Raw genomic sequence first — 144,179 nt, forward strand, 5'->3', positions numbered from 1 at the left:
ATAGAACTTCACCTTTCATATTTCTGACAGTTTTTTCTTCCTACAACACGTTTCAAGCAACTTGAAGTAGATCGAATGAACAGCGACAAATCAAATCGAAGTAGGTTGGAATGGTTTAATGATCGGTTACCTTTTGGAAATTGTTTCTTTGCAAGCAGAGCTAGAAAAGAGCCTTTCGCTTCAGCAAAATCTGGAATATCTTCTGCACTCCTTCTGTATATATAAAAATAAAATAGTCTGTGTTCGTACCCGCATAACTCGAAAACGTCTGAATGAAATTTCATTTTTTTTTCATCCCTTTAGCAGACATGTTATAGTTTCCGACGGGTTCATATGAAATTTTCTCTTGCGAAAATCAACAGTAAAGTTGAGTAAATTAGTGTTAAAATTTCGCATGGGCAGATCACAACGCGCTTTTCGCCTACTATGCAGGACCACGTCAGGCGGATAAACTTTTTTTATAAAAGTGTTTGAAATTTGATTTAAATCGAACAATATGGAGCACAAGAAAAGTAAAAAAATCCCAAATCCACATCAAACTAGAATTGCTAGTAAACAATTTCAATGGCAATAAAATGAAAAAAATCAAATCTACCATGCGTTCGTGAAACATTTGAGAAATTAGATCCAACTGCTCCAACCACGCTGGTAAATATAGCCACAATAGTGACGTATTTGACTATTACTGACCGAACGACGGCTACCAAAAGCAGTGGCACCCGGGCTCGTTAGTTACCTCCGGGGCAACTGTTATCGTGCAATTTTACGCTCATAATTGCCTATAAATACAACCCGACGCCTTGCAACGGCCGAACATACAGTTCTTTACCCTCTCCCCCACACCACCCTTAGATCAGTTCTACTAGACCCAACGACGAATCGAAATCGAGCGCGAACATTCTCCGACCGCCTCGGGGTCCAAATTTTGCACGGCCGGCAGTTCGCAGAAGTACCATACCATGATACCCCCTGTTCCTGCCCTTAAGGCGTCATCCCCATACGGGTTGCGCAAATCGAACGGGCGTTTCTGCGAATTCTAGCTGCCTTTTCTTCAGGATTGAGTGAAGAGGTCCGCCGTCTGATGAAGGTCTAGAAAGTAGACCGCACAAACACAACAGCAGCACGGCCGGCCGGTCGGTCGGCGGAGTGAAAAGTGGTTTGTTGTTTGCCAATATTACCAAGTTATTACGCGGACGCGCTGGGGCTTCTAATTTGACCCTCGAGCGATCGAGAAAACGGATCGATCGCGCGGGCGCGCGCGATGCCTCAACGCAACGGTTCTTCCTTGCCATGCTAGGAAAAACGTTAATCCCAAATGAAGCGATTGACCTTTCGGTCCGTTTTGTGTTTTATTGGTCGTTTTCGATAACGATTATGATGACGATACGCAGGCCTCTCGGTTACCTGATTTACCTGATGGAGGGTACCTTTGCTGGTGGGCGGGCGGATGAGCAACCCGCCCGGATTAGTCGGTTAGTTATGAAGTGTGTTGTATTTGTGTCAGTCCATAAGAAGGTTTAGTCGATAAGTCGGGGCCCCCTCCGTTCATGCGATGCGACGGTTGCCTTCTCTCATGCCAAGTTAGTCGATTAATGGTTGATAGAGAGACTCAGGTTGTGCTCCGGCTTCACTCGGCCGATGGTGGCGGGATGCCATGCGTTGATGCTAATTGCCTCGTTCCACCCGTTTGCGAAGATCGCAGATCCGACAGTTCTGGACCGAAAACAACAAAAGAAGGATCGGAGAAGATGGAAAGATATGCGAAAGATAATCCCCGACACTGCGTTTCGTCGTCGTTCGAGCGAAACGAAATACGGGGATTTGGACTTCCAAGGAGGATCTTTTTTACGAACAATGGGAACCTGCCGGACGCTTGTTAGCACGCTATATACAAATTTTGTTAGTGCCCAGTGCAGGTTTCCGCTTGCCGGTGAAACTAATCCTCTTCTAGTCAAAGAAATTTCTGAACAGCGATATTGTTTTCAGATTATTGTTCGAGATTTCCGGGTCTTAACATTGTATTGATTTATGTTGGATCGTCATTTGAGTTTCTCTGATGCTACGAAATGCTATTGTACTGAATAGTGACACAGAAAACGAAATTTAAATATATGTGGGCATTCATTATTATGGGCGGTTAAGTTTTCGGTCAATTGAAATCTGAAATCAAGTATTCAGAAATTTCAAACTATCCTCTAAACCGGGATTCTGAAAACAACATTCTGACACATCCCTCTCTCTTTCTCTTCTTTGTTGCTTCATATCAAAAACCGAGTTCTACCGGGTGGAACAGGACTTCTGTTGAACACGTTAACCCCATCGCCTACGGTCTTGACACCTGCTGTAATGAGAATGAGTTCGCTCGCACTTACGCCCTCCGCAAAACCATATCCAAATTGCACCCGCAACAGCGAAAACCGGATAGACCTACCATCGTCGTTACCGTTCGGGTCGCTAATCGAGGATGACGAGTGACCCGGCATTCCGCCGGACATCTGCGAACCGGGCGGTTGCTGGGAAGCGTGCGCCAACGAAGGCATCATCTGCTGGCCTAGTCCCGACTGGGACAGCGATGTGATCGTGTGCGTTGGCTGTCCCAGTCCGGACACATGGTGCAGGGACGGATGGTGACCGTCCAGGGTGACCGGCTGGAGCGTGATGAGCGATGCCGGTGGAAGCTGGTGCGCCACGTGGGCCGCCGGTTTGCCGTACGACGGGTGCATCACCAGGTTGTTGTTTTCGTTGAGATGGTGCCCGGGCACAACCGGGTAGCTCATGCTGTAGCTGGTCGATGTGGCGGTGTAGGCGGCGCTCATGCCGACCGCGTTGAGCAGGTGCTGCTGTTCGGCCTGGGAAACGGCCGACTGTTGCTGCTGCTGCTGGGACGAGGGATGCTGCTGCTGGTGTTGATTGCTTGGTAACATATTTTCGGATTGTTTGTGTGTCACGATGGACGGAAGGGGCGGATGGATGGATTTGGGTTCCTTAGCTTACTGATAACTTAATATTTGGTTGAGTTGACAGCCTTGTCGCTCCTTGTTAAGGTGATTGCCGTTGCCGTGTAGAGTACGATTGCAGTGCGCTTATGTTTCTAACTTAGCGATATAATTACGAAGTACAGTATTGCTCGATCAGGAGTATCGTTAAGATGTGAATGTTCTTAAGATTAGACGATGAATATCTGGAAAGATAAGAGAAGAAACAAACAGTTAGTACTATTGTTAGATGGGAAGAAGTATAGGGTGTAAGAAGGGTTAAATTCAGCTTGTAAGAATGATTGTAAGGGAAAATGCAGTAAAGACAACATTTTGATAGCTTACAAATCATTACAAACAGCAACATTTTCGCAGGAAATCCAACAGCTAAAATTGGTGAAACAATATTGAAATTCGGAAATTTTTGACCGGCAAAAATTATTATTATCGAGTACCGAGTAAGTTTATCAAAATCTTGATACAATGTTCAATGAGGTTCATCGAAAGTATAGCAATGTCTCAGCTGCTGGATTCTCGTTTAGTGATCGACAGACTTCAGTCAGTACATTTTTTTTATTTTCTTTTAAGCCATTAAGATGGAAAGTAGGCTTTGAAATTAAAACAACATAAATCAAAAACAAATCGCCACCCATGAAACGCATAGTTTCTGGCGCACTTCTTATGAGAAATTGCATTGCAAAATTAAGTGCGGTTTAATTGCAAATTGCGATTAATGAAGTAAGATGAGCGGAATACAAATCAAAGCCATCGCTTCTCAAGGTTCCTATTTAACTATTTACAGTGGTAGTTTAGTCAATTATTCTGCTACAACTTATATATTTAGTTTAAAAAAAAGCTGCACGGATTTTGATCCTTTGATTCGAAATCCGTCCACCGCGGACGGATTTCGGTTCAAGAGGTGAGGCTTTAATTCATTATTCTATCATTTTTTGTAATTTCTAATGTGTAAATGCGCAACACGTTGAAAATAGAGGCTTTCGTGCTCCTGTACCTAAGATAAAAGTTTCATTTGCATTCGTTCTCAATTTTCCAAACCCTTTATCACATACTGAGGTGCTTAAGTGTGCCGATTTCGATGACTTATTTGAAAATTAAAATCATAGTCGACAGTTTATTTCACGGAGATCATATTTGTATGGCATTGGACCGGCCTGTAAACATGATCATTGTCGGACGGCTTCTGAGCAAAATTCTTTTCGGATTCCGAACAGAATATTTTTGGGATTCCAAACGGAATCCTTTTTGGATCACTTTCGGAAGCCCAAAAATTTTCTATTCCATATTCCTTTTCCGCTCGTAAGCCTTAAAGACGTCCGTTTCGTTATTTTGGATTTCCGCACGGAATAATGTGAGCGAACGTAATCCTTTTAGGTTTACAAACCGAATTCCTTTGAGTTTCTTAACGAAATTCTTTTGGGGTTTCGAAACGAATTCTCTTGGGCTTCCGAATGGATTCCGTTTAGACTTTCGAAAGGATTACTTTTTACTTTCGATTGGAGTCTTCTGGGCTTCTGAATGGAATCTTTTTCTGCTTCTGGACAGGGGTTTCCGAACGGAATCCTTTTGGGATTTCAAATAGAATCCTTTATCAGAAAAACCCCAAAGGGATTTTGTTCGGAAGAGCGACAGGAATCGGTTCAAAAACCCAGAAGCTCGTAAACCCAAAAGAAGTCCGTTCCAAACGAAATGATTTGGGCTCCCGAAAAGAATCCTTCTATGTTTCTGAACCAAATACTTTAGGGCTTCCGAACGGAATTCTTTTGGACCCACAAAGCAGTATTCTTTTGAGTTGCTTAACAGAGCTCCCGGATGAAATTCTTCTGTACTTCATCCGCCTATTTTTAGTCGCAATCAAAAATAAGCGCCAGATAGTTGACTAAGAAAAACATACCTGTAGCAAAAAAGCTACTTTGATAATTTTGAAAAATTCACTATCACGTGCTGGTTTGTAGCGATGAATGCTTTGATAGCACGTGCTGCGGATAAATTTTCCAGATCAACGGAAGCCTTGAAAAATTATCATGAAAGTTGTTATTTTGTTCCAAGGCACTATACTAACTTCTGCTAAATGTACCCGACCTATGCTATGAATATGTGTGACAAGAACTGTTTTCAAACACTAAACTGAAATTTTCGTCTAAGCAGGCGGTGATTTTCCCCTTTACCAACGATTTGTTTATTTCTCTGTCAACAAAGCAATTTGCACAAAAGTTGAAATTTTCTTATTTGTTTTATACTATGCCTATTAAATTTACTTTCATTCCAGGTGTCGTTGAATAATGAAACATGTATCTAAGCATCAAGCGTTGTAGTAGTACTTAAAATTGCCTTGCAGCTCCCGGAGCATACGATCCTAGGTTTGAACGCAAAATATAAACCCGGGCAAGATCATCTGGAGTCAAACCTCCAATAGTCGATGTTGGAAGTACGGTCGACTCATGAGAATATCGAGTTGTGTACGGTTTTATACTAGTTGAGATGAAAGTACGGTCGACTCCTGGGACTTTAACTATTTTGGTCGATAAAACAGTGATGGCTGATAACTAAATAATAACTAAATCAGTTATTTGAGTAAATAACATGTATAACAAAATGTGTTATCAATATGGTATCAGTGATAACCTAATTTGTTTTCATGTAGTTATTTGAGGAACAAAATTCTGGTATCATTTTTGTTATGTTGGCTTTTAATTCAGCCAAAATGATAACAAGTTCAGTTATCAATATGTTCGATAATTGGATAATAGAATTTGTTATCAATTACTTATTCATTTTTGCTCGGGAATCTTGTTGGGCCTCTGGACGAAATTATTTTGAACTTCCGAACGAAATTCTTTTGGACTTTCGAAAGGAATGTTTTCGAACTTCCGTGTGGGTCCTGCTGGGCTTCTGGGGTCCAAGAAGGATTTTTCCGGTAGCGCAGAAGGATTCGGTTCAAAAACCCATAATAGTTCCGCTCGGAAGTGTAAAAGAGTTCCGTTTGTAAAACCAAAAGACGGACTCCGTTCTTTTGGTTTCCGAACGGAATTATTCCTTTTATCCTTCTCATCCAAACCGAATTCTTTCGGAGTTCCGAACGGAATTCTTTTGCGCTTTTTAGTCCGTTAAAAATAAGAAAGTTCAGTTAGCCGTTTATGTAAATGTATGGTAAGAACAGTAAACTTTGGCTGACATATGCATATTATTGTAAAACTTCTTCTTCTATCTATAATAATCAAAATGAGTTGAGGTTTCCTTTGAAATCTTATAACTCACAAACAATTGACTGATTTCCCAGATTTCCTCATTGATCGATTCGTCTTAGGATTCACACTGTTTATATGTATACAAAATTGATAAAATGCAATATTAAGCCAAGTTGTGTGAAAAGGCATTGCAATCGATCCCATCACATGATCTTTTGAGCAAAGATATTGATAAAATGATGAGAGATATATGGAAACACCTTTTTTGAAGGCTTTTGTTGTAGCAACACATTTGCAACGTAAAGAAAATTAGTACTGCGCTGGCTATCAGGATCATCATCAAATGCTCTAAAAGAAAATAGGGGGATTCACTTAACGGCGAAGGTTGCTGCGTATCTGATTATAGAAATGTTTCACACTCATTCACAAGGGACATATTTCAAATCGCCTATGAAACATTTCCATAAACAGATACACAGCAACCTACGCCGTTAAGTGAATCCCCTAATATCTTTCCAGAGTGCTCTTTGATTTGGGATAATATCTTTGCACAAGCAAATCCTGTGCTCAAATGATATTTGCCGTGACGAAGCCGTTCTTGTACAGTTTACACAATTCAACTGAAGAATATTTTTCTTTTCGGGAAGTAAAACATTACCTTCAAGTTGTTGAGGTTGCTTTTTACGGCGAGAGAAAATAAATTTCAAGAATTCATTTCACATTACAAGACTTATTCCGACTTCTTGATTATTGGAACCTAGATGATCAATATTCTATGTTGTCAAAAGTTGGGTAATGTTGAAATTTTCTAATTCCTGTACTTCATAAACCTCATACAGACAAATACAGTCATTTTGCTGAGATTGATACAGACTTATGAAAATTGTATCTGGCATCTCTGTTCACATGACAGATCATAGTAGGCATCGTACAAGATACACATTCACAGCCAGTCAATTCTACCTTCCTCACGAGGTGAGTCGCGAGTGTAAGCAATGCAAACATGCTGAGCGATTGATATGTGCGATGTTGAATTCTCGGGTACTTATTCAAAAGGACGTATGTGATTTTGTAAACAAAGATTTCAAACGTCGATTTGTCCAATCTGATGGCATTCCCACGCAAACCAACACCACCAACAGGTAGCCGAAGGCTTCCCCTACCTGTCCGTGGTGATGGTTTGCGTGGGAGTGCCTTCAGATTGGACAAATCGACGTTTGAGTCTTTGTTTACAAAATCACATACGTCCTTTTGAATAAGTACCCGAGAATTACACAATATTGATGATTTGATTTATATAAAAAGTTGTTAGCATAAATGGTTCTTGCGCGTATGGCAAAATTCGAATCCCTGCCATCATGTCTGGACGATCCGTACCGGGAGAAGTGTGGTTGTCATTGCTATATTCTGACCAGCAATTATTTCTCATAGAATGCAGTCGATAGGCTGAATATTCAGATGCACCCAACCAGCTGGGTTAAAAATGTCATCAAACGCAACGGAATCCACCGTAATGGTAATTGACCCGGATCAGATGACAGATATGTGGGAGTGCTGTGACCGCTGGCTGACACTGATGCATTCCTCTAAACGCATAGTGCCTAGCTGAAATGCCGCCTGTTTATTCATACGTTGCGCATTAACAGGCCTCCACCACCAGCTATCATCAGGACTGAGTTGACATTGAACCTGGATCGTAAATTTTACCTGCCTTTCTTCCAACCAGGAACCACAACAACACCGTCGCGGTACGATGCTCCACGCTATGGAGCACCTATCCCACAGTTCGTACTGTATAGTGCTGCAGTAATGAGGCCATAATATTCCGCCGTAATTGCGAGAGCGACCGCGAACGCACATACAAAAGCACAGTTTTCCGCAATTCAGGCAAGCAGCAGCGGTCCAACATAGGCAGGAAAAGCGACCGACAGCTAACTAACTCACGGTTAAACGATGATGCGATCATATTTGTCAAAGATCAGCGAGAAAGCTAGCCGCAAGCTGCTTTCCGGAGAGAAGAGCATCACTCGCAAACATGGCATAGTTGTGACTGATTTGTGAAACACGTGAAAGACAAGTGAAATGAAGACCGCCGCCAAAGAGGCGCTCGGCGCAGTCGGCGGGATTGAACCGCCGCTAGCGCACACTGTCAAGTCGGAAAGATCGCTTCAGAATAAATAAATGTGCCGCACTCATGTTGAGCTCACGTCCGATGGGGTGAAAGTTCTTTACTGTGGAGTGACCGGCATGATTTGACTGCTAGTCAATCAGCTTAGCTTTTATGTACGATATCATAGACTTTGGTTTCGAACAGGGAGTGATTCATATGATAATTTACGCGCCAACTCACGCGTTCCTCGTTGCAATAGTTGCGATAATACATGGATAACGCGTACCGCGTTTACACTCCGCCCCTCTAGCAAACAAACGAGACCATATTTCAGTATCATCTCGTCGATTTTGCGCTTGATCAGCTGAATTAAATATGTGCGCACGCCTCTCGCGGAGCTCGACATTTTATAGGCCCCCCTTTTGTTGTTCGATTCGGTTCTGGACTCGTTCTCCACGCTGGAACGAAGCCGTTCCTCTTCCGGTTTATTGAACAGCCGCACGAAGCTTACACCCAGCCGTTACATAACATAATAGCGTATCGCTAGTGACTCGTTTCGACCCGGTTGAACTGGTTTGGCCTGAATCGGTGCCCGTCCGCCGGTTATGGGTTGGGCATCGAGTGTGACATTAAACCATTAAACGTATAGAGCGCTGCGCCGCCCGGCCGGCGTTGTCGTTGGTTGCAGTGCAGCAGCCTCCAGAACGCAGAAATCGCGTCGCGCTTGCAAGAATTGTAATTGCGATCGCGCGCCTCAAGCTTTCGCGGCCCAGCTTCGGTCATTCACCTTTGTCACATTTTATCTCACTCGAAAAATACCGACCGCTGCTGGCAAACGGGACCTGCCTTTGCGTTGCCAAACTTGTGCAGTCTCCAGGCTTCGGATGTGTAACCCATGCATCGCTTTTGACGTTTTCGTCGTCAACGTCGGTCGTAAAGCAATTATCAACGCATGGCGAGAACGAGCTATATAAATTTAATTACTTCCAGTAAATCATCGAACTGGAGAGCGAGCGAGTCCCCCAACATAACACAGCGCAAGATTCATGAACTACTTACCAGAGTGCATTGAGGATCGGCCGTTTCTTTGCAGATGCTCGTCAGTTGAAGAAATTGTTCACATTTCCTCTGAAGCTTTTTGTTCGCCTCAGCAACATTGACGCTGACGTTGATGATGATGATATAATCTGAAAGTGCATTGACCAATGCTGTCGTTCTGCTGCCGTGCAACGAACGGACAAGAGCTACTTTACCCGTTCCGCGTTGTGTTGTGCCATATTATGATCGGTGGCCGCGATCGGGACGTCCAAAGAATAATTCAAAATAAATCACTTTGGTGCGCGCCCCGGTGGTGATGATGGTCGTCCGGTGCTTGCGAGGAGCGTTGATGACTCTGCTTTGTGGCCGCGTGATCTGCTTCAGCTGACCGGGCCACAGCACAGGACAGGGTGTATGCAGATTTACATCCCGCTCCGCCGTACAAACGTACTTGTAGGGGGCTCCCCGCCGCGCCAGCGAACGTGACCCTGTAAACATTGAACGAATTCCAGCCGGGGTTCGTTTGTTCTCGTTGTTGGTCGGTCGGTCGTGATCTTCACTGGGTGGAGTTGGTTTTACAGTTATGCTGTGTAGCATCCCATCCAACAGGGAGGCGATCTGAGTTCCATGAGCAGGCTAAGCATCAGTGCTTGCGTTGCTATCCGCTTTCTACTCCATAGGGCATGGAGGCGGGTGGATCGGATTGGGAAAAATGGTGCGAAGCAGTTCTGACAAATCGCTTGATTGATTGGAAACGCTTGCCACTTACTAACGGATGGTTCGCTGGGATCAGGTAGTTGGTTGCAAACATTTATTTTGCATTGAGGATTGAGGAATATAAAACGATGGCTTCAATTCGATGGGTAGATTAGATAATCAGAAAATACTATGTTGTCTTTCCAGTGAGAAGTTCATTGTAGATCCATCGAAATTTTCTACAAGATCATTTTATTTTCTAACCGCCCATACAATTTACTTTTCTGTCAAAAAATTGTATTAGCTGAATCGCTTCTTAGACTTAATCAAGAACTCTCATTTTTTATGCCTCTGAATTCAAAACAAAAATCGCAAATGTGACGCACATGATATTGGTCTGATATTCACCTGATTTTAAAACAGCATCAGCTCAATTCTTCATGCCGATTCACACTGTAACAGTTTTATCAAAATATTGATTCATTGGGAAAGTTTACCTTAAATAAGTCAAAGAATCGGCTGATACAATAAAACGAGTTACGGTAAGATCAATGTGAGACAATTATTTTAAACAGACATTTGTTAGACAATACCAAATGCTAATTAAAGACCCGTTAGTTATATTTTTCAGTGTAGTCGTTGCTCGCTATTATTTCTGTATCCCAACAGTAATTTCTCGCTTAACTATTCAAAAGAACTGTTTGTTCAGGATTTGAGTCAAAACTAAATAAAACCATGATAAGTAAATAAATACAATAATAAATAAGAAAGCGGAAATTATAAGTAAGAAGTGAGAATAGAAAAGTTGAAAAAAAGAAACGTGAGAAATGTGGTGTAAGATGTGAGAGGAAAGAGATAAAAAGTTAGAAAAAATAACAGATGCACAAGGGTCGCTTTTTACGCAATTTGTTGGTGGTAATTACTTACCTTTGGATTTGAAACATTGAGTTGACCCAAAAAAAAATCCATGGGAAATCGGAAAAAAATGCGTAATGGCGAATATATTATGGCGATCAAAATTTTTTGAATCTTATTCACTCCAATTCGTACAGTGTAAATAAAAATGGCATAGATCAAAAGAACAAAATCTTCAATGTAATCTACCTGATCGAGACAAAATGTTGAATAATATGCTCCTGAACTAAAATCTAGAATCTAAAGGTTCGGAAGCCTCCAGTTGAGAGACATGAAAGCCTTTTTTTTCGAAAAGCTCAGTAGCTTTATTGCAAGAAACTCGGCAGCCTCTTTTCAAGAAGCTCGGAAGCCTCCTTTCAAGAGGCACGGAAGCCTCCTTTCAAGAGGCTCGGAAGCCTTCTTTCAAGAGGCTTGGAAGCCTCCTTTCAAGAGCCTCGGAAGCCTGTTTTCAAGAGGCTCGGAAACCTGTTTTCAAGAGGCTCGGAAGCCTCCTTCCAAGGGGCTCAGAAGCCTCCTTTCAAGAGGCTCGGAAGCCTCCTTTCAAAAGGCTCGAAAGCCTCCTTTCAAGAGGCTTGGAAGCCTCATTTCAAAAGGCTTGGAAGCCTCATTTCAAGAGGCTAGGAAGCCTCCATTCAAGAGGCTAGGAAGCCTCCATTCAAGAGGCTCGGAAGCCTCCATTCAAGAGGCTTGGAAGCCTCCTTTCAAGAGGCCTGAAAGCCTCCTTTCAAGAGGCTCAGAAGTCTCCTTTCAAAAGGTTCAGAAGCCTCCTTTCAAGAGGCTCGGAAGCCTCCTGTCAAGAGGTCCGGAAGCCTACTTTCAAAAGGCCTGGATGCCTCCCTAGAGGCTCGGATGCCTCCTTTCAAGAGGCCTGGATGCCTCCTTTCAAGAGGCTGGAAGCCTCCTTTCAAGAGGCCTGGAAGCCTCCTTCCAAGAGGCCTGGAAGCCTCCTGTCAAGAGGCTCGGAAGCCTCCTTTCAAGAGGCCTGGAAACCTGTTTTCAAGAGGCTCTGGAAACCTCCTTCCAAGGGCTGGAAGCCTCCTTTCAAGAGGCTCGGAAGCCTCCTTTCAAGAGGCTCGGAAGCCTCCTTTCAAGAGGCTCGGAAGCCTCCTTTCAAGAGGCTCGGAAACCTGTTTTCAAGAGGCTCGGAAACCTGTTTTCAAGAGGCTCGGAAACCTGTTTTCAAGAGGCTCGGAAGCTTCTTTTCAAAAGGCTCGGAAGCCTCCTGTCAAGAGGCTCGGAAGCCTCCTTTCAAGAGGCTCGGAAGCCTCCTTCCAAGAGGCTCGGAAGCCTCATTTCAAGAGGCTCGGAAGCCTCATTTCAAGAGGCTCGGATGCCTCCTTTCAAGAGGCTCGGATGCCTCCTTTCAAGAGGCTCGGATGCCTCCTTTCAAGAGACTTGGAAGCCTCCTTTCAAGAGGCTCGGAAGCCTTCTTTCAAGAGGCTCGGAAGCCGTCTTTCAAAAGATTCGGAAGCCTCCTGTCAAGAGGCTCGGAAGCCGTCTTTCAAAAATTCGGAAGCCTCCTGTCAAGAGGCTCGACAGCCTCATTTCAAGAGGCTTAGAAGCTTCCTTCAAGAAACTTGGAAGCCTTCTTTCAAGAAGCTCGGAAACCCCCCTTCAAGAGGCTCGGAAGCCTCCTTTCAAGAGGCTCGGAAGCCTCCTTTAAGAGGCTCGGAAGCCTCCCTTCAAGAGGCTCGGAAGCCTTTTTTCAAGAGGATCGGAAGCCTCCTTTCAAGAGGCTCGGAGGCCTCCTTTCCAAAGGCTCTGAAGCCTCATTTCAAGAGGCTCGGAAGCCTCCTTTCAAGAGGCTCGGAAGCCTCCTTTCAAGAGACTCGGAAACCTCCTTTCAAGAGGCTCGGAAGCCATCTTTCAAAAGATTCGGAAGCCCCCTGTCAAGAGGCTTCGAAGCTTCCTTCAAGAAACTTGGAAGCCTCCTTTCAAGAAGCTTGGAAACCCCCCTTCAAGAGGCTTCGAAGCCTCTTTTCAAGAGGCTCGGAAGCCTTGTTTCAATATGCTCGGAAGCCTAATTTTAAGAGGCTCGGAAGCCTCCTTTCAAGAAGCTCGGAAGCCTCCTTTCAAGAGGCTCGGAAGCCTCCTTTGAAAATATTCGGAAGCCTCCTGTCAAGAGGCTCGGAAGCCTCCTTTCAAGAGGCTTCGAAGCTTCCTTCAAGAAGCTTGGACACCCCCCTTCGGAAGCCTAATTATAAGATGCTCGGAAGACTAATTACAAGAGGCCCGGAAGCCTCCTTTCAAGAGGCTCGGAAGCCTTTTTTCAAGAGGCTCGGAAGCCTCCTTTCAAGAAGCTTGAAAGCCTCCTTTTAAGAGACTCGGAAGCCTCGTTTCAAGAGGCTCGGAAGCCTTGTTTTATGAGGCTTGAAAGCCTCGTTTCAAGAGGCTCGGAAGCCTTGTTTTAATAGGCTCTGAAGCCTCCTTTGAAGAGTTTCGAAATTCTTATTTTAAGAGGACTGAAAACTTCCTTCAAAAGGGTTGGAAGCGTCCTTTTAAAAGGGTCGGAAACCTCTTCAAGTCTAAACTGATCATAACCAAATTTTCTCCACTGGAATAGTAGAGCTTTCCAAACAATTTACTGTTAGAAGATTCGAGTACGGATCACTCCTAGCTATTAACAAAACTTCCATACTTTTAGAAAAATGTAGATTGGCAAATTGTTTTCCTAAATATACAATAAATCACGAAATTTTGAATTAAGTCTCACAGATGAAAAGATATGAAAAGGATTTCCAAAATCATAGAGACTCATAGAATCAAAAAATACTAAAAATATATATCAGACCGCATCGTGCTTTCGTGCTGTGCGGTTCTTTCTCTTTGCGGAAGGAAGTTTTTAATACTACCCGAAGCTATTTTAATTTCAACGGTGCTTCTTAGCGCTATTTCTACCCACTGATCCCGTTACGATCTTTGCAAGGACCCGTGCCTTCGTTTTACGTTGGACCCGTTTGCGGAAGTAAAATTCCGACAAGCGGTGGTAATCCTGCAGGGACACCGTTCTGGGAAAAAACCTCTAAGAAGGTCACGTCTCCACGCTCAGCAATGAGTATTAATAAAAACAAGAGGAAGGGGAGTCTCTGAATTCTCCACTTCCTTCAAAGAAACAAGGTTTCAAGACCGTCCTGCCCAAGCGCGGAAAAAATAGAAGGAAGCTGGAGACTTCAGATATTCCTTCTAAATCTAACGTTGACATTATTTCTTCTCCCATCGAACTGAGCAATCAGTTCGATTTGATTAATAACGAATTTGAGGAAATCGAATCTACCTCTAGCCCAGGTGATTCGATTCATGCGAAGAAACAACGGATTCCGCCAATTGTGGTATCTGTTGCCGAGTTTTCTGGCTTTCGAAATGAAATCTTGAGTAACCTTCGGGGGATCAAGGTTTCATTTCAGATAGCTAGGAAGGGTGACTGCCGCGTTTTGCCGGGATCCTTTGACGATCGCAAACGTCTTCTCCAGTATTTAACTGAGAAGCGCCATAAATTCTTCACATACGACGACAAAACTGAGCGATTGTTCAAAGTCGTCTTGAAAGGTCTGCCCAGTGATGACAAATCACTGGATGAGATTAAAATTGAAATTTCTGAATTACTTGGATTTTCACCAGTCCAAGTAATTGTAATTGTAATTGTAATTGTAATTGTAATTTATCAGCCTTCACCCTGGCCAACAGCGTTCGCCCATCTACACTTAAGTTAGGTGAAGACCTACCAAGCCTTCACCGTTATCATGCGCTAGACCGTATAGTACACCGGCTTCCAACCACAAGCAGGCGCTGGGTTTAACCAGTCCCACAAGTATCGGATACATTAAAAGAAAAGAGAGTTGATAGGATAGGGAAATGTAGTTGAGAAGATTTACGTTTGCTGAAACGAGACAATGATTTTATGGTTAGTATAGTAACTCCACGTAGATGGATAACGATTATCTCTTAGATCCATGTATTCAACTCCATGCCTCTCTGTCAACTGAAACTCCATGTTGGATGTTGCTGTTCTTCAAAAGCCGGTCGTCTGTAACGAAAAAATAATGAGGGGGCCTCCATCATTGGCCCCAAAGCATTAGTGATTGTTCTTTAGACCGTTTTTACGATAATAATTGGAGAATATATGCATTGCATAAAGGTAGGTATTTTCAATCGACTTCTTTCACTACTATTAGAATATTTGATTTTTAATTCCAGTTCTACCCGTTTCGAATCTCAAGTGCAAATCACATTGCTACATTGCTCCTATTTATTTAATGAATAAAACAACGAAGATTTGAATCATACAACTAGACAACACAATATGTTTCCTGCGTCGCGATATGTTGAGAAACAAGCTCCCTATCATTTGCTGCCTAAGAATATAAATAATCAAACTGAATTAAAATAATCACACCAAACCTAAAAAACTCCTTATCGATCCCGAGTCAGCCGGCTGACACGCGTCAAAAATATGTTCTATGCGTGCCCTCCACATTAAGTAATATTATGAGTGCTGATCACTTATGACATCGAAAGATCGTGACTAAAATAGAGAGAGATAGATGTTGATTCCGCTTATCAGTTTAGCATCACCAGTGGAAAATTATTCAAATCAACTTTGGTTATCAAAATGATATCCTTACCACCCCGAAACTGCCATTACTCACTGAATCGGGGAATAAATGCAATGTTACGCAGAGTTTAAACCCTCTCTTGCGCTAAGTAATACTGAAAACAAACCTTCTAATAATATGATGCGTAGAAACAATCCTAAAATTGTGCGTGGTAAAATAAATTATATTATTAGTTATTTTGTTAAACCACAACTACCCAACATTACACTGGCCCGCTTGGAGTCAACCGGTGGCACTTGGTCTTAGCATTCGTTTTCTTTTTAAATTCTATAACAATTGACCACGCTTACCCCCCATATTAGTAATATGTAGAACGAATGCTTGACTATTACTATACTAAGTATAGTAAAAGACCGGAAGTAATAATTGGGCCAGCCAAGATTCCAATAAATTTAAGTGTGCAAATTGTGGGGGTAATCATAAATCCAATTTCTGGGAATGCCCTTCACGCAAAAAAGTTTTGAATTTCCGTGCAAAATTGATGACGGAGAATTCCAATCAGATCCCAGATTCGACGGGTAGACATTTTTCAAACGCTCAAATTTCGAAACCAGTTACCGGTCGAGCAATTCATACCCACCACAATTCACAAACAAATTTTGCCGCTCGTCAACGGGTAGCAAGCACTTCAGTAAATTCCTTTTCGAATGTACCTACGTATGCAAACATCGCTGCTGGTAGACAAAATTTCTCTTCTCAAAATGAGGTTTATACCCATGTCCCAACGGGAAATAATGGTCATGTTGCCGATTCAGGTAGCATGACTGCTTCCGATTTTGATTTTTAACTGAACAATTGCATCACATGATTGATGCAATGTTCAAAGCAAATACCATTCCAGAAGCTGTTCAGGTTGGTATAAAGTACACACAAAAAATTGTTATCGGACTCCGTTTCAATGGATCCAAATAATTGTGTGAAAGTTCTAAATTGGAATGCCCGCTCTCTAAAGGGTAAGGAAGATGAATTATTCAACTTCCTAACAGTTCATAATGTGCATATTGCCATTATAACAGAAACCTATTTAAAACCAGGACTCTCCATTAAAAGAGATCCAAATTATTTTATCTACAGAAATGATCGTCTTGACAGCGCCTGTGGTGGGGTCGCCATTGTCATCAATAGACGTATCAAACATAAATTATTTTCTTCATTCAAAACCAAAGTTTTTGAAACCTTGGGAGTTTCTGTTGAAACAAATTTTGGAAAATTTTCCTTCATTGCAGCTTACTTGCCTTTTCAATGCAATGGGCAGCAAAAGAATTTGTTGAAAGCTGATCTTCAAATTCTGACTCGCAACAAATCTAAATTCTTCGTAATTGGTGACTTCAATGCCAAACACCGTTCATGGAATAATGCTCAAAGCAATTCCAATGGTAAAATTTTATTTGAAGATTGTTCTGCGGGATATTATACTATTCAATATCCCAACGGACCAACTTGTTTTTCTTCCAGTCGAAATCCTTCTACAATTGATTTAGTTTTAACGGATTCAAGTCAGCTGTGTGGCCAATTGGTAACTCATGCTGACTTTGACTCTGATCACCTTCCTGTGACATTTGAAATCTCACAAGAAGCCATTTATAATCCAATCAGCTCTACTTTTAATTATCATAGAGCTGATTGGGATTTATATAAAACGTATATCGATAGGAATTTTGATGTTGATATTCCTCTCGATACCAAAAGTGATATTGATAATGCTCTCGTATCTTTGACAAATTTAATTGTCGAAGCCAGAGGCATTGCAATTCCTAAATGTGAAATTAAATTCAACTCCATTATTATTGACGACGATCTTCAGCTACTGATCCGTCTTAAAAATGTGAGGCGAAGGCAATACCAAAGAACTCAAGTGATCCTACTTTAAAAGTTATTTGGCGAGATTTGCAAAATGAAATTAAAAAACGTTTCGCTATTCTGAGAAATACCAACTTTGAGAATAATGTCTCGAAGTTGGATCCCAGTTCGAAACCCTTTTGGAAATTAACGAAAATTCTTAAAAACCTCAAAAGCCAATTCCAGCGCTTAAAGAGGGAAATAAAATTTTATTAACAAATGGCGAAAAGGCTCAAAAACTTGCTCAGCAGTTCGAGAGTGCCCATAATTTTAGTCTAGGTCTCACTAGTCCAATTGAGGATCAGGTTACACGAAGCTTCGAAGACATTCTCAACCAAGATAATGTTTTTGACCCTTCGTTGGGAACTAATTTGGATGAAGTGAGATCTATTACTAGAAAATTTAAAAATATGAAAGCCCCGGGTGATGATGGTATTTTCTACATACTTATCAAAAACTTCCTGAGAGCTCTTTATCCTTTTGGTTAATTTATTTAACAAATGTTTTCAATTGGCATACTTCCCAGATAAATGGAAAACGCCAAAGTTGTTCCAATTTTGAAGCCGGACAAAATCCAGCTGAGGCTTCTAGTTATCGCCCAATCAGTTTGCTTTCTTCAATAAGCAAACTGTTTGAAAAGATTATTTTAAATAGAATGATGGTTCATATTAATGACAATTCTATTTTTGCTGATGAGCAATTTGGTTTTCGCCATGGGCATTCAACCACTCATCAGTTATTAAGAGTTACGAACTTAATTCGGCTCAACAAATCTGAAGGATATTCGACTGGAGTTGCTCTTCTTGATATAGAGAAAGCATTTGATAGTGTTTGGCATGAAGGTTTGATTGTAAAATTGATGAATTTTAATTTTCCTCTGTACATTATTAAACTGATCCAAAATTATTTATCAGATCGCTCACTGCAGGTAAACTATCAGAATTCTAAATCTGATAGATTACCTGTTAGAGCTGGTGTTCCCCAAGGCAGCATACTGGGGCCCATATTGTATAACATTTTTACTTCTGACTTACCTGATTTACCACCAGGGTGTCAAAATCTTTGTTTGCAGATGACACAGGTCTCTCAGCCAAAGGGCGAAGCATTCGTGTCATTTGTAGTAGATTGCAAAAAGTTTGGATATTTTCTCCACTTACTTGCAAAATGGAAAATTTCCCGAATGCTTCCAAAACTCAGCTTATAATTTTCCCACATAAGCCGAGAGCTTCTTATTTGAAACCTTCTAGCAGACATATTGTCACTATGAATGGGGTTCCAATTAATTGGTCTAGCGAAGCTAAATATTTAGGACTTCTGCTAGATCAAAATTAACTTTTAAAAATCACAATGAAGGCCTCCAAGCCAAATGAAACAAATATATTAATGCTCAAAAACCACTTAGAAACAGAAAATCAAAACTTAGTAAGAATAACAAACTTTTGATATACAAACAAATTTTAGACCAGCCATGTTGTATGCTGTGCCAATATGGACTAGTTGCTGCAATACCAGAAAGAAGGCACTTCAGAGGATTCAAAATAAAATTTTGAAAATGATTCTGAAGTTACCTCCGTGGTATAGTACCAATGAACTTCATAGAATTTCTAATATTGAGACATTGCAACAAATGTCCAACAAAATAATTTCAATTTTAGACAAAAATCGTTGCAATCTTCTATTGCAACGATTAGCTCCTTGTACCCTTAGTATAAATTAGGTTAAGTTTAGTTTAAGTAGAAAACATTGTAATTCCTACATGGTTTAATTCAACCAGAGGAAATATCGTAACTGCCAGAGGCAATTGAAATGTATTAATAATATCTAAAAGCGTAACATAGCAAATAAGGATGATAGTGTTAAGAAAACACGGAACACCTAGTCTAAGAGATAAATGCATGTATTAGATAATTAGCAAATAAAATTAGTTAAAAAAAAAAAAAAAAAAAAAAAAAAAAAAAACTAAAAATATATAAAGAGAAAGAATTTATGAACTTCTCCTCTCCTCGAAGACGTTTATCAAGTAAAATTTGTTAGTAAAAGGCTAAGAGACTTTTGGTTTGTCATTTACCCTACATTTTTTCTGTTGCCAATACAATTTTTAATTTGGAATATCAGATTATGTTTTCAAATGATTACTAAAAGCTTTTCCATTTCGTATCAGTTCCATTTATTCAGTCTTAAACCCAAAACCCGGAAAATAGTCATTCAATAATATCCCGCATCATTAGTAACAAGCGTAGTCATCCGAAAACTCCGAACTCCGTGTGCTTCCAATAACATCCTCATTAGAACGAAAAAAAAACAAGTGGAACGGTTTGAAAGCGCAACCCAGTCGACAATCCCCCCTTTATTGCTTCCGAACTTACCCAAACCCTACAACAAACGTCGAACGGCTTGGTGATGTAGGGCAGTAGTAGTGGGCAAGTGCAGCAGCTCGAGCTGGTGTCGTTAATTACGCTTTCGAAAAGAAATGCACTCAGAAACGGTCCCAGCTCGGGCGGCAGAACAACCAGCCACAACGACACGATCATCATCGAACCAATAAAAGCAAAATTGAACCGTGTGTAATAAACAAGCATTGCTGCTTGTTCAACGGTTCTCGGTATTCGAATCATAAGACCCTCTACCCTGCGCTGCTGGTCTGGCGGCTCTCTGAAGTAGTTCATCATGGAACATGCAGCAGCAGCAGCCGCAGTAGAGCAAAGTGTGGGGCTCACTGCACCCACTTTGGAACAGTTTAGCGCAAGGTTCTGAATCAGGTCGATTGTGTGCCTCACCTCACCTCCGCCAGCCACCGTTGTTGAAGAAGTTCGATGACCTGTGACGACAAGAAGAAGTGATGGTTTCGAGTGGTGGGGCCTCAGCGAGGGCACTTTAATGCGCGCGCGCGCGAGCGTAGAAGGTCCACAAGCGCGTGGATTGCGATATGACGGATAGTTATGATGATTTGCTGTTAAGTGTTCAGTTCGGTCGTTGGTGTTTTTTTTTTCGTTGGCTGGAGTCTAACCCTTCTCCCCGGAGGTGGTTTATATTGAAGCTGAAAGAGAGCGGCTATCAACGTCAGCGTCAACAACATTCCACATGTCCCGCGGTTCGTCACTTCGCGGGCGCGCGAGCACCCGTCAAACGGGGCCGGAGTGAAATCGGAGAAAAATGATGATGTAGCTGTAAATTTAGAAGGAGCCCGGTCGTAACCAAATTAACAGGAAAAACAGATTGAGTGTTTTGCTAAAGTGATAAGTGAACGAATCTCGTGAAAGAAATAAGAAACCATTTTTCAAATTACTGGCATTGCGTCCCTCAGCTGAGATTCCACTGCAATTGGATCGTTTTTACTCTTACCGGTCATAGGCGGCTCCAATCAATGGCTAATGTTATGTATTAAAAATTAGGAGTGAATGTAATCCAAGAACTGTACCTAATCCGAATATCATACTAACAATAGATTGAGTGCCGAAGTGTTCATATTTTTTGGATCATAAAGGCAACTTTTGACATGTTAAATATACAGAAGAAGTTGATAAGACACAAAATTGCCAAAAATGTATTAAAAATCAAGTAGTTTCTATATGGTACTGCTTTAATCAATGCTATTTGGGACTTTTGAAAAATTGCCTGAATTTCACCAATTTTCCATATCTGGTGTTTGGGAAACTAATTACAAACTTCCTAAATAATTTTTCAAATAGTCTCGCTCATGCTGTTAGCAGAATTTAACTCTCGATTTAAAAAGCTCTCTTCTAGTGTTTTTATGCATACGTTGAAAATGCGTTTTGACTGTCCTGTAATGATATGGAAATGCTAATATCATCTTCCAAACTTAGACGCACATGTTCATGATAGAATTAGAGGCGAAAGTATAGAGTTGATAGTTCCGTTAGGATACGGCAAGCATGAAGATATTCTTTTATAATACGGGAGCTTTGCAGAAGGAAGGTCGTGATATGGGCAATATTTGCCTGATGGAACTTATCAAATCGACTTCTATAAAAACATTCTTCATGCATCCCGAATACCAGTGTGGAAGCTTATCAATATCTATACTTTCGCTCTAATTCTATCATGAACATGTGCGTCTAAGTTTGAAGATGATATTAGCATTTCCATATCATTGTAAATCGTTTAACTTCACGTAGAAGTAACACACACAAAATCATTAATTTAGTGTCCTGTAATATTTTGCTCATGAAAAGAGCACGAAAATCATATTCTCGATTACTGAGTTGAAGAATATTCAGCAGGGTTTTTGAATAATAAGAACTGCTGCAGGATAATTTGTGCGTAAAATTGGGTAATTGTCCATTGGCGCTTGGTGCGATTTAGCACAACCACGACCATTTGATAGTTTGACAACAAAAAGCAAAAGCTTAAATACTGAAAATTCATATTAATCCTCTGCTTCAACAAGTCAATGGAAAGTCACATGCCCAACCTCATACGTAACTGTTAATTTTTCATTTCGCCCACGGTAATGCGTCGCACTGCACACGATCCATAGGCTAGGCTAATAGACAAAACCTAGCTTTTATTGGAGCTCTGCACTGCATGGCTTGTTTTAATTCGTTCTTTAACCTCCGTCGAACCGTTGCGTTGCTGCTGTCCAACCCACGCTTCTTGCGCCTGGGTTGGCGGTACGTGAAGCAGAAGACGAGCCTGCGCGCACTGGAAGTTAATCATCCGGATCATCATATCCCCATTCGCTGCCCATTTCTATTTCTCCGTACAAATTTGTGCTTTAACTGCGACTGTTTGTTGCTCAAATTGTTGCTTCTTCCGCGTGCGTGCTTGCAGTCCGAGTGGTAGCAGTAACACAGATCGGGCACAATTTAACAATTAAATTTATTTGACTTTTACGAGGCTGGAGTGGAAGCCCCCATCACCATTAAGAAGAATATGTTAACAAATTATAAATCGTCGGAATTAGATGGGTTCCCAGCGCCGGGAAGCAACGCATCGCACGGGAGTGCCATCCTCTATCTCCTGAAAGCAATGTAATGGGCATGGTAATTTTGTTGTTTATATGAAAATTCCCATCACCATTAAGGTGTCACCATCATAGGCACATTTGATGGCCGTTCCCACTCTGTGAGAATCGGAGCCCACACCATCGTTGGTCGGTTGCCATCATTAGCTTAGCGTTGGAACACGCGCAATTCTCGGTTCAACTACCTTCATAAGTAGACCTGCACACCGACGCGCATTTGCTCCCGATCTTCGGTACTGGCGGCGTGAAGATTATTTTGCTATTTACATATAAAATGTTAACTAGTTACATTAGATGAGCGAAACGTTTAAAAATACACAAAAAGGCTTTCAAATCGTTCTTAGCTACATATTTTGTACAGATGGCACTGCCGGCGCACAACTCTACCACCAACTCGCGATCGCGCTGTCTAGGCTTATGACAATTGATCAGCTCATCATGAAAAGCCTCGAACTTGGCATTTGGTTGAACCAGAGTCATGACGTTGACGACGACGATGATAATGTACCCATCACGCCAACGCTCGCCAACGTTTAATATTGTCCAATGTCGTACCCGCCGAGGGTCTGGTATTGTAGTTGTGCAGAAAAAAAACACAGGTACAATGCAATGCCATGGCTACAGAGCGCGCAGCCTCACCACACGCCACCTATGGTGGTAGGCTGACTCATCGCTAGATTGAAATTTCACGATGTACAAACGGGAAACCGTTAGACCGCGCTGTCGACCTGAGACCAAGCCTACAACCGCAGCGGTAAGATCGTGTAGTAATGTTAAAGCTTATCCCGCATTAATTTAATTACATTTTTAAGTACAAACGGGCGCGTAACGAACCTAAACTTATTGACTGCTTGGGGGAGATGAGATCCCAGCATATATATGAGAATTTGCAATCCCCCCTCCTTCGAAGGTCAATAATGACCGACCGGATAAGTGCCGTGTGAAATGGGCTTCCGCAGCCACCAGCCAGCAGCGCCGCCGCAACCGACAGAATCCGATATCGTATATGCAGGGTCGTAAAGGTGCGTTGATCTGCCGCTCCTCTATGCTCGGGGGTATATAAAGCCATAAAGAACCCACATGTGAAGTTTCTAATTCTAATTTTGCTACGAAATGGGTTTCATTGCGAGCAAAGTACCGCACGATTGTTAATTAAAGCGTCGTAATTAGTACTAACATCAATGATTTCGCACTATTTATTGCAACGGAATGGGTTTATTCGAATGGTCAGTCCGCTCGGTGGCAGACGGTTGTCGTTTGGCGGTGATTGGTGCGAATGGAAAGTTTATGTCGTTTACTAAGAATCATTTGCAAGTTTGTAAGACTTAAATACACTTGACGTATATGCGTGTTGGACACATTAATGGTGTCATGAAGAGAGTGAGACTTCATTGGATTTAAGCTCCTCGAGAAGGGACATCAAAGCTTCGGAAAAAAAAACTAACGGAAATCCTATCAAATTATCGACAGAAACAACAATAATCAGTTATTGATGAAACAACGTTAAAATACTCCAATTATCACCAACATTTTTTCAACTGTTTAAATTTTATTCGGACCTACTTCCAATCGCACGGTATGGTGCATGGTGCATAAATTTAAGTAAAGCATGCATTATAAAATTGAATTATTTCAACGATTCTTCATGCGATTACTCTTGACGGTTTGTTCGTACTGCCAGCTCCACCCGAAGTGATAAAGTTGAACATCCTGAAGCATTTCGTGTTGGTAGGATAAAATAGGTCCGGCATCATCCCATCCCTTCTGGAGAAAGGACTGGCTTAGGCCACCCGACGATGCTGAAGAGAAAGTCCGAGGACGATGTAAAGGTCAAATGATGTAAAAGTACCGGGGTAAGATGGGGAATGTTATAAAGAAGGGTCACTCGAGGCCAGAAATATTTGAGCAACAAGCAGTCACCTATTAGAAGAAGCGACTGAGGGTGCTAATGAAAAACGGCAAACAATGTTTGAAGATGAACGTTGTAGCGAAGACCGTCAATTCTCCCAACGTCTTCCAGTTGGCATAGCTAAAAAACATTGGACAAACCTTAAACGGGAAGATCTATTCCAATAGTTTCGTAGCAATAACGGAAGACCAGCTGATCGCCAAGGTCACGAAACAGTTGAGTTCTGTTGGAATGCTGCTGGAGAGCTACAAAAGGGAACTGCAGCCTTTCAGGAGGTACGATAACGAGGAACAGGAGAACGAGAATTCCGCGCAGTGGATCCAACTGGGGGTACCTCATTCAAGTATCGCATCTACTCAGTGGCAGTGTTGGTAGAATCATGCTCAAATCTCACTCACCGAAGCCTCATGCACGAGCTGACTCGCTTGCGATTCTGCATAGGGAGCATCGCGCATGAGTTTTTCACGCAGAATCGCATCGTTTCGCTCATTCGCCGAAAAATGATTTCGCTCCAAAAAGTGTCAATACCCAATCGAAGCGTATTTTATGTTTACGTATGGATTTGTTATCCATTTTTTTAAACAAAGAAAGTTATTCCGACGAATTTAACGAAGAAGAACACGCAAAAATCACGCAATGATGCAAATTGCGAGTCGAATCATGGACGATTCTCTGGGCCATGAGTCGGGTGAGGTTTGCCTCGCGCTTGATTTGAATCGTGGATGAGATTTGAGAATTTGAGTTTTTACCAACACTGCTCAGTGGTGGCAAGAGGGCGGAACACGGGAATGGCTTCGTAGTGCTTGGTAAGCAGCATTGCCGTATCATCAGATGGACGTCTCATCAGACGTATCATCAGATGGAGGCCGGTAAGTGATCGCATCTGCCTTGTTGAGAATTAAGAGCAAGTTCGTCAACTATGGCTTGATCAATGCATAAGCACCAACCAACGACAAACCCAAACGAATTTCTCTTAGTGTCTAGACATGTACTGCAGAGAATGCCTGAAACATGATGTGAAACGCATCATCGATGACGTGAATGCAAGGAAAGGAAAGGTCGAAAGGGAAAAGTTCTTTTGCCCATCCATTATAAAGAACAGCCTTCACACAACTTCCAATGACAGCAAACATGTTTTGTTTTGGTTTGTGAGCTTCGTGCCGTGTCGATAGCAGCGACAGTCGTCTATGCGCATCTGCCTGCTGTGAAGCGTGGGTTCGATTCCCGTCCTAGTAAGGAGAAAACTTTTCGTAAAAGCGAATAATTCTCCACTAGTCCACTGGGATTTGTATAAATGTCCCGTCCGTTGTCTAATGCTAGGTGTTAAGAATTCATTCTCTGCGACCTCTGATCGAAGACGGTGTTCCTTTCTTTTTAGATTTGAAGTCGGCATTTCTGTGATTTCATCGATATGGGGTAGGAAGACCATCCTGGGACGTCCCGGGACAAAATTTCGGGATTTCCCGAATCTCGGGAAATGTTTTTTGAAATCTCGAAAATCCCGGGACAAGCATATCATAAATCAAACCGGTACAAATAACTTCTCTTTTTGGCTGGATTTTTTTGAAAAATTGACACAAAGCAAATATTATTTTCCGAGCTTTGCGGAAATTTATGAAAACAGGCTTTTAATGGCAACTATAGTATCTTTTCAAATTCAGCAAAGCGTTCATTACTTGCTATGAAAGCATCGACAGTATTGTGAAAATTGCAGCCAAACCAGTTCCGGGGGACCGCGAACATAGTCCGAGATAAATTCATGTGACCAGAAACTCAATTTGCGTCAAGTATTTCAGAAATATATGGATACGAAATATACATAAAGACAGAGGTTTTAAAGCTATTGAAACACGAACTTGCAATATGATTAGAAAACTGTATGAAAAAAAAATTGAAAGAAAAACATTTTTAAAGTAAAGCCCTTACAAATATTTAATTAACATTTTGTCCTACTAGTCTCCGAAAAGTCAAAGGGACGATAATAAAAAATAAATATTAAAATGGAAAAATCAAAAAAACTGTTTTGAAAATCCTCAAAATTATCCGAATTGTATTTTGTTGCCCCCTTAAATTATAATTTTTTGGCAAAAAAAAAATCCGAGGGGGTGGACAAAATAGTGATTAAATATTTGTATCGGCCTAAAGAAAAAATTGCTTGTTGAACACTCTTGTATTAGAAATGCAGCATTCAAAATATTTTGGAGGTCTTTGTTTACCATAACAGCTTGAAGATTTCTTCCAAAGCAATAAAACACTTTCATGCTTTCATAGCTGCTAGAGAAGAAAATTAGAGTAGATAGGGCACTGTGGGGTTTGAGTAAGTATCCATCAGCGTGTCGATCGGTGAGTAGCAAGCCATGACTCGGCCTCTTCTTGTCAGATCTCCGTGGCGTGCACACACACCGACGGAGAGCTGCTGTCATCGGATTTTGCTCCAGCCATTTAAGGTCACTCCTGACGGAATCCAAGTTCCAAAGTGCTCGCGTTTTCGGGGGCATTGAACCGGCGCACAACTGTCATTTTGTTGATTTAGCTTTGCTGCGTCGCAGCATGCGTGAAATAATAAAAATGACAGTTATGTGTTGCTTCCGTATCGAGTGGTGTGCTCCCGAAAACGCGCGCACTTTTAAACTTGGATTCCGTCAGGAGTGACCTTAAAGCCACACATTTTAGCCATCCTGCCATGTTGTGTTTTGTATCCTGACCAAGATCCTGACGCTGATTTCAAAACGTGAGTTGAATTCAAGTGTTCAGTATTTAATGGTTTGAAAGGAACCACAAGCAAGGTGGTTTGTATTGCAACAAAGCGCGTCTAAGAGACCGCTGGAAAATGGATTGTGGTTTGGAAAATCACAAAGCGCTTCGGAACGTCCGCTGGAAAATGAATTATGGTTTGAAAATCACAAAACGCGTCGGGACGACCACTGGTAAATGGATTGTGGTTTGGAAAATCACAAAGCGCGTCGGGATGACCGCTGGAAAATGGATTGTGGAAAATCAGCCGGCAAGACCGAAGGCAAATCATCCGGCAAGACCGAAGGCAAATCATCCGGCAAGACCGAAGGAAAATCATCCGGCTAGACCGAAGGCAAATCATCCGGCTAGACCGAAGGCAAATCATCCGACATGACCGTATGAAAATCATCCGGCTAGACCGAAGGAAAATCATCCGGCTAGACCGATGGCAAATCATCCGGCTAGACCGAAGGCCAATCATCCGGCAAGACCGAAGGAAAATCATCCGGCTAGACCGAAGACAAATCATTCGACATGACCGTAGGAAAATCATCCGGCAAGACCGAAGGCAAATCATCCGGCAAGACCGAAGGAAAATCATCCGGCAAGACCGAAGGCAAATCATCCGACAAGACCGAAGGAAAATCATCCGGCAAGACCGAAGGCAAATCATCCGACAAGACCGAAGGCAAATCATCCGGCAAGACCGGAGGAAAATCATCCGGCTAGACCGAAGGAAAATCATTCGGCAAGACCGAAGGCAAATTATCCGGTTCTACGATGTGTGGAACGGGGCTCAAGATGCGGCATAAACATTTGCGATCGTTAATCCGACAGTGCTGAACTTTCTACTGAAATTCACTTTCGCTTTTTCTTAAATTCACCAATGTTTCTTTTAATTTTACCAAAGATTTTTTTTTTGTGTTATGCACAAAATATGTAAACATTGATGGAGCCATTTTTGAAAAAAAACGATGTTGACTTTTTCGATACCTTAAATAAGACATCTGCTAAACGCAAAAAAATAACAAAAATAATGTTCAGAAAAAATATTTTAACCATTTATAAAGCAGAATCTAAACAATAAATTAACAAAAACAACAACAGGACACAATGTTGACATGGTATTAAACTCAAATGTATGTTTGTTGAACATTAAACAGTTCAGAAACATTGATTGACAATATTGGCAATTTACGTAAACCCAGTCAAATTAAGGAACGTTACATTTTTTAAGTGAAGAGTCCTAGTCGGGAAACCGCATTATAAGTGAAAAAAAAAAATTTAGGTTTTTGTTCCCAAAGGGGGACCCTTGAAAAAAAAAAACAAAATTCCGTCAAAAAAATCCAAAAACCAAATATACAAAAGGCAAAGCCTTTTTCACGCTAATCACGCCATAATCTAACACAGGAGATTCAAAATAATGAATACCAACGGGAAAAAAATATATCTTTGTCGTTTTTTAACGAATTATAACTGAAAATCCTTCTTCCACTCGAAACTTACGATCTGTTCGTAAAAAAATTGTTCTCAAATTGACATTTCGATTTTTTTATGACTCAAATTCATCTGGGGTGTTACTCCTTAAAATGTCCCTGAATACGTTTCGTAAGGAAATTCTGCATGCTTTACTCAAGAGATCTCTGAAGCATCTCTGGGGGCATTGCAAAACGAGTAATCTTAAAAGAAATAACTGAATAATTTTCTAAAGAATTCCTTGGAGTTGTGGAGAAACTCTTTAAACTACTTTCAGAGGAAATTTCCGGAGCAACTCGTAGAGAAGTTTGTAAATGAAGTTCCAGAGAAATTCACAAATTCCTCAGGAAATTCATGTAAGTACTCTCTAATCGTAGAGATTATCAAAACTTTTTGCTGAATGTCAAAACAAACAAAGTTGCCCGGAAGAACAACAATGCAAGACACCAACAGATTCATAAATTCAAGGTGATTAGACCTACTAGTCCCGGGCCCTCCTTAGCCGTGCGGTAAAACGCGCGGCTACAAAGCAAGACCATGCTGAGGGTGGCTGGGTTCGACTCCCGGTGCCGGTCTAGGCAATTTTCGGATTGGAAATTGTCTCGACTTCCCTGGGCATAAAAGTATCATCGTGTTAGCCTCATGATATACGAATGCAAAAATGGTAACTTGGCTTAGGAACCTCGCAGTTAATAACTGTGGAAGTGCTCAATGAACACTAAGCTGCGAGGCGGCTCTGTCTCAGTGTATGGATGTAATGCCAATAAGAAGAAGAAGAAGAAGAAGAAGAAGAAGAAGAAGAAGAAGAAGAAGAAGAAGACCTACTAGTCAGGTGGTATGACAAGCTCTGTGTGATGACCGCCTGCTCGGGAATAATTTCGTCATCAGGTGGAGTAATCTAACTGCAAAAGAGCTCCAGACTTTGTAAATAGATTATTTATCGTTGACACTAAGAATCCCTATTCGATCATAATGGTAAATGGTCCCATTTACTAATGTCAATACAAGTTAAACTCTTGGCAATATTAAGATGCCCGGACTCCGGAGAGTTGCTTTTGATAAGCTGCACAACCAGCTTTTATTTCTGTAACTCGGCAAAATCCTGATGGCCGTCTATTCAGCAAAGCAAAAACTGATATTCCTGCCAAAAATGTCGCTTGCTAGCCGATTTTCAGTCAATTTTTTGCTGAGTTTCAGTAATGACAGAAATCTCGGCAAAAAATGTTTACTATGCGAATCTAGGCAAAAGTTACGACAATTGCTGAAATCCCGGTAAACATATTAAGGTGGTGTATCACCGGTATATATTTATTACTCACCCGGCCCGGCATAAATCTACCCCGGCGTCGGCCGTGTGTAATCGGAATCATGTGTGGGCGACATTTTTCTCGTCGTTTTCGTCGTCTTCGACAGTTTTTTTTTCTCTACCATCCCGTTGCTATGTGCGGGGACGATCCGTATAAACTTTTTTCGAAAGTCTTTCTCCCAACATAAGCAATGGGAACGCTTTACCGATGCATGCCTTCGAATATTGGAACCGAACTATACCGCCAACGCCATTCCTTCGCGGGGCTAGACACGCTAATTAATAGGTTGTACTTGTTGGCTCGTTGAACTTGCGAACCTTTCCAACCGGGGCCGAGATTGATAAATTCTGATACATGATGTGGGCACAGGCTCTGAAATACCGAACGTTTGTTAAACAAAGCGGCACTAGGAGAGGTATGTGCGACAAAGGATCAGGGCTCACGACGAGACCGATGAGTAGAGTTAGGTGGGGAAATAATTTAATCTTCATGGGATGAATCTTATTGCTGAGATAGTAACGCAGTATGTAGAAGAAACGTTTAATTGCGTATATTGGGCGCCAACTGATATCAAAGAATTATCATCGTGGTAGTTATATTTACGATTTTTAGCGCACAAATAAAGATTTTATGATTATGTAGGAGCTGATGCACAATAAAATGCAATCTCGCCAAACACAGTCTAATTTTTTGTTAAATGTAAGTTCTTTTCCCAGCCGTTGCCGCTACCTGTGCGAACGATCTAAGTAGGGTATGATGAAAAGCACAGGGGGGTGTAAACATTTCTTCGCTGCTAATTTTATTGCCCTTACCTTACAGTATTTATCATCTTCTAACACTGCGACGGCACTGCTGTGTGTGACAATAGAATTAGACCGCATAGGTCAGCCGCTCGATTCACGCCTACTTAGTTATGTACCGAGCGAGGGCACGAGTCAACAACGGCGACGGCGGTGTTAACTTTCTCAAGCATTAATAATTCTTCAGCTCTGGCACTTGCCGCTCGCTCATGAGATTACAACGCCACGGAATGGAATCTGAGCTAACTGTCCCGGGCTAGGCAGGAAAGGGTTGGGGGCTATGTTGCGTGTCGGCTATGCTGATCATTTCGCACCGTTTTGTTGATGTTTAGCCCTGGGGCTTTATTAAGTGCAAAACTATGCGACGAACGATGCTGCTGGGTTGATAGTTTATGATGTAAAATTTTCTTCATTACCTTATTATCTTGGTTTTATACCGTGTAGGCAATATCAAATGTAGCTTAGTGGAGTGCTTTTCCATTTTTTGAAAACTAAGAAAATGTTTTGCTTAAGAATAGAAAGAAACAAACAGCCGAATTGTTCGATAAAAACTCGCCTTTCTCTAAGATGCACTTTAAACGCAAATAAAGCAATAATAATTATCAAAAAATTGCACGAGTCGTGGGCAATTTTATTCTTTAAATCTGCTAATAGCCCCCAGCCCTATTACTGATAAGACTCAAACCTGCCCGATCGCTCCAAAAAATGAAACACCATCCAGCATGAGAGACAGATATGGCTTCATTCCTGTCCATTCCATATTGCCATTAGCAACCGCAAATACATCCGCCTAAATTTCTGAGAAGAGTCGCAAAAAACTGCTTCTTCCTATGCTCCTCATCGGTAGATCACCTCGATCTCCTGTCATTTCAAATTAGTGACACTTGATTTACGCCAACATATTACCGTCATTTGATATCCTTCGCTTCTAACAATAACCCGAATTTTGCCCTCTCGAGTCATATGTATTTCGTTGTAGTGTATTCAAACTTATGAAACTTATCATATTTCCTAGCGACTAAGTTAAAACGTAGAAACGAAAGCTTACCTCTTGTTGCAAATATGTTTTGTGGTGCGATTATTTCTGTCACCGGATGCTAAGCTTAACGTAGTAGGCATATGATTAATTGTGAAATGTAAATCAAGTAGGCTGTTGCTTTCGAAGATCTCTCTGTTGCTCAGTCTTGGCGTAGCGATAGATTTGAGGCGATGTGAAGAAATAGGCAAAATCTGGAAATGAAACGGGAGAATAAAGAGAAATTTATTAGTCCTGATTGATCGATTCAGACAATGATATCAAAATGCGGTATATTCAATTGGTGAATATTGTCCGAACTCTGTTTCCCAGTTCACGAGTAACGCTGAATGCCAACTCCACGCATAGGCCGGGACAAGTGCAATATTAGTTTTCAAATGTCACAATGTTGCCCCTGTCCGTACCGATGCGTAGATTGATAGGGAGCAAACTGGGGCAGAGTCGAAAATGAAACAAACAAAATACCAGCACTCTCCAGCAATTACCCGGAATTCGCACTAATAAATTTAAATTTGTTTCCGGTCGCGCGAGAAAAAAACTAAAAATTAGTCGGAGTGTGAAAACGAGAACGATGGGGAACAATTTAAGAGCATCTGCTATCAACTGAACGATTCGGAGAAAAAATAAACCAAAAATGTGTCACCTCTTCCTGGGTTTCGGGAAATATTTTTGTCTTTCATAATTTTGATCGCGAAACAAATGTTCACACCACGGGAGCAATCGACGTAAGTGTTTCCGCTGTCAATAATTTGACCACCACAAATTAAGACAAGCCTAACTGCGATAAAACAACGGAAATTGCTCGTTTTCTACCGACCGCGACCGAAAAGTTCGTCTTGGTCGAGTATCAACTGATCACAATATGTGATGTGAAACCAAAAAAAAAATCTGTTTTCTTTTGGGAAAGCTGGTAGCCCTGCGCAGTTTGACAACTTTCTTTGTTCGCGATCAGGTTCAATGTCAAACTTAATTTCCCAACCTCATGGCGCGCTATATCCTGCTGGTTGGTGCAGCGGCTGCAATTCCACGTACCCGAAAGTGGCAGCAACCATTTCGGTAATTGCTGTTATTAAGCGCCAAAATCCTGTCGAAAAGAAGGAAAAAAAAACTTGTCAGAACCACTTCGTCCGAGCGAAGACGAACCTCGGTGCGCTCAACAGCCAGCGTCCGTCGTTGACAGCCGCGCAGAACTTATGCGAAATATGGTTGACGACGGTTCGACGAGCTATCTCGTCCTCTCGCCCGCTGACGCAACCCTATTATTTCGTGAATGAAACCTGTTATTTTGGTTTCGGGGGTTCGCAACGGAGGAACCTTTTCGTCCTTCTGTGCTTGTCGCACAATTATCGTTCCGCTCCGGTGCTTCTCGGCGGACTGAACCGTCCGTCAACGATCGAGATTGCATGGGAAGGCTCGTTGCATGGTCTGAGAGGTCTGAGATTACTGCACAGCTTGTGGGCTACAGCTTTTGCCATCGGTACACAATGCTCGGAGGAAACTCGATACCTTTGGGAGATTGCTTTGTTCGCTGGGCAACAGGTTCTGGCGAGCGGAGGTAACTCAAAACCGTGACCGTGAACGGTACAGTTTTCCGATGAAGGCTGTGAGCAACAGTTTGACGAGTGTTAGACGAGGTGGGATGGAATTTCATTGCCTGTTGGAAGGTTAGGGCATTGTGCGAAGTAGAAGGTTCAGTAATTTTAGATTTTTTCTGAGATCCGCATAGCAGAGCACTCAGCAAGCCCCGTGTTCTTGATTAGTCTCAAACGCAAATTTGAAGATTCCGCAAAAAAAGATTTCGTACTTACTGATTGTGTAAGCTTTTTTGATGCTATCCGGAAGCCCCGAAAGCAGAATATTCTTATATGGATTATAAATAGCCCACACTGTAATTTCTTTGTTTAATACAATAGAATTAAGTGTAAATGTGTAATTATTTACTATCAAATTCTGAATATGTTTACTGGAACTGATCCGAAGCTGTTGTGACCGCTGACGATGCCATCGTTGCGATTGAATTACAGTCATGAGGCGTTCTCTTTGTACAATGGTGGTTCGAACAGGGATTGATTTATTTCCAATGCGCCTTTCCTAATGTATGATGGTAGTGCACTCCACGTTGTCCGGAGTAAAACCGAATGTAATGTAAAATGTCATATTTGAGGTCGTTCGTTCTTTGGCCGCCAATCGCCAATCGCCCTACATACCGACCGCACGCGACCTCGATTGCACACATCCAGCGAGTGTGGGGTCGATATCCTCTTCCAGGTTCTCTGCCAAACATCACTTTTGCTGGTCTCTATCTCAAGCCATATCTCGGGGATAACCCTATCTAAAAAAACAACAAAACCAACATACGAATCTCGAGAGAAAAGTTCACTTCATTGCTACTGACGCCAACGACAGCCACTCGACGATTTGCAGCTTCAACGCTATGGACGCCATCCATGCGAAAATTTTTTTTGCAACGTCTCTCTTCGGCGATCGTTTGCGCTGCTATCGACTGCAAATTTCTACCATCGGCATAAAATTCGTCTCGGCACAACCTTCCCTTTTTTATATGTTGAAGATAAGGGAACTCACTCACGAAGAATCTGAACTTCCTCTACTCTACTTCCCTGTACTACTGCTTCTTCCTATCCAGCTTCCATCTTCCAGTCTATTTACAAGTTACGACCTTTCGATGCACCCCGTCCGGCGCTGTTGTGACCAATCCATGATCCCACTGACTGCGGCACGCGACTTATGCTGCCAATAACCCCGACACAAAGATATAGATCCGAAGCCGTTCCTGGGCCCATAACCTGTTAGGAGATAAGGGAACCCCCTCACAAAGAAACAATAAATACTAGAGTTCCCTCTTACTCGTCCGGCCATCTATGGTAAAGCGGCCAGACGTTCCGTATTATGCGGGAAAATCTAAGCATTCTGATTCTGAAAGATCAACAAATGTTGAATTGATTCGTCAGACTCTAGGTAACGCGAAGATCTTGGGGATCTTGGGCATTTGAATAATCTGGAGGGTCTAAGCAACATGTACGAAAAAACGAAACAAATTATTCTGTATTCGATTTTAAGAACGGCTACGCAGTCTCGAAGATTGAAACAAAATGTATATTTGTCCGACGTTTCGACACGGGGATGATGTCTTCATCAGGGGAAAAATACTGTGATGAAGACACCATCCCCGTGTTATATAATATTAAACTAAGACAGAATAGTTCGATTTTAATTCAATCAATGTAAGAAAATCTTCTAAAATTGATATGCCAAATGTCCATACAGACTTCGCAAGATTTTAATTCAATACTGTATTAAAATCTGCCATCCGCGCTGGTTAGGCGTGAGAAAATCAAAGATTTGTGTGCTAAACGGTATCAAAACAAAACTAAAGATATTCTAACAAGTTTCAAATCTGAAAAGATCTTAAAATCTACAAAATGCGAAAGCGTCGAAACATCCGAAGACTGAAAAGACAATTCTTCTGCGTTTTCGGCAAATAGTTGTTCAGACTGAACATTTACGTAAGTTTCGCTTGGTGAAGAGTTTGCACGACTGGACCTCATACTACACAATACGGTCAGAGAATTGGCACCGCTAACCACATGGCAACGAGGTCTAGATTATAAAACATTTCTTATTTGAAAGATATTTTTAAAATTAATATATTTTTAGTTAAATATTTGTTTCTGTTAAAATCTCTTTGGAAACGATTTGACACGATTTCAAACTACATTTGCAGCGCCGTAGCGTGCGGTTGGCCCCCGCCAAGGATGCCAGCCCTCAGAGAGGCGCCGATATGAAGAATTTCGGTATGAAAATCAGAACAATTTTATCAGTTACAGAGCCAATTAATAACAAACCGACCACAAAGTCCAAAAGTCAATGGTGAGAATATTTTGAGTAGTTTCTCTGAGACTTCCGATTACAATGAGCCAAGAGAAGTCGTTGAAATTGTGGATCGGATTATTTCCATTATTGGACGGTGTAGATCTTCTTCTTCTTCTACTACTTCTTCTTCATCTCCTTCTTATCCTTTCTTCTTCTATCTTCTTCTTTCTTTCTTCTATATATAAAGATGAGTTTGCTTTTCCTTTGAGGCATTACAACTCACGAACGGGTTGACCGATTTGCAAGATTTGATCACCAACCGATTCGTCTTTGGATCAGCTTTGTTTGTATAAATAAAAAGAAAAAAAATATCGGAAAAATTGAAAAAATCTAAATCTAGAAGACGACGCTGCCATCAAATACAGGATTGATTGTTTGGCCGCAACTTCACACGCAAGAAAAGTGTTCCCGAATTCGTGAACCAGCAAAATACGCCACGGACTCGGCAGCACTGCGTTTTTCAAAACATTCCAGAAATCATGACTGCTATTCCCGAAACCGTAGCTCAAAATATAAAGTGATCTTGTTAGTTCACGAATTTGTGAACGCTTCATAGTATCACGAACTACTGTGAGAAAAGAATGACGAAAACTGTTGACGAAGCATATCACGTATGCTGTTGGAGTCGAACAAGGAAGCCACTCTATTGAAGATCCGTTGTAAGCCACAAACTCCTCCTTGCAGGCCATAATTAGTACGTCGTAGCGGCAGCTTCGTATCAGCAATCGTCATTGCTCCTGCTGTATCTCTTCTGGTGAGGAGCAGCTCGAGATCTATTAAACGACATCTGCTCTCGTAGCTCGGCAACTGGCAATTCCTCCAAGGAAGCTTCCGAAGCGCGAAACGAAGGACGGATTCTAATCTTTCAGAGCCATTGTAGTATGCCGGGCTCCAAACTGCTGCACAATACTCCAGTGTAGAGCGAACGAGCACAAAGTACAGGGACTTCAGACAATAGACATCGGTAAATTTTTTCGCTGTTCTGAAAATAAATCCTAGCGTCTTTGAAGCTTTTTTAATGGTATACGAGACATGCTGCTTGAATGTTAATTGCGAGTCTAAAATAACTCCCAGATCCTTCACTTGATTCACGTGCCCGATTGTCGTACCATGCAGGCTGTAGGCGAATGTGATCGATTTCTTGAAAAGGTTATGGCGGAACACTTGATGGGATTCAGTGTCAGGCGGTTTAACAGGCACCAACTGGCAAAGAGATCTAGCTGCTCCTGTAGATAGTGGCAGTCGACGATTGCGTGGATCAAAAGGAAGATTTCAAGGTCGTTGAAGTAGAGTAGTAAAATCAGTGGACCTAGATGACTTCCTTGTGGTACACCGGATGTTGCATAGAAGCAATCAGAACTAAAGTCTCCAACCGCCACCATCAATTGTCGTCGGTCGGACAGTAACGATCGAAACCAGCGAAGAAGGCAATGACGCAAATGCCGAATCTGCCGAGGTCGGTGTAAATGACATCTGTCTGAGCTCGTTCAATCATGCTATCAGTGATAAACGATGTCAGGCACAACAGGTTGGTGATCGTTGAACGTCCAGCAGTAAAACCGTGATCTGAACTGAGGAGAGGTGTTGCTCGCAATGCGAGAGCAACGCGGTTCCATGATAATCAGCTCGAAGATCTTCGACAACGCACTCAGCGATGTGATGCCCCGGTAATTGTTTACGTCACAGTTACTGGCTTTTGACGTAAACTACGTCTAAGGGGAAGACTCAGATACAGGGTGTAAATCCAAAATTTCCAAATTCGAGACCGTCACGAAATTAGAAGAGATTTCAAATGCTAATAGCGTCTTTATTTATCGATGAATTTTAGACATTTTCTTATCAATCGATTCGGAAACTCTCCACCAATTTCCCAATTCTATTGATACTATTGATTATCAACGTTAGACTATTGAAAATGCTATTTCTATCCAAATCGGGTGAAAAATTCAATTCCGTTCATAAATCCCCAACACGGACATCAGATTGCAGTAAGGTACGGGCCTTTTGATCCACTGCTTCGTTTTCCCTGTGTATATAAAGCCCCGTGTTTCGCGTGCGCGCGTCATTTTCATTCTGGATGTCACGGAGAACGGACCAGGGCAGCGGTGTGGTGGTGCGGATGAAATTTTTTCGGTCGGTGGTGGTGGCGGTTGTGGAAGCAGCAGCACATCATTTTCATCCGTGTCCCATCTTCGGCGGATCTGGCAATCGACGGCGTTCGTTGAGCCGAATCATCGGATGGCGGTCGCGCAGCCCAGTGGCTGCACATAAGTGGCAATTAATCGGTTCTTTTCAGGACCATCATTATATTTGGGAGGAAGGTTAAGTTGAAATAATTTTCATAAAGTGCAACCGTTAGGAACTGGAAAATTCTTCGGTGAAATTTTCTAGCGTAATTCGGAGTTGTATGATTTTAGTGATTGAGAATGTTGATATTGGACGAACTTTCTGAATAGAACAAAGCATAATTGTTTGGCATCGGTAGCGGAATCATAGCATTAGTGCCAGTCCGAGCATAGGCTGTCATCGGAAGATTGCTACAGCAATTTATTCACTAACGTGGCGTTTGCAACGATTTGGATGTTGTCGGCACAACATGAAATTTTCCCGCGAGACTAATTTTGTATTTTCCTGTTGATTGAAGAAGAAATCGGTTCCGAGATGAACTTTATTCAAAGCGCAATGCTAACGTCGGTAGTTGAATCCCAAGCAAGTATCGGAAGGAGACCATGCAAAAAATTGATTCGCATTATGACTGAAAACATTGTATGGCGTCAGTATTGATGTTTGCTACAGATTTTTTGACGTAAACTTCGTCTAATGGGAAGACTCAGATACAGGGTTTAAAACGGAAATTTCCAAATTCGAGACTGTCACAAAAATTAGGATAGATTTCAAACGCTAATAGCGTCTTTAACTTATTTTCGACATTTGCTTATCAATCGATTCGGAAACCCTTCAGCAATTTGCCAATTCTATTGATTATCATTAATGCTTAATTTTTTTTTTACAACAAATATGATTTAGAAAAAGTATCACCGGCGCGTGCTAACTCGCAATCTACATGCTGATACATTTACAGTTACATCAAACAACTGAAAACCGAAATACGCCACTCCAAAATTACGAGGTGACAATGTTAAAAAAAACAGAAGATAGGAAAAATAACACGTGCCTCCCTGAGTCACCTTTAGAGCCACTTTCATTGATGGTAGCCGATCGTTAGTACTTCATATCAAATATCATATCATAACATAGCAAAGAATATTGTGGCCAAATTTCATAAAATTTGGTCAACAAAAACCCCGACAATAGTAGGAGCTCCGCCGATGCCGAAGGTGGTACCACGGTCTACTCTCCGCGACATCTCGAACTAAATAGCTCGCGCGCTGAAGAGCTCCTTCCTTGTAATCAATAAAGTTGAACCTGTAGCCACGCCCTTTGGTGAGTGTGTGACGGTTACAGAATATTTGCAGTCATATCGGACAACAAAGAGGCGGGACTAATGAGCCATCTTTATTGAATATAAGAAAACTGCTCTCCCGCGCGCGCGTTGTCCATTCCAGTTCGAGACAGCAGCACGTACGAACGTGTTTTTTGTTCGCGCATTTTGACATTAACTACGTCTAAGGGAAGCCTCGGATACAGGGTGCAAAATGAAAATTTCCAAATTGGGGACCGTCACGAAATCATGTAAGATTTCAAACGGTAATAGCGACTTTATCTTTCTACGGATTTTCGAGATTTTCTTATTAATAGATTTGTAAACTTTCCACCAATTTGCTAATTGTATTAAAACTATTCATTATCAACGGCAAACTATTGAAAATGTTATTTCTTTCCAAACCGGGTTAAAAATTCAGAATAATCAATCCCGTTCATAAATCCCCAACACGGACATCAGATTGCAGTAAGGTACGGGCCTTTTGATCCACTGCTTCGTTTTTCTATGCATAAAAGCCCCGTGTTTCGCGTGCGCGCGTCATTTTCATTCTGGATTTCATGGAAAGCGGACCAAGGCGTCCAGAAGCGGTCCTAGCGACAACGGCTGTGGTGGTGCGGATGAAGAGCAGTACATCTTTACATCCGTGTTACAAGCAGCATTTTTGGATCTGGCAATTAACGGCGTGCGTAGAGCCGAATCATCAGATGGCTGTCGTGCAGTCCAGTAGTTGTTGTTGGTGAGGCACATAATTGGGAATGAATCGGATCTTTTCAGAACCACCATTATGTTTGGGAGGAAGGTTAAGTTGAAATAATTTGTCTATAGTGCAAACGCTCTTCAGTGAAATATTCTAGCGTGATTCTGAGCTCAATTATATGATGTTTATCTAGTACTTAACTACTCTTCTTGCTGTGGATTTAATTTTGAACAATGATTCAGTAATTGACAAGTGATTGAGAAAGCTGATATAAGACGAACTTTTTTCATAGAACAAAGCATAATTGTTTGGTATCGGTAGCGGAATCATAGCATTACTGCCGGTCCGAGCGCGCTTCAGAAGAAGAAGCTGCAAATATGTATTTGCATGGGCGGAAATAAAACCTTAAACAAGTAGCAGGCTACCTACTAGAATTATAATCTTGAGGGAAATTTCACTTGACTGTTACTGCTATTCACGCGAATAATTATCGGCAGCGTCTTACGATTATAACGCGCGCTTGTGATTCTGCTACCGATGGAAAACAATCTGCCATCACCAAGCAATTAAGTTTTACTTTGAACAAAATTCATCTCGCCTCAAGTTGTGACTTAAGAGCTACTTTCTCTGATGGTAGCCAATCATTAGTACTTCAGACAAGAAAATTTAATCTGAGCGCGAACGACCGCATGAACCACACCATCGATGAAATTTCCGGTAGCAGCTCCGCCGAAGCCGATGGTGGGACTACGATCTGCTTTTCGCGACATCTCGAACGAAATGGCTCGCGCGCGTGGAAGAGCTGGTTTCTTGTAATCAATAAAGTTAAACCTGTAGTCACGCCCCTTTAGTAAGTGTGTGACGGGTACACAATATTTGCAGTCATACCGGATAACAAAGAGGCGGGACTAATGGGCCATCTTTATTGATTATAAGAAAACTGCTCTACCCCGCGCGCGTGGCATTTCATTTGAAATATCGCGGAGAGCGGTCCCAGCATCGGTAGAGATGTCGCAAATTAATCGATTACTTCGATTAATAGATTATTTGTTGTGATAATCGATAAATTTTTAAATCGATTACTTCCCAACGATTAATCGATTCAATAATCGACAACAATCGAGAGTAATCGATTAATCGGGATTTTACGACAACTATTAGATTTCGATTACTTCAATTAATCGATTCATCGTTATGATAATCGATTAATTTTGATTCGATTACTACTCAACGATGAATCGATTCAATAATCGTCAAGAATCGAGAGTAATCGATTAGTTACTAATCGATTAATCGAGATTTTACGACATCTCTAAGCATCGGCGGAGTTGCTGAGCAAATTTTATTCCAAATACATATGGTATAATTGGAAAAATCGGTTCTTCTCATTCTATGCAAAGGAAGATTGAGGCGAGGCGAACTTTTTTCAAAGTGCAAATTAACCGCTTGGAGACGCCATAAAGTTGCCTGGCGTCCGTAGCAGAACCACGAGCGCGCGTCGGAGGGAGATGCTACAAATATGTATTCGCATGGATTGCTTCAGTGGCAGTCAAGTTTAATTCTTCCAAGATTCTTATTTGGTTTTGTTATTCCAGCCTATGGCGTGGGTCGTGTGGTCGTTAGTGATTCGAAATATGTATTATTGGGAATTAATCGATTCTTCTCATGGACACCATTTTAAACATAGGAAGATTGAGGCGAGACGAATTTGTTCAAAGTACGACGTCGTAGCCGAATTACGTTGCCGTTCGTAGCAGAATAACGAGCGCGTATTGTAGATAGCTGCTGCAAATATGTATTCTTGCACTGGCACTAGATTCTCATTTCACCAAACTGTTTTACGTAGTTTACGTCGGGCGGTCGTGTCTTGTACACAACCCTTATGATTTTTGGTGTACGGGAAGCATGTGGGCGTATTTCCAGCAGGATGGAAATGTGCCGCTGGATAAAAACGAACGAAATAAGCGCTGGAACGGCATTAGCTAGCAGGAGATATGTTTTTATGATGCTGGAATCCTACCTGGACCGGGATTGTTCGATGATTTCAGTTGGGACGCATCCTTGGAAATGGCATCCGCGTCCACATCGAATGTAACAAGCGTTTGTCCAACGCAAAGCACGTTGCTAGCAGCGAGGGTAGCTTGGTTATCACTTTCAGTTTCGTTGGTAAATACGTTGTAGAATTTTTGGGAGAGTACGCGACACGTTTCTTGCGTGGAAGAGGCAATACAAACAGCATGCATTGCTGTGACCCTTTTGTTAGCCATTCCGACAACTTCAAATATGGATTTCATTGACCCGACGAAGAATAGCAGTGCCATCAAATCACTGACAGATTCATTCTAAAGTTGGATTTTTTTGATCCGCAATCCGATAGTGCCTCTGCTCTCGTCCGATCCACTTCAAAGGGTGATTTTCTTGTCACAATCATCTGTAATTTTTAAATGATTTGTCATGATTTTCAAATCCCCATTATCCATAAAGTAAAGAACGTCAGTTATTTAAACTAAGTGAATAAATAGCCGTTATAAACAGTATGAGCTGAAAGGAAACATAAGTAAAGAATTTTCAGCAATTTTAATGATCTTCAGCCCATTTTGACGTTTCTATAGATTCCATATGAAGATCCAAAAATGCTCACGTCTCTGCAAAGTTCCTTACATGTTTAGTAAATGTTTTTTAAAACATATTACAAAATTTCATAACAATTCAAAGACATGCCGCAGAATACTGCTCAGTATTCGAAGCATATTCCACAAGCATCCAGTTCTTTCTCAATCTTATTTTTAGGTGAAATTCAAAATGTTATTGGAATGTAGAACTTTGTGTAGGGATTGAGATGGATATAATCAAATATATAGATTGAATTGAATAAGAGGGCATATACGTTAGTCATGAGTACCAGATGCGAGAGTGACAGCTGAACGAAGTCAGATTTCAGTTTTGTGATGTATTTCGCGGGAAGTAGTAGTGCTTCCGAGCTGCTGCGGATCGAGCAGCAGCTGGAGACGGCTGATTCGGATGCAGCCGTCTCCTCCGGACACGACAATGGCCAAGTCGGTACATTGTGATTAGTGGCGCTCCCGAAATGACAAGCTCGGTCACGGTAAAGCGTGGAAAAAAAAATCGGAAATCGCGTGTGCTTGTTTTGGTTGAAAAGAAGTGCACGGAAAAAGAAAAATTTTGAAAGTTTTCGTTCGTGAAATTAGTGACACTGAAGAAAATGTTTGCAAAAATAGAATGTGTGCCATTAAAGAAATCTCGCTTAACTTTTCAAAAGGACCTAAGTAACTTAAATATTTTTTTCTGGTAAACGTCTATTAAGCCCCAAACGCAATACAACGGAACGGCGACGGAAACGGCAAATTTGACAGAAAATATATGGGCTAACTGTCAAATTTTCCGTTTCCGTCGCCGTTCCGTTGTATTACGTTTGGGGCTTTAGTCGTGGTACATTATTTTTATTATGTGTATATCGTATGAAGAATATTTTAGTTCGCACTTATTAAATTTGTTGATTGCATCGATTTTACACATATAACATAGTGTGGTATATTAGTAATGTAGACTAGACAGTTTTCCGAGAGGTAATCCCTGATAGGGTAAAGAATCATTCCCCCGAGAGGGTATATTCAACGGAGTGAACAGTCATTCTCCCGAGATGGTATCACTGATAGGGTAAACAATCATTCCCCCGAGAAAGTATATTTGATGAAGAAAACAATCATTCCCCCGGCAGGGTATCCCTGATAGGGTAAACAATCATTCCCCCGAGAGGGTATCCCTGATAGAGTAAACAATCATTCCCCCGAGAGGGTATATTTGATGAAGAAAACAATCATTCCCCCGAGAGGGTATTTATGTAGAACATGTAAGCAAAGAGTTGCGTAACTTTTGTCTGATTTTGATGCAAGATTGATGTTCTAGAGCCTAGTAAGCTCTATCCATGACTGCATTCCGAGATCAGTGGATGACTTGAGTTCAGTATTAGAAAATGTAAACAAAGAGTGAGAATAATGTAAACAAAGAGTGAGATAAAGTAAAGAAAAGAGTTGCGTAGAATTTTGTTAATGACTTTTGTCTGATTTTGATGCAAGATTGATGTTCTAGAGCCTGGTAAGCTCTATCCATGACTGCATTCCGAGATCAGTTGATGATTTGAGATCAGTGTTAGAAAATGTAAACAAAAAGTGAGAACAAGTAAGGAAAGAGTTGCGTACAATGCTGTTGGTGATTTTTGTGCTCATTTTGATGCAAGATTGAAGTTCTATAGCCTGGTAAGCTCTATTCATGACTGCATTCCGAGATCAGTTGATGATTTGAGATCAGTGTTAGTTTTGTGATGTGTTTCGCGGGAAGTAGTAGTGCTTCCGAGCTGCTGCGGATCGAGCAGCAGCTGGAGATGGCTGATTCGGATGCAGCCGTCTCCTCCGGACACGACACTTTGCACATTTTTTCCTTGGTAAGAAGGGGCGCTTGGTAAGACTTCGCCAAGAGCGCCGGGAATCTACTCTATGGCTTTGTACATATGTAATGCATAAGGTTTCCCGGATATGCCCGAGGAAAATCTGGACACGGCATACAAAAACAAGGCACTATCGACACGTACGTAAACACCAGTTTTCACTGTAAACAATTGACGTCACTGCTATCGCAGCTTGGGACAAAGTAAGCCAACGCTATACGATTGAGTTTAGCCTTCTTGATTCTGTATACCGTGATCTGGTCTGTGAGGGTAAAATATATGTTCCAAAATAGGCAGATCAAATGCTGTGAGTGTTTAGTTGACAGATGCAAGCATCTCCCGTATAACGAAAGATTTCATGACGTTCGATCAGCCAACAGCAGGCCATGGCTGGGCCTCCTTTCTCATCGGACAATTAACGGGTGCGGACGCGAGCAAGCACCCCACCAAATGGTCATTTTTATTATATTATATTTATATTATGTCATTTTTATTATTTCAGTTGTGCTTCATTTTGGAGCATGCGTGAAATAATAAAAATTACAGTTGTGCGTTGCTTTCGTATTGAGTAGTGTGGCTTTGAAAACGCGAGTATTTTTAAATTTGGATTTTGTGAGGTTTGTCCTTGATCTACGGTGATGAGTCTCAGTGAAGTCTTGATTGAATTGAAGAGTGAGGACTGGAGACCAACTCGTAAATTGCACTATTTTGATGCATTGTGTATTGTGATTTGTGAATTTTGTTGTTGAGTACATTTTTAGAAGTGAAGGCATCTACTCATCTACATTGTCATACGTCTAAAAATCGTACACGCAATAAAAAAGGGATCTTGAAATCGTGAACCAGCAAAAATACACCGTGATTTAAGTCATAGATTCGTGAACACCAGTCACATTTCCAGAATGTTCCAGAAAACGTGACTGTTCTTCCCGAATCCGTGACTAAAAATACACCGTGAGCTTGTTAGTTTATGACTTCACGAACGCAAATCTTCAAAAGTTAGCCCATATTTTCTGACCACTTTCGTGATTAAAAGACCATCCTACACATATTTTCCAAAAATCACATGGGTCGGACAATTTGTACTATAAACAGTAATCGCGGGGCAAACCCAAAAACGAGTAGATGATCCGCAACCAAACTCAAACCGCGTCGGAGAGAGAAAGAAAAGAACATCCATGCAAGTCAAACCGCACTAATAAAGCAGATACTGTTAAGTATAACGGAACCTTATCGGGCCCAAAATATGGTGGACATCCGATCCGAAAGCAAAAGACTGACGGAAACCTCGTCTCTTTTCGTATTTCTACTTTCTGCCGCATGTGGATGTGCTAAGACAAAATTTTTCAAAACAGTATTGAAATTCTTAATAAGTTCTGCTAAGAACAGTTATGAACCTGTGATCTGGTGAGATTTTTCTAGTTTTCTACAAGGGGAACATAGGTGGAAGCTTAAGATTGAAGAATTCGTACCACCTAAGAAGCACCAAAAAAAAACTAAACCCGAGAAAAGCTCTTCAAATTCCAAGAGGTGATCAATCGAACGTTTCCCCATTTTTGGAATGGGTTGTCGTACCATTCCAAAAGTTGGATTACTGCGACAGCAACGACTGCGATCACCATATCAAACGTGCGATCAAAAATAAACACTAATTAAATGGCTTTTGGAGAGATCTGCCGGCTTCGTCACCATTCGTTCGTCGTCAACGAGCAACAACAACAACAACGGTCGGTCGATCGGTCGTGTGGTCGGTAGATGGACAACCGAACGGACAGCACAAAGGGGCCAATATTGGCTCCCGATGCGAATCGATGGATGGCTCAACAGCAACATTGACCATCGTCACGGGCGGCGTCGTCATCGTCGATAAGTGCGCTTTCTCGCCGGTTTTTGTCACGTTTTTAACGGTGCTTCCAGAAGACCCGAGCCACCGCGCGCTTCCTGTCCCGCGTTTCTTCATTGGCTTGGCGAATGGACCGACCGTTGGAGGTGATAGCAATCGCCAATTGCGGCGCTGCTGACTGACATTTTGGGGCATAACGGGATGCTGCATCATCACGACTCCGCGACGGAGGCGCAGATCGAGCGACACATCTGACTATTTCGACTCTCAACGACCGATGTCAGCGAGAGGAAGAGATACTGCGAGAGCGCGATCTCCCACTGTGAAGCGACCGATGAAGTGTGTCAAAAGTGTACCCCTTCATGCCTAAGCGCATTGTGCGCTTAGAGAAGCAGATGACCGCTCGAAAAACGGGGTTCGCTCGGCGGCAAGTAGCATGTGTGTTTGGGTGCTTTGCTTTGCGCTTGCAATTCATTGCCGGTCACGTCGGTCGGACGGAATCACATTGTGGAGCTGGAGCAAGAGACACGGAACGGGGCAGAGCGGTGTTCTGCAGCTGATGACGACGACGAGCTTCTGCGTCCGATGGTGATCTCTATATCGAAGTGAGGTAAACACAATTGGTGTTCTAATTGAAGAACTAGTGTGCTGCTGACGAGAAGATCAATTGTCCAACCGGTCTTTTTAAGAAAGGAATAGCATAGTGTTGTGCGACATTATTCGATTATTCTATCATTTATTCAGTCAGTATGGTTTAATAACGCTATCAAAACGATTGCATATTATCTGTGATTGTGTAATCGGGATGTTTAGAAAGGTAAACATACGGTTTCACTTCTAGCGATTGATAAAACTTAAGATTCCAAGTAGGAAGAAGAAGGAGGTTAGCCACAAATGGTAATTATTAGTCTATCGTTTCCATTAGCAACAGAGAAGTAAAATCACTACCTACAGAAGCTTTTTTTGTGCAAAACAACTTCATCCAGAGCCACATTACAAAAAGCGAAAGAACCAGTTTTGACGAGAATTTGTGCCGTTTTCCATGACATTAAACGGCAATCGAAACCAGATGTCCGCAGCAAATTGCCCCTATTTCCGAGCGGCGCAAATGTAAGCTCCATCATCACTCTGAAGAAAAGGTTCAATTTTGTGGGGTACAATCAAGTCCATTTTTCAGGACCATTTGTGGCGTGTAAACCAATAAAACCCAAATGGATTTCGACTTGATTTGGACGATGCGGATCGTCACCAAATCAAATAACACCGTAAAAGGATTCCAAAGCATAACAGTTCCAGCACGATACCCTGCGAACGGCGTCGAACGAAGAACCTCTCTGGATATTTCCCACCAATCGAACGCTAATGCGTTATTGCCTTTGTACGACCCCAACTGTGTGCGTTCATGGCTTATCATTCCAGCCCAATTCGAATCCAGCTCAGCCCGATTAGATGATTAATGATGGATTGTAGCACTCCTCTCCGCGTTCGGATCTGGTAATGGAATCAGCAAACAGGCGCAATCAGCGGGTAAGAATCAATAAAACTTTGCTTTCTCCTCGTGATACCCAACGGGAGCTGCGCGGCAACGGCCACAGAGAATGTAATTAGGTATGCTGAGTGAGGCGGTTCAGCGTCCAATCAGGCCGATATAACCCATGGGGGAAGGTTTCGCAAGTACATGCTAAACGGCTCAATTCGTCGACAAAACAATGACCGGTGGCCACCAACGTGCAACGGTGGATTCGGCGGCGCTTCACACCACACCGACGAAGAACAAAGCAAACAGTCAAACACGGAAAATCCGTTATTGAAATTTATCAGCATCAGAGGATGCAATGCACCACTGGAAGAAGAATATGGTGCCAAAATAAATACACTGCTGAATCGATCGAGTGATGTGGCTGCGACCCCGAATCTGGCGACACTCGAACCAGTAGCGAGCAATGGTAAGAGCACCACGCCACATTATCATATCCATAAATAAATAAAAATAAATAACTGAGTAAGTGGGGAAGAGGCATTGGAATTAAATATAAATACGGACAGCTTCCGCCAGCGGGTGCGTAAGAAAAGTACGCTGGCCAAGAGCATCAGGAGAGTTGAACGGCCCGTTTTCAGATGAACTTAACAGCTATTAAGCAATTGAGTAACAGCCTGCGCTATCGATGCCAAACCCGGCTAGCAGTGGCAAAACATTGAAAAAGGTGTCAACGTAGGCGACCGTGGAACGAATCGGGAGCACCACAAGTGTGTGTGTGTTGGACGCTCTGCACCGCTGCTCCTCAGAGATTTACATATTTACAGTTACAAGAGCAGCGAACCCGCGCGATTGCCGCACGCTGTGCTGTGCTGCGCCGAGAGAAATCCGTTAGGAAGTTGTGTCTCTGTTTCCCCCCGAGTGCACGGTCCGCGAGGGGATTGTCCCAAGTTCGACCAATATTCAAGTTCAATAGCGTGAGGGGCGAGCCTCCCTCCTGCTCCACCTCGCTGTCCTCTTCAGCCGTCTGCTGTTGGAAGTCGTTCCGTGTTGTCGGTGGTGGTTCAAAAATAAATAATTTATTGCTTTGGACTCTCTCCTGAAAGGTTCACAGTCTGTGGAACGAGGTGGAACAAATGAGATGTAGGGTTATTGTGGGGAAGCGACAACAGCACTGTCCGTGTTCGATATTCAAATGCGGATCTCTGTGCGGACAATAACTTGAAGTTGCTGCAGGCTGCGATGACGTAGTTCTTGTGGGTCGTAGGTACTCAGCAGAGAAGGAATGCCAGTGGAAGCCGAGCGCGATGCTCTAGAAATGATGTGTTTGGTCGATCGCCGCGGCAAAGGCTTAGTGAAGTTCAAGTGCGACACTTGAACGGTTGGATTTGAATACGATTGTGTGAGAGTTGAAAAATGAAGGATGCACAGAATTCTTCGGAGAAAAGGCAAGATGAATGTGGTGGAGTTATTTATGATTGTTTCCGTCGCTCGTTGCTCGATCTATTTAGAGTTATGAAAAGGTGAATAATTTATTGCTTCATTCTTTGAATTTGCCTCCTCATAGATGTCAGTGAATACATTATAAAGTCAATCACGAGCGTACGTAACGGAACCAGTCACTTGTGAGTTACATTCAAATTTGAGTCCCCGTAAAAACCGCCCTTGTTTAGTTTTGTATGTAATGAAAAATTGACTTATACATTCTTACTGGAACATTCTGCCGAATTAAACGTCCGGTCAAAAAGGTTATTGTGTGGCTCCAAATGGCTTGAGCGAAATGCGATGAAAGCAGCTCTCCGTCGATGCGTGTGCACGCCACAGAGATCTGACGAGAAGAGGCCGAGTCATGGCTTGCTGCTCACCGATTGACACGCTGAGGAGGTAATATATAATCACACGCTGATGGTAACTTACTCAAACCCCACAGTTATTAGACCTAAAACGGTCTAAAATGTTGTTTGATAGAACTGGTCATTTCACCAAAAAAGTCGTTAAGCCGAACAAGTCATTTTGTCGAAAAACCCTTTTGTTGGAGATATTTAGCCGAAAAGATTATTGAGCTGCGAATAGGTCATTTGGCCGAAATGGTCCTGTGGCAGATAGGGCCATTTGTCCGAATAAGTTAATCGGTCGAAAGTGTTGTTTTTGATAATGGAAATTTGCGTGTACAGTCAACCCCAAAAGTCTATTTCGAAGGGAGCATCGACTCATGGAAGAATCGAGATGAGGAATGAAAATCCTTGGAAATCTCTTTGCTTCCATGAGTTGATATCGAGTTATAGAACATCGACTCATGGAGGTTTGACTGTAGCAAGAAACCTTTTTTAAGCTAAAATTATAACTTCACATTGCATAAGTTAAGACTTACCAGGAGGTGAGCGTGATCGAAATAATATGTATCTTCCCTTAACATAACCACTCGGAAAAACTACCAACTACCGACAATTATTCAAATTCGGACAATAATTAAATTTAAGTTTTGTCTCCGCTCCGTAAACTCCGGGATAGGTTTTGGGCGCAGCCGGCAGCATAGCTCGCACCGCCTCGTCGCCACCAGCCACACCGCGAAGCCCGTTGAAGCTCACTGAATCGGTAGCCCTCCCGGAGTGACCCCCTAATAGCTAAATCGAAAGGAGAAAGAAAAACCTCCGAGACCAGTCAAGCGGCAAATTGCTACCCGACATGCAACCCATAATAATGGCCGGAGACTTGTTTCGCGACCTGTCACTCATCTCATCCACCCTGGTGCGGGGCGCCGCCAGTACGGGATTCCCGAACCGGAATTTTTTGACAACCGAGGGGCATCTCAATGGTTCGGCGCGTTAACGTTTTGGGCGTTTCGAATGGCAAATTACAGTGACCCAACAGCGGAGCGCGGCGCGGCCAATCAGATGGGTGCGGCGGTGCTGCAGCCAGACGTACCTCAAATTATACCGTGAACTTGAAAGGGGCATCCAATTTTGGAACTGCGCCTGCCTAATGGTGATGACGGCAGATTGGCTTGAACTTGTGTTGGGGTTTGGGGCCCCCGCGGGGGGAACAGACGCGACCAACTTTTTATTTTCGCCGTCAACGTGCCTTCCGGAGGGAAAGCAGTGCCACATCTCAAGATAATCGGTACTGTGAATTATCGCGGGATGATCATTTCTTGCCCCTTTGCGTAGGATTCATTTTTGCTTTTTGTGACTCGATTTATCTCTGGTTCTGTTAATTTACTGTGCAAATTAGGTACCACAGATAAACAGATGTGGCATTTGGGCAATACTCATCGATAACGATACTGGCTAACCAAAAAGAGCAGTTTCAAAACATCTCATTGTTAAAAAATTGCATCTTACAATATGAATAGTAGATTATTAGGTTCATAGAAATATTACCCATGTTGGTCTGATATTCTATAAAATTGTGAAATATCCATTAAATTAAAAATACCATAAAAGTAAGTACGTTGGGCTGTCGCCATGTCACGCACGCATATGTTGCGTCCGCTGCGATTTATATCAAGTATCGTACGGCATTAGCGCTCACACATGTGCCTCAGCTCGCCAGAGACGGCTCCTAAGTTAAGTAACTTACGACATATGTCACAAATTTTCAAATGCGAAGAAAGAAGCGCGGAATAACACATATATCAGTCAATTAATTTCAATGACATATTTAGTGTAATTAAAACAACCAACTCGAGCATTCCACGCACATTGAGCGATCCGAACTCCGAAGAAGCAGGGCTGCAGGTTCCGGAATCGAAATGGTGTTAGTTTGACGCTTGCCTGCGGTAGCAGTGATTGCTGTCAAGGCGCATAGTAATCGGTGGCTGCGGTTGAAAATGGAAGTGTCTCCACCACCGTAGCGAAGCCTCTGTCTTATATTTTTATAACAAAGGGAAATTATTAGCAACATAGTAGCGCCACCCACACCCGCACCACCCCACTTGTTCCATCAGGGGAGACGACAAACGCGCGGAAACAAAACCAAAATCCACTGAATCGAAGGAATCGTCATCGTGGTCGCGTCCGTCGCATCGGTGTCGTAACAACAACCGTCTCGTGTCTGTTTGGTGCAGCAAGCAACGCCGCCATGCGAGAGGCGATGGCGACGATTGATATAAAATAAATTATTCGTAATTATATGGTTCCGATTAGTACCTATTCGGTGCACCACGGGTTGGCCACTCCTGGCAAGTAATGGGGGGGGGGGACGAATAGTGAAATCATTCACCATATGACACGCAATACGTAATTTGATGGGGTTTTATGATCTATTTTTGACTTGAATAAATTGATGAGCGTTTTCAAAAAAATATCTATCACAATTTATGATTGCTCACTAGTGTCATGCAAAGTAAAGAATCATTATTTTACGCACGTTGATCCGATAGACGAATGGTCCATTGTTTTGAAAAAAATGGCGTTCATCAACGAATGATTCTCATATGAAATATCTAAAAATGAAAACATTGATATTCCGCCGATGAACAGGGCCGAATTAAGCTTTAAGGACTAGGTGGTCTACCGGCTTTTGTGTTATACCCAAACAGGAGATCATCACACTTATTTTTCTTGTCGGGATCTCAGCAAAACGTTAAACTTTTATCGAGATTCGCACAGTCGTGCCCTAGCAAACATGTTTTTGCCGAGATTTCTGTCGAAGTTGGTGAAAACCAGCAAATAATTTGCTGGAAATCGGCTAACAAACGTGATTTTTGCCGAGCTGCAGAAATAAAAACTTAGTTTATGGGTTCAATCCCATTCCAATTTTATTTTTCAAGCGGGCTTGGTAGTCATATGGCTACTGCTTCTGCCTCATACGCAGGAGGTCGTGGGTTCAATCCCAGGTCCGTTCCATTCTCCTACTTTGTATCTTTCTCTATCTAATGTTCTAGAAATCTCTAGAACTGGAAATGGACTTCCATATCGCTTCCATTAGTCCATTACTATTCCTATACCTTCACCTTGAGTTTTCTAACAGTAATCTGCTGGAATTGGAAACTATATCCCATTGGAGTTTCCAAAATCCCATTGGAAATTCCATCAGTTGCCTTCTCCTATCTATCACATTGGAGGCTCGTTAACCAAGACGGACCTCTGCTTCTCGAACCTAACCTAAAAATTCCAACAAATTCCGCATGAACTCGTGGCAAGTGCAGAGGTATATTCGGCTTGCAGTGGGCGAGTGATTGCATCATCATTTCCTACCCCTTCCCTACATTGACTTGCATTCTGACGTGGCAGGCGCCAGTATGACCTAATAAATGAGATCACCAGTACTTGTACATTGAAGATGTGTGCTAGTCCCAAGCAAACACCTGTTGGTTCCCTGTGCAAGAACAGCTGTTCTGGTCATAATGGAGTAGCAACTACGAGCAGTCAATCAAGCTTAAGCTCATGCTCAAGCTCAATCCCATTCCAATTTTATTTCTCAATCTAAGTTCTAAATGAGTGTCACGTTCTACCGAATATTCTCTACTGGTTGATGGGCTTTTTGACACTTCTATTATTTACAACTTCGCCAACCGTGCATCATCTAGCATCTCAGTGTATCCAAGCCCCAATGAAGATGAGGTCTACATGTAGGTCTCCTAAACTCGACGTCCATGGTTTGAGCCCGGTTTGTCGCATTCCAAAAAACTAAAATAATCTTTCATAAGATCACATAAACCAGTTTCAAATACTGATTCACATTTTCGTAATACATTCGATCGGAGTACTCATGTACGTACATCCGTACGCCTTTTTGTGTGACACTACCGAGACTGAGTTATTTACAACCGCTGTACAGAATGTTCAAATCCAAAGCAGTTGTATACTTTGTATTTTAATGATTGAGCCTGGAGAACTTAACCCACATAGCAATTTCGAGATCAGTAAATGATATTTGATGGTAGTTAGAACATGTACCTACTTTGTAAAATTAAAGATGTTTGATTACTAAATTATTCTGATTTTGATGTTATGGGGCTGGAAACCTCAATCCATGATAGCATTTGCGAGAGAAGTTCTCCGAATCATTTTTGGTCAATTCAGGAGCGCGAAGAACTCCGAGAAGTTTTTTTTTTGTAATTCTGTTGAAAGAAGGGCTCCCGGGCATCTTTTGCGATTCCACAGCGGAAGGGACTCCGAGGCAGTTTTTGTTATTCAGGAGCCAGAAGGAGTTCAATGGATGTTTTGTTATATCGGAGCTGGTGGACTTCGAGAAGCCTTTTGTTAATCCGAAGAGAGTTTTCCGAAGCATATTTGTTTCTGGCAATTCCAGATCGAGAAGGACTCATCAGTTGATGAGATTTGATGATAGTTGTTGGAACATGTACTGTTGACGGATGTTGTGAACCTGGAAAACTCAACCCACGGTAGCAATTTTAAAAGCTACTCCAAGGCAGTTGGGGTCAATTGAAGAACGAGAGGGAAATCGTTGCATCTTTTGTTGTTTTGTAGCAGGTGGGACTCCAAGACGTTTTTGATCAATTCAGAGTTCGAGAAGGTTTTCGTTATTCCGGAAGAACTGCGATGCATTTTTGTTTTTTTCGGATCAATAGGGACTCCGAGGATTTTCTTTTATTTCGGAATGCGAACGAGAGCGACTAAGACACCAAGGCATTTTTTTTTATTTTCAGGAGAGTAAAGGAATTCGATGCATATTTTGTTGTTCCAGAGCTAGGAGACTTCGAGGAGATTTTTATTATTCTGGAATGAGTGTCTTACTCGAAGGATTTTTTTTTAACTCCGGAGCGAAAAGGACTCCGAGGCATATATTGTTATTCCGAAGCGGATTTTGAACCGACTAGGGTGATAAATCAAAGAACAGCTATGGATGTTATTGGTCTAAAGTTAGAACAGACGAAATGAGTTGATATTGCGCCTAATAAACGTAACATATCGTAATGTTGCTAAGATATCATTGACCCTTCTTTCAAGAATTCCAAACAGGAATTATTCATTTAACCTTCCAAGACTCGCTTAGTTCTGGATCACCCACGCAGTCTCGGCGCTCCTGTGAACTATTAATTTCGACTGTAGTTTAATGCTTCGGAGTCCAAAACAAGATTAAATAACAGTGTTTTGTTTTTGTGACTCCTTCCAGTTTCACAGTAGCCGGGCAACCAGTGGAGAACGTTGGAAGCTTCCAATATCTTGGTAGCCAAATGGCGTCAGACGTAGGTACCAAGATCGACATAGGCGCACGGATCTAGAGAGCAAGGGCTGCCTTTGCGAGTTTAAGAAATATCTGAAAAAACAAATACGAATTTTCAACTCTATCGTGAAATCTGTGCTGTTATACGCTAGCGAAACATGGTGTGTATCAGTGGAGAACACTCAACGGCTGCAGGTGTTCATAAACAATGGCTGCGGTATATAATTCGAGCCTGGTGGCCTCATAACTGGATCTCAAACAACGAGCTCCATCGTCGTTGTCACCAGAGGCCGATAGTAACAGAAATTCTGGACGTAGGGGCGGAAACGAAATCTGTAAAAAAAAAGCATTAGACTGGAGCCCAGCGGGACATCGCAGCAGAGGCAGACCCGGAGGCTCATGGCGGCGAAGCCTCAATAAAGAAATAAAAGAAGTCGATCGAAATCTAACCTGGCAACAGGTTAAAGCGATAGCCGGGCAACGCTCAGGATGGAGATCTTTCAAGTCGGCCCTTTGCACCACCGGAGGTGTACAGGATCCACAAGTAAGTAAGTAAGTTTTGTTTTTGTCAAGACTGAAAAGCCATCTCCGAAGCTCTTGTAAATGGCAAGCGTGCTTTTTCGAAGGCGAGTCCCGGAAGGTTAATATGCCTTATTGGGACTACAAAGGGATTCCGTTTTTTCATAAAAACAGGAGCCCTAAAGTTCTTCGTTCGAAAGCCCAGAAGATTTACGTTTGTAAGTCTAAAAGGGTTTTGTTCGGAAGCACAAAAGGATTTGGTTCAGCAGGCCCAAAGGGCTCCGCTCAGAAGTCCAAAAGAATTTCTTTCGTGAACCCGTAAAGATCCCCGTTCGTAAGCCCAAAAGAAGACCATTGCGTTCTTTTTGGATTCTTTTGGGTTTCCAAAAGAAAAAGCTTCAGAAAAAATTTCTTTGGGCATCCGATCTGAATTGTTTGGGCGTCTGAACGAAATTCGTTCGGGATTCTTTTCAAAAGTTCAAAATAGATCTGTTCAAAATCCAAAAAGAATTCCATTCGGAAGCCCATAAGGATTCGGTTTGAAAGTCAAAAAAAAAATTGGTTCTAAAACCCAAAAGATCTCCGTTTGTAAGCCTAAATAAAATATCCGTTCTGTTCTTATGGGTTTCCGAAAAGAATTGACCTTTCCCGTCAAAAATTTTTATTCGCTCAATCGAACAAAAACCGAAAAAGTGCTGCACGTGTGAACCGGCCGATGTTCGTTCAAAATCGGGCCAATCTTATAAAAACAGCACTATTTCGATTTTCAAAATAGTTAGAGGCTTTAAAACATATGGGCTCTGTGGGAAAGTTGACCTTAAATTAGCCAAAGAATCGACTGAGACAATAAATCGAGATACAATTTTTGACGGGAAAGGGCTTCGAAGTGGAATACTTTTCGGTTTCTGAACGGATTTCTTTTCCGAAGATTCCGAAAGGAACTTTTTGGGCTTTCGAACGAACCTACGAACAGAATCATATTCAGCTTGCAATTGGGATCCTGTTGGGCTCAGAACGAAATCAATTTGCACTTCGGCACGGAATTAACCTTTCTCGTAAAAAAATGTATCTCGTTTTATTATATCAGTCGATTCTTTGGCTTATTTAAGGTCAATTTTCTTGAAGAAGCCATATTTTTTTAAGCGTTTGACTATTTCTAAAATTAAGAAAAAAACGAAAAAATGCTGCACGTGAGAACCAGCCTGACAAATTCACCCGATGTTCGCTCAAAATCGGGTCAATCCTAAAAAAACAGCACTTTTTAATTTTTGTTTTAAATTTTGAAAAAAATTTGATGCGTGAAAAAATGTGGGTTCTTCTGGAAAGTTGACCTTAAATAAGCCAAAGAATTGATTGGGCGAATATAAATTTTTGACGGTAAAGGTTATTTTTTTAGGGATTTCGGTCATAACGCTTTGATTGTTTTTGTCAGCATAAAAGTATTTCTTTCGGAAGCTCAAAAGGATTCTGATCGGAAGCCCGAAAAGATTCCATTCGTAATTAAAACGGGCGCCCAAAAGTATTCAGTTCGAAAGCACAAATGGATTCGGTTCAGAAACCTAAAGGGGCTCTGCTCGAAAGTCCAAAGGGATTCAGTTTTGAAGTTAAAAAAAATCCATTTATAAGCTCCAAAGATCTCCGTTAGAAGCCCCAAAAGATCTCCGCTCATGGGCATAACATAATTCCGTTCAGAAGCACGAAAGGGTTTAGTTTGAAAGCACAAAAGGATTCGGTTCAGAAGGGACTCCGCTTGGAAATCCAAAACGACTCATTTCGGATTCCTGAAGATCTCCTTTCGAAAGCCCAAAAGATTTCCTCTCGTTAGCTTAAAAGGATTTTGTTCAGAAGCATAGAAGGATTCAGTTTCATATACCAAAAGAACTCCACCCAGAAGTCCAAACGGATTCCATTCGCATACACTAAAGGTCTACGTACTTAAGCTTTGTTTTTTTTTGTACTACCGAACGAATTTCTTTTTAGCTTCCGAAATTAATGCCAAAAGAAATCCTTTTAGGCTTCAAACGAAATTCTTTTGAGCTTCTGAACTGAATTCTTTTGGGCTTCCGAACGGAATCTTTTCAGAAGCCTAATATAGATCCGTGCAGAAGCCAAGAAGGATTAAATTCAATAGACCAGAAGGATTCGGTGAGAAAGCTAAAAAAACAGTTTGTTAGATCTCCGTTTGTGAGCCCAAAAGAAGTCCGTTTTGTTTTTCTGGATTTTTGAACGGAATTTTTAGGGCCTCCGAACGGAATTCTTTTCAGTGGAACGAAATCCTTATAGAATTCTTTTCGGAAGCCTAAATCAAAACCGTTCAGAAGCCCAAGAAGAATTCCATTCGCAAACCCAAAATAATTGAACTCTCAAATCCAAAAAAAAAATGGTTCGGAAACCCAAAAAATCTCCATTCGTTAGTCTAAAAAAGGTCGGTTCTGTTCTTATGAGTTTCCGAACGGTATAATTTGGCTTAGGATCGGATTTTTTTTCCGCTTCCGACAGGAATTCTTTCGGGCTTCTGAACTGAACTGTTTTGGGCTTCCGAACAGAATCCTTCCGATATTCTTGCCGGAAGCATAAGATGGATTTGTGCAGAAGCCAAGAAATCCATTCGACAGCCCAAAAGGATTCGTTTCGCATGCCCAGAAAAAATTCGAAATTCTTTTGAGTATCTGAACTGAATTTTGTTGGGCTTCCGAACGAAACTTTATGGGCTTTCGAACAAAATTTGTTTGGGCTTCTACAGGGAATTCTTTTGACCTGTTGAACGGATTCCTTCTAGGCTTCCAAATGCAATCCTTTCGGGCTTTTGAACAGAATCCTTTTACGTTTCCGAGTGTAATCAATTTGAACTTTTAAACGAAATCCGTTTTGGGTGGGGATTCCAAACGGAACCCTTTTGACGTTCTGAACGGAATCATTTTGAACTTCTGAAAGGCATGCTTTTAGACAATTATGAAACGAGCCTTTTGGTGTTCTGAACGGATTCTGCTGAAACTTATTCTGGACGAAGCGCCAGACTTCATGTGAGTGTTCACTTCCAAAGCGTTTAAATCAGATACCAAAACTGCTAACAAGTGAGTTTTTTGATGGTATTTTATTGGAAGATGCATTGTGTTTTAATTAAATTAGGTGCTTATTGTAAAAATCGCACACATTACACATCAATTGGTAGACGGTTACAGCTCAATAGGTATATACATTTTGCTTCATTCTTTTCGCAACTCTTATAAAATATACTCTGATAGAAAGGTATTTATGCTACGTAGGAACGAACTGTGAAAAAGGCGTTAGAACACATATTTTCTTGCATTTATTTTACAAATCCAATGAATGGCGTTCGACCAATTCTTTTAAAATGGAATTTGTACGATAAACATTGCCTCTCAACTACAATAAAAAGCCTTCGCAACCGTCTACCTTCCGATTATGATAATTTCCCGAACTAAGTTAGCTTGCGACTAGGAAAACCATTGTCATTGTCCGTCGGGCCCAGACCCACGCCGCTCAAACGAAAACCTAAGTCAAGTTGAAGGACGCCAAGCACAGTTCAGTGTTCACTATCGAGCGTGGTGACCTCCACTTATTTTTCTTTTTGCTCATGTTGGACACCGCACAGTGACCGAAAGTTGGTAACAATTTCCATGGGACACAATTTTCCGAACAAACTTTGATTATCAAGATCAACTGAACGGACTGAATCGATCAAGGTTTATGTCTATGAATTTTAATGAGATTTGAAGCGTTTCCCGGCCCCTGTACGGCATGGAATGTATAAGACGCCTCTTCGCTAGCCCAGCGCTAGTCCTCCGACCAACAACAATAGAAAGCCTTGGAAAGCGATCGCGTTTGTTCTAAAGGTAGAATCCGCCGTTCTTCGGTGGTACGTCATCGCGGCCATCATATTTATGTACGAGTAGACACGCTGCTATACATTCCACCAGAAAAATAAAAAATCGTTCTGGCGGTTTTTGTCGTCATCATAGGGAACGGCCTGTGCGCAATGACAACGTGCAGATACGCGGACGATCCACGAAAAACCGGGTGCGGTGCGATTCATACTAGGAACTGTGTTTAGAGAACACCACATTACCACCGTCACGATTGTTGCTGAAGCCGTGGAAGCCTGCGGGGATACAGACGGCAACGAGGAAGTAGGACGGAAAAGATACAGAAGAAAAAAACATTATAAATGATGGTGCTTTCTGAACCGTGAAGTTTGTGGTTCGTTTTGGACTGTGGTGATGACTAAAAGCGCTCTATAGACGCGTAACACCAACACTACCGCGAGGGGGCTGTTGATAATTCAACCAGTCGGAGATTTGCTTGTTGATCTGGTTATGTTCCCAACGAGTACAACCCTGTGGATTCACGACTAGACCAGATGGACATGATCAACTGAAACTACTAAACGCACCCGCGCGAGTTTCCAGCTCCACGACGGTGGCCGGCGCTGCAATCTGCAGGTGTTCGAAGCTCGTATCGATCGGACAAACATCGAACGACCAGAACGCCGCCCACAAACTCTTTGCCAGTTTAGCATTCCAGATTACAACGATAGTGTCGCACTTCACCCTCTTGCTCGTCCACCAGGCCAGCGCGCGGAGCCTCCTGGCCAAGAAGGAAGTCGAAGAAGAACATTTATCAAATATTTATTTTCTCCTACTCTGCTATTAGGAGTTTGCTTTGGCCTCGGTCAACGTCGCTGTCGTCGGCTTCGACGTCTCCGGGCCGGGCCGGTTGTTGTCGAGCACGGGCCCCAGCGCAAGCACCATTCAATTCTAATTTGTACAAAGAGTTTCTTTCACTCTAGGACGGATTCCGGCTGAGCCGCGAGCCAGTCGGGCTTGGCTTCGGAGCGAGTGCGATTGCCACCGTGAGGTGGAATTATAAAATGAGATGATAAAAATAAATTGATATCATATGGAGGAATGCCGGCTAAATATGCTGAGTAGCGCTGGACGGTTGTCCGGGGGAGATGGGCAACGGATCGCTGTCTTGCGGATGTTCTTTGCTCAGGGGAAAAAAAAGGGGACCAGCTGCCCAAAAATGGAGATCCGAGGAGGTGGAATGTTTGACTTGAGGGAAATCAACCGTAGCCGGGTGTCTTGATATTTGTCGAACCCAGTTAGATTGTGTCCTATTTGTTTGATTGATGTTATCAGTAAGTGGGTGCGAGACGAGGTTGAGTAGCACCGTTGATAGAATCGGTTTAAGCTCATTTCATGGCGTTTGAAGTTAACGATGTGATACTGGATCTAATGTAACTGTCTGGTCATCAATAGTCTTAAACCAGGCTTTATGTTCGGCGAAAAAAAAAACTTTGAAAATTAAAAATTGTGCGCTACTAAACACGGCATCATCTTTTGGCCTGTGTTAAATTTGAAGCTGTTTTACATTAAAATGGCATTAATCAGAACACAGTTCGACTCTTAGAAATTCGGTAAATTTTCGAATAGGTACTGTAAACATTCTAAGTGTGACTTGTACCCTAAATATTTGTTTTGTATAGCATCGTATTGGACAATGGAGGCTCGTCATTTTTTTATAGTTACGAAACCCAGAATAGGCGTCTTTTTTGGCTCCAAGCCAATGAGTAGGCTACGTTAAGTTTTTTTTTAACTGAACGTCATTTTTCTAATGTTTGTGTGACGACTGTTTCTTTTGTATTTTAGTGAAAATAGGGTTTATGATTAGTTTTGTAAAGGAAAAAAGGGTTACTCAGTCTTAATTTAGTAAAACGAGTATGTTATTTACCCAACGTTTCGACACGGGGATTGTGTCTTCCTCAGGGGGGAAATACTGTCGTTTTTTTCTATTGTTTTGGTGATTTTTCTTAATGCTTTGTTTTGTAAAAGTTTTTGTATCCACGGTTTTTTTTGTGAAGCAGGTTTTTTAGCTGAAGAAATGAGCAGCGTATGACACCAGCGGATCACGATGGGAGCAGCATGACACACAGGAGAACTGTAGGAGCACATGAATTTAATGGAAAACCCTGCTTATTTGTTGAAATCCTTCTAACTTGGTATTTACATCTTTTATGAGCATTCAACAAACGTACAATGGAAAAAAAAAGTTCAGAATGCAATCTAGTACAGTATGGGTGGATTGGGACGAGAATGAATTGGACACAAATTGTAGAATTTAACGAGGAATCAAATCATGTGAGCTCCTTTTACTTCATGGAGTAGTAGCATAGAAAACTGCATTGAACTTGGTATTCGCTAGAAGGAAAGAAAATGTAAAGCGTAAAGATACGATTGTTGCCGTTTTTTTTTATCTAAAACGCTCTTTTGAGACAATTTCTTGGCCCGTATTGTTGCAAACTGGAATTTCGGGTTCTGTCGTGAGACACATTTCTCGCAAGTTGTTAAGATAATGACCTGATGCAGGAGGATATCCCCCATGATTCAATTATTTTAAAGCGCTCTAATTGCAGGGAGCACTAATGCTGATTATGTATTCTAACTTTTTTACACATCTATAAGAAAAAAAACATGGTCCCCAATAAGAATGACGCCTTTTATCATAATTTGTCGGTGGGGGCTTCTCAGATTCTGTTTTTGTATTAGATTGCGATAAATTTGTTTTTATAGCTTGTTATGATTGAAAGAGTTTCATGCCTCTCGTTTCATGATCAATTTTTGCGAATTGTGCAATTCTTGACGACAACATAAAAACACTTGAAATCTGAATGTCTTAAAAACTGTACTTGATAATGCTAATGACATTCATCAATCAGTAAATCCTTCATCAACTAAAATGAATAGAAAATGATTCCTTACTTCTAGAAATCATCCACTTTAATCAGCTACATTTAAACATGCCTTGTCTTTCGGAACTCGGCTCTTCAATCAATAAGGTTCGTGCAATGATGTTTCAAATTCCCGACGTTTCGGCTGTGTTTGGCAGCCTTCTTCTTCAGGAAAACACAGGCAAAATGTCGGTCTATAGACGAACAGACATAACACAGTGAGCAATCACTCAACAAATTCATCGTTGCACATACACTAACGTCATCTGTTGTTTTCTTCAACTTGGGGAAATCAACAAACAGATGGCAATAGTGAGCAAACGTCAAACTCGAGCAAAATCGATGCCTGCGCAACAAGTGAGAGTTTGGCCAACTAATGATTGTATAGGCCAGTTATTCAGGTAGATAAAACATTATTTTTCGAACCTAATAGACTGGAAAGCCTGAATAAAAAAAAAATATGTTCAACAATTGAAGATTCCAACTGTTGAAGATTCCGTGGACTTCGTGGCCATGCGGTTAGCAACGTCAAACGTATAGACGCATGTGCTATGGAGTGTGGGTACGATTCCCGCTCCGGTAAGGAAGAAACTTTTCGTGATACGAAAAATTCTCCCCAGACAGACATCACCTCAGTTCATCGAGCTGAGCTGATTGGTATATGAAATCAAATATCAGAAATCGTTTTTGTAGTGAACATATCGCTTTTTCATTACACTTTGGTGTATGAGAAAGGCAACAATCTATCCATATAAATACTTTCAATATAGTTATCCAACCTATTTGCCAACTGCGAAGAAGAAGTAATATTTACTAAACCGAAAATAGTCTCTAAATGGCAATACGCAATCAAACGGCTTAGAAACATAACCAGCATGTTAGGGAAAATGGGTTTCACTTTTCTGAGAATTCTCAAATACCGAAAAACCTAAATGTATAACCTTCAGACTGTATCAGCACCCCCAAAAAAAACTTCGTTTATTTCCCTCTTCGGAATTCCGGCCCCTACAATGAACCATAAAAGTCTCACGATCGCACACAGCACACATTTTGGAAGTCCCTACTATCGGACGATTCAAAAACAGCCACCTCCGCCTGTCCCGAGCACACTGGCTCTACACATCCAGTGGCAGCAGTTTGGTATTTTGAATTGTCTGGGCACCCCGAATGAAAAAAAAAAAGAAAACAACTGCCATGAATTGATTATCAACATGATTTTGAAAATGCTTAGCAAGTTAAACACGTTTGCATAAAGACAATACACGGCAGTTAACGACTTATGGCAAGGACATTATATAATTTTGCGATTAATTTTGGAACTTTTGTGATTCGTTTCATTCAAGGATAAAACAGTTGACATCACTCGCTGTTTTCGGTAAAAACATTTTCAGAACTATTGTGCGAACTTATGTATGCTGCAATATCTAAATTGTTGATATTCCGTATGTGAATGGTTATTCAGTCAAATTTCAAAATATGATATAGCTGTAAAAACATTTATCTAGTGATAATCTTTGATAGCCAAAAATCTGTCAACAAAAAGTTCCGTAATTTGACCCCTTTTTATCACTCGCCAGTCCTCGGTATCGTCATCCATCAAAAGTCGGATCGCGTTATGGTGCTGCTGCCCAGTTCGATAAAAGCATGCGAAGAGCGCGAGTATATGGAGAGCAAGAGCCGGTTGTGTGTCGCGCCGCCAGAAAACACCAAATAAAAATAAAATAATTCGAATTAAACGTTCTCCGGGCCAAAGCCAGGCAATCGAGTTGCTTTTGGGGTTTTCGCTCGTTCAATTTCCCCGGTGTCTGTTATTTTTTGTTGTTTCGCTTAACGTTCGTTTAGATTCGTTCCCATTGTTGTTGCAGAGGAAATACGCGAATTGACGATGATATACACACCAGTACGGCACTTTTTCTTGTTCTAATGTAATGCACTTTCAAAACCGAATCGAAGGTTTCACGCCAAATCACTATTAAATTATAATTGGATTTATTTCAAATTATTACTTACCTATTATAAAGCGTATCACGATTGCTTCTGGATTCTTCTGGTTTCAACCGGGGTGATTTGAATGCCCAATTTTTCCGTAATTTTCCACTTTATCGAACGTCGACAGCGGTAAGTGGAAGAGTTTTTTGTTTGATTTGTTTTTTTCTCGGTTTCCTCTCACTCGATTAGTGATCCAAATTGGAAAATTGGAATCTTGATTGGAATCGGTGATTGTTGCTCTTTAAGTCCAATTATTGACGATTGAAATGCGTTTAACGTATTATCGTACTCGTGGTTTTTGTTATTTAAAATTAAAGGTTTGCAATTTGATCTGATGGTGCACTCTTACGCTAATGAAATACTCTTGTTGGGTTGAATCGTTTTATTTTGCAGGGACGGATTATTGTGTATTAGCTTTGTTTTCATTTAGTGCAAAACTTAATTTAATAGTACGATTTAGTTGGTGTATAAGTTTATAAGCATTCGTCTGAAATCACAATTCTCAATGTTGAAATAAATATCATAGAAGTTGTTTCATGGATTTAAATTCTTATATCTAACAGTCCACTGTCTATACACAGTTTGGATCTCTCGTTTCACAGCTTCTCAACCGATTCTTGACGGGTTTCGATCTTTGGTATGCAGCAGTTCAGTATTTGCACTTTTTGCTTCTTCTTCCAGCATTTACTGGCCGGCATCGGACGACAGAAACTTAGTGAACCAAGTCCGAGATAATCGTTCCACACCGGTTTCTTTCCACGAGAGCAAGCACACACCGACTTATAACTTCTTTTGTGCCGTTCCCCACGCTAAAAGTCGCTTCCAAAGTACTGTTCGTGTATTATTTTCCTGCTTCTCTCGCCGCAGCCGCTGTTTTTTTTTGCTTTATTTAACGTCGTTTCGGTTCGACAATTTTTCACTTAAACTCCACAATAAAGCACAGAGTCGGAGTCCTCTCAGGCTGCCAAGCGCGGTTCACTAAACTACTAAACGCACTATTTATCTCGGGCTGACGCGCTTACTACAATCTATTCTACCATTTCGTTCCCTTTCTGCGCTTTATAGCTGTAGACGCTGTTTGCAGTGCGCAGTTCACTAAGCGCGCTCGGCTCCACCTCTAACACTGCACTAATCCTCAGTCGTACTCTGGATAAGCTGCAACTACACTCCTCCAAGCAGTGCTGCAGATTTGTTCCTGCGTTTCAGTTCTTTTGGATGCTCCTGCAAAAGCGTCCAGCTTCGACAACTGCGCGCGCACTAATGAGACAGCTTTAGCCGAGCGGGAAACGAAAATGCTCTACCATCATCCATCGTGCAGCGGACGGACGAACGGACGGACGGACCCCTGGCGCAATAAGCATCAGGCTCTTTTGTGCCGTCGCGTCGTCCGTCCGTCTATCCATCCCTTCGTGCGCTCTCTTGCCGCCGTATTCCTACGTACGAACGAATCGTTCCCTCTCGCATCATATCTCCATCAGATCTTTCGCAGCTTTGTGAATGCCCTATGGCGATTGCGTACCGGTGTGATGGTGTTGGAAGTAAGTACAGTATACTATCCTTTATTCGGTTTTACTAAGCGTTGCTTCTGTATTGCAATCTATTCGTTGTATAAAAGCGAAATCATTTTAGTTTGAATTTTATCTAATATCCAACGCTAGCAAGTTTTAATTCATTTTATAGTTTTTAAAGATGTTTTAAGGAACATTTTTGGACAATTTTTTTGAATGATGTCGGTCGGTTTAAAAACTCTATTTACATGTTAAATGTTGTCAATTGCAAAATTCAATTTTGATGTCCTACAGTTTCTCTTTCGAAAACGTATTACAAAATAACAGTCATTCAATTTAACTCTTAGTTAACTAAAATAATAATAAACTCAATCGAAGTAGCTCCATTGTACGGTACAACACAACGACGGTGATTCCCCATTGCCACTAACTGGTTTGAAAAGAGCAGGAGCGAGCATAGATATGCATCGTCTTGCTCGTGGATATGCTCCCTCTGATGACGACAATGACGATGATGATGATGATGACGATGTTGCTATGGGGTGCTGCGTCTGTGTATAGTGGTCGACGAGCACATCGAATTATGCTGCTATTTCGCTTTCGAAAAGGTCTGCTCGCATGCCACGGGATAATGTTGGCTGGAGGGAACATACATTGACGATTGGAGACCGTTTTGAACGACTGGCTGTGTCAGTATGCCATAGTGTTTTGGGATGAGCATTAGGAGCAAGTCACCCTACAGGGTGTGCGGGCGCGTATAGAATGGAATAAACGTAACGTAATTGTACGACAAAACAAATCATGATTGGGAAAAAAATTAAATAAAGAATTAGGAAATAACAATAGAAGAAATCAGAATGAAAACAACATCTGCATATAACACTTCCACAAATAATTGAAGATTGAAAAAAAAAATATTGGACGAGAAAATATTAGCAATATTTAATGTTTTTTTTTGTGTCAAAAATTAAATTTACAAGCAAAAAATTCAAAATTTATCATAAGAAAAAATTAAATTTCCTCAAATATAGGGTATAGCTCCTATTTCCATCCCATCAAAAACAAAGCAATGGAAAGGAATATGGTTTGTTTCTTAGTTTTGTGATTTTTTTCACCAGTGAGCACGCGTGTTAGCAAAAAGAAGCGACGTGATTGATGCTATATTTCTTTGTTTTGCGATGATATGAATATATGTTCAGTGAGATGGAAAATGGAACAGTTCCCCTACTACAGTATATAGGGGAAGTGCTTCGGTAGTGGGCACTGTTCGGTTATGGGTTATTTATTTGCTATATAAATTCGATGTTTTGTGCTCAATACCAAACTAGGGTAAATCACTACTTGGGCCTATGTACCCGGTTCCCGGCTCACTGCACAGAAAACTAATGATTTATAATGTTTGAAAGTCGTAGGTTTATGGTTGATAATTTTTAAAAAGTCTCCCATTTATTTTTCACAATACTCAACATTTTTCATTCACTTGTTTTACTTATTGATCCAATTGTGGAAAATAAAAATGTAGATTTCAAAATGTCGCCTTCCGATGCCACACCACTGAGCCGGAGTGATTCTTTCTACTATTACAAAACGGTATCATCGAATAAACACCTACCAGAAAATCGTCACAGTGCACGATACAACCATTATTGCTTGAAGCTGTTGATCACCACACCATAATTCTAAACACACGCACTTCAATTATTCTTATTTGTTCGTTTCACTAGAACTTATTTAAACATATTAGAATACATTTTAAAATGTATTCTCAAACCGATCACAAATTCACCTCGGTCCAAGAACTTCTAGCCGCACCGTGCTGCCAAAAAGCCAGGATTATGAAAATGATCCTTCATCGTTAATAGGAAAATTGTCTAATTACTCTAATTAGTATTAATACGTTGACGCTATCATCTTACTTATAATTCTCTCGATTTTAAAAGGTTAAAAAAATATTGTTTATAAGTATTTGAAAGAAATTTGGATGAGTAGAATCCTCCGGGATTCCCTAAGAATCCTCCGGGATTCCCTAAGAATCCTCCGGGATTCCCTAAGAATCCTCCGGGATTCCCTAAGAATCCTCCGGGATTCCCTAAGAATCCTCCGGGATTCCCTAAGAGTCCTCCGGGATTCCCTAAGAATCCTCCGGGATTCCCTAAGAATCCTCCGGGATTCCCTAAGAATCCTCCGGGATTCCCTAAGAATCCTCCGGGATTCCCTAAGAATCCTCCGGGATTCCCTAAGATTCCTCCGGGATTCGCTAAGAATCCTTTGGGACGTGCGATGCGACTCATGCAGAAGAATATCAATTGTTATCAATGAACTCTTGTCTTGTCTCATCGCGCGGTCGCGTCTACTCTGGTCTCCCCCTCAGATTCAAGCTGCAGCGGACCCATTCATTTCCATACATCATCACTCAATTTATGAACAAGAAACCCGGACTACAAAAAATCATCAGGATTGTTCCACAAAAAACAAAAGTAAAACTAATCCAAACTAATCCAAATTTCAAAAACTTCCCCGCGCTGAAAAAAAAATACGAACACCACACTTAGCAAAGCATACCACATCCTCATGTATGAGCTCGAATACTACTGAATGAAGAGCCCACTCCAGAGCCAAACACCTAAACTAAACCCGAAGCTTTTCGTTTGGTTACATCGGACATCCTTCTCTTCATATCGGAGCAGATTTATTTTTAAAGGCACTTTGCGATTTGGACGTAATCAAAATTTTGGACAGCAAATTCCTTGCGAAATAAACATTTTTCAAAGAAGGCCATAGTATGTATCCGAATAAATAAGTTTATCTTGCAAATTAGGTTCACAGTTTTGTAACACAACGCTTACGTTCTTCAAATTACATTACAAGAAATAATGGTTACAAAATCATTTTCGCACTCATTGCAATGCACTCCCGTTATTCTACCAGCTGATCATTGTTTTTTATCCTCCTTTCTGTACGGCATGAATAGCATCCATCATTTGTGTGCACACGATCATACCACGTGCTTAGAACGAACGCCCGAATGGATAGGGTTGCCAATCAACGTTTCACAGAAAACAGCGATGAAATTTGGCGTTCGATGAATTTTTTGAACAATTTTAAATTGATGATTATGACAAAACTACAAATCGGACAGAGTTGAACCAAAGGACACTTTGGTAAAGATGAAGCATAGGAATGTTTTGTAGAAGAAAGTTTCTCATAACATTGAATGGAAAACTAAGAAAAACACTAAATAACCTGAAAAAAGCAAGTTTTTTCTGACACTTTTTTGATAGTTTGCAAAATTATTGTATTTAATTGTAATTTAATCAACATAAGGTCAAAGAAGCTCAAAAAGCTGAGACTTCAGGCTTTCGTTCTGTGTACTAAACCAGTTACTACGACTAAAGATTAATGAGTTACATTAAGAAACTTTTTAGCTTAAATAAAAACATAGAAATCTGAATAACTCACTTAGCAGTGATTTCCGGACCCATGTTCCATGGGCACTTTTTCATGTCTAGGGGTGCCCTAGCTGCCCCCAAAATATGCACACTCAGGAAACAAACACCCTGTATATATTCTCAACCAAATAAAAATGATCTGGCATCTTGTTGTCGTGTTACGTGCATATTTTTTGTTTACGTCGCATTTTCTACCGTCCCGAGAGAGAATGAGAGAAAAATGTTGAGAGATTGAGTGAAATTTTGCTTAGGCCGGGAACTGGTTTTTTGTATGGCGGAATGGGAATCGCTATGACTGAAATGAGTGCTGCACCTCGTTAATTTAAATCAAATAAAAGCTTAGCACGAATAGCTATTTTTTAAGCAGAAGTGAACCCCAATGCAGTATTATGCAGCCCACAAATTTCAGGAAAAGTTGCGTCCTGTCATAAATATCAATTAAATAATGCAGTCGTACGCATGTTAGGCAGGGAATGGGGTAAGAAACCCTAAAAATCAACATCAAAATGTGAGCTCCAATGCATATATACACAGTACATTTGATCTGTTTGGCGGTTCACTAACGATTGCCATCAAAATATTGGCACGATTTTTTTTTTATTTTTCACATTCTAAAAAGCCTGCTTAATTCGGTTCTGAATACCCTTGTTGGTTCAGTAATGGGCATCCTCAATCCTCATGTTATTGTTAATTTGTTAAATATGACTGTAGTTGTCACCAAACTTATTTTAAGGACGTTTTTGTGGGGTTTAAGTAAGTTTCCTTCAACGTGTGTTTATAGATTCATACCTCAACGTGTCCTCCTTAGCTGTGCGGTAAAACGCGCGGCTACAAAGCAAGACCATGCTGAGGGTGGCTGGGTTCGATTCCAGTTGCCGGTCTAGGCAATTTTCGGATTGGAAATTGTCTCGACTTCCCTGGGCATAAAAGTATCATCGTGCTAGCCTCATGATATACGAATGCAAAAATGGTAACCAGGCTTCGAAACCTCGCAGTTAATAACTGTGGAAGTGCTTAATGAACACTAAGCTGCGAGGCGGCTCTGTCCCAGTGTGGGGATGTAATGCCAATAAGAAGAAGAAAAAGAAGACCTCAGCGTGTCAATCGATGGGGGAAGGGTCGTTTGGCCGAAATCCATTCGGCCGAATGTCACTAGGCCAAAAGTTGTTTGGCCGAATATACCATTTGACCGAACAGACCATTATGCCGAAAGGGTCGTTTGGTCGAACGGGTCGTTTGGCCGAAAGGGTCGTTTAGCTGAAAGGCTCATTTGGCGGAAAGGGTCGTTTGACCGAAAGGGTCGTTTGGCCGAAAGTGTCGTTTGGCCGAAAGGGTCGCTTGACCGAAAGGGCCATTTGGCCGAAAGGGTCGTTTGGCCGAAAGTGTTATTTGGCCGAATAGGACATTTGACCAAATAGGTCATTTGGCCGAATAGGTCATTTTAAAAGTAAGAAATTAAGAAAGAGAAGAGAGACGTCTTACTTCTCACTGTGAACAGTGAGTAGTGCGAAGTGGATAGCGAAACGTCTCACTACTCATTTCGCGCTTCTCACTTTTCACAGTGAGAAGAGAAAAAGAAGAGAATTCCTAATTTCTCACTTTTTAAATTACCCTTTCGGCCAAATGACCCTTTCGGCCAAACGACTCTTTCGACCAAGTGACCCTTTCGGCCAAATGACCCTTCCGGCCTAGTGACCCTTTCGGTCAAATGATAATTAGTAGGAATGCTACTGAAAATCACTCGTTAAGAAATTTCACGAGATTCAGCAGCTGATTGGTAAGCAGCTGTACGTAAACCATCGTAAAGTCATGTAGAGTCTCGCACATTTGTGCGCCCTCATGCAGCATGGAAAGCGAAACTCGAAGAGCGGGAAATGTTTGACAGTAACTGCAAAATATTTTTTCTTATGGGAGTGATTTCAAAATATCCCTTTACTCGCTGGTGTCAGGCCGCTTGGCCGAATGCCATTTGGCCGAATGCCGTTTGGCCGAACGCCATTTGGCCGAATGCCGTTTGGCCGAACGCCATTTGGCCGAATGCCGTTTGGCCGAACGGGTCGTTTGGTCGAATGCCGTTTGGCCGAATAGTTAAAAAAAATTACCTCAGTTTACGAGTGGTACTTCTTCCTTCTTCCTTCTTTCTTCTTCTTTCTTTCTTCACCCTACCCGATCAAGAATGCATAACAAAATTATAGCAAGGGGGGTTATTTATTTCAGAAAAATATTGTAACAAAATGTGTTATAAATTTTGCTGGTTAGTTGTTAAAATAACAAAAATTATATCAAAAATACCTCTAGCCGTAACATAATTAAACCAGAGGTTGATACCTTCATATCAACATTATATCAACCGTTGATATAATACAAAAAATCAAAAATCTACTTTGAAGGTAATTGCCTACATCACGGATAGAAATCTGTTACACTACCACGACGGATTTCCATCCAAAATGTAGGCAATTACCTTTGTTCCAGCTATGTAAATATCGAACGGGTTCAAGTTATAGGGGAACTGGGGGTAGGACGCCCACGTTAAGGAAAATGCCATTTTTATCAATGAAAACCACCATTTCAGCCAGTTTTCATCAGCGCATACTGAAGAACAGCATATCTGCGACTGACTACCGATAACAGATATCTAATTGTCCATTTTATTGCACAGAAATTTGATTTTTTAAAAGCACCCGAAAAAAAATGATTTTGAAACCATGCGGGGTGAGATGCGCCAGTGGATGGGTTAAAACGCGCATGTGCTTATCGTACTGATTTTCATTTTAACCGTTGTGTGGCCGGCAAAAAAAACACCCTTAACAGGCCGGCAGGGTACCCTGGTACCCACGAAACTAAAATGCTTATATCTTTGGAAATTTACAACCGATTTTAACAATTTTAGGCTTATTCGATTCTGAATTTTCTCTTCTTTAAAGATGTTACCAGGATGAACCGATCCGGTCAATTAAATTCCAGGAAAATCCGGATTTCCAGGAACATGTCCTGCATAAATGATACTGATCGTGGATTTCGATAGCTAATCAGCTATACGGGTATTAAACTTCTAGAAATTTCATCAGTAGATTGATTCTTATCGATTTGGGTCCATCAGAAGTGCCAATTTTCGATTGGCCATTCCAGAACAGGTTCCTCGAGGGGTCATAGCTGGCCATGAACATTCTTCAATGGAACATCAACAAATATGGGTATCAAACTTCATTAACTCTTGCGTATGTCATTCATGATCCTAGGCTCACCAGACAAGTTGACTCAGGGGTGCCCTTCTGGAACAGGTAACCCGGGAGCCGGGGTTGGCCAAAATTATTTCTCATTGGAACCCCAACAATATGGGTGTCAAACTTCTTGAAATTGTCTCAAGTGTTTATTTCTGATCTATTTGGCTTCATCAAACAGATGTGACTTTTCATAAACCGTTTGTTTTAACATTGTCACATCAAAACCAATACATGCACTACTCTTCGATCCTAGGTGGCCTCTGTCTGATACTACGAAAGTTTGTTCTAGAAATTTGCAATCCGTTGTAAAGTAATGTCCAGGGCCATTAATTGACTCCAGGTGGACACTAAGTTATCCTTGGGAAGCTCTGAATCATCCGGAGCAGTAGTTAATTCTTGAAATTCGTCATTTGGGGGCCATCCACAAAGTACGTCACGCTCCTAGGGGGGAGGGGGGGTTCCGAGCAGCGTGACGACTCATACAAAAATTTTGGAGTTTTAATACAAAAAGTGTGACGAAGGGGGGCGGGTTGAAAATCGCCAATTTTTGCGTGACGTACTTTATGGATCTTCCCTTGCTGTGAGAGCAAAATTAATGCAAGGGTCACCTGGCGGTCCCCAGATGGTGCTCCAGAAGTGCAGAGGCATCCAGAGCAGTGGTCAATTATTGCAGTTCGTTCTAGAAACTTTTGAAAATCGTTTGTAATAGCAGTATAGAAGCAGAATCTTTGCTCGCGCTTAGCATCATAGGGGCGTAACTGTATTGATCGATTTCTCTTCATCGATTTTATATTTGCTTCAGGTAGAAGATGCAATCATCCTTCATTACAACCATGAACCTTCGGCAAACTACCGCAATTCGCTACATTGATAAAAGGAAAATATCGTCGAAGATAAATCGATTAATACAGTTACGCCCTTATGATTCTAAGCGCGAGATTGCGAATACCATTCATTGATCCCGAGTGGCCACCAAGAAGTCCTCCTGAAATACCGGAATTCCCGAAGCAATCGCCATTTCTTACATTTTGTTTTCAACATTTGCGTAATCGTGAACATTTTTTTTTGTAACAAAGTAAAAAAAGAAGGAGAAGAGAGCGGGCTTGGTAGTCATAAGGCTACTGCTTCTGCCTCATGCGCAGGAGATCGTGGGTTCAATCCAAAGTCCGTTCCAATCTCCTACTTTGTATCTTTCTTTATATTTATCTCTAGCAATATCTAAAACTGGAAATGGACTTCCATACCATTTCCATTTCTTTTCCTATACCTTCAACTTGACTATTCTAACCGTTTCTGCTAGAATTGGAAATGAACTAAAGAGCTCGTTTTATACATCCAATTAGAAATTCCATCAGTTGCTTTCTATCTATAACATTGACAGTTAACCAAGACGGACCTCTGCCTCTCGAACCTTATCCCAACAATTCCAATAAATTCCGTACGAACAGAGGTATATTCGGCTTGCAGTGGGCGAGTGATTGCATCATCATTTGCACCCACTCCCTGCATTGACTTGCATTCTGAATCCACTGATAATCTGTGTGAAATAAATTCTGTAACTAGATGCGCTCCCTCAGTAGATGAAGACACTGGCTAGTCTAATCAGTTTCGTCGTTCCAGTTTCAAAATCTACCTGTCTGGTCGCGAAGGCCGATGAGATGTCGACGGATGAGATGTTTAGCCTGAAGATGCTCCTTTATGAATTTTGGGAGTATAGTCCATCTGTCTATTGATTTCAAAGCAGCGTACGATTCAGTGAAAAGAAATTAGCTGTGGCAGATAATGTTCGAACACGATGATTACGATGATACGTGCAACGCTTGATGGCTCGAAATAAAATATTCGGGTTGCAGACGACGTATCAACCGTGTTTGTGACCGTGAAGAGATTGAAGCAGAGTGATGCGCTTTCAAATTTATTGTAAATATTGCACTGGGGGGGGGTGATAAGGAGATCTGGTGTGCAGAAGAAGGGCGCTATCATCACATGGTCGCATATGCTCCTGATCTTTGCGGATGACATTGACTACATTGGTAACGATCACAGGGCAGTAGTGGAGGCTTTTGCCCTAATGAAGAGGGAGCAGGCGAAGATAGGCTGAATCATCGACTCTACCAAGACGGAGTACATGGTTGCGGGTAAAGATAAAGGTAGGCCTATTGGTGTTAGTGCTGAGGTAGTGCTTGATGGGGAAGTTGTTGAAGAATTTGTTTATTTTTGAACACATGACATGTGACATGTGACAATGACGTTTCCTGTGAAGTGAAAAGACGTATTGCTGCTGCGAATATGGGCTTCATCGAATATTGGAAACGAAATTTGCTCTGATTCGTAAGGATGTAAAAAGAGGTGGACCGGAAAGCTTTTGGGGTTTTCGAGCGAAAAGTGCTACGTACAATTCTCGATGGGAAATTAGGAAAAAAATGTGTGGCGCAGACGCATAAATCACGAGCTGTATCAAGTGTATAAAGAAGAAAATATTGTGAATCGTATAAAATACGGCAAACTCTAGAGGGCCGGTCACTTAATGCGAATGTCGGAAGAAAGAATAGCAAAAACAATATTCACCAGAGATCCGGATAGAGGCCAGTGACTTCGTGGCTGCTGCACGCGGTGGCATCGGACCTGGGAGCCCTAAACGTTTATAAAAACTGGAGGAACATCACCCAAGATTGACAATTATGGAGCTCTACAATACGTCAGTCAAAGGTTGTTTAGAGCTTCTAGTGGATTGTCTTCACTTGTCATAAGACGATTTCGAACTATCCCATTTTATTCCACCACTTGAAGTGAACGAACGATTTATTGAAAATCGCAGCATTATTGGATGTATTGTGGCTATCCGTTTAGATTGCATCAATTATGCTCTCACATTTCTCAACAAGCGATTTCTAAAAACTCACAACTTTCTAGGACGACTTAAAAATTGGCACATCTTCGAAAGTTCCGAAGCTTCCAGATGCTCACCTAACGGCTCACGGTGTCAATGAATAATCCTCGAATTGATTTTGATCGCAAACAACTACAAAAAAAATCGCAGTTTTCTAGGGCGAGTTGATTACCATTTCGGCTATTCCGGAGCTTCTGGAGCACAACTTAGTGGCCTCCCGGGGTCAACGTTTAGTTCTTGCAATGATATTACTCTCATTTTGATGCATAAATCGTTTTGTGAAACAGTACGGTTTATGAGGATGAATTTAAAAACTGGCCCTTTTCTCAGAATGTTCCGGAGTTCCCGGAGGACCATTTAGCGGAGTTTTGCTCTCACATTCATAACAAACCGCTGTATTCTAGGACGATTTTCAAGAATTTGTCTTTACTATGGGTGTTCCGGACATTCTGCGCCAGATGACCAATGGTGGTCAACGCGTTGGTCATGCAATGATTTAACTCTCACGATACTACAACAAGTAATAGTTTTTAGGATTTCCAGAATTAGCATTACGCCAACAATAGATTTATAAAAAAAATCGTGACTTCATAATAGAATCTTTTACACCTTGTCATTTCTTCTGATGTTCCAGAACTTTCTAAAACCACTTAGTGGCCATCCGGGATGAATGAGTAGTCCTTGTATTGATTTTGTTCGCTACAACACTAAAATTCTTAAAAGTGTCAGTTTTCTAGGATAAACTTTTAGAATCGGGAACATCTCCGGATGTTTTGGAGCTTTCGGTTATCTAACTAGTTTGATTTGACTCCCAACACACGGGTTACAAAAAAAACTGCAGCTTTCTATCTTTTTATTTGTATTTATTTATATTGAAAAGTATTTATGGCCACTTAACACACTACAGGGACATGTCATGCAATGGAAACTATAAAGTCAGCACGTCTGGTGGCTCTAAAACAATCAGAAACACACTGCTGAGGCAATTTCAAGAAGTTTGATGCCCATATTGTTGAGGTTCCATTAAAAAATGTTTATGACCATTCTTGGCCCCACTGGGAACCTGTTCCGAAATAGCCACTCAAATTTTCACACATCTGTTGGAACCAAGATAATAAACAACAGCCTGCTGTGGATTCAAGAATTTTGACATCCATATTGTTGAGGATCCAATAAGAAATGTGTTCGGCCAACCTTGACCAAACACCCCCCTCCTCCCCTCCCCACCCGGTAAATTTGTTCCAAAGTGGCCACTCCGGACTCAACTTGTCAAGAACATACGTTAGAAATAATTTCAGGAAGTTTGATACCCATATTGTTGATGTTCCCTTGAAAAGTGTCCATGGCCACCTATGACCCCTCGAGGAACCTGTTCTGGAATGGCCAATTAAAGATCTGCACGTCTGATGGACCCAAATCAATAAAAATCAACCTGCCGATGAAATATCAAGAAGTTTGATACCCATATTGCTATTTACCTATCGAAAACCACGATCAGTGTAATCTATGCAGGACATGTCCCTAGAAATCCGGATTTCCCGGTGATTCGACAGTCCGGACCGGTCCAATCCTAAAACAGCATGATAAAGGACAAAATTTTGAATCGAATAAGCCCAAAACGATGAAAAACGGTTAAAAATTGCCTAAGATAAAAGCATTTTAGTTTCGTGGGTACCCGGGTACCCAGCCGGCCATTTAAAGGGTAAAAAAATGTCGGAACCCCTCCCTCCACCCCTCCTTAATCAAAATTTCAGTTAACCCGTACAATCGATTTTGGCCGTCATTATTGTGGATATGACAGAGTTTCAACCTCCTACTATGAAAATTCATTTAGATATCGCGAATTGAAATCCAAAAGGTACCCAGCCGGCCACACAAGGGTTAATTGCCTACATTAAGGCAATTAACCGAATGTTTCAGCTGTTTCGGTCATACGAAATGAGCATGGGCGTAATGCCCCACACCGACCTCAGAAGTTTGAAGGCCCATAAAATCGTCTTAAAACCATTTTTGACGACGATTTCGTGTGGAACATAAAGAACACGAGTAAGCAGCATGGCTCATGGCTCAATTATTAATTTATCAATGTATAACAGCGACAGAAAGACTAAATTCCACTGAGCTAGAATTGCATCAAAACACGCAAAAATCGTTTTTCGAGTTTTTCATGTATAACTAGAGAAAAATCATGAAATATATGTATCCAATGGCAATATTTTTCATTGCTTTATCGTATAGACTATTGAAAATAATCAAAATGGGGATATTTAACCTTATTCAGGGGTGGCGCGTTTTAACCCCTATGGGCGTGCTACCCCCACTTCCCCTACTGAAGGCGATTACCTTCTATTTTTTTCAATGTCTTCAAAAAATGTAGGCAACTATTTTGTAAAAATATTCATAACTAATGTTGTTATAGTTTTGATATGAAATAAAACTGGCCGAAGATACATTTTTACCGAATTATCTAATTATAACACACGTTGTTTCAAATAACAACAATTGATAGAATTGGGTTATAATTTTGTTATGCATTCCTGATCGGGTAACTCCTTATTCCTTCTTCTTTCATCATTCCTTCTTCTCTCTTATTTTTTCTATTCTCTAACTTCTCCCATCTTCTTTTTTCCATCTTCCTTCTTCCCTTATCCTTCTTTCTTTTTCTTTCTTCCTTCTTCTTTCTACCTTCTTCCTTCTTCCTTCTTCATTCTTCCTTCTTCCTTCTTCCTTCTTCCTTCTTCCTTCTTCCTTCTTCCTTCTTCCTTCTTCCTTCTTCCTTCTTCCTTCTTCCTTCTTCCTTCTTCCTTCTTCCTTCTTCCTTCTTCCTTCTTCCTTCTTCCTTCTTCCTTCTTTCTTCTTCCTTCTTCCTTCTTCTTTCTTCCTTCTTTCTTCTTCCTTCTTCCTTCTTTCTTCTTCCTTCTTCCTTCTTCCTTCTTTAATAATTCTTCTTTCTTCTTCCTTCTTCCTTCTTTCTTATTCCTCCTTCCTTCTTTCTTCTATCTTCTTCTTTCTTCTTTCTTCCTTCTTCTCTCTTATTTTTTCTATTTCTTCTTCCTTCATCCTTCTTCCTTCTATCTTCTTCCTTTTTCCTTCTTCCTTCTTCCTTCTTTCTTCTTCCTTCTTCCTTCTTCCTTCTTTATTAATTCTTCTTTCTTCTTCCTTCTTCCTTCTTTATTAATTCTTTTTTCTTCTTCCTTCTTCCTTCTACCTTCTTCTTTCTTCTTTCTTCCTTCTTCTTTCTTCCTTTTTCTTTCTTCCTTCTTCATTCTTCTTTCTTTTTTCTTCCTTCTTCCCTCTTCCTTCTATATTTTTCCTTCTTCCTTGTTCCCTACTCTTTATTCCTTCTTCCTTCTCCTTTCTTTCTTATTTCTTCTTCCTGCTTCCTTCTACCTTCTTCCTTCTTCCTTTCCTTCTTCCTTCTTCCTTCTTCCATCTCCCTTCTTCCTTCTTCCTTCTTCCTTCTTCCTTCTTCCTTCTTCCTTCTTCCTTCTTCCTTCTTCCTTCTTCCTTCTTCCTTCTTCCTTCTTCCTTCTCCCTTCTTTCTTCTTCCTTCTTTCTTATTTCTTCTTGCTTCTTCCTTTTTCCTTTTTCCTTCTTTTTTTTCCTTATTCCTCCTTCCTTCTCCCTTCTTTCTTATTTCTTCTTCCTTCTTCCTTCTTCCTTCTTCCTTCAGACTTCTTCCTTCTTCCTTTACCTTCTTGATTCTCCCTTTTCCCTTCTTTCTTCTTTTTTCTTCCTTCTTCTTTCTTTTCTTTCTTCCTTCTTCCTTCTTCCTTCTTTCTTTTTCTTTCTTCTTTCTTCTTCCTTCGTTCTTCTTCTTTCTTCCTTCTTCCTTCTCACTGCTAACTTCTCACTTCATAAGGAAACGTATTTCAACTATTCGGCCAAACGGCATTCGGCCAAATGGCATTCGGCCAAACGACATTCGGCCAAACGGCATTCGGCCAAATGACCCTAAACCTACTCGCTTGAGAGCAGAAAAGCGGCTCTTTCCGCAGCACCCAGAATTTGACGATCCTGCCAAGTTATGTTTTGGATCCTGACGATGATTGCATAAGGGGTCGTACACCAATTACGTAAGCACTTATGGGGGGTCTGTCATTTTCTCACGCTCCATATGAACAAAAAATAATTTGTATGGGAAAAATCTTACAAGGGGGAGGGTTCGAAAAACCCGGAAAATATGCTTACGAAATTGCAGACCAGGGCAGACCAGGTGCAAAACGACTTGGCGAGCGTGGGGCGTATTCGAGGATGGAGAGATGCGGCCTCGAACCGTGTATTGTGGCGTCAAATTGTTGATTCAGTGTTATCTGTTTAGACGTAGACTAAATAAATGAATGAATGATGCTTACGAAATTAGTGCACGACCCCTAAGCTGAATTGATGGTTTGTGGTTTTAAAAATCACATGGCGCGTCTAGAAGAAGATGGTTTGTGGTTTGGAAAATCACAAGGCATGGCTGAACATCCCTGGAAAATTGTTTGTGATTTAGGCTTTCCTCATCCACCAGCGCACAAAGTCACGTGGGTTTCTGATGGACAAACTGAAAATCAAATCGACCACATCTGCATCAGCCGAAAATGGAGACGAAGCATTATTGATGTCCGGAATAAACGCAGCGTTGACATCGCGTTCGACCATCAACTTCTAATTGGCGAGATCCGATTATGCATTGCTCGGATTCAGCAGTGGGAGGAGAGACTCGGACAGCGATTTAATACACGCCGACTAGAAAATCTAAATGATTTTCTTTTTTTTAGACTTCATTATTGTGAATTTTGATACAGGGATTACCTAGTTTCTACGTTTGTCTAATGGAGTCAACACAGCAAATAGTTTTGACAATTCAACGACGTGTAAAATTGCAGCTGATCCAAACAAACGAATAAACATTAGATATTCAATTAATTTTTATTAAATTTTAAAAGCAAGCACAGTTTAAATACATTTCGATTAATATGATTTTCGATTTCTTTTTTCATATGGTTTAATATTTTACTGGGGAAGTTTATCCTACAGGGTGGCCTGAGCAAGACTTTGTTAAGTTGAAAAGACTTAGCACCAATTTTGATATCCTACTACTCTATTTACACTACAATTTGATATCCTAATTTACTATAAGCACCCGGATGGTCCGGACATAAGCAGCGGACCCTATACTTCTCTTTACACTCACCAAAGCGTTCATGTAGGGTTTTTATCCCGGCCAGACGGGACCTCAGAAGTTCGTATCCTGGGAGGAGTGTTGAGGATTATCCTCAGGAACTTGTTTTGCACTCGTTGGAGTTTCATATGATGAGTCATAGCGCAGCTCTCCCAGACCGGCATGCCGTATTCGATCACAGGGAGGATGATTTGCTTGTAGACAGCAAGCATATTTTTCAGGGATAATGAGGACCGACGGTTGATCAGAGGGTACAGTAGTTTCAACAAAACGTTACACTTTGTCACCGTCTTGTCAATCTGTTGCCTGAAAATAAGCTTGCTGTCGAGGGTCAAGCCAAGTTAGTCGGCCTCATTGACCCATTCCACAGTCGTACCATTGAGGATAATTTTGCAGTCCGCAGCCGGAACAAGCATGGGGATTTAGAGTGGGGGAAAATAGTGACCTGGGTCTTCGCCGAATTAATACAGATCTTCCAGCTGGTGAGCTACTCTGTTATTGCGTCCAGGCCTCGTTGGAGTTTTGCCACTAGCGCCCTGATCATTTATGTTCTTCGATGATTTGATATAGGCCGTCAATTCGCCAGCTGAGATCTCGCAATCGAATCAAATCTTTGGTGAGTGTATCGATGGTCAGGGTGTTGCTTACCTACCGAGCCGTCGGTACATGTTGTTCCCGGGCCACCGAGATCGCCTCCTCGATGGAACGCAGCTGCCGATCAATTGCTTCAGGCGTTTCCGGCCGCACCTCGTAGCCAACGTTGTCGTCCACGCACCTTTGGAGCCGGCCCCAGTCGACTCGATGATAATTTCGCCGGTACAGCTGATGACGATTAACCGAACCACCACCACCGGGTAGTTATCCGAGCTGAGCTCCTGGGAGACAACCGGCTGCGAGATGTGGTCGTTCATGTTTGTTATCTATAGGTCGAGGATTGCGTGGACACCGGACCGACTCAGCCGAGTGGGGGAATCCGGGCTCAAGATCGGGTAGTGGCCTTCCTCCATGTCGTTGCTCCAGATGGTGCCGTTTTGATTGCCGCGACTGTTGCCCCAGGCTTGATGTTTGGCATTCAGGTCGCCGGCAATAATATACTGACCTTGCCTCTGCGTAAGCTCGACGATGTGACGATGACGAAGGGCGGCCGATGATCTATCGCCGGATTTGGCTTGCGTTGGACAGTACGCCGCGATGAGCTTGATTGGGCCGACGGAAGTGGTCACTTCGACACCGATAGTCTCGATTAGGTCTCGATCATACTTAGCTGGAAGCTTGGCAGCAGGCGACAGTTTATGTTGTAGCGAAGAGCGATGGCTACACCACCTCCCCGGAACGGCCGCACAGTGGCGGAAAGCCGGACAAAGCCTAAAAAAAAATTCGTGGTTTTCGTGAAGCCCATATTTTTTTAAATTTAACATATTGAATGAGCGAAAGAAAATATGCTTAAGGATATCCTTGATGACAATAATTGGTAGGACACTATACAAGATTGTACATCCAGTGTATCCATTGTATAACATTTCGAGTGCAATACCATTCTTCGTAAGCTACGAACTAATGCCAGTATATTTTACGCAAATCAACACATTTGCTGTTCCGTTCAACACGTTGTTGTTGTAACCACCGCCATACACACAAACATAACATCGTCACCATCATCAACGCTCAACATAATCATTACCGTTGCCAATCGTCTAGTGGATACTCTATGCTGTATTGCGTTGCGATCTACGATCTCTCTCTGCGGCCCGAAGAACACGCTCTTCCACACAAGCACCGAGCGCATTTGTATTGGATTTGCCAAATAACACTTTTATGCTCACCGTTTTTCTTTTGTTTCCCTATGTTTCGAAAAAAAGCGACCCCAACAAAGTTGGCGTACGATTCGGCCGGGTTCCAACAATTTGGGGTTCGCTTGATTCCTGTTGTTCAGGTTTTCTGAATTTTCAATCATCGCATTCGTTGCTCCTCCTCCTCCCACCCCCCCTGTTCGGCACCAGCCGGAAAGAGGAAAAGCAGCACACACGAACCGAAAGGGTCCAGTTTTATAATTTTACTCGCCAGTTTTTCTCTTATTATTCCCACACACAGAGTTCGTTCTGTTCCGATATTCAAACTTCCCGAATGGCGAATTCATTGCGTGTGACGACGAGCAAGCGGAGGGGAACGGAAACCGAGCGCTTATGGAGACAACCCATAGTATGAATGCGATCCAATAAATCATAAACTAAAAAGATGTTTTGAACGCTCTTTGTTGTGCTCGCTTTGCTCGGTGCTCTGGAGAGCACGTTTTCTAGAATGGCATTGTTGTATGGATTGGTGCTTACTTCGTCTTATAAAACTATGTGAAACTATTTGTGCTGAAACGAGAGGAAGGAAGCGGTGAACGCATGGTGGTTTGTAGGCTCACCTAGAAATGCGATAGATTGAGTATCCCCGGTGCAGAAAATGTGATACCTAGAATTCGTAGTTTATGTGCCACGCTTTTTTTGCACCCCAGGGGAAGACACATCTCAAGCACGAGAAGGAAGTGAATGAGTCATCCACAGCAGATGACGATGACAGAGTAAGGAGGTTGGATTTGTTCATATAGAGCACGTGGTATGGGCTATTTCCAAAAGCCTGGATCTGGCGTAATAATTTGCGTACAGTGCTGAAATGTAAGTCAATTATTCAGCATAAATAAGCAAATAATCTACCATTGTGTTGCCTCCTTGCACGTTACAGTTTTTCAACTTGTGTTCTTAAAAAAAATACTGCAAAAAGCACTTAGCTTCTAAGATGGCAGAATCCAGGCTTTGTTGTTTAATCACCTTAAAGCTATAATATTTTGTGAAAAATATTATCGTTTAACATTTATATAGGCATCATTATCCTCGGAGGGAGAAAATATCCTTTCATTTTCCCACCAAAAACGTTTGTTATTAAATAAAAACAAACTTTGTATTACAGCTTTTCTATATTTTTTTAACTATTTGCAGATAGGGGAACGGTTCGCCACTTCATCTCATAGCTCCTATTTCCATCCCATCAAAAACAAAGCAATGGAAAGGAATTTGGTTTGTTTACTATTTTTGTGATTTTTTTCAGCAGTGAGCACGCATATTGACAAAAAGAAGCGACGAATTTGGTGCCGTATTTCTTTGTTTAGCAATGAGATGGATATATGTACAGTGAGATGGAGATCGGAACATTTCCCCTAGTTAGCTTAAGAAATTTATTGTCAACCATTAATTGAGTTGAATACTGATAAAATAAGTAAAAGGTACATTATTGAATGAAGACAAGCGTTTCACAATTTTGTGAATGCAAAGTTCTTAAGGTTCCCCCAAACACACGCGACGCGACAGTCGCGACGCGATTCTATCGCTTGGCGACAGCGATTCTGTCGCCGTTGATATGGAAGCGTAAATAGAGCATTGCCTGCAGCGACCCAACGATAGAATCGCGGCGACTAGTTGTCGCCGTCGCTGCGATGAAATCGCTTAGGTCTGGGGGAGCCTTTATCCAGCATCCGCATATGAATTCTCTGTTGCTATTGTAGAATAAAGTTACTGAACACAAAGCTGCCCTAATTCGGAGGCCATAATTATCGATGAGATATATATCTACTTGCATCTGTTGAGTGTTAGTTTACTGAAGCCAACATGTATATCTGGTTGAATACAACTGTTTTGAAATCTTGCATTTATTTGGAAGGCTCATTTGCTATTTGGTATTTCGGAGCCAGATACGTTTGATTTTTGAACTTTATGTCTATGACTCAGGTCTCAGACTAAGGCCGAAATGACATGTGCAGTAAACAAAAATCTTCTCCATTCCGCTCGGTCTATACCCAAGTAACATTTCAAGTTTTATTCCGCTCTAGGGATGGTTTTCAAGATCAATTTAAAAGATCTAATAATAAAACCCAATATTACACGACAACTTTCTGATGACCACTATAAGTGTAAAATATGACCAAGTGGCCCTCTCTAGATAACCACTATAAACCTATTATAAGAGTATTTAGAAATCCTTTTTAAACCGCCTGCAAAAAAGGGAATTTGGCTGCGGCAGCTGTCAAAAAAAGAGCTTTGAAATAAAAAGAGAAACAAAACTTTGCAGAAAAATAATAACAACATAAAATGTTGATGGAAATCATGATGAGAATGACTACTAAATATTTTTTGTACGATTGTATTACAACGTGCTTCCACTGAAATGAGATGCGCGTTCAATTTCATGGTGAAAACTAGGAAAAAAAAAACCCTGATTAATCCACCTAGCGGTGTTGACGCCTTTCTCGTGAAAAAAATACTGAAAAATACGAGTGAGTGTTTTTTAGCGTGTTTTGCGCAAAGAAAATAGTGTTTTGGCCATAACTGAGCATCTAGCTATGGTGATTACTATTATAAATCCGCTATAAGAATTAAATAAATCCAAGAAGCATGGAAATTGTTACTTGGGTATGGCTGCCTGTCGCCAACCACGCAGTCTACGGAGGGTCCACAAATTGTCCTCCACCTGATCGATCCACCGTCGGATCATTGTCGAGAACCGCAGTCGTCCGATTTTCGCGGTGTGAACGATGGATGGTTCTCCCAACAGCTGATGTAACTCGAGGTTAATTCGTCTCCTCCATATACCGTCCGCAATCTGCACCCCACCGTAGATGAAATGCAACACTTCCTTTCGAAATCTTCAATTGTGCGTTGGTCCTCCAGGGGCATCGTCCAGGTTTCGTGTTCGAGAAGAACTACCGATCTAATGAGCGTTTTGTAGATAGTCAGTTTGGTACGGCAACGAACTCTATTCGATCGGAGCGTCTTGCGGACTCCAAAGTACGTACGATTTCCAGCCACTATGCGTCTCCGAATTTCTCTGCTGGTATCGTTATCGTCGGTCACCAGTGAGCCCAAGTACACGAATTCTTCAACCACCTCGATTTCGTCACCACTGATAGAAACTCGTGGTGGGTGGCTTACATTAGCCTCTCTTGAGCCTCTTCCTATCATGAACTTCGTCTTCAACGTATGGATGTCTAGTCCAATCCGTTTAGCTTCGCTTTTCAGTCTGATGTAGGCTTCCTCCATCCTCTCAAAGTTACGTGTTATGATATCAATGTCGTCGGCGAAACCAAATAACTGGAGGGACTTCGTGAAAATCGTACCACTAGTGTCAATCCCTGCCCTTCGTATTACTCCCTCCAAAGCGATGTTGAATAGCAGACACGAAAGACCATTACCTTGCCGTAACCCTCAATGCGGACTCGAAAATGCCCCTGAAGCTCGAACTACGGACATCACCCGATCCATCGTCTCCTTGCTCAACCGTATCAGTTTATCCGGAAATCCGTTTTCGTGCATATCGTATGCGGCTTTGAAGTCGATGAATAGATGATGTGGAGGCACGTTATATTCTCGACATTTCTGCAATACCTGACGTATGGCGAACACTTGGTCTATGGTACTGCCCCACGAACTCTCTTGCAATTGGTGTTAGTCGGCGGCATAAAATTTGGGAGAGTACCTTGTAGGCGGCGTTCAGCAATGTGATTGCGCGGTAGTGCTACAATCCAGCTTATCACCCTTTTTGTAGATGGGACACACGACACCTTCAATCCACTCCTGCGGCAGAACCTCATCCTCCCAAACCTTGGTAATCACCCAGTGCAGCGCTCTAGTGCCTCACCACCGTGTTTAAACAGCTCTCCTGGTAGTTGATCAACTCCAGGGGCTTTGTTGTTTTTCAGCCGGCCAATCTCCTCCTGGATTTCCTGGAGATCCGGAGCCGGTAAAATTATGTCCTGCGCGCGTTCTCTCAGGTCCAACACCATACCGCCATCTTCGTCTGCCACATCGCCATTCAGGTGTTTTTCGTAGTGCTGCCGCCACCTTTGGATCATCTAACGCTCGTTCGTAAGATGGTTCCCGTTTAGGTCCTTACACATATCAGGCTGTGGCACGTGTCCCTTACGTGAACGCTTTAACTTCTCATAGAACTTTCGTCTGTTATTAGCGCGGTACAGTTGCTCCGTCTTTTCACGGTCTCGATCTTCCTGCTGGTACTTTTTCCTCCGAAAATCGAGTTTTGTCTGTTCGCGACTGTTTATATCGTGCCTCGTCCGCCCTTGTGCTGTGATGCAGCAATCTCGCCCATGATGCATTGTTCTCCTCAACTATCTGCTCACATTCGCCGTCATACCAGTCGTTTCTCTGATCCGGGAGCATCGTGCCTAGTGCAGCGATTGCGGTGCTACCAATGGCGAATCGAATATCTCTCCAGCCATCTTCAAGAGACGCTGCGCCAAGCTGCTCTTCCGTTGGGAGTGCCACTTCCAGCTGCTGTGCGTATCCTGGGGCTAGTCTACCGTCTTGTAGCCGCCCAATTTTTAGCCGTGACGTCCGACTTCGACGCGTGTTGTACACCATCGAGAGTTTTGAGCGCAGGCATACTGCAACGAGGTAGTGGTCGGATTCAATATTCGTACTGCGGTAAGTGCGGACGTTCGTGATGTCGGAGAAGAATTTACCGTCGATTGCAACGTGGTCGATTTGGTTTTCCGTTTCTTGGTTAGGTGATCTCCTTGTGGATATTTTTGCGGGGAAAGAAGGTGCTTCCGACTACCATTCCGCGGGAGGCTGCGAAGTTTATGCATCGTTGGCCGTTGTTATTCGATACGGTGTGTAGACTACCCGGTCCGATGACCGGTCTATACATTTCCTCCCTTCCTACCTCGCACATCCTTGCGTTAATTGGCTGCCACAGAATCACGCGTTGGCGAATCTTGCCAAGCACTATGAAACCGGTTCCCAGCTTGCTTTGGTAGGAGGTTGCCGCTCGATGCCCGCTTTCCACACTTTCTGTCCTGTCCAGCAGATTTCCTGCAGCGCTACGACGTCGAAGTTGCGAAGTTGCGAAGTTTCGAAGTTGAGGATGTTATTCATCATAGATTATCCTGTCGCAACCTGCGAAACCTAATGACTTGCAGTACCATGTTCTAAGCTTCCAACCATGATCCTTTATTCGTCGCCTAGGTCGTTGCCGATTGTATCGTGTCGTGTTGTCTTCTATGTCGTTCGTAACAATTAGTTTTCAAGGCGACTTATTGGGCCTGGGCGAACCTCCTGTCTCATCGGAGAACCGTCTGTCAGCGTCCCACCTAACACCAGGACTATGTTGATCGATCGAGTTGATCAAAGAATAGTGCTTGCACGGCTTGAGAAACTTGGCATAGGTCAAAATATTATCTGATATTATCATATCTGTCGAAACGACAGCTAGTGGTGAAGATAGGAACGCAAACAGCCAACATTTTTACTAAACCATCTGACCTTGGCCCGCTTTTCTTTCTGCTCTTTATCAATGAACTCTCTACAATGCTTCCAGATGGATGCCGAATATTCGACCGTGGACAATAGCCTATTAATTACGATAATGGTCCGGCCATTAGTCCGAAGGTCATTAGCCCGAATGGTCATTAGGCCGAACGGTCATCAGGCCAAAGGAGAAAAAAGAAGCAAAAAGCGAAAAATGAGATGTTCTTCCTTCACCCTATCCCTTTTTTCTTCTCCCTTCTTCCTTCTTCTTTCTTCCTTCTTCACTCTTCCTTCTTCCCTCTTCCTTCTTCTCTCTTCCTTCTTCATTATTCCGTTTTTCTACTTCCTTCTTCTATCTTCTACTAATTGTCCTAACTTCTTCTTCCTTCTTTCTTCTTCCTTCCTTTTTTCTTTTTCTTCCTTCCCTGTCCCTTCTTCCATTTTCTTTCTACCTTCTTCCTTATTCTGTCTTTCCTCCTCATTCTTCCTTTGTAACAGTACCATGAATTATGTTTTGAATTATAAATAGAATTGTACAAAGTAGCACAGTAACGATGAATTTCCCCCAGTGAACTACCCCTTGAATGCAAACGCTCACTTTGAGTGCATAGTTCATAAAGTTCATTTTTGCACTCAGTAAATCTCTGCACTGAATGAGTTCCCACTCAAATGAATGGCGCAAAATAACCGTCGATCAAGCGAATATCTCAGCGACCATGTGCAAAGGCCCGGCCAATGGCATGGCCCGGAATCATTTACAATCTTCGGGTGGGACACAAGTATATTGATCGTTTCCATTTGGAAGCTCGGGGAGGGAGGGAGGTCTTTACCCGCCGAATATGGCTGTTTGGGTAGAGGCGATTTTTTGACCTTCGCGAAATCACTTCGTGATTCGCGTAATTTCCGGCGACGATCATAGAATCTCGCGCTTTGATCTGAGGATCCAAGGACTTAGCTCGTTCACTTCGTTCTGGTCTACGGAAGAGGCAAGAGCAGTCCGGATTTTCTAAATCGCGTCGTGGTGTGTTCTTGAAGGTGAACTATAGGAAAATGTGAAAGTGCTCCAACTTTGCTTATTTAGATTTTTTCCCTTAATTTCCCCTCTACTAGTTAGTCAAACCGTAATCAAGTGATTAGTGCATTCTGGCGGTTAGGTGGTAGTGTAGACTTGCGGATAAAGCGGTAAGACTGAAGACTAAACTTGGTGCAATGTGTGGTGTTCAAGACCGGTGTGGGTCCTCTTTTCTTTACCAGATTGTGGCAAGTTGCAAGGCCCGACACACCACCCACACAGTTGGAGACTGCTTTTGACCCCGTTTACCTGCTACGAAGGATGTCCCAGCGGTACACGTGGGCCGGAGAGGGCAGCGCACGTTTTTCCCGCGCCCTTTGCAGGGCGGCAACAACCGGACCGGTAAGGACCCGGTATCAAGTTTTTTTCATCATCTTTTGTGAGTGACGGCATGCAGAGCGTGAGACGGTAGCGTAAAAAGGTTTTTTCTCCGGCCGGATTTGAACCGGCGACCTTTGAATCGGGAGGCGCACACCGTAGCTCGACGCCACCGACGGCTGTACCCCGTCGAGCAGTCCACAATTTCGCGCCGGAGGCGTCATCGACAACGGCGACATCAATGAACGACGCGTGTCGGTGAAGCAACATTTTCGGAGTCCGTGGGAGAGACCGCGCGTGACACGCGTGGCGCCAAAGCAGCAGTAGCAGAGAACCGTCGACGCCTCCAAGTTGGTAGGGTAAGACGGTATAATGCGCCCACCTGGCCAAAACGCCCCCTTCGATTTCTAGAAAACTATAACTAACTAATGGTCAAAATCAGTTGATACCTATAAGTATTTGTAAACCCATCATACTATGTGAATGTGGAAGTATTTTTGTATTACGCTATGAAAATTAAAGCAAAATACAAAAGGTTACAGTTTTGATATAACTTTTCATGTTTGTTTGCTCAACATTCTGGAGAGACGCTAGTATACTGTCCGCAAAACTTGCACTAGAATACTCAGTTGGGCAACAAAATAACTTTTCTCATTGGTTAATATGATTTAAAATTGGTCCCATCTTCAAAAATGTAACGATTTTCGGAAACATGTTTCACTGGCCAAAACGCCTCAGTGTAGGCAGGACGATATGCCCTTACCAACTGGACACAAGCGCAGCGAGCTTGCAGCAGTTGCTTCCAAATTGTATGGAAAATATTGAAATGTAATTCACACCTGTTTAAATGGACCTATGTTGGTTTTTAAATGTCAAGCGCATAAGGATTTGTAACCATCATTATGGGATTGATAAAATATTAATGAAGCGCTATGAAACGTCATTGGTTAAGGTTATTGCCCAGGCACTTTTTGAAATTCATTTTTTCACGACTTTTCAAAAAAGCTTTATTACTTGTTATCTGTAATATTTTTATATGACTACTCACGGGCAATGCATTTGCGACTTCCTGGACTACCAAATAACACAAAGTTTGCATAAATTGCGTTGAAAAGTAAAAAGTTATCATGGAGTTGCCTTAGGGGGGCATATTATACCGTCTTACCCTATGCAACGAACAGAGTGAGTAACATGCATGTTCCATTATTTTCCCCCATGCGCATGGCGAGTGAGATCCCCTAGCCTTAGCCAATCTGCTAGCGTGGCCAAGCCGATAGCCCTACCGTTCCTTCCGTACGCATCAGCGAGGTAGTTGGCTTATTTATAGTTCAGAAAGGGTGAATACCGCACCATAGAGTGAACACCGCACCAGTTTAAGTCACACAGTATAGAGGGAGATGAATTACAGAGCAAGGCGTAGTTTAAAGAATAAAAATGTCGGTAAAGAAGATGAATAGAATCCAGGGAAATGAATAAATAAATGCATTTTCAGTACACGGTAGCTCAAAAAAGTTTGAACTGATGGGAAGAATTTGACGAGGTTAAAGAGGAGTATTTTCACATTTCGGTCGTTTTTTTAGGTTTCTTTTGGTTATTTTCTGGGGAGATTGGCCCTCCCAAGCAGCACGCGCAACATCTTTCAAATAGGCGTTTGTTCCTAATAAATTGCATTGAAGACACTGGCAATACATCGAGTCACATTAAAGCCACTTCCCAGTTTCAGAAAATCACAATGTTTCATTTCCGTTTAAGTGGCGTCGCAATATTCTACCCATCTGACTTCTTGGGTGGTTTAAAATTCGATGTGTTACATATCAGAAACAAAACAGATAAGTTGTAGAATTAATAACACTTCGGTTCATTGCTGTTACGACAATGTTTCTGATATGTTGCAAAACACTTCGTGCTCAGCTGAGCAGTATTTTATTTTTGACAGTCCTCTGCATGTTCCCTATAAGATACAATGAAGTTACAAATGACTTTGTTGTTTATGTAGTGCACTTGTAGCAGAATCTCCAAATAGACTTGTTGGTGTGATGGTTATAATAGAAGGTTGCAAATCTCAAGGTCCATGGTTCGATTCCCGGTTGGTTTTTGTGTTTTTATTTTCATTGTAGCCGCAAGATGTTGCAAATAGGCTCCACCTCTTGCGCTTTTTGTGTCACAAAGGAGTTCCAAATACGACGCGTTGTGCATAAGTCAGACCTTTAGTAAGTCGCACCAAAGTTGTTGTTACTCACTGAGAAACAAGAGGTGTTGCTTGGGCTTACTTCAACCAAGGATTCTCTCCATTTGGACGTGGCGTGTTTGAGGTGTTCTGATTTAAGTCTTCCCGTGATGAAAACAATCGCGAATATTGCTTTGTCGCCGGCGGAAATCACCTCTGTTCACACCAATCTCTCTATTTGCTAGACCTCACGGTCTAAAGGCATCCAAACCTTTGCAAACAACAGCGGAGGTGCGTATATAGCTTGGGTGAGAAATTTCATTCAATAATATTGTCGCCTAAGTAACGCCAGCTATGCATTCCTAGCGCATGAGATGAGTCTCATGATATGTACATTGAGGCACACTCACTTAGTTATTTTATGTGCGCACTTGCTTCTCTCGTCGCACTGAATCGATGCTACGTAAGCTTTTGTAGCTCATGGCACACTGTCTCATCCATGTATACACGAGAATTAAGAGACTCTGGTTAATGGTCTCCTCCGGGAGTGCCGCTTAAGCCATTTCAACTAAAAACGGGAAGCTCGTTTAGCTGGCAGTTTCACCGTCTTCCTTCTTTCTCCCTCCTTCTTCCTTCTTTCTCCCTCCTTCTTCATTCTTCCTGCTTCCTTCTTATTTCTTCCTTCTTCCTTTTTCTTTCTTCCTTCTTCCTGCTTTCTTCTTCCTTCATCCTACTTTCTTCTACCTTCTTTCTTTTATTCTTCTTCATTTTTCCTTCTTCCTTTTTCATTCTTTCTTCTTCTTTTTTTGTTCTTCCTTTTTCCTCCTTCTTTTTTCTTCTTTCAGTTTCCTTTTCCTTCTTCCTTCTTTCTTCTTCCTTGTATCTTTGTCCTCTTCTTCCTTCTTCCCTTTTTCTTTACCTCCTTACTTCTTCTTGCTTCATCCTTCATCTTTCTTCCTTCTGCTTTCTTCTTCCTTCTTTCTTCTACCTTCTTCCTTCTTGCTTCTTTCTTTTATCCTTCTTCATTTTTCCTTCTTCTTTTTTCATTCTTTCTTCTTCTTTTTTCGTTCTTCCTTTTTCCTCCTTCTCTCTTTCTTCTTCCTTTTTTCTTTTCCTTCTTCCTTCTTTCTTCTTACTTGTATCTGTGTCCTCTTCTTCCTTCTTCTTTTTTTCTTTACCTTCTTACTTCTTCTTGCTTCCTCCTTCATCTTTCTTCCTTCTTTCTTTCTTCTTTCTTCTTCTTTCATCCTTCATCCTTTTTCTTCTTTCTTTCTTTTTTCTTCCTTCTTCTTGCTTCTTACTACTTCCTTCTTCCTTCTTCATTCTTCCTTTTTCCTTCTTCCTTCTTCCTTCTTGCTTCTTCCTTCTTCTTTCTTCCTTCTTCCTTCTTCCTTCTTCCTTCTTCCTTCTTCTTTCTTCCTTCTTCCTTCTTCCTTCTTCCTTCTTCCTTCTTTCTTCTTCCTTCTTCCTCCTTCCTTCTTCCTTCTTCCTTTTTCCTTCTACCTTCTTCCTTCTTCCTTCTTCCTTCTTCCTTCTTCCTTCTTTCCTCTTCCTTCTTCCTACTTCCATCTTCCTCCTTTCTTCTTTCTTCTCCGTTTTACTTCTTTCTCACTTCGCACTACTTACTTCTCAGTTCTCACTACCCACTTCTCATTCGGCCTAATGACCCAGCATCACGATTATTCACTAACAAATCAGACTCTCACTCGCTACAAATGCTTTATGGATAAGTAAGGCGACATTCGGTAAAAAGTGGGGACTTCAGTCAAAAACGATTCAATGGATTTATACGGCGATTGTGAAATTCAGAATTTTACACGCCGCATTAGTATGGTGGCCAAAAACAAAAGAAAGGGTGGTACAGAAGAAGTTGGGAAAACTTCAAAGATTAGCTACTCTTTCAATAACTGGTGCGATAAGAAGCACGCCGAACACAGCACTAGACGCTTTGCTCCACGTGCTACCATTGGATCAATTTATTCAATTAGAAGCAGAGAAGAGTGCTTTGAAGATCAAAAGAGATTCAAACCTCTTCGAAGGTGACCTAACAGGACATCTTAGTATTCTAAACAAAATAAGTATCAACTCACTGATCACAAACAACGATGATTGGATGAGAAGAAGATACAACTTTTATCGATGTTTTGATGTAATTAATCTTGAACGAAGCACATGGACAAATGGTGGACCAAATCTTCGTTCAGGATCGATTGTGTTTTACACCGATGGTTCAAAACTGAACAATCAAGTTGGAGCAGGCGTGACTGGCCCAGGGACGAATATTTCGATTCCCATGGGAAAGTGGCCATCTGTTTTCCAAGCTGAAGTTCAGGCTATTCTTGAATGCTCTAATTTATGCATACGTCGAAATTACAGGCATTCAAATATTTGCATAATGTCTGATAGTCAAGCAGCATTGAATGCTCTGAAATCAGCAAGATGCACATCTAAACTCGTTTGGGAATGTGTTCAGTCACTCCAAACCTTGGGTAGTCGTAACAAAGTGAACCTATATTGGGTTCCTGGTCATTGTGGCATTGAAGGCAATGAACAAGCTGATATGCTGGCAAGACTTGGTTCATCTCGACAATTCATAGGTCCAGAACCTTTTGTGGTGTATCTGCGTGTTCTCTTAGAATGGAACTGAAATCTTGGGAACATTCAAAAATAGAGGATATTTGGAAGAACACCTTGATTGCGAGGCAGTCTAAACGTTTCATCACACCAAACGTATTTATCACTCGCAAAATCTTAGATCTTTCAAAAAGATCTTAACACATATACAGGTCTTGTAACAGGCCATTGCCCGAGCCGTTATCACTTGAAGCTGCTAGGAAAACTTCAAGATGATGTATGTCGCTTCTGCGGTATACATGTGGAAGACTCGGAACATCTGTTATGCCATTGTCCGGCAATTTTTAGAAAAGATTACAGTTCTTCAACAGGGGCTGATAGAACCCTCTGAAGTTTGGAGAACAAGTCCCAATTTGGTAGTGCGATTCATCAGAACCATAATACCGTATTGGGAAGACGCTGGTAGTCAAGGTGATGCAATTGCTCTACATAGCAATGATGCGTCAACTTGACAAAGCTATATGAAATGGGGCATATATCACAATAGATCTAACAAATGGTCGCAGTGATTAAAATACCCAACAGGGAAAAAAAAAAAAAAATCACTCGTGTTTCGCAAGTTCGTGATTTGGGTGTTACACTTGATTCAGCGATCACGTTTCGTATCATCAACCGGCAGCTCGGGTCTATTTTTTAAAAAAACCAAAGAATTTCGTGATCTGCTATGCATTTGATCTCTGTACTGTGTCTTAGTGAGGTCGATACTCGAATCGATTGCCGTGGTATGGTGCCCGTACCAATCGACTTGGATCGCTAGGATCGAAGTAATTCAACACAAATTCGTCAGCCTTGCGTGATCTTCCATGGCGTGATCGCTTTAATTGGCCAAGATATGAAGATCGCTGCAGACTTCTGGGAATCGAAACTTTTGAGCAAAAAAGGAAATGTTCGCAAGCTGTATTCGATGCAAAAAAAAATGTTGCTTTTAACATTCCGGATTGCCAGCCAACTTGTCTAAGCTGGGCCTATATGATCCGCTGCGGATAATTCGACAACGAGAGATCTTAAGGCTTGATGCACCGAATACGGACTACATGACCCAAATAGGTTTATGTATTAGAGCTTCATCGAATTTTAAGGAATCTTCGACTTCAACGTGTCAGCTGAAACCTTCAAAAAAAGAATTCAAGTCAGTCGACATGACCCAGAAATTGAGTGAATGTCCATACACCTCAATAGTGGAGAATTTGCCTACCTATGCTTTTATTCCAATTGCCTTAGACTCCATCAATGATTCAATGACGAGATGAGACAAGACGCGATTAATCAGACTTGCATGGACTACGCTTCTGGGATTAATATTTTATTGATCAGTTCAATCAAAGTTAATTGCATATTTTCCGGGTATAAACCCACCCGACTTGGACATGAATTTGCAATGTTTTTGAAAACTCAGATGTTAATATGCACATTATGTGAAAGATTTAGATTTGAAAAAAATATTGGAGGCAACCACTTTCCTTCGATGGGACTCGAACCCATGACACTCAGTACGCTAGACTGATGCTTTTAACCAACTAAGTTACGAAGGACATCCGTCGGTCTTTTCGCAACAAGCCAACCCTTCCACATGTGCACCCAAAAAACAGATCTTACAATGATTGTATAAAAACGTGGCATATACAAATCTGTAAGGTTTTTATACAGAAATTGTATTAAAATAATACTAATTTGTATAACTTCAGTACAACGATTGTATTAAAATCTTCCAAAAATTGTATATGCCCTATTATTATACAGTTTCTGTAAGGTTCTTATGCAAGACTGTATTGAAATCTGCCATCCGCTGGCTGTGTGTAGTACTACGTAAATACGTTTTACTTGGGTATATAACACTAAGCAAATTACCAAAAAAACTTTGGAGTGAGTTTTCACTTGACATAAAAGTGTTTTCTCGGAAATGGACACAACAAGATCGTGCTTACATAGCACACGTATGGCCAAATGACCACATATGTTTTCTGTCAAAAGTTACGACGGGGTACCGACAACCAATCTGTGCCGGCAACCGACCACCTTCCCCTATGGGAAGGAGTTTTTACGCTTTAGTTTTTTGGATGTGGAGTTTTTACGCCATATTGAGATAGCTACATGGGAAGTCGCTCAATATGTTTTTTCTCCATCAGGCTTCATTAAGACTGAAATAATGAAATAAAGATGAAATGAAACTTTAAATAAACTGACATTCCGTTGAATCGTTTCGATCAATAAAGCAAACTTTCCAAGTAAACTATGATATTGCCAGCTAAAGAGAAGTTACAACTTTTCTCGACAGGATACATTTAATATCCACCAGCACAGGTACATATAAAGCTATAATTTGTATCATTATTTTATATTCCAAAATTTTCAGCTGACCGCGTGCCAAAAAATGACATCCATTAAAAGTTGAACCGTCCAGCTGTCCATTTCAGCTTTCACAACCGTCCCAGGTAGGGAGAATATCCCAATCATTCAACAATGATCAACAACAACACACGGCATCGCTGTCGGGCCCGTATAAAAGACGTAAATTTTCTTGCAGCACTCATGTAGCCTATAACAGCAGCACGTGGTCAATCGATTAAGAACCGGTGGTTCGGCTGTTTGGTGTCGTCCGGATGGCTTGTACACATTTCCGAGTTGCAGCTGCCATCATCATCGGCTCACAAAAGCTCAAGGAAGCAACAAAAAAAAAACTTCGAGCCTACCTTTTGTACCCGAATTCCTTCGCGCGTCTTCCTCTGCGTTGGCACCCTTGTCGCCTTCGTTTAATTTCTACTCCGCCGCATCCATGCTTCGAACTCTTAACCCCAGTATGGCTAATTGAAATGAAAAACAAGTTCCATTCTAATGGGTACGATCCCTGAGATATCTAATGCCTTGAGCGAGAGCCTTGAGCCCGACCGCCATCATTTCTGGACGAAGCAGCGCGCGCAGCGCAAGACTCCGACAAAGTCACCCCTCCGATTTTTACTCCGATATTTCAACCCTCTTTTTGTGCACATTTGAATTAAAAATGAGAACCTCCGTCCCCAGTGTGTGCAAAAATACCACCAAATCACACGGGTGCTGTTTACTGTTTGCTACACAATATGAATCATATATGTATCTTGCTTCAACATAATCCAGGCAATGGCAAAATTGGCAGAAATCCGTTCGAATCGGTGGATATGAAGCATCAAACACGTTTCGGATCCGTATGCCGCTGCACAGTCTGCACACGAGGACAACGATGGTATCCTAAATCGAAAAGAAAACCGTTCGGAAGATGAAACTGAAACATCAAACAAGCATGCGTCCATTCCGAAAATATGATGGAGCCGTAATTTTTTGTTTCTGGTTCAATATGGAATGAGACGAAGTCGACCAATGGTAGGCCTCTTGATGAACTCTTTACTCGCCACTTTTATGAGAAAAAATATTTTTGATAGTTTTTTTTTCATGAAATTCAACCTCAAATTTCTCATCCTTTCCAAGATTTTTTTTTTCTTTCTTGTCCATCCACATACGAATACTGCAAAATATTAGATTTACAATTTTCATAATTTATTATTTATCTTTGTTAGGTATTAAAATGGATCATTTGTTCTTAATTGGTTCAGTTAAGGTGAAGGTGGGTTGAGTACCAAAACAAAGCTTTGAAAGTATTGGTACAATAAAAACTGTCATATACTGTAGTAGTATTGGTGACGTATTTATAAAAAAAACATAAAATATTAGTAGGGTGGTTCAAAAAACGAACCAGCTCCAACACGTTCACTCGATTCCGTCGAATGCTCCGAGTGTCCTCCAAAAACCGAATTGAACAAAAACTGGTAGAGCACAAGCCGGTTCAAGTTTGTATGAAAACTTGTATGAGAAACTATACATTTCATTACACTGGCTACAACGCCTCTTCTCCAAACGCTGAAATCAACATTCCAGAGACTTCACTGGACAAAAATCGCACCGCAGGAAATATCCATTGATTACGTAACGCAAAAAATATCATTTTATACCCCGCTCACCCCCATGTCATACTTTTTGTATGAACTATCTGTCCCTGGTGCGATAGATATCACAGACAAATTCTGGCTATTTTGTTGAATTACACGTTTCACTGATGCCTTCTGAGAAACCTAATTATCATGCTTAAGACTCGCAACCTCGATTAAAATCGACTTCCAACTATTGGAACAACCTTGAATATTTGAATATTTATTGAATATTTCATCCATTCATATGGTCTCCCCCCTCGCCATCGCCCAATGACGGATTGCCACAATCAGAATAATGTAAAATTTAACCTCGCCATATCAACTGTCATACAAACCTGAAACGACCTGTGCACGATAAGCCCTTATTCAAACTAACCCAAATCATCGGGCGACACCCAAAATATTAAACATAATCGACTGAGCCTGGCGGAGCAAAATCATTTTTGAGCCACCCTAGTTATTAGTTTGCTGCTGTCGGTACCGGTGTTTACATTCGCTCCGCGATCAGTTTTTGATCGTTTTTTTCGGGCAAAAATAGCAGTTTATATAAAGTTTTTGGTTCAAACAAGTAACTGATTTCGTAAAGTGATGTTTAATTTGCATTCCATCAGCATTTCGGGCTGCTCATGTGCGGAGAAATGATTGAAAACTTGATTTTTCCAATGCCCTTTGAGAAGAAGTGAAGTGCAGTGATAACCCCACTGAATCGCGAACGTCTAATAAATTGGCACGAAACTGCTGATTTATGATACAATTCAAGCCGAAATACATAGGACCCTTTGGAGAAACATGTTCATTTTAACGGGAAGTGAATAAATATGCTGTGAACAGGTTAGTAATTTGAATATTAAACTTTTGTTCGATGCATTCGAATGTTGGTGGGAGAGGAGTGCGGGAGGTGTGGGGTTGACCCGTGGACGGTCCGGTGCCATATTGACTGCCATCGTGGTACTCTTCCATCTATGTCCTTAACATCTGAACGGATAAACACTGACTCAACAATTTGACCCCACAATACACAGTTGTTGGCCACATCTCTCCACCATCGGTTGCGTCCACAGGCAGGTGTCAATCGGTTTATCAGTAAAAACGTTGCAAGGCTGTTCCAAATACTAAGCAATTTTAATTGAAATTGTTTACTAATTCATCGGAAAAGCCTCTAGGAATTCTTTAAAAAGATTGTTCTGGCACTTCTGGAGCTCTGGAACTAGAAATTCTGGATCTCTTGAGAATATCCAAAGAAGAACACTACTGCCTAGGGTAGTAGTGAAAAAATCAATTCATTCTAAAATTCCTCAAGGAATTCCTTTGGACATTCATCCACGTATACAAGGAATGCTTCCGCAAAGGAAATTAATCAGAAATTATTTCAGGAATTCCTTGAGAAATTTTTCTGAAAATTTCTTCAGTAACTCCATCAGAAATTCCATGACTTCGGAAAATTCCTCCAGATTTCAATTTCCAAAGGAACTCCCGAAGGAATATCCGACGTTCTTAAGTTTCTCTAAGAAGTTTTAGAAAGCTTTTTCATTTTTTTTTATTCCTTTATTTATTTGTTAGGCACTCTGTGTTACTTAACCACTACTGTGCCGAGATCTACTGTGGTATTCTGCTGTACAGAATCCACACAGAATCTATTTTTAGATTTCCATTACCATTATTGTTGTCGGTGCCAGTCCGTCTCGTCGTGAGTCCATTGTGTCCGTTTGTCCATGTCGTGTATCCATTAATCGTTGCATTGTTTGGTTGCCATTATCCGGGTAACGTTGGAGGAATGCCTCCGAGAAGAACAATTTGTCAGTCGTCATCAGGCAGCCGTGACGGTAAGGCGCGTACCCTAAACGCCACCGTATGGGCTGCGGATCCGTCGATTGACGAGGGTTTGGTGGAGGGCTGGGAATCGAACCCATGACCATTCGCTTGTAAGGCGAAGGTATAAAAAGCTTTTTCATTGTCTTTATTATGTCTATATTATGTCTATATGTTGATGGTGTTGGTTTGCGTGGGAGTGCTCTCAGAATCGACAAATCGCCGTTTGAATCTTTGTTTACAAAAGCAGATAAGTAGTTTTGAAAATTTCGTATAGTTATAAATCTTCATATATTGAAGCAAAAGATATTTTAGTTACCAGATAAAGATTGTCGCTTTGGTTCCCTTTGTTCTGCTGTCCGAAACATGTGTGGTACCTAACTGTCAAATCGTATGTATTTTCCTTCATTGACATTTAGATCCCCTATCCTCGCCAGCAAAAGATGTTCCGGGCAGCGACGACAGCGACAATGTTTATCTGGTAACTAAAATATCTTTTATTGAAGCTCTAACCAAAACTACACCACCACTCCTCCTGCTTACTTTTGGTTATTACGCCAAGTAGGGTTAAGGCAGGCATTTTCGTCTTTTCGCCATAGTCTCGAAAACCAATAAAAGAGATTTTTTTTTGTCAAACTCATCCATACCCAAGGGCATAGCCAGAGGGGCAAAGGGGGGCCATCGTCCCCTATTATTTATTTATTCAGACTAAGGCCGATGTGGCCTGTGCGGTATATAAGAGTCTTCTCCATTCGGCTCGGTCCATGGCTACACGTCGCCAACCACGCAGTCTACGGAGGGTCCGCAAGTCATCTTCCACCTGATCGATCCACCTTGCCCGCTGCGCACCTCGCCTTCTTGTGCCCGTCGGATCGTTGTCGAGAATCATTTTCACCGGGTTACTGTCCGACATTCTGGCTACGTGCCCGGCCCACCGCAGTCGTCCGATTTTCGCGGTGTGAACGATGGATGGTTCTCCCAACAGCTGATGCAACTCGTGGTTCATTCGCCTCCTCCACGTACCGTCCGCCATCTGCACCCCACCATAGATGGTACGCAGCACTTTCCTTTCGAAAACTCCAAGTGCGCGTTGGTCCTCCACGAGCATCGTCCAGGTCTTGTGTCCGTAGAGGACTACCGGTCTAATGAGCGTTTTGTAGATTGTCAGTTTGGTAAGGCGGCGAACTCTATTCGATCGGAGCGTCTTGCGGAGTCCAAAGTACGTACGATTTCCAGCCACTATGCGTCTCCGAATTTCTCTGCTGGTGTCATTTTCGGCAGTCACCAGTGAGCCCAAGAACACAAATTCTTCTACCACCTCGATTTCGTCACCACCGATGCAAACTCGCGGTGGGTGGCTCACATTGTCTTCTCTTGAACCTCTTCCTATCATGTACTTCGTCTTGGACGTGTTGATGACTAGTTCAATCCGCTTAGCTTCCCTCTTCAGTCTGATGTAGGCTTCCTCCATCTTCTCAAAGTTACGTGCCATAATATCTATGTCGTCGGCGAAGCCAAATAGCTGGACGGACTTATTGAAAATTGTACCACTCGTGTTAATCCCTGCTCTTCGTATTACCCCTTCCAAAGCGATGTTGAATAGCAGACACGAAAGACCATCACCTTGCCGTAACCCTCTGCGGGTTTCGAAGGGGCTCGAGAATGCCCCTGAAACTCGAACTACGCACATCACCCGATCCATTGTCGCTTTGATCAACCGTGTCAGTTTATCCGGAAAACCGTGTTCGTGCATTAGCTGCCATAGCTGGTCCCGATCGATTGTATCATATGCGGCTTTGAAGTCGATGAATAGAGGAGTTGTGGGCACGTTGAATTCGCGGCATTTCGGCAGTACTTGGCGAATGGCGAACATCTGGTCCGTGGTAGAGCGTTCGCCCATAAAACCCGCCTGGTACTGCCCCACGAACTCCCTTGCAGTTGGTGCTAGTCGACGGCATAAAATTTGGGAGAGTACCTTGTAGGCGGAGTTCAGCAATGTGATTGCACGGTAATTGCTACAATCAAGCTTATCGCCCTTTTTGTAGATGGGACACACGACACCTTCCATCCACTCCTGCGGCAAAACTTCCTCCTCCCAAATCTTGGTAATGACCCAGTGCAGCGCTCTAGCCAGTGCCTCACCACCGTGTTTAAATAGCTCTCCTGGTAGTTGGTCAACCCCAGGGGCTTTGTTGTTCTTCAGCCGGCCATCACCCCCCCCCCCCTTAAAGGGGAAAAAATGAACGGGAACTGAAATGAGTTCCTTTAAACATGTCAATCCAATCATATTCAGAATTAGGTGGTTGAAATTCAAAAGATTCCCAAAAACTTATTAGGGTATCCAGAATCCATAATATATGAAAGTTCAAAACAACTCGAAACACTTCGGGCTCGAGAATTCTCCTCAAAATCCTTCTAGAAGCTCCCCTGGGAACTTCTTAATTCCTCCGGAAACTTATTCACAAATTCCTCTGAGAATCATTCGAAAATCTTTCTCATGTAATTTTAATTCCTCCTTATCTAGAAACCCCTCACTAAATTTGTTTAGGGAATTCATGAAGAAATTCCTTAAAGATTTCTTTTCTTCTCTCCAAGTTTTACTTCTACTGACATTTCTTCGGCTAATCTTCCAGAAAACTCCGGCATTTCCTTCAGGAATGCATTCGAGAGTTCCTTCAGAATTTCCGGAATTGCCTCCCAAAATTCCACCAGAAGTTTCTTCAAAAATTTATGACGGAACACCTCCGATTTCGCTTCACAATTTAACTAGGAAATTCTTCTAGAAACTTCTTCGGGCATTTCTTTAGAAACTCTTTCTTTAATTCCTTCGGTATAACTTCCAGTATTTTTTCCAGGAATAGCTTCATAAATTCAATAGCGAATTCCACTAGGATTTCATTCTGGACCTCTTTTCGTAATTACTTCAGAATATCCTTCAAGAAGTCCTCTAGAAACTTCTTTAGGAATTTCTTCAGGAATTCGTCCAAGTATTTCCCCGGAAATTCTTCCAGGTATTTTTCCGAGAATTCCTTCAGGTACTTCTACAGGAATTCCTTAAGGAATTTCTCCGGGAATTTTACCGTGGAATTGTCCTAGAATTCTTTCCGGACTTCACTCGGAATTTACTCCTGAATTTCAATCGGAAATTAATTTGAGAGTTCCTTCAGGATATCTTCCAAGAGTTCTTTCAGGAATTTCTTCAGAACAAACCCCCGGAAAATCATCCGGTAATTTCTTCAGCAATTCATCTGGGAATACTTTGAGGATTTCATCTGAGAATTTCTGCATTCATTCCTCCTGGTATTTTTCCGGGAATTCCTTCAGATATTTCTCCAGAAATTCCTTCAGGAACTTCTCCAAGAATTATTTCAGGACTTCCTTGTGGGAATGGGATTTTGGAATTTCCTCTAGACTCCGGGTTTTCTACCGACTATTTCTTTGAAAATTCCTTCGGGAGTTCGACCAGTAGTTCCTCCGGGAATTCATTCAGCCTTTCTTTCAGGAATTCATTTTGGCTTTCTTTAAAAAAAATATCTATAAATTCCTCCAGAAGGTCCTCGGAGAATTTCTCTGGAAGTTCATTTGGGAGTTCATCCAGGAGTTCTTACAAAGGGTAACTCCAGAAGTTCCACCGGTAGTTCTTCCGAGAATTTCTCTGATAATTTCTCTGGGAATTCCTCCAGAAATTCCTCCGGAAATTACTTTGAGAGTTCCCCCTCAAAGGAACACTCGGAGGAACTGCCGGAGGAGCTCCCGGAGGAATTTTAGAAGGAACTCCTAGAAGAATTCCTAGAGGACCTCCCGGAGGAACTCCCAGGGAAACTATCGAAAGAGCTTGGGGAGAAATTTCCAGCTAAAATTCTGAAGAAAGTCTAAATGATTTTCTGGAGGAGCTGGTGGTGGAACTCCCTAAGTAATTCTCGAAGGAACTTCCGGAGGAATGTCTGAAGAAACTCCCGTGAGAATTTTCAAAGGAACCCCTGGAGGGAATACTAGTGAAACTATCAAAAGAGTAATCGGAAAAAATCTTGGAGAAGACATATCTCGTCTAGCTGAAACCTTTGTAGGGGTATGTAGCTGAACCACCATCATCTCTGATGAGAAATTCTCGGAGGAGCTTCTGGAGGAATTTCTATATAAATTCCTAAAGAAGCCTAAATGAATTCTAGAAAGAAAGCCTGAATGAATTCCCGGAAGAATTTTCAGAGGAACTGCCGATAGAACTACAGGATTAACTCTTGGAGGAAATCCTGGAGGAACTCTTTGAGGAACTGCCGGTGGAACTCCTGGAAGAATTCCAGGAGGAACTCCCGGATGAATTTTCGGAGAAACTCCCGGATGAATTTTCGGAGAAACTCCTGGAGGATCTCCCAGTGGAAATCTTGAAGTTTCCACCGGATGCTATCAGGATTTCTTTGGGAATTAATCTAGGAATTCCTCCGAAATTCCATTGTGGATTTCATTTTCGGTATAATTTCTGTATAAATTTTCGGTGGAATTCCTGGAGAAGATCTTTGAAATTTTCGGAAGGAATTATTCGAAACTTTCAGGGACAATTTTATGGAATTTACACAAGAAATTCGAAGATGTTTCGCGAAATTTTCAGGAATGGCAATGGCAATGCTGCGGAATTTCCACGGAATATTCTTAGGAATTCCACGGTGCAATTTTTTGCAGAAATTATAAATGAGTTCATGGAATATTTCTTGGAGTAAATATTTTGAAATTTCCGACGAAATTTATGGTGGAACTCCTAAAGACATTGCCGAAGAAGTTGCTGGAGGCATTCCTAAGGAATCCCTGATAGAATTCCGGATAGAATGACTGGAGCAATTGTCGAAGTATTGTGGGCGTCAATGCATCACGTTCATTGGCGTTGCGTTTTAGTGCAAAACGCTGATTTCAACGCCCAGCACAACGCGCAATTGTGATCCAGCCTTTACTGTTGGTTGTGGATTTGGTTGCAAAGTTTTTGGAGCTTAGAAGGAAGCCCTAATATTCATGTGTTTTTATAAAACTACGATTCAGATGACCTTAAAAAGTTGCCCCCCCCCTCCTACTCGAAATCCTGGCTACGCCCATGTCCATACCAAATCGTAAGCTCTGGAGAAACGTTCTGCTATAGTGAAGTTCTAACAGATGAACGTTACTTTCGTTAGTTTAATGGAAAATTTCAACTGACAAACATATTTGTGTAATTTTTGATGATTTTTAGAAAATTGATTAGTTTTTCCATACTGATGCATATCACAATTTTAAACGCTCAATTTCTCACACGCCTACTTGCCGATTGTTACAAATATGCGATCATAGGCAGTGCATGTATTGAAAAAGAATAGAAACGACTTTAGGGGCCTAGATCGCATTTTTTCTACCATTTTCCATGTTTTTATTTTAATTAATATTCATTGCCACCATTGAAAAAAAAAATCAATTTTAAAAAAAATTCTTTCAAGGGGGAAAACAATGATTTTTCATTAATTCCGAAATGCAATGTCCGATCGGGTCAATTTTCAATAGCAAACAATGCGATCTCATTCCCCGTCGAATGCAACTTGTTGTGAGTAAATCTAGTAATGCTAAATTCCAAGAAGTGTGTCTACAAAAATACACACACACACACAAACACAGGGCTGCGAAATGGTGAGTTGACATCTGGGAAGGAGCTACCTACACAGCTCTAGTCCTCTTCTTCTTCTTCTTCTTCTTCTTCTTATTGGCATTACATCCCCACACTGGGACAGAGCCGCCTCGCAGCTTAGTGTTCATAAAGCACTTCCACAGTGCTTCCTGGTTTCCAAGCCAGGTTACCATTTTTGCATTCGTATGCCCAGGGAAGTCGAGACAATTTGCAATCCGAAAATTGCCTAGACCGGGACCGGGAATCGAACCCAGCCACCCTCAGCATGGTCTTGCTTTGTAGCCGCACGTCTTACAGCACGGCTAAGGAGGGCCCCCTGGAGGAGCTCTGGTCCTCACAAGTTCCAATCTCACGCTTCCACGGGTCTTCCCATGACAACCGACCGCCAGCTAAGGGTTGAGTACTTAGCTGGTAGTGCAGCTTGGGCACTGTTGTCCGTCTGACATCAGCTAGAGTGAGGGGGTGCGACCAAGGGGACCAGCGTCCCTAACCCCTAACCCCAAGGCGTTAAGCGACCCGTGCCGAGGGGATGCATGGCCAGGGGGGTGAAATAATGAGCTAGGCCTTTAACGGAGCCTGTGGGATACCTGGGCACCCTCCACAGTAATTGTCTCTTACCACGTCATGCTGGGCTCTGGTGTGATGGACTTTTTTTCCCGAGCAACTCGTGGGACCAAAATGAAAAACCAAGTCAATTCTTCTTTAATTAGTGTTAGTAGTGTAGGCGACAACCCCTTCGCAAGAGGTGGGTTGTTCAGGTCTCCGCCTACGAGGCCAGAGGTAATCGTCGGCAGCTCGGTGCGCAGCGCCAGCGTGGGTCACTTAACCTTCTCCCCGGCTACGCCGGTAGAGGTTATAGACGGCCCATGGCTTGTGAAGGCGATGAACCGCAAACGCGATGGGCTTTCGGCCTTCGAGGTGGCGACGAACAGCTGGACGCCATCATCGACTTTGCGTCAGCGAAGCATAATATCAGTAAGGACCTCAACAGGAGCTTGCTGAAACCTCGAAAGTCGATGTTGGACGCCAAGCTGGAGAGGGCGGTCGGAACGGCCAAGTGCAAACCCGCGAAATCCGTGGAGTGGAGGTCTACCCATACTGAGGCCCAAGGATTTGCGGACTCGGGCAAGGTCGAATCGATCGAGGGCGTGCCAGCAAAGACCAAAGTCTACCCAGACTAAGGCTCAAGTATTCGCGGGCACGTCGGAGCAGACACAAAAACGGAGGAGACAGTCTCCAGGGGATGAGCTCCCTGGGGGCCGCTCCAAAACGCGGAGGGTTACTACCCCGAACAAGGGTAGTGGGGCTGGGAAGCTGAACCCCGGCCAGGTACTTCCAAACCCAGGGGAGGAAGGACCTGGAAAGGTCCGTCCACCCATGAAAGACGGTGGTAAGATGTTACGGCAGGCTGAGAGCTCTCAGGCCCACCAGACCAGGAAAATAGAGGGGAATGACGCCTCCTGGACCCTGGTCAAGAACAAGAGGAAACCGAAGACGTCAAGGGCCGAAAAGAAGGCCCAGGTGAATGAAGGTAGCAAGAAGTCTAAGGTAGGCGCCAATCGCTCCAGGGGCGAGGCCCTAGTCATCACGACGAACGAGGCTAAGTACTCGGACGTCTTGAAGGCGATTAGGAGTGACGTCAAACTCGGTGAACTCGGCGCCGACGTACGTCGAATAAGATGTACCCGGACGGGCGAGATGATCCTCGAGCTGAAGCGAGGCGTCTCGTAAAAGGGCGCCGCCTACAAGAAGTTGGCGGAGGAAGTCCTAGGCGAAACGGTCAAGGTGAGGGCACTCACTCGGCAAGGCAGAGCTCGTCAAGGCAGTGCGGAGACAGTGTAAAGTGGAGACGCCCACCGCAGCCGTTCGGCTACGGAAAGGTCCGACAGGGACGCAAGTAGCATTGGTTCGACTATCTGCAGCGGACGCCTCCAAGGTAGTCAAGTTAGGGAGCGTCAAGGTGGGATGGTCGGTGTGCCCTGTGGGCATATACGAGCAACCCGAAGTTTGTTTCAAGTGCCTGGAACCGGGGTACAAGCAATGGGACTGCAAGAACAGAAACAAGCTCTGCCGACGCTGCGGATTGGAGGGACATAAGGCACAATGCTGCACGATCCCTCCCAATTGTTTGATTTGTGCCAGCAAAGCTGTGAACAGCAAGCACCCCATGGGGGGTTCGAAGTGCCCGGCGGTTAAGCGTGCTGCAAAATCACAGTGCAGGTAACGCAGCTAAACCTGAACCACTGTGATGCAGCCCAGCAACTGCTCTGTCAGACAGTTGCTGAATGGAGGACGGATATCGCCATCATAGCGGATCCTTACCGGTACCTGCCAGGAACGGTAATTGGGTCACCGATGGGTCTAAAATGGCGGCGATATGGATAACGGGGAAATACCCAGTCCAAGAGTTGATGTCTTCGACATACGTGTCTTCGTCATTGCCAAAGTCAACGGGGTCTTCTTCTGCAGCTGCTCCTCGATGGTCGATCGACCAGTACGGTCGTATGCTGGATTGTTTGACGGCTAACTTGATGGGGCGTAGGCCGGTTGTGATAGCGGGGGACTTCAACGCTTGGGCTGTGGAATGGGGAAGCCGTTCCACGAATCAACGGGGGCAGATCCTGCTGGAATCACTGGCGATGTTGGATGTTGATTTGGTCAATGTCGGTACCAAAAGTACCTACAGCTGGAACGGGGCCGAGACGATTATCGACGTTACGTTCTGGAGCCCTGGCAAAACGAGTAGTTCGAACTGGACTGCCGTAATCTGAAAAAATGACGTATACGCCATTTTCCAAAAATGGTGTTAACGAGTACTACTCATCAGGCTCTTTAACAGAAAAATGGAAAACATGCATGTTGTAAAATGGCTGTTACGTCACTTTTCCAGATTACGGCAGTGGAGGACTACACTCACAGCGACCACCTGGCGGTTCGCTACAGTATCGACTATACGACCAGCATTCAGCGGACGGAAGAAGGGGCGAGACCTAGCCCTCGTATGTGGAAGACATCGTACTTCGACGACGAGGTGTTTCAGGAAGCGCTCCGCCGTGAGCACAATACTCTCGATCTGAGCGGTGAGGAGTTGGTAACAGTACTCTCGCGTGCATGCGATGCCACCATGACTAGGAAAGTCCACCCTAGGAATGGGTGGGCTTACTGGTGGACTCAAGCTATTGCGACCTGCGCCCTGCCTGCCTACGAGCACGGAGGCGGATGCTGCCAGCACGCACAGAGGTGGAGCGTGTTGAACGACGGGTGGCGTTCGTAGCTGCTAGAGCCGCTCTGAAGACTGAGATTATATTAAGCAAAAAAAACTGCTTCGAGGGCCTGTGTCAAAGTGCCAACGCGAATCCATGGGGTGACGCCTATAGGGTCGTAATGGCCAAGACAAGTGGGGCGATGGCCACTACAGAGCGGTCTCCAGAGATGCTGGAGAGGATCATCGCGGGGCTCTTCCCACGTCATGACCCAAGCCCTGACCTCACTTTGTGGAGCTGCCAGGGGCCAAGGTGGCCGACGAGGGAAGAGTAACTGTGGTGGAACTTGCGGGGATTGCACAGTCCCTTAGTGTAGGTAAGCGCCAGGACCGGATGGTATTCCGAACCTGTCCATCAAAGCGGTCATTGCTGAGGCTCCCGAGATGTTCAGATCTGTCTTGCAGAGATGCCTGGACGAGGGAGTCTTCTCTGAAGCATAGAAAAGGCAGAGCTTGGTCCTATTGCCAAAGGCGGGAAAACCACCATCCGTCGGCATATATACCAATATGCCTGCTTGATACGGCGGGGAAGGTGCTCGAGAAGATCATCCTCAACAGGTTGTTGATACGCACGGAGGGTGCGGATGGTACTATCGAGTAACCAGTTTGGCTTCCGAAAGGGTAAGTGGACCGTAGACGCTATCTTGTCGGTTACCAAATCCGCGGAGATAGCTATCCAGCGAGGAGGGGAGTTCGCTATTGTGCAGTAGTGACTCTGGACGTGATGAATGCATTCGGAAGTGCGTTGACATAACCTCAGGAGTTCCGCAAGGTTCCATACTGGATCCGGTGCTATGGAACGTCATGTACGACGGTGTCTTGAGGTTGAAGTTCCCGGTGGGCGTGGTAGTCGTCGGCTTCGCTGACGATATTATGCTGGAATTCTACGGCGAATCGATCGAAGATGTGGAGTTGACTGCAGCCCACTCGATCGCAATTGTGAAGGAGTGGATGAGTTCCAGGAAGTTGGAACTGGCTCACCACAAGACTGAGGTGGTTGTTGTTAACAACCGAAAGTCGGAGCAACAAGCGCTAATAAGGGCAACTGCGCGGTCACCTCTGAATGCTCCATCAAACTCTTGGGGGTAATGATCGACGATAAGCTCATTTTTGGTAGCCACGTCAATTACGCCTGCAAGCGTGCCTCCAAGCGTGTGGTATTGTCCCGGATGATGTCCAATAGCTCTGCGGTTTATGCCAGCAACCGCAAGCTTCTGGCTAGTGTCGCTCTGTCCATACTGAGATATGCGGGGCCAGCTTGGGACACGGCCCTGCGTATTAACTGCCACAGAACGAAGTTAGAAAGTACGTTTAGGCTCATGTGCCTAAGAGTTGCGAACGCGTACTGTACCGTGTCTGGCCTATTACTGCAACACAAGCACTAACACCACACGACACTTCTGATTTTTTTTTTTTAATAATCTGCTTTTTCATTTGTTCCCTTTAAAAGTTTTGAAACGGAAAACAAATTGGTGGCACAATCATGGATTCCATCAGCCGAATTTCAGCCACACAGCCACTTTCACGCACACTCCGGTGTTATTAGGCTTAAATTTTAATTCATAAACTATTTTGGTCTTCCCATTTCACATATATATACATATTTTTATTTTGTCACTATTGTAAAAAAGAATAAGTCCGAATGTTTATTTGAGTGAAATACATATCTTTTAATGATTCGCAAAGCTGTCACTACACGTAGCCAACCAACGCCTAATGTAATCAAATTAAACCTAAGATTGCCGCCCAAATAGCCTTTCATGAAATTATCTTAAATGTGCGTCATCATGCAAATGTTCACCTTACAAAGCAAATCCACCTGTCTTTCAACACCACCACCGCGAAGTGATAATCGCTGCTGGGAAATGCGCGGAAGCTAAGATTGACGGCGCCGATTACATGTCCTCCATTTAATTAATCCAACAGTGGACAGGAAACCGCCATCAACGGTAGCACTTATCAATTCGGAACAATAGAATTTGCCTACGCACGCATCTACCTTTGGGGGTGAACTATTTCAACCAAAATGGGCATCAAATTTTCGTGAGATAACATTCGGACATTTGGTTCATCTAGATTCTAGGTCCATCTTCTGGGTATCTGAATAATTGAAAGCTTTCGTAGTCGCCCGTAGGGCCCGGTGTCGTCGTGGAACGATTCAAATTTCGAACACTGCCATGGCGAGCCGGCTTCGCTGTTCCGTTGTAAAAAGGTAAAATGCATGCAGGTGTAAAATTTAAATTATTTCTTGTTTCTGGTGCGTGTTTCACCGGTTGTTTCTTTTCACCTTTAGGCCATCCAACCCTCTCGGCTGTAAGGCGAGGAACGTTATCTACAGGTTGTATATCTCCCGAACGAATCTTCCTCTTTCCTTCAGTCAAGTTTTTGGCTTAGTTCAAGCGAAGCAATATGTTGAGGATTGTTAACTGGGCTAATACTACTTTTGGTAAAACTGTTTCCAGCCAAGCATTTGCCGATATTTTTGATCAACGGAACAAGGCCGTATCTTACCACTCAAAGGGTTGTAAATCTTCAGAGGTTCCCTGATTGGGCGATATAATACATAAAGTTGGTTGCTGTTGAAGAGCATTTAGAATTTCCATGTCATATCAAATCCAGCTTGATCAGCTGGATAGGCGTAATGAAAGCGCTATAATATCCCCATGACCTAACGCAATTAATCCACGATACTTCAAATTATAATAAATTCCTTCAAATTCGTTATAAACTTAAGGGCACATATAGTGCTAATGATGATGTTATTTTTTCGATTCATTATGGGGTAACCCCAACGGAAAACAAATGTGAAGTATATTACCATAGCTTGTCGGAAACACCAATGTGACGAAACTCGCTAAAGCTAAAAACGGACGTTATTCAATTTCCGGCCATTATTTTCGTTTCCCTTTGAAAAAGTTCACTAGAATCCGCTAAAAAAATGTATATACTTTCTAGCGTTTCGACGTAGTTGCCAATACACACATTCAATAAGCACTTAATCTGATTCATTCATAATACATACACTTATTTTATTGACTCTAAAATAAATCTGAATCAAATAAAAAAACATCTGAAATATTTGTGAACCTCTGATAAAACTATTCTGCATACGATCGGCACCACAACGCACATTTCCCATCGACCAACCGTAGGAGGATTGAGTTTTAGGAGGAAAAGTAATTACCTTTTTAGTGGGCAAAAGCTAAACGAAATGTCGAACCAGAAAAATGAATCGGTCGAGCTGAGCCGCATTGCGACGAGGAAGAAGACATTCTTTGGATTTTATCTGGTTTAAGCCGAAAACGCACCTACCTTATTTGTTTTGTCCATTAATTCCGGGCTAATCGGGCACATACACTTGGTTGCAATGGATGGGTGCAGGTCCGGCACAAAGATGCATGCAAAGCAGGTAGGGCGAGAAAGGTGGCAAGTAACAGTAATAAGCCATATACAGCCCGCAAGTAACAAGCCAGTGGGGTCCCTTTGCCGATGGCTTTCTCCTCCTGCACTAAGCTTGAGCGCATTTCTACGAATAATTCGGATGAAGTGATTTATGGTCCCAAGTTTTAAGTTTCGACGAAGGAATTAAAGAGCTTGTAAAATTTCTACTTGTGCACACACAATGTTGCCTCGTCGAAGTACCTGCGATGCACGAAATCTTCGCTTGAGCAGGTCATCGAATTACGGAGGCCCAGCAGGGGGGCATTCGTTTCATTGAGCGAAGGTGCACAAAATTTGCAAATTGCGCTTACACCTGCCAGGACTCAGGATTCCAATGACCTTCTCGGTTCTCGCTAAGACATTTTGGGACTCATTCGTAGTTATGGCTGTATTGAACCGCTTCTATTTGCAATCATTTTACCATAATCTGAAATCGATGAAATTCATCTCGGAGATGTTTATACTCAATGAAATCTATTGAACAACGAAATATATTATTTAAATCATTTTTTAAATATGTTTGTTACAATCATACCATTAACAACATTTGAAAAGGCCGTGACAGCCAAAATGTAGTCATTCCAGTTTTTCGTTCATGTATAAAGCTATATATAGAGACGAAAAACTGGAACGATTACATTTTATTCTGATTTGTACTGTTAAACAAAACTTATTTGAAGAATCCTCATATTATTTCTGAATCGTAGTATTTTGGTCGGACTTTTTTCCGCAACAGGAGAGGGATTGTAATGTTGGCAAATATGAAAAACAAGACAACAGGTGACTGTTGACTACTGTTTAATCGGCCATAAGCTATCTTTTGTACCAAATGTTTTAGGTGGAAAGGATAAGCAAATCTTTATTCACTTTTCATATGAAGATTTCCCCTTTTAAATTTGTAATTTTCAGAATGTAAAATACACATGCGGTAATTGACTGTACAATACTTTTTATAACGAAACCAACGATAAAAAACTTCATCTGATTCAGATCCTATAATAATACATTCGAGTGTCGAAGTTATTTTTCACTAGACAACAATCTAAAAACAGTTAAAATGGCCCTTTCGAAAATATGATTCGGATGTGTTGCCCCATGTATGTAAAAGACGAGGAATTGCCTGCTGGCTGGATAGACGGCCTCATTTGCCCTCTCTTTAAGAAAGGGCACAGACAGGAGTACGCTAATTATCAAGGAATAACCTTCCTTGGGCTGCAAAATGGTGGGTTGACATCAAGGAAGGAGCGCCCAACAGAGCTCTGGTCCCCACAAGTCTCTATCTCACGCTTCCACGGGTCGTCCGATGACAAAAGACCGCCAGCTAAGGGTTGTGTACTTGACTGGTAGTGCAGCCTGACATCAGCTAGAGTGAGAAAGTACGTCTCGAGCGTCTGTTCACCAGGAGGTGCGGCTCAAACAGCGTCTGCCTGGTACCCAGCGGCTGATTAACGAAATGCTGTATCGCGTCAGCTATACCTAAGGTGGCAGCCCCATCATCGCGATGTAGGTAACGCGCCCCCGGTAAGGTAGCCTACTGAAGCCTCTCAAATACCACAAAAAAATGGAGATAGAAAAAAAAAGAACGTTATTTTTGGCAACCGACCCGGCAACGAAATAAGGACTATGATTGGAAACTCGGTACCTGGAATGTCAAGACCCTAAATGAACCTGGAGGAGTGAGCTTTTTGGCTCGTGAACTGCAGAAGGTTGGAGTGAACGTGGCTGCTATTCAAGAAGTTCGATGGCCTAGATCCGGAGAACGTGAATTCCGAGCCGTGAACCCCACGATCAACACTGCATTCAAGTATAACATATATCACAGCGACGGTGAATAAGCAGAGCATGGAGTTGGTTTCGTAGTGATGGGCAAGCAGATGAAGTGAGTGATGCGGTGGAAACCCATTAGCGAACGAATCTGTGTGTTGAGGATACGGGGCAAATTCTCCAATTACTACCTAATCAACGTTTACGCACCGACAAACGACAAACGATAAATCGAACGACGTGAAGGACACGTTTAATGAATGTCTTGGTAAAGCTTATGGAGAGTGCCCAAAGCATGTCGTGAAAATTGTTATCGGAGACGCTAATGCTCAGGTCGGTAGAGAGGACTTCTTCCGTCCCATACTCGGTAGGGAGAGCCTTCACTCCGCTACCAATGACAACGGCCTACGGCTAGTAAATTTCACTGCTGCCAGAGGGATGGCCGTCCGAAAGCACACCTGGAGACACCCAAATGGTGAAAATTGCAACCTGATTGCAACCATGTTTTGGTGGATAGGCGCCATTTCTCGGGTGTTATCGATGTGCGAACATTCAGAGGTCCGAACATTGACTCTGATCACTACCTCGTTGTCAGTAAAATTCGATCACGGTTGTCAACTATATCGAACGGAAGATCACAGCGAATCACAGCACGAGAAGTGGTAGGCACTGCGACCCAGGACGGGTTGGTTCGATGTGGAGTGTCAGAGAGTGACAGACGAGAAGAACGTTGCCAGAAGCCGGATGTTGGTGTCGGGTACCCGATCGAATAGAGATCGGTACAAGGAAGCAAGAGCAGCCGAAAAACGAACCCACCGCAGGAAGAAAAAAGAGTACGAAGAACAAGTTATTAGTGAGGCGCAGGAAAAAATGGAGTAGAACGATATGCGGAGGTTTTATGAGTCTGTCAATGGCGTGCGGAGAAAGACAGCGCCATCTCCCGTCATGTGCAACGACCAACAAGGGAATTTGCTGACAGATAAAACAGAAGTGGCTGCCAGGTGGAAGCAACACTTCGAGACTTTGTTGAATGGAGGAAGTGACGGTGCATCGGTGAACAGAATAAATATTAGCGACGATGGACAAGCTGTGGAGTCACCTACACTAGATGAGGTTAAAAAAGCTGTTAAAGAGCTGAAAACAATAAGGCTGCGGGGAAGGACCAGCTCCCGGCTGAACTTCTCAAACATGGCAGTGAGCAGCTTTATGAAGTTCTGCACCATATTATGTCGAAAATATGGGAAGACGAGGAAATGCCTGCTAGCTGGTTGGACGGCCTCATTGCCCTCTCTTTAAGAAAGGGCACAGACTGGAGTGCGCCAATTACCGAGGAATAACCCTCCTTAATTCGGCGTACAAAATTATGTCTCGTATTCTGTTCAACAGATTGAGACCGCTTGAAGAGCTCTTCGTCAGCGAATACCAAGCAGGTTTTCGTGAGGGGCGATCAACGACGGATCAAATGTTTACCCTGATAATAATCCTTGATAAATCCCGGGAGTACATCTTGCAGACACATCATCTGTTTATCGATTTCATGGCGGCGTACGATTCAGTGAAACGGATTAATCATGGCAAATTATGCTAGAACATGGTTTTCCGGCGAAACTGATACGGCTGATTCGTATAACGTTGGACGGATCGAAATCAAGTGTAAGGGTTGCGAATGAAATATCGACATCATTTGTTACCTAAGATGGATTGAAGCAGGGTGATGCACTCTCGAATCTACTGTTCAATATAGTGCTCGAGGGAACGATTAGGAGAGCTGGTGTGCAAAGAAGCGGTCCCATTATCACAAGATCGCATATGCACCTGGGATTTGCGGACGATATCGATATTATCGGGATTGATCGCCGTGCCGTGGAAGAGGCTTTTTTGTCTTTTAAAAGGGAGACAGCGGGAATTGGACTCACGATTAATACCGCCAAACGAAGAACATGGTCGCTGGCAATCAACGTGGGTTCATTAGTGGTGGTGGTAGTGAAATGGTGCTGGATGGTGAAAAATTTAAAGTGGTAGAAGAATTTGTGGCTTATTACGGACTTCGTAACCAGCTTAAGTCCCGTAGTCTGCAAACGAAGACAATATTCGCGCTGTATACTAATCTGATTCTTCCGGTGGCTTTATACGGCCATGAAACATGGAAGTTAAAGGAGGCTGATCGGAGAGCTTTCGAAGTGTTTGAGTGTAAAGTGCTGCGGACAATACTCGTCAGTAAACAGGAGAACGGTATCTGGCGGCAGAGCATGAATCACGCGTTGTACCAGGTGTATAAAGGGCTGGATATTATTAAGCTTATACAACACGGCAGACTACTGTTGGCTGGACTCGTTGCTCGTATACCGGAAGAACATCAAGCGAAGATAATATTTAGTAGAAAACCCGGAAGAGGCCGCAGGCTTCGTGGATGGCCGCGTACACAATGGCTTTTTGCAGTTAGAGGACCTGAGGGCGCTTAATGTTCAGGGCGACTGGAACCCGAGCAGACGAAAATAGCTCAATAATATCAAATGTTGATAAGATAGCAAAATGAGATATGGACCTGATTGATATAAGAAATAAAAGATCAGACAACAATATCAATATTTTGCACTGAAATATCACGAGGAGATCAAGTTATGCTATTTGTAATAAGTGATCAATATCATGTGCCATTAGTTTGTTCTTATCCATAGCATATCTTGATATTTAAATGATATTTTGGTGCAAATTTTTTATATTGTTGCCTGTTCTTTTATCTCTTATATCAATCAAGTCCATATCATGTTTTGTTAATCTGTTCATGGCTTCTGCCCGGGAAGCGATTGGCCCAGGATCGAGTCCAGTGGAGAAGGATACTCCATTCGTCGGAGGTTCATCAAAGAGCTGTAGCCCACCAAGTATCAAGTAAGTAATGAAAACTTATTATATTAGCTGAATTACACTATCAGTGACGCCTCCAAAGCTGATGGAATCCTCCCTCTATTTATAAAAACCCAAGAAATGGAACTGATCACTTCATTATTATGTCACTAGAATCAGGTAATTTCCAAATATACGGAAAAACTCTTTTTGATACCCATTTTCAAATATGGGATACACGTGATTATCGTGGAATAGCCATTATCTCGTGTATTCCAAAACATTTTTAGGCCATTTTAAACAAAAAATCATTCCAACAAGTGAAATACCGAAATATAGACGTGCAGCTTTAAAGGCTTCTTTAAAGGCAGTTCAAGTTCAATTAATTTACTTGAATTTGTTGATTATGCGTTGAATGCAATGGATAAAGGTAACCACGTTGGAGCTCGGAGCTCTTGGGCTGCGAAATGGTGAGTTGACATCCGGGAAGGGGCGCCTAACATAGCTCTGGTCCTCACAAGTTCCAATACTCACGCTTCCACGGGTCTTCCAATGACAATTGACCGCCAGCTAAGGGTTGCTTACTTAGCTGGTAGTGCAACCTGGCACTGTTGTCCTTCTGACATCAGCTAGAGTGAGAGGGTGCGTCCTGTGGAGTCTGCCTAGGATGTGGTGGGGTTCGACAGTGGGCTCTGTTTAACTCCTATAAAAAGCTCCATGTGTCCCCAAGCAGGCCATATCAAAGCAACCGTGTGCCGCTCAAAGCGCACTAGCCTAGTCCTGGTGTTGGGTGGGACTTTAAACAAATTTGACTCGACTGATCGAGCGTCTGTCCACCAAGGAGGTGCGGCTTCAACAGCGTCTGTTCTGGCATCCAGCGGCTGAGTATGAAATGCTATTCCCCGGAAGCTATACCTAAGATGGCAGCCTCATCCCGGTGGATAGGGAACCTTGGGCCAACAACCTACTGTTCCCGGAACATCAATTTGTTCGAGAATCCGATAATGAAAGAATACGGACTGATTTTACGGCGACGACTCTTAGCGCGAAACAACGGACACGAATAGGAACATGGAACGTTTTAACCCTAGCCCAGCAGGGTAAATTGGCACAACTTGCCAATGAGGCACGTCGCATGAAGCTTGAGATCCTGGAACTGAGTGAAGTCCGTTGGCCAAACTTTGGAGAACACAGAACGCCGTCGGGACAAGTTCTGCTACACTCTGGTTCACGAGTTGAACATGCTCCCCGGCATCGCGGAGTTTGCTTCCTACTAAGCGCTCAGGCACAATATGCGCTTATGAAGTGGGAACCTATAAGTAATCGTTGCCAGATTTAGAACACGGGTCCGAACCTTACTATAATCCAATGTTATGCGCCAACCGATGCTGCCGATTTGCAAGACAAAAAGAACTTCTACAGTCAACTCAATGCCGTCGTCGATAGAATTCCGAAGGGTGATATCAAGATCTGTTTGGGCGACTTCAATGCGAAGATCGGATCCGACAACTCGAACCATGAGCGCATTATGGGACGCCATGGTCTCGGAGAAATGAGCGAAAACGGAGAGCTGTTCGCAGAATTTTGTGGTAATAACGACATGGTGATCGGGGGATCGCTCTTCCCTCATCGGCCGGTGCACAAGGTCACGTGGGTCTCCCGTGACGGCTTCACAGAAAATCAAATCGACCACATCTGCATCAGCCGAAAATGGAAACGGAGCCTTCTTGATGTACGAAATAAACGTAGTGGCTACGGTAGTGCCGATATCGCGTCTGATCATCACCTCCTCATCGGCGAAATACGCCTGCGCCTTGCGCGGATTCGTCGGCAGGAGGAAAGAGTTGGACGACGATTCAACACACGCCGACTGGAAGATGCCACGGTGAAACGGTCCTTCGTTGAAGAACTGGAGACGCGTGCTGCAGATATTCCGGAAGGTGGCAGCGTGGAAGACCAATGAACCGCCATCAAGAATGCCTTCATCGCCACCAGCGAGAACAATCTGGGCGAACTGCGCACCCAGAGAAAACAATGGATCACCGATGAGACCTGGAGGAAGATAGAGGAGCGAAGAGAAGCTAAAGCCGCGATAGAGCGATCGAAAACCAGAGGAGCCAAAGTCTTAGCCCGTCAACGATACGCGGCTCTTGAGAAGGAAGTAAAACGCTCATGTCGACGGGACAAGCGAGCGTGGGCAGGCTCTCTGGCAGGCTCTCTCCGACCGCATATCAGCCGAGATGCTCAAAGCTGACCCCATGACATCCGCTCAACTACTGCATCGCTTATTTCGAAATATCTGGGACACCGCAACTTTCCTGGTCGACTGGATGCAAGGTATCTTAGTGAAGGTGCCCAAAAAGGGTGACCTGACTGTATGCGATAACTGGCGAGGCATTATGTTGCTGTGTACCGTTCTCAAAGTTCTGTGCAAAATTATCCTAGCCCGGATTCAGGAGAAGATCGATGTGAATCTCCGGCGGCAGCAGGCCGGATTCCGTGTCGGAAGATCCTGTGTGGACCATATTGTCACGCTCCGCATCATTCTGGAGCAGGTCAACGAATTCCAAGAGTCCCTTTACTTGGTATTCATTGACTACGAAAAAGCTTTCGACCGTCTCAATCACGAGAATATGTGGGGCGCCCTGAGACACAAGAGGGTTCCTGAGAAAATCATCGGCCTCATCGAAGCACAGTACGAGGCCTTTTCGTGTAGAGTGCTGCACAATGGGCTCCTGTCCGACCCTATCCGGGTCGTAGCTGGTGTGAGGCAAGGATGTATTCTATCACCGTTACTGTTCCTCATCGTAATCGATGAGATTCTGGTAGATGCGATTGACCGTGAACCAAACCGCGGGCTGTTATGGAAGCTTATAACCATGGAGCACCTAAACGACTTAGAATTGGCTGATGACGTTGCACTCCTCGCGCAACGGCGCTCTGATATGCAGAGTAAGCTCAATGACCTTGCCGAGCGCTCCTCCTCGGCAGGTTTAGTCATCAACGTCAACAAAACCAAATCGTTAGATGTAAACACGGTGACTCCTTCCAGTTTCACAGTAGCCGGGCAACCAGTGGAGAATGTTGAAAGCTTCCAATATCTTGGTAGCCAAATGGCGTCAGACGGCGGTACCAAGATCGACATAGGCGAACGGATCAAGAAAGCAAGGGCCGCCAGATAAGTGAACGCACCAAAATACGAATTTTCAACTCTAACGTGAAATCTGTGCTGTTATACGCTAGTGAAACATGGTGTGTATCAGTGGAGAACACTCAACGGCTGCAGGTGTTCATCAACAGATGCCTGCGGTATATAATTCGGGCCTGGTGGCCTGACAACTGGATCTCAAACAACGAGCTCCTTCGTCGTTGTCACCAGAGGCCGATAGCAACAGAAATTCGGGATCGGAAGTGGGGCTGGGTCGGCCACACTCTACGTAGGGGCAGAAACGAAATCTGTAAACAAGCATTAAGACTGGAACCCAGCGGGACATCGCAGCAGAGGCAGACCCAGAGGCTCATGGCGGCGAAGCCTCAATAAAGAAATAAAAGAAGTCGACCGAAATCTAACCTGGCAACAGGTTAAAGCGATAGCCGGGCAACGCTCAGGATGGAGCTCGGCCCTTTGCACCACCGGAGGTGTACAGGATCCATAACGTTGGAGCTCTTTACACGGTTTTTAGTAAAGCATTTGATCGCGTAGATATACCCATGCTTCTATTGAAATTAAAAAAAAAAACTGGAATTAAGCCTGGACTCCTTAAATGGCTTGAATCCTACTTAACTGATCGCACATTAATTATAAAGAAACCCATTTAATTTACTTCCAGTGTCCCGAGGGCTCCCATTTGGGATCTCTATTATTCATAATATATGTGAACGACGACTCTATGACACCACCCATAATTCCATTACCGATAATGCCATTACTCCGAAGGCCACTACCCCGGATGTGTCACTACCCCGAATCAGGCCCAAATTAAATGATTTCATTTCAATGTTACTCAATCAAAGTTTATTCAGAATTCATATGAATGAACAATAGTTTGTCAAGAGTCTTGACGGCTAGGGAGGAGATTATGCAGTACGTTATCATGCACAATGTGAGTCGGAGGCATTTACGGTCCATGTCAGCATGGCTGCAAAGGCAAGAAAGATTGAAGTTGTTCCTTGGTCGCTGTAGTAAAAGCTACGGATTCTGATTGAACCATGGTCTAAATCTCAGAATCGACGAGTGGATGACTGGGTGAGTAAGAATGAGTGAGTGAGTAAGAATGAGTAATAGAGAATGAATGAGTGAGTAAAAGTGTGTGAGCGAATGAGTAAAAGTTAGTTTGTCATAAGACGAGTTAATACAATCCCATTGAATTCCACCACTTAATTGTATCTTGACAGACTTAGTCGAGTCAAGTACGAGACACTGAAGACGGCCTTACTGTTGAGGTCAAAATACGTATCTGTCAAGATACAATTAAGTGGTGGAATTCAATGGGATTGTATTAACTCGTCTTATGACAAGTGAAGACATTCCACTAAAAAGCTCAAAATAATTTTCTTATAAAAGTTAGTGACTTAATAAGAGTGAGTGAGTAAGTGAGCAATATTGAGTCAGTGAGTGACTGAATGAGAGTAAGTGAGTAAAAGTGAGTGAGTAAGAAAAAGCGAGAAAGAGAGAGCGAGTGATTGAGAGAAAATGATTGAGGGAAAGTTGATGAGCGATTAAGAGTGGGTGGGTGAGTAAGAGCTGGTGAGTGAGTCGATTGTATCAGCATGAGTCTACCATATTATTATTTATTCAGATGAAGGCCGAAGTGGCCTGTGCGGTATATAATAGTCTTCTCCATTAGGCTCGGTCCATGGCTACACGTCACCAACCACTTAAGATATTTTAAAAACATCCTGCACCAAGTTTTAAACAAATTTTGTCATAAAAATTTAGTATAACATAATAACATATCAACCGTCTAAGACGAGTTAAGTAACTCCATTTAATTCCACCAATTATTTCGATATCTTTGCAGATACGTATTTCGACCACAACTGTGTGGTCGTCTTCAGTGTCTCGTACTTGACTCGACTTGCCTCTTAGTCAAGTACGAGACACTGAAGACGACCACACAGTTGTGGTCGAAATACGTATCTGCAAAGATATCGAAATAATTGGTGGAATTAAATGGAGTTACTTAACTCGTCTTAGACGGTTGAATACATTCCACTAAAAAGTGCTTAAATTTTTTTTTTATAATAACATATGTTGATATAATTTTGATATGACCTTCTAGTCGGGTAGTCCGATCCGCTTAGCTTCCCTCTTCAGTCTGTAGGCTTCCTCCATCTTCTCAAAGTTACGTGCCATAATATCTATGTCGTCGGCGAAGCCAAATAGCTGGACGGACTTCGTATTACTCCTTCCAAAGCGATGTTGAATAGCAGACACGGAAGACCATCACCTTGCCGTAACCCTCTGCGCGTTTCGAAGGGACTCGAGAATGCCCTGAAACTCGAACTACGCACATCACTCGATCCATCGTCGCTTTGATCAACCGTGTCAGTTTATCCGGAAATCCGTGTTCGTGCATTAACTGCCATAGCTGGTCCCGATCGATTGTATCATATGCGGCTTTGAAGTCGATGAATAGATGATGTGTGGGAACGTTGTATTCGCGGCATTTCTGTAGTACTTGGCGAATGGCGAACACCTGGTCCGTGGTGAAGCGTTCGCCCATAAAACCCGCCTGGTACTGCCCCACGAACTCCCTTGAATTGGTGCTAGTCGATGGCATAAAATTTGGGAGAGTACCTTGTAGGCGGCGTTCAGCAATGTGATTGCACGGTAGTTGCTACAACCCAACTTATCGCCATTTTTGTATAGGGGACACACGACACCTTCCTTCCACTCCTGCGGCAAAGCTTCCTCCTCCCAAATTTTGGTAATGACCCAGTGCAGCGTTCTAGCCAGTGCCTTACCACTGTGTTTAAATAGCTCTCCTGGTAGTTGGTCAACCACAGGGGCTTTGTTGTTCTTCAGCCGGCCAATCTCCTCCTGGATTTCCTGGAGATCCGGAGCCGATAAAATTACGTCCTGCGCGCGTTCTCGCACCATACCGCCATCTTCGTCTGCCACATCGCTATTCAGGTGTTCTTCGTAGTGCTCCGGAAGTTTATGCATCTTTGGCCGTTGTCATTCGATACGGTGTGCAGACTATCCGGTCCGATGACCGGTCTATACATTTCCTCCCTTCCTAACTGTGCGTTCATGTCACCGATGACGATTTTGACGTCCCGCAGTGGGCATCCATCGTATGTCTGCTCTAGCTGTGCGTAGAACGCTTCTTTCTCGTCATAACAAGGTTCCCGTATATGTCCTTACACTTATCTGGCTGTGGCACGTGGTCCTGACGTGAACGGTTCAGCTTCTTATAGAACTTTTGTGCGTTATTAGCGCGGTACAGTTGCTCCGTCTCTTCACGGTCTCGATCTTCCTGCTGGTGCTTTTTCCTCCGGAAAATAGAATTTTGTCTGTTCCGCGCCCGTTTATATCGTATCTCGTTCACCCTCGTGCGGTGTTGCAGCAATCCCCCCCGTCCTGCATTCTTCTTTTCCACTAACTGCTCACATTCGCCGTCATACCAGTCGTTTCTCTGATTCGGGGGCACCGTGCCAAGTGCAGCGGTTGCGGTGCTACCAATGGCGGATCGAATATCTCTCCTGCCTAGCTGCTCTTCCGTTGGGAGTGCCACTTCCAGCTGCTGCGCGTATTCTTGGGCTAGTCTACCGTCTTGTAGCCGCCCAATGTTAAGCCGCGGCGTCCGACTTCGACGTGTGTTATACACCGTCGAGAGTTTTGAGCGCAAGCATACTGCAACGAGGTAGTGGTCGGATTCAATATTCGCACTGCGGTAAGTGCGAACGTTCGTGATGTCGGAGAAGAATTTACCGTCGATTAGAACGTGGTCGATTTGGTTTTCCGTTACTTGATTAGGTGATTTCCATGTGGCCTTGTGGATATTCTTGCGGGGGAAGAAAGTGCTTCGGACTACCATTCCACGGGAGGCTGCAAAGTTTATGCATCGTTGGCCGTTGTCGTTCGATACGGTATGCAGACTATCGGGTCCGATGACCGGTCTATACATTTCCTCCCTTCCTACCTGAGCGTTCATGTCACCGATGACGATTTTGACGTCCCGCAGTGGGCATCCATCGTATGTCTGCTCCAGCTGCGCATAGAACGCTTTTTTCTCGTCGTCGGATCTCCCTTCGTGTGGGCAGTGCACGTTGATGATGCTATTAGTGAAGAAACGGCCTTTTATCCTCAGCTTGCACATCCTTGCGTTGATTGGCTGCCACCCAATCACGCGTTGGCGCATCTTTCCCAGCACTATGAAGTCGGTTCCCAGCTCGTTGGTGGTGCCACAGCTTTGGTAGAAGGTAGCCGCTCGATGCCCGCTTTTCCACACTTTCTGTCCTGTCCAGCAGATTTCCTGCAGCGCTACGACATCGAAGTTGCGGGGATGTAATTCATCGTAGATTATCCTGTCGCAACCTGCGAAACCTAGCGACTTGCAGTTCCATGTTCCAAGCTTCCAATCGTGATCCTTTATTCGTCGCCTAGGTCGTTGCCGATTTTATCGAGTCGTATTATCTTCTATGTCGTTCGTAATAGTTGTTTTTATAGGCGGCTTATTGGGCCTGCACAAACCTCCTGTCTCGTCGGAGGGCCGTCGTGTCAGGGCTGTTTAGCGTCCCACCTAACACCAGGACTTGGGCTTGTGCGCTTTGAGCGGCACACGGTCGCTTTGGCGGAGCCTACTTGCGGATACATGCAGCTTTTTATAGAGGTTTGACAGGGCTTACTGTCAAACCCCACCACATCCTAGGCAAGCGCCACAACTCGCAGATGGCCTGAGGAGGGATCGTCAAGCCCTTGGACATAGTCCCTGCTGCCCCAATCTTCTGTATATTGTCGCAAATTGGTACTTGGGATTAGTACCTTTTCCTATACAGTAGCAGTTGTATACATGGCCACGTCCTTACAATCACGGAAGGAAGGGAAGAAATGTTAATTCAACATCTACTAGTGAAGATGCAGGGAACCCATACTACCTTCATAGATGTCTCGGGAAGGATAATTTGTTTTAGTGGGTAAGGTGAATAATAGGGAGCTCTATTCGACAATATAGAGCGTTTGTCAATAAAAGTATATGCTGAAAAAATGATAGAATATATTCATCAATTTACTTACGAACCGTCCAAAGGAAGACAAAGTAACCTGGATTTTACAAATGTTTCGCTGGATTTTACAAAATTTCGGCAAATCGCGCGATCGTTCTACCGTCCGAAACAAGAGCCAATACGCACTGAACTGATTGGTGATAGTGTATAACAGGAGCCAAAATTAAAAAAGTGGCGAACCGGAGTGAAACAAAACAGCGAAGACGATGATCCACAATCTTCTACAATTGTCATTTTGTGAAGTTCGTCCTAGGGCAGCGCAATTTTTTCTAAACCATTTTTGACGGTGATTTTGGAGATACTTCACAGTTCTTACTGTGCTATAACTGCAGGTGGCCACCAGACGGCCTTCCGTATAATCCAGAACGTCTGTGAACAAAGAGAAAGTTATGAAATAAGACATTTTAAGGGGCAATCGTGAAAAACTAAAATTAAGATTCGTACATAGAAAATTTCGCATGGCAAGTCCACAACGCGCATTTTCGCCTACTATGCAGGACGGCTCAACGAGTTTCACATATTTGCCGAATCTGTCATCAAATAAAAACGTCCGACCTGCTAGGATCTGCTAACCCAGTTTTCTCAATTCAAAACAGTACTACAAACTCTCAGGTTCGAGAATGTATTTCGAAAATCTTAGACTAACAAAAATTAATAATATCACGATATAATTTAATTTCTAATAAAAAGTGAGTAAATACCGAGAGCGTATCTTGCGATGCGGCACCCTGAGAAAAAGGCTTCCTTGCGTCAAATAACAATAAAACGGAAGTCCCTCTTCAATTCCGAGCAGAGAAAAAAAACAGGCAGAGATGAGTTAAGTATTGTTCTTTTTCACATACAAACATGCGTCTCCCGAACCACGTTTCTGTCACACTAACTCTCGAACAATTAAAGAAAATTTAAGGGTGTCAAATTTATTACCCAAAACCCCAACAATGCCGCTGCCCTCCATCGGTCTTGCGAAGATCACTGTTAACGACGTGTCCTCTTGGGCCGAGGAGCGGGATTCAATCAAGCTTCTATTATTTCCTTTTCGGGCTGCTGTCACGCATGGATGGGAGAATAATAACCCTCCACCTTGGAATTGAAATGGTTTTCTGATGCGTTCCTATATAGCCCATATCATGTATGAGGAAAAAATCTAGAGCGAGCTGCCTTTCTAAGATCGGTAGGTTGATGTGCCAAGCACTATTAAAAGAAATGTAAATTATTCATGTTTTTTCTTCAATTCATATTATGATAAATTAGGGCCTTGTTCCAGGGTATCTTTGTTTGCACGATCCTTGTTTGGTTTTGCATTGGATAGGTATCTGTTCCCACGATGCTGATTGGAAAGTTAATAAAATTACCAAAACCTTACCTCTTGAGCAACATATGTCGCGTTAAATTTTCTGTTATGTTTGTTCTTGCAAAAGCAGGGTTTCTAAATACCGCAGGTCCAAAACAGAATAATGTTACCCCAACATCCATTTGATTCAATTTGCAATTTTGTATGATTTTTTACAATAACGCAAAAAAACAACTATGATCAAACCAATCAAACCAATCTAAAGTTTTGATCATCATTATAAAAAAAGTAGATACAGTTCTAACATTCACTTAGTACGGAATAAAATAGTACGAAAACCAGATTGTTCATTTCATGCCACCAGTTGCATTTGGTTGGTGTTCCTTTAAACTTGACCCTGAAAAGCCGACAGCACCACCAGCATAATGCAATTTCGGTATAATTATATCAACTTGCACTGCAGACCACACGCCGCAGTCGGTTACAGAATTCGAACCTGCTTCTATCAGAAATTTCCTACACTGACTGCAACGTGTTTATCCACGTTTTGTAAAACTGTTGCATGTAGGGACGTGCATCTATCGTCACGAAAAAAAAAACACTCCCTTTTCAATTCCTAGCAACATTTATACCCTCACCCAGGGAGGAAACGCCACCAATTGTATTCAAAGTTCCAACCCCTATTCTGAGAAAACGGTGAACTTTTCCTGTGTAGTGAAAGAAAGAATGTTCCAGTCGAAACTTGATTCCCCCTTACGCGCTCGGCGAATAATAAGGGGTGCCGCGTTCATAACCAGTAATCGCGCCGCGAAGGATTGGGGATATATTTTCTGTAGCACATCTACATTTTAGGGTGGCTCAAAAAGCTTGACTGTAATTATTTAAATTTTCTTGGCATATTCTACGAGTATGTAGTTAATAATTGTGTAACACAACCTGTGCAAAAAAAAGACCTAAACTCAAGAATATGTCATTTTTTAATCGCTTATTAAAATATATACATATCTGAAATTTGAATCTATGCCACTTTGTCGAATAACATTTGGTCAAAATGGCATTACGTCGAAGAAACATTAGGTCGAAAGACCATTTGGTTGAAATTATGTTTTCGGTTAACCATTAACTAATTATGGTTGAAAATCAATTTTGTAAACTTGTTGCTTCTTCTTCTTCTTCTTATTGGCATTACATCTCCACACTGGGACAGAGCCGCCTCGCAGCTTAGTGTTCATTGAGCACTTCCACAGTTATTAACTGCGAGGTTTCTAAGCCAAGTTATCATTTTTGCATTAGTATATCATGAGGCTAACACGATGATACTTTTATGCCCAGGGAAGTCGAGACAATTTCCAATCCGAAAATTTCTTAGACCGGCACCGGGAATCGAACCCAGCCACCCTCAGCATGGTCTTGCTTTGTAGCCGCGCGTCTTACCGCACGGCTAAGGAGGGCCGCAAACTTGTTGCTTATTTTGTGAATATTAAAAGAAAGAACACATATCAATTAGAAGAATATCAATCACTAAAACAACTTTCGATTTGAGGCTCTAGATACCGTAATCAATTTGATAAGGACGCGGATACTCTAGCTGATGTCAGGAACAACAGTGCCAGGCCACACTACCACAGCTAAGTACGCAACCCTTCAATAGCGGTCAATTGCCATCGCAGACCCATTCAAACGTAAGATTGAAACTTGTGAGAACCATTTTAACATTCATGTACCATTCCAATAGTGCTGAATAAATTGAGAAATTTAACTCAGTACAGTAAATATTGTTTGTTTTTTTTTTCGGATCACCCTATAGCATATTCACACACGTTCCGCCAGAAGTAAATTCCACACACCAACTGTTGCTTGCAAGGGAAAATCGCTTCATTCCAAAGTTCAAAACTTGCCCCGTAATCGGATTGTACCCTTCTACTTTTCACGGGACCAACTGTCGCTCAACTGACCAAGATGGGACACGTTTTACAGTATTTGAATGGAATAAAATAAAAGCAAAAAATCCATCGCTCGTTTTATTCACGGTCACCGCAGTAGAACCAAACACCACGTTTGTAGACGATGCACATTGGTTTCCATACCGTATCGGTGTCATCAACAGTGTGCGCGTTCACAATGGAGCAGATGTTCATAAGCTGATCCTTTCCATCCAGATCGGAATCGTCGTGGTTTCTTACGATTCGTATCGAGTTATGGAAGTTCCTTCTGTTATAATTTCACATACGGAATGTGCAATGTGTTCCCAACAGATCTTATCAGACCATAACTAGTAATCATGAAAGTAACACTAATTCGATGTTGAATTTTCGCATCGTAAGTTCAACATGCGAATGAAAATATTTCGCAAAAAAGTTCTTTATTATTTTGTTACAAAACTATAAATCATCCAATTCATAGAATTTTCGAACGGATGATGTTACATCTTAAATCAATTGAAACACAACAGACAAAGCAATTATTCGTCGATAAAATTAACTGTAAACATTAAGTGCCATTATGAGCCCAACTTTATCATTCCCTTCCATCAAACAGTTGATGCGTACATTTGGAAAAACACCCTACCTTACGGGAAAATAACAGACGAACTCGTGTTTGCCTTGTTTCACCCCAGTCAGGAGATCTGATGTCTGCACGCAAGGGGATAAGTTTGTCCTTGAAATGACTAAATCCCCCCTGGTTTCGCCGACTTCCTGTGCAAATCTTGGTCCATTTGGAAGTATTGGTGCGATCCTGGTGAAATTTTGCAAATCACTGACGACGACCGGTGGAACATTCTTTCTATTTGGCAAAACTAGTGCTACCAGGTGCTACCGGTTTAAGCGTTCCCGTTACCATTCATCGTTCTTCTGCGCCACACGTGGTTGAGGGTCCCGTTTTCCATCGCCAATCAGAAGTAGAAGAGGAAATATTTCTTCCCTCGTTATTCCAATTGAATTCAAATGCTTCAAATCCGGAAAACTCAGCGCTGGTATACTGCGACAGAAGTATGGACAACGCTGGATTTTGGTCCACGTGGGCATGAGGCAATAATTTCTTACTGCGTAATGCTCACATGGAGTGGCCACTACATTTCTCTAACACACAACCGTTCATAAGTTTTGGGCACACTTCAATCCTATTTGTAATGCAATAAATAGCACAAAGTGAAATTATAGGTAATATTGATTCTGAAAAGTTAATTTTTGATCTAGCAGAAGTCTTAAATATTTAGCTTCTCTAGACTAATTAATTGGAACCCCATTTATAGTGACAAAATGTCTGCTAGAAGATTTCAAATAAGAAGCTTATGTGGGAAAATTATAAGCTGAGTTTTGGAAGCAATCGGGGAAATTTTACATTTTTGCAAGTAAGTGGAGAAAATATCCAAACTTTTTTGCAATCTACTACAAATGACACGAAGGCTTCGCCCTTTGGCTGAGAGGCCTGTGTCATCTGCAAACAAATACTCACCTGTCATAAGACGAGTTTAAACAATCCCATTGAATTCCACCACTTAATTGTATCTTGACAGATACGTATTTCGACCTCAACAGTAAGGCCGTCTTCAGTGTCTCGTACTTGACTCGACTCGAAATACGTATCTGTCAAGATACAATTAAGTGGTGGAATTCAATGGGATTGTTTAAACTCGTCTTATGACAGGTGAAAACATTCCACTAAAAAGCTCAACATAATTTTCTTATAATCAAATACTTTTTAACACCCTGGTGGTAAATCAGGTAAGTCAGAAGTAAAAATGTTATACAATATGGGATCCAGTATGCTGCCCTGGCGGAACACCAGCTCTTACAGGTAGTCTATCAGATTTCTAATACTGATAGTTTACCTGCAGTGAGCGATGTAAAAAATAATTTTGTTCAGTTTAATAATGTACAGAGGAAAACTAAAATTCATTAATTTTACAAGCAAACTTTTATGCCAAACATTGTCAAATGCTTTCTCTATATCAAAAAGAGCAACTCCAGTCGAATGTCCTTCAGATTTATTGTGTCGAATTAAATTCGTAGCTCTTAATAACTGATGATTGGTTGAATGCCCAGCGCATGGCGAAAACCAAATTGCTCATCAGCAAAATAGAATTGTCATTGATTTGAACCATCATTCTATTTAAAATAATATTTTCAAACAGTTTGCTTATTGAAGAAAGCAAACTGATTGGGCGAGAAATAGAAGCCTCAGCTGGATTTTCGTCCGGCATAAAAATTGAAAGAACTTTGGCGTTTTTCCATTTATCTGGGAAGTATGCCAATTAAAAAACATTTGTTTTATTTAACAACCAAAACGATAAAAAGTTCTCAGGAAGTTTTTTGGTGAGTATATAGAAAATACCATCATCACCCGGGGCTTTCATATTTTTAAATTTCCTAGTAATAGATCTCACTTCATTCAAATTAGTTCCCAACGAAAGGTCAAAAACTTCTCTTGATTGAGAATGTCTTCGAAGCTCCGTATAACCTGGACTAGTGAGACGTAAACTAAAATTATGGGTACTTTCGAACTGCTGAGCAAGTTTTTAAGCATTCGCCATGTGCCGTAACACGGTAGATCACTTTGACGTAGTGTTTTGCGGTGTAAGATCTACCAAACAGACTTACTTACTTACTTACTTATGGATCCTGTACACCTCCGGTGGTGCAAAGGGCCGACTTGAAAGATCTCCATCCTGAGCGATGCCCGGCTATCGCTTTAACCTGTTGCCAGGTTAGATTTCGGTCGACTTCTTTTATTTCTTTATTGAGGCTTCTCCGCCATGAGCCTCTGGGTCTGCCTCTGCTGCGATGTCCCGCTGGGTTCCAGTCTAATGCTTGCTTACAGATTTCGTTTCCGCCCTACGTAGAGTGTGGCCGACCCAGCCCCACTTCCGATCCGAATTTCTGTTGTTATCGGCCTCTGGTGACAACGACGATGGAGCTCGTTGTTTGAGATCCAGTTGTGAGGCCACCAGGCCCGAATTATATACCGCAGGCATCTGTTAATGAACACCTGCAGCCGTTGAGTGTTCTCCACTGATACACACCATGTTTCGCTAGCGTATAACAGCACAGATTTCACGTTAGAGTTGAAAATTCGTATTTTGGTGCGTTCACTTATCTGCCTGTTTTTCCAGATATTTCTTAAACTTGCAAAGGCAGCCCTTGCTTTCTTGATCCGTGCGCCTATGTCGATCTTGGTACCGCCGTCTGACGCCATTTGGCTACCAAGATATTGGAAGCTTTCAACTACCAAACAGAGCCCTAGCTTAATCCATTTTTCTAGCTAGGGCAATAAGTTATGGTAATTAAGGATTCATCGTATTTAGTCCCCGCTACCAACAGCAGTCTCAGAAATAAAACATAATTAATGTTACTTTGCAGACAGTTGAAAGACTCGAATTCCTCTTGTTTGAGGCTAGGCTGTATGCAGCAGAAACAACTTTTCAAGCAATTAGTTAAAAAAAAACCTTGGTACCCGGTCCTAGGCTGAACAGACTGCTGGAAAAATCGAGTTAGGGGTTTAAATACGTACTAACTCTTCATGAAGTGGTGAAAATGGTAGTGAGAGGAACACACGGAAGTTCTTATTACTGAACAAATTCTCTTGCTTGAAATGGTCTTGTAGACAGAGCTAAATCCCGGGTTTTCATTGTTTTATTGGTGATGTTCTAGAATATAAGTTAGGGGTTTGCCAAAGCTAGGACTAAGCATTTAGACTTACCTTAATCTCATCCCAGGGGCTGGGGCTGCCTATCCTACAGATTCTACTGATATGACGACCTCTAGCCGCCGTATGGCGGACGCCGGGTTCACTCTGGCCCAGTACCGATGGAACGGTTCAGCGCTTTGGGAGGGATTTGCGCACACTGCACTCGCGGAAGGTCGGGGAATCCCGATTTGGGAAACGTTTTAGGAAGCTCGGCTTTGGCCACACTTGCCAACACTTTCACAGCGGCGGTTTCGATGCACTTGGCTATCGCTAATCACTAATTCCACAGTTAGTGACTCAATTCTACGGCACTGTCATTTCGAGACGATTAACTATCGCACTTGGGGTTCGGACGGTCTCTCTAGGTTATCGACCATTCACTCTGGTCAACGTAGTGAGGTTTCCAACAGGCTTTCACTTGTTCACACGCGGAACACTTCGAACTCTGGGCTTCACGGTTACCGACAATCGACACGGTACGTCTATCTTCAACGAGCACCAAGCACCAAGAGAGCTTCTCTGCAGTCCCGTAGTGTAATGCGGAAGCTCGGTACTAAACTTTTTCATTCTCCCTTTTTTACATCTTTTCTTCGCAACTCAGGTTTAGTACCTCGGGAGGCTGGGTTACCAACGTTTTTTACGACGGCGTGTGTGAGGCAAGATTATGTAAGAATAATTCTAGCTCCTATATCTTTACGCTTTAATTTACTAATATTTATGGAACATTGAAAATGTATCAAGAAGTAAGACAAGGATGTGGCTAGGGCTCCGATGCATGGCCAAAACAGTATCACTGTTCTGTTTTCTCAAGAAAGGATAGATTTCCTATTGATAAGGGGCGCGCCTTCAATGGGATTGCTCTCTGTGAAGGGTCTAAATAGCGGGACCTTGTCATGGTGCTCTTGAGAAAACAAAACAACAACTGTATCGAAACCGATACTGCATTGCTTATCAATAGTAATGAAGTAATTCGACATGCACTTTAACACTAAGGATACGGGTAACGCTACAATACATCTAATAACAGGTCGCAGTGGCACACCCGAACAGGAAAAAAAAAGCATTTGCCATTTGTTAATAAAATTTTATTTCTCTCTTTAAGCGCTGGAATTGGCTTTTGAGGTTTTTTAAGAATTTTCGTTAATTTCCAAAAGGGGTTCGAACTGGGATCTAACTTCGAGACATTATTCTCAAAGTTGGTATTTCTCAGAATAGCTTTCAACGCGGGATCGCGAGTTCTTTGGTACTGCCTTCGCCTCACATAGCTGAAGTAGCTGAAGATAGTCGTCAATAACAATGGAGTTGAATTTAATTTCACATTTAGGAATTGCAATGCCTCTGGCTTCGACAATTAAATCTGTCTAAAATACGAGAGCATTATCAATATCACTTTTAGTAACGAGAGGAATATCAACATCGAAATTCCTATCCATATACGTTTTATATAAATCCGAATCAGCTCTATGATAATTAAAAGTAGAGCTGATTGGATTATTAATGGCCTCTTGTGAGATTTCAAACGTCACAGTTGACTGATCAGAGTCAAAGTCAGCATGAGTTACCGATTGGCCACACATCTGACTTGAATCCGTTAAAACTAAATCAATTGTAGAAGGATTTCGACTGGAAGAAAAACAAGTTGGTCCTTTGGGATATTGAATAGTATAATATCCCGCAGAACAATCTTCAAATAAAATTTTACCATTGGAATTGCTTTGAGCATTATTCCATGAACAGTGTCTGGCCTTGAAGTCTTCATTTATGAAAATTTTTGATTTGTTGCGAGTTAAAATTTGAAGATCAGCTCTCAACAAATTCCTTTGCTGCCCATTGCACTGGAAAGGCAAGTAGGCAGCAATAAAAGAGAATTGTCCAACATTTGTTTCAACAGAAACTCCCAAGGTTTCGAAAACCTTGGTTTCAAACGAAAAATATAATTTATGTTTAATACGTCTATTAAAGACAATAGCGACCCTACCACAGGCGCTGTCAAGACAATCATTTCGGTAAATAAAATAATTTGGTACTCTTTTGATGAAAAGACCAGGTTTTAAATATGTATAATTTATAATGGCAATGTGCACATTATGAACTGTTAGATAGTTGAATAATTCATCTTCCTTACCCTTTAAAGAGCCGGCATTCCAATTTAAAATTTTCAAAAAATTATTTGGATTCATTAAAACGAATACCATTTTTTGGGTAAATTTGATACCAACCTGAAAAGCTCCAGTTTTGGCATTTGCTTAGAACATTGCATCAATCATGTGATGCAATTGTTCAGATAGAAAATCAACATCGGAAGCAGGCATGCTAGCGTTATTTTCCGTTGTACGAACGTTATTTTCCGTTGAAGAATGGTTAAAAATCATTCATCGTCAGTAAATTTTCAGAAACGAAATTTTGCCTGCCTGCTGCGAACCCGTCATCAATTTAGCACGGTATTTAAAAACTTTTTTTTTTGCGTGAGGGACATTCCCAGAAATTGAATTTATGATTGCCCCCACAATTGTCACATTTAAATTTATTGGAATCTTCTCTCACAGGACATGCGTCCTTGGCGTGAGAGGTTCCAACACAAATCATGCATTTAGCATCCATGTGGCAATGTTTTGTTTCGTGACCCCACTTTTGGCACTTACGGCACTGAGTGGGGTTTAGGAAATTTCCACCAGTCCTGCGGTAACACGGACATGGCACATAATACAGACCTTTTCCAAACTTTTCATATTATTTAGTTCTCTTTTGTTGAAATCCTGTGTCAATTTAGAATCCGGAATATTAAAAAATCTGTATCTAGGTAATGGATTGACAAACAAATAAGGTTAATACATCAAAACAAAGGTAATTTACTTGTACTTTAAGGAAAAAATATAAATAAAAATCATTTCTAGTTTTCTAGTGACAATTCGCACTTTGTTCTTTATTCCTCTCATTAAACGCTGCACACCTCCGGAAACAACTTCCTTGGCACATTTGTTCCACATTTTGGTCATCTGAGTCGCGTCCCGAGCTGTTTATCCACTTTTATTAAGCTTCGGCTTCATTATTTCCCAAAATGTCTCAATGGGCCGGAACTGCGGGCAGTTAGGTGGATTATGTTTTGTTGTTGAAATCTATGTTATTATCGCGGTACAACTGGATGACTTCCCGGCTGTAGTGGCAACTCGTCAAATCCGGTCAAAACTTCACGGGACCTTCATAGGCTTTCATGAAACTTAGTACGCGGTTTTTGAGACTTTCTTCCTTGTACAGCTTAGAGTCCATCGTCTTATTTGCCACCAATACTTTGGTCTCTGCTCTGCAGCTGCATATCTCTCGCCAAATCATCAGTGTTTTCGGCAAATTTGTCCATAAAAGCAAACTTAATCTCGCAGGAACAACTACTCGTGCCGTCGCCATGCAGAATTTTTGACCAGGAAGCTGACTTAAATCCATTTTGACGTAGGTTCCACCGACGATAAGCAGGATTATCAACGGGGGTGTGCAGAATTTTTTCTCTCCTTTCGGCTTTCATCTGGAATAATTTTTGACTTGCTGCACGAAACACCATGAAATTTATACCACAGAAAGTGGGCGCCTAGGTAGACATGCCACTGTAAAATAATTCTTGCAGCGGTCACTTTCCGTACCGCTACAATACAATAAATCAGCGGTTCTCAACCTGGGGTACATGTACCCCCGGGGGTACCTCGGATGCAAATGCGTAATGGCGGACATATTACAATTCCAATAAAAAACTATTGGTAAAGTTTTAATAATTGTGTAAATTTATATTCCAAGACTTTGTATTGTACATAATATGCATTGCAATAAGCATGAGCATGATGACCGTGATCTACTCCGTGATCGACCAGAACAATCGCAATTGCACAGGGAACCAATGGATGGAAGCATGGGATTTGCTCTCCAACCTCAATGTGCACAGTCCGAGAGCTCTAGTATTTTGGATGGTCGATAACGGCGCTGGCCACGTCCTCATGGTCATCGGGGATGGGAAGGAATTGATGATGCAGTCACTCGCCCACTGCAAGCCGAGAACACCTCTGCACTCGCCACGAGTTCCTGCGGAATTTTATTGGAATCTGGGGTTAGGTTTTACGGCAGAGGTTCGTCTTGGTTAACGGGTTGCCAATGTGATAGTAATGAAAGGGTGGAGTATATTCTAATTGGATGCCGAAACGAGCTTTTTGGCTCATTTCGAATTCTAACAGTTACCTGCTAGAACTAATCAAGTTGTAGGTATAGGGATAGAAGATGGAAACGGTATGAAAGCCCATTTCCAGTTCTAGCGATTGCTAGAACATGAGAAATATATAAAAAGATACAAAGTAGGAGGAATGAAACGGGCCTGGGATTGAACCCACGACCTCCTGCGTATGAGGCAGAAGCGGTAGCCATATGACCACCAAGCCCGTCTGTACATAATATGCATTGCAATAAGTAAAACAAAATCCACTTAATCGAAATAAAATTATGAAATATGTCAAGAATATACTTCCTAACTAAAATATTAAATTTGAAGGCTCAGAAGCCTTAAACATAAAGGTTTTTTTTTCACCCTAAAACTCTTGAAAGCCTTCTTCTACGTCGAAAGCCTTCTTCCAAGCAATATAATTGAAATATTAAATTTAAAGGTTAGGACAAAAGCTTTTTTTAAAAAAAAAACATTTTTGAAGCCTTCTTGGACGCGGTTCAACAACCACCTTCCAAGACCGCTTCAAGAGACTTGGAAACCTCCTTTCGAGGGGCTCAGAATTCTTCTTTCAGCCAGCCCCATTTCATGAGGCTCGGAACCATCCTTTCGAGGGGCTCAGCCAACCCTGGTTCGGAAGCCTATTTTCAAATAGTCGGAAACCCAGTTTCAGTAGGCTCGGAAGCCCCATTTCCAAGAGGCTCAGAAGCCCACTATTAAGAGGCTCGAAAACCCTTCGGAAACCTCCTTTCGAAGGGGCTCGGAATTCTTCTTTCAGTCAGCATCTTCTTTGAAGTGGTTCGGAAGCCTCTTTTCGGAAGCCCCTTTTCAAAACAGATAGGAAACCCTCACTCAAGAATCTCAGATGCCCCTTTATTAGAGGTTCGAAGGCCCCTTTTTCCAGAGGGTTTGAGATCTTCTTTCAAACGACCCGGAAGCCCCCGTTCAAGAGGCTCGGAAGTCAACTTTCAAGTGGCTCGGAAACCCAATCGAGGGGCTCGGAATTCTTTGTTCAAGAAGCTTGGAAGCCTACTTTCAAAAAGCTCAGCAAAGTATTTTTAAGATGGTTAATGCCTCCCTTAAAGAGGCTCGAAAGACCCCTTTCATCAGGCTCGGAAATCAGATTTCGAAGGGGCTCGGAATTCTTTCAGTCAGCCCCCTTTCAAGTGGTTCGGAAGCCTCTTTTTGAAAGGGTCGGAAGCCCCCTTTCAAGAGGCTCAGAAGCTCACTTTCAAGAGGCTCGTAAGCCCCCTTTCAAGTGGCTCGAAAACTTCCTTTGTAGGGGCTCGGAATTCTTCCTTCGAGAAGCTTAGGAGCCTACTTTCAAAAAACTCAGAAATGTCATTTCAAGATGCCCAAAGCCTTATGTCAAGCGGCTGGATAGACCCTTTTTCATAAGGCTTGGAAGCCCCATTTAAGAGGCTCAGAATTCTCCGTTCAAGGGGATCGGAATTCTTTTAGCCAACCATCACGGCTCGGAAGTCTCTTTTCAAAGGGTCGGAATCCCAGTTTCAAGAGGCTCGGAATTTTCCTTTCGAGTGGTTGGGAATTCTTCTTTCAAGAAGTCTACTTTCAAACGGCTCTGCGACGTCATTTCAAGATCCTCAAAGCTTCCTTTCAAGAGTCTCGAAAGACCCCTTTCATGTACCTTGGAAGCCTCCTTTTGAAAGCCTCGGAAACTCCTTCTAGAGGGACTCGGAATTATTTTTTGGTTATAGCAACTTGATTGTGACTAAATCTGGTCACATATAAGTTGCAGTAAGTTATGTGGCACATGTGTGCTGCTAGGGCTACTTTCAAAAGGTTCAGAAACGTCATTTCAAGACGCTCGAAAGGTTCGAAAGCACTCTTTGAAGATAATTTTATAAGTTTCGTTTATAAAAATAAGGGGTACCTTAATGAATACAAAAACCCGAAGGGGTACCTCTGAAGAAAAAGGTTGAGAACCGCTGCAATAAATGATTGCAAAGGTCGTAACGGGATCACCAACTCAAACCGGTTTGGTTGCTGCATCCAAATTACAGAAGCCCCTATACCACATATATACTGCTCGGGGAACTAAATAGGCTATTAGATTTGCTAAAATTTTCTATAATTATTAATGTACATATTCAAATAAACACGATTACCATGTTGAATATGCCTTCTACTGATCCTATTTATTTTCATTTTCAATTCTACTTTTGCTTCAAAATTGCTCTCAAGGTAGGTATTCAAAGCAGAGTGAAAAAATCTCTCACTAAGAGGTCGTTCACTAATTACGTAAGCACATATGGGGGAGAAGGGGATCTGTCATTTTCTTACTCTTCATATAAACAAACCCCTATTAGGGGTATTCATGTAGGGTGGTATTTTCAACAAGGTGTATTTGCTAAATGTTTACCACTGCTTTCATGTGAATGCACCAAGCAGTGTACTCTGTATATTGATGTGTAAATGGGCAATTCTATATTTTCTTATGTCAAAGTATAGCGAAAAGAGAAAAAAAATTGCATATTGTTCAAACAAAAGATATTTTAGTTACTAGATAAAGATTGTCGCTGTCCTCGCTGTCCGGAGCATCTTTTGCTGGCGAGGATAGGGGAGCAAAATGTCAAAGAAGGAAAATCCATACGATTTGACAGGTATGTACCACACATGTTTCGGACAGCAGAACAAAGGGAACCGAAGCGACAATCTTTATCTAGTAACTAAAATATATGATAAGAAAATTAATTTGAGCTTTTTAGTGGAATGTCTTCACTTGTCATAAGACGAGTTAATACAATCCCATTGAATTCCACCACTTAAGTGGTTAAGTGGTGGAATTCAATGGGATTGTATTAACTCGTCTTATGACAAGTGAACTAAAATATCTTTTGTTCAAACGGTCTACAAAGATTTATTGCAGCTTATTTGAGAATGAAAGATGGAAGTTTTTAAAATACTTCTAGATGCGCGGGGGGGAACTGATGAATCTGTGTATGCGATATATATTTAGACTATTATTTAGCGCTATCCGTAATTCTTAGTTTAGACAAGGCACGTTAATTAAGCAAGTCGCTTGAATTAAACGCGAATTGAACGTGTAAGCACCTTCATTCAATTCACTTGAACGAGAAGAAAGTTGAATATGTTCAACTTTTGGCAAGTCAATTGAATTCAACTGAGTTGTTCAATTCACTTGCCCTGTCAGAACATAGCATATAAGAATGAGAAAAGCAGCCTCGCTCAAATGTCATGTACAACCCAAACCGGTACGCACATAGGAACTAACTGATCCACGATTATTTAGAGGAAGATTCTACGTTTGTTTTTTATTTTCTGAAAAATGTCATATCAAACCCCTTGAACATGGTATTCTAGATCGGTGTAAACGAATACACAAAATTAAAGTGTATCGACATGCAGTCGCGTAAGTCTGATTTCCTTTGAAAGAAATACCAGCTTGTAAATATTTGGCTAAATATACCACGTATACAAGAAATACACTGAATACCAAGCGCTACGTGAATACCCCTAATAATTTGTATGGGAAAAAATACAAGGGGGACCGAAAATCCTAGAAAAAATGCTTACTTAATTAGTGAACGACCCCTTATCATGTTTGTATACACTGTATACATACCGTGAGAGGCATTTTTTGGAAGCTGTTACGATAATGAACTATGGGGGGGCTCGTTATCTATTGAAATCGATTTCTGCAAACCCTTATGGGGCTACATAAATAGAGAAAAATCAATTGTTTGAAAAAATAAATATAACAATATCTTGAATATTCCCCAAATCTTCTGACCGGGTATGTATTACTTGAGTTCAGATTCCGCTTTCTACGGCCACGAAAAACAATCAGCAGCATCCAACAGCAGATTCCTTTTTACTGAAGAAACGATAGTAAACAGTAGCTACCCTATAACCAGAGACCGGCGGAGTGAAAAACTGTCGAAATGGCAACGTATGAAAATGCATGAAATCGTGACAATGATACTGGCAGCACTTAAACTTTTTGCTTGCTTCTTATGGATGCAAAAAGTAAACAAGTCGAAATGGAACCGCTTATGACGGTTTGATTGGAAACAAGATGGCGTCTTCGCCGATCTCTTATTCTAGTATTTCTAGTAAACAGGATGCTCTCTTTACCCAGCGCTGATCGGAACATATACACAAGAGGGTACGTTGAGCAATGTGCTGGCTGCTGGCTGTGGGATTAGGTTCCCATCCTTTCGCCAGGTACAGAAGCTCAGAACATCAGATGAACCTCCACCATCAGTACGCACAACTCGAGAGTGGAGAACATCTGAAGCAGCACACCGAACAAAGAGTAAACCAACAAGAAAGGAAACACCTGGAAACTTGAGAAGATTTTACCCCTCGCCGCTTCCACGTTGGTGGTGATCCTCTTTGCCTTCGGATCTTGCTCAAATTGAGTTTCTATTGATGTTGGGAAAGCGTTTCAAAATATGCATTAGATATGAACTTGCGTCTGCAAGTCGTACGCTTGCGAATTGTGAAGGATAATTAAAAGAGTCTAACTCCCGATTTTTTTCTAAAAAAACAAAGATTCTATGGAGGAATTCTTTCCAAATGTGCCTTTTTGTTCATTAATTAAAACATCTAGTGGAAACTTTCTGAAGGTTTGTCAAAATAGATTTGACTTGAACAGAACGCCGCGCCGATATGATAAAAACACGTGAAACGAACATTCTGTTAATTGTCTTGTCTTAGCACATTCACATGCATTTTCTTGTCAGTATTATTATTTACAGCATATCTTGGATATGATACAAATATTAAAAAGGCCATGCAGGTTCGAAATTGGGAGATATAACAATTCATTGGCAATCAGATTATTTATTAATGAATAACATGATCAACAAAGAGTTTTGAATTCACAAACGGGGACAACCTTACCAACCGACGTGAAATGAACATTCTGTTTCTGGTAGAAAACTTCAAATTGTAGCGTTATTTGTTAGTTTTGTTCCTGTCCATATTCAGATCAAATCAATTTTCCACTCCTTCATTCTTTTACTATTAGTTATTCGAGATACCTACACGAAAAGTTCTTATTGTAAGCAATCCATTGCTTGGATTTTTTACTGCAATACACATCGCGTATCGTTGTCATATACCAACACAGTCAGCGCCGTAACGTGCAGTTGAGAATTACGTTATGAAAATAGAATATTCTATTAGTTGAGAGTAGGCGTACCAGATGTTATCCGTTAGGAGGACATGTCCACCTTTTTCATGTAGTGTCCTCCCGTCCTCCTTTCAGCCATAAATGTCCTTCTTTTGACAATTGAACTTTTAGAGCAAATTTATTTGGGGCCCTCCTTAGCCGTGCGGTAAGACGCGTGGCTACAAAGCAAGACCATGCTGAGGGAGGCTGGTTTCGATTTCCGGTGCCGGTCTAGACAATTTTCGGATTGGAAATTGTCTCGACTTCCCTAGGCATAAAAGTATCATCGTGTTAGCCTCATGATATACTAATGAAAAAATGGTAACTTGGCTTAGAAACCTCGCAGTTAATAACTGTGGAAATGCTTAATGAACACTAAGCTGTGAGGCGGTGTTGCCGTTGTTGTAATGCCAATAAGAAGAAGAAGAAGAAGCAAATTTATTTAACATCTTCAGAAACAGCTGTTACAAAACAAAAAACCAAGTACAGAGTGTATCCATCCATATGTTTTTGATTAAAAAGGTATTCTAATTTCCTTATCCTACAAGTCAACGGATTACTCGGTTACATTGTCAAGGCAACTATTCTAAAACACCAAGAGAGCTAAAAATTTGAAGAAAATAAACTCCGTTTCAGAAGATTCAAATCGAAATTCGGTAATTCCAATCGAGGAGTTTTGTTTGGCACTGTCAGAAACTGATTTTGTTCTTTTACTTTGTATTGGTAAGTTCCAAAAATTTTGTCATAAGAAATGGCTTTTCACGAAATGAAATTGGCGTCTGGGCTGTCACCAATTAATTTTCTGAATGGTTCCGTGAAATTGCCTATCTTGAAATTCGTTTTAGACCTTTTCCAAATCGTTTTTTATACTTATAGTATTATGAAAGCAACACAATGTAGCACCACGTTTTTACTCTGGGTTGCCATCTACATGGTATTCTCTGAAAGTTGTGAAATTCGTCCTAGACAGCTGCGACGCAAATACTTGGTCCAGCGTTCAGTGAGCAAACAATCGTTGGTGCGTTAAATTACCCATGAATGACCAAACGTATATTTTTCCAAATAAAGTATCCCAGAATCGGTCTCCGATTAACTTAAACAGCTCATAGGGCTGCGGTTTTCACTTAGTGATGACGAATAATCAACAACACCTGGAAGGCAACTGACTGATTTGCGTTGCGTTGCGTTGCGTTAGTAACGGAGTATTTCGTAGATTGCATACTGAAAGCTGTCATGTTATTAACTTTAACACTCTTAATCCGAATGCTTATGGAGAGCTGTTGGGGAAGGAAAAGCTGTCCAATCAGAAGGCAGAGTAGGAAAAGCATGAAAACTTCCATTGCCGGCCACGCCCATCTTCTCCGTTACGAGGAAGGGTAGGATAATGATGATATGACACCTACTTAAAGAGGAGCCAAGGAGTTGGTTGGAGAAGGAGAAGGGAATGGTCGTTTGGAATTCACCATAAGCGAGTGACACGACCGGTTTTTGATTTAATGTGTTAGGTGAATGTATGTAATGTGAGTGTCATTGTTTATACGGCATTTGAATATGTTACTGTACTGTCGTCGTAACGATGTGACGGTGTCGTTGGGAGTGGCAAAGCTAAGAGGGTTAATGCCACTCCTTGGTAATCCAGCATCCAGGGATGGGACATAGGTATTTCCTCCGTATGTCCTGGTTTTTAAGATCCCCGCATACAAGACACGTCTGCGCCGCACTCGGCAGTTTTCCTATGGGGAAATCTTCAGACGCAAAACAGACGCATCATGTGTACGAGGCTCTCTATGCCTAGGCTTAAGCGCCTTTACTCGCTCTCTGGAATGAAATTAAGAAAAAATACTTCCTCCTTCCCATATAATTTAATTGATTTATATGATAATATGATGTATAGATAATAATAATATAATTCAGAAAGATCTCACCGGTTTGTCTGATGTTAGATAAGGAGATGCAAATATCTTCGTTTCTTCAATAATGGTAATGATTCGAATCGTCCGGGGCTCGACACAGGACATTTTCCGAAAGAGAGCACTGTCATTTGCCATCAGCCAATAATATGCGTTGGGCTATGAGTGTATATAACATCGGTTCGCGGTAGACTGATTATCAGGCATTTTACCACTTTTACCACTTGTCCGTTTTCACTTCATCTTATATCTAGGATTTTTGCACCGAATTCACGTATTGTACTTATATTTCACGTTAACTTGAATCACTTCAGAACCAGACAGAAATTTTTTCTTACCGCGATCGCGATTCGGAAGGCAACTGACTGATTTTGAAGGCAAACTTCTTGGACGGCCTTTTTTGATCCTACGATTTTTTAAAGAATTTTGTACAGAAACTCAAGAAGAAAAGCAGATTTTTTGGAAGGGCACTTGGTGGTCTACCGATGTTAATTCCTAGTCAATTTACTGCACTGATATTGCTCTTAGATTGCAATAGCCAAACGGTTAAGTAAAGGTTGTAATATGAATTTGTAGAATTCACCACTTCTTCAGACATTCCAGGGATTTCATAGGGTTATTTACTAACCAACCAGGCTCAAAGAATAGCCTTTGAGTTGATTTTACCCCAAATATTATTATAACGAATATGCAGTAAATAGGTTTTCTAGGTGTTTCGGATCTTTAAACTAAACTGTGCACATCATGCTGCATCGTGTCAGCATCGAGAAGGCAGCCCCTTCAGTGCGGTGTAGGTAACGCAACCCTGATAAGGTAGCCTACCGAAGATTCTACAGTTACCAAGAAAGGCAAAAGTAGAGCAAACGGATTGATTCAACGGCAACAGACCCGGCAACGAATAAAGGACAACGATTGGAAAGACGGATCGTGGAACGTGAGAACTTTGAATGAACCCGCACGTGTTGGGCTCCTGGCTCGTGAGCTACAGAAGGTCGGCGTGAGTGTGGCTGCAATCCAGAAAATACGGTGGCCCAGAACTGGAGAACGTGAATTCCGGGCGGTGGATCCCATAGCGAACACTTCATTCAAGTACCACATCTAGCGGTGGTGACAAAGCAGAACGAGGAGTTGGCTTCATGATGATCTGGAAGCAGATGAAGCGTGTTATCCGGTGGAAGCCAATAAGCGAACGTATTTGCGTGTTGAGAATGAAGGACAAATTCTTCAACTATAGCCTGATCAGCACCTATGCCCCAACGAACGAGCCTGATGATGTGAAGGATAAGTTCTATGAGAGCCTTGATAAGGCCTACGGAGAGTGCCCAACACATGATGTAAAGATTGTCATCGGGGATGCAAATGCGCAAATCGGAAGAGAAAGTTTCTTTCGCCCTGTCATTG

General features: G+C 42.3%; 1 protein-coding gene across 1 annotated transcript; it reads right to left on the minus strand.

Annotated features, from left to right (window-relative positions):
• Window positions 1-882: 882 nt before the first annotated feature.
• LOC134227759 (uncharacterized) lies at window positions 883-65,121 on the minus strand. Its single transcript, XM_062709436.1, has 3 exons — window positions 63,870-65,121; window positions 31,653-31,834; window positions 883-3,181 (listed from the first exon to the last, which is right to left on the minus strand). Exon 3 carries the CDS (start codon window positions 2,922-2,924, stop codon window positions 2,259-2,261), a length of 666 nt encoding a protein of 221 aa, XP_062565420.1. The 5' UTR covers window positions 2,925-3,181; window positions 31,653-31,834; window positions 63,870-65,121; the 3' UTR covers window positions 883-2,258.
• Between the last annotated feature and the right edge of the window lie 79,058 nt (window positions 65,122-144,179).

The sequence above is a fragment of the Armigeres subalbatus genome, chromosome 3 (assembly GCF_024139115.2).
Source record: "Armigeres subalbatus isolate Guangzhou_Male chromosome 3, GZ_Asu_2, whole genome shotgun sequence".
Classification (NCBI taxonomy): Eukaryota; Metazoa; Arthropoda; class Insecta; order Diptera; family Culicidae; genus Armigeres; species Armigeres subalbatus.

What these genes read in the sequence shown, in the direction of transcription:
- LOC134227759 (XM_062709436.1), bottom strand. Translation starts at nt 2,924, where the DNA reads ATGTTACCAAGCAATCAACACCAGCAGCAGCATCCCTCGTCCCAGCAG.